General features: G+C 40.5%; 1 long non-coding RNA gene across 1 annotated transcript; it reads left to right on the top strand.

The window, feature by feature from the left end:
• Window positions 1-21,221: 21,221 nt before the first annotated feature.
• On the top strand, window positions 21,222-83,666 carry LOC139040742 (uncharacterized). Its single transcript, XR_011495047.1, has 3 exons — window positions 21,222-21,554; window positions 23,950-24,019; window positions 81,053-83,666. It is a non-coding gene; the product is annotated as an uncharacterized lncRNA (long non-coding RNA).
• Window positions 83,667-127,418: the final 43,752 nt, after the last annotated feature.

Below are 127,418 nucleotides of genomic sequence, written 5' to 3'. Positions count from 1 at the left end.
GCCTGTTGATGTCAGGGACCATGGCTTTTCATTTTTATGTTGATGGCACTGCATGCTAGCACGTAGTAGGCCTTCCGTAAAAGTTTGTAGAATGAATAAATAAATCCTCTTTACAAAACTGTAGGGAAGATAGTTTCAAATAGACATTGCAGGGGTTGCGTAGCAAAGTCTCTCATTTTCAAAATGGATTTGACTTTGGGCATTTCCTTATTTGAATTGATTAGAAGCAATGCAACGATCTTCTTAAAAAATGGGGGTTAAAATTCACATATTTGCCTTGCACTAGAATGATTTAATGTTGCTCTATGGCTGGCTCAGGATTCTTGGGAAAGGATAAACATTGGGTGCCAAGATGGGTTACTCCATGAGGCAGGGAAAAGAGGAAAATATTGGAGTGACTGTAGAGAAAGAGGAGGGGTGGGGCAGGAGACACTGAGAATGGCCGTCAGGAGCTGCTGATCAAGGTTGCAGGGAGAAACCATCATAGAAAATCAGAAAGCTGTGGAGCACGCGAAGAGGAGCAAAGGCACGGAGCAGGGTTGGTGTGGGCCCAGCGGTTCTGTGAGATTTCCAGGGAGAAGGGGGTGGAGGAGGCCAGAAAGCATTAACTCGTGGAAATGTTAGGGGGCCAGTGAAACGTGGCTGGGCCTGGGCTTTGCTTTTCCAGTGAGAAAGAGCAGTGGAGAGAGAGGAAAATGAGACACAGAGAGAGAAGAGACACAAAGAGGACAGAGAGAAAGACAGATAGGAGATACACAGACCAAGAGAGAGAAAAAGAGAGGTAGAGACAGAAGGGGTGGCGGGGGAGGGAGAGAGCAAGAAGGAGAGGAGGAGAGGGGGAAGGAGAAGAAGGTGGGTGAGGGAGACGGAGATGGAGAATAAAAGAATGACAGGAAAATAAACAGATAACAAAGACTGAGACAGAGAGAGAGAGTCAGAGTACTTCACTGTTCTGATGAGAGAAGGATGCGACGGAACCAGGAAGTGAAGCCTATCAAGAACTTGACTGGAGAGTGGGAGCCCCGCCCAAATGTGGTCTCCTAAAGAGGAGTGTGCCGTTGTCCCCTGGCTGCCTGTTGGCCCTCAGACCTCCACACACTGCGGTTACATGCTCTCATTCTCCAACTGACTGACTGCATAGACCTCAGGTGAAAGAGACACAAGCCAAAGAGAGGCGCTCGAAAGAGGTAAAGATGAGAGAAGCCAGGCGACTGGGGCCTTGGTCATAAGAGGGAAACATGTGAGCCAGCAAACCTTTGTTCTTTCGATGGAGGTGGCAGGATGGCCAGTGCTTTGAAAATACCCCCAGAGCCCTGTGCGACTTTGCCTTGGGTCTTCTTTTTCTTTCTTTCTTTCTTTTTTAAAAATCAAAACCTATTATTAAGGCAGACAGAGAAGTTCCTTCTTTCTGGGGTAGGTCAGGATGGCGATCTTCCTGTTAGATTTTGGGAGTTCAGGTTCTTTCTTCTGCTTCAGCTACGACACTGGCTGCCCTCTTTGTCACTCAATAAAATGACAAATCAGAAACAAACAGGGAAAAACCAGGGGAAATCCAGTGTTTTACTTCACTAAAATGTGGCAAGACCCAATGGGATGGGAGACCCTGATACTCCCAGGTTCGGTGAGGGGGCAAAATATCCTGGCTCAACTGTGCTGCTGGTGACTCCACGAGGCCAGCCTGCAGCTTCTTCTATCCTAGCAGAAGACAGAGCTGCCCCGGGTCTGGGGACAGCAGCACCAACCCACCCTCCACATGGCTATGAAGAAATGTATTTTCTATCTCCCCACTTCTCATATCAGAGGAAGAACAGTGGATGTTTGTAGGAATAAGCCATTTGTAGTTTTGTGAAAGTGAGCACCTCAGGTTTGAAAGCTTATGTCATTTAGGTGTATTCCTGAAAGTGGGTACAAACTGTTATGTCTAATCTTTTGAGGCTAATATACCCCAAAGACAACCAAGCATGGGTAAACAGAAAATAAATATTTATATTTTTGGTCTGAAAGTGGTGAAGGCTAATTTGTTTTCCATGGGCCAGAAATCAGCTGAAGAAAGAGACCTTGTGGCCATTCACATTTTTTTTTTAAGGTGAGGAAGATTGGGTCTGAGCTAACATCTGTGCTAATCTTCCTCTGTTTCGTATGTGGGACTCTGTCACAACATGGCTTGATGAGTGCTGTGTAGGTCTGTGCCCAGGATTCGAGCCCACGAACCTTGGGCCGCCGAAGCGGAGTGCGTGAACTTAACCACTATGCCACCAGGCGAGCCCTCCCATTCACATTTTTGTATCTTCAATTTCTATTATCAATTAAAAGACAGTCAACTCGTATCCTGAATAGAAGTGCAATTAGATCCAATAATGAAATCATCAAGTACTACTGAGGTGGAACTTGGCAGTAATTAGTTTTTTGATACATAAATACAATTTCCAAATGCAATTTGTCCCTAAGCTCAGGCTGCTGATTCAATTCATCCTGTTTGCTATTACAAGGAAGTGTGCAGTGAGGTGTACTCCAATTTCTCAGGGCTGTGTCTCTCCATGGAGAATGAAGCGACTTGGCTAACATCCGAAATTACTAGTCAGACATGGAGAGGAGGTGTTGTGTGGCTGTCCTGGGGATTGGGAGTAGGGCATTTTCCCCCAGGATCTCAGTGACATGTGAACTACTCTATTAGGAGGCCAGCTGATCCTCTCTGCCTCTCCTTTTTCTGTGTCGGTCTATCTGTCTTCTCTTTCTTTCTCTCCCTGACACTGCCCCTTCATACATTTACTGATGTGTTCATTCATTCAATATTTATTGAGTGTCTACTCTATGTGTTAGGTGCTAGGATATAGCAGTAAAGAAAGCAGACGTGGTTCCTGTCCTTAAGGGACTGCTCATCTGGTATTCAACGTTAAAGAAATACTTGTTCAGTTATAATTGTTGTAGTGTTATAAAGGGTCCTCTGAGAATGTAAAACGAGGTCTCCATTCTCTTCTGAGGGATAAAGGACGATTTCCACGAGGAACTGATATTGCGGCTTTGATCTGAAATATGAACAGGACTCAGAGAATTTAGAGAAAACCGTCCAGATGGAGAGAAGCCCAGAAGGAAATTTAGTGCAATAGAGAGAAAGGGAAGATGCCCATGAGGCGGGAGCAAAGAAAGGAAAGAAGCGAGGGGGCAGGTGGATGAGAGGAGGGTGTATGATAGCAAAGGGCAGATCATTCAGGTCCTTGTAGCCCTTGTTCAAGGTTATAGATTAGGAGTTCTTTGAAGATTTTAAAAATAGAGGAGTAATATGATCCTACTCTTCAGTTGTCAGACTTCTCTAAAGTTCAATAATGATGTACCTCTTAATTTGGAAGCTCTGTTTGATGGCTCTTCAAGTCAGTTTCCACCACCCCTCAACATTTTCAGAGATTCCAGCTGGAAGGGAAGCATAGTGAGTGGCAGACTCTCCATCAGTGACTTGTGATGTCAGAATTTCGGTGCTTCCATGTTATGCAGCCCTAGCAATCATAATCAAAAGTACTTCAGGCAGAGGTTAGAGATTCACAATGTGGATTCATCAGATGAGAAAAATACCAGATTTTATGTCAACGAATGTATTTACAAGGTGTTGCCAGAAAGTTATATTTCCCCCCTCGTTGCCTTCCTAAGCCAAATCCACCTATAAAGTGCTCAGATCATTGCTTTATTTTCTCCTCTTAAGCCTTGGGCCATGGGGGATCCTTAGGACTGACTTTGTGTTCTTTCTACAAAATACTGGAGTGGAGTGTCTGTTGACCCAGTTTTCTAAATGAATGGAGACTACCTTCAGTTGCCCCACTGTGTTAGCTGGTTAGGAGATGGCAAGCTGCTGTAACAAAGAGAGCCAACAACAGAGAAGTTCAAAGAACAAAAAAGTCTATTTCTCTTTTACATAACATTCCCAGTGTGAACAATTCAGGTCAAGGAGAAAGCTCTGTTTGTCTTTATTGCCTGAGATCCCAAGTTCCTTGCAAGTCACTACTCCTAAATTCCCTGGGACAGCTGCATAAATGATGCTAGATTCTTGCATCATTCCAGATTCTAGCTTGTGAGAAGGTGAAATAGAGCCTCCCAGAAGACATTCCTAGATAGCTTAAGGGTACACATCACTTTTGCTCACATTCCATTGGTGAAAACTGAGTCCACGATGAAACCTTACTCACCTGTGGTCACATCTAATTGAAAAAGAGACTGTGAAATGTAATCTACGTGACTGGCTTCAATGCTATTACCATGGAAGAAGGGAGAGTAGATTTTGATGGGCAGCTAAGATTCTCCTCCACACCCAGTATGGTAGATTGATCACAAAATGGCCCCAATTCTTCACATCTCCCTGTGTCCATTCTCTTTGCAACATGAAATTGAAGCTTCTCCCAGCAAGATGGAGCTTGTTTTCCCGTTCCCTGAATTTGGGCTGGGCTTGTGCTTTGCTTTCGTTGATAGAATATGGTAGAAGTGGCAGTGTGCCAGTCCAACTGTGGGCCTCCACAGAGCTATGTGCTCTCCCAGACCCCTATGTCCCACCAAGGCTGTCCTAGACAAGCTGGTTGACTCCCAAATATGTGTGAAAGCCAAGCCGAGATCTGCAGAGCTGCCTAGGCGGCCCATAGCTGACTATGGATGCATCTGTTCGCCCAGTTGAGACCAAAGGAGCTACTCAGCTGTCCCTCAGACCCACGGGCAATAATAAATGCTCATTGTTTTAAGCCACTGGGTTGGGTGGTTTGGCTTTAGCTGTTTCCTTACTGTCTTTACGTAGCCTCTGGGCTTGGTTAGAAAGGAAAGATAAAGGACATGATACCAATATAAAAGGATGCTAAACTGGGAGTTATCTTTGCTGAGGAAGATTCACCCTGAGCTAACATCTGTTGCCAATCCTCCTCTATTTTGTATGTGGGCTGCTGCCACAGCGTGGCCACTGACAGATGAGTGGTGTAGGTCTGTGCCTGGGAACCGAACATGGGCTGCTAAAGCAGAGTCTGCCAGACTTAGCACTAGGCCACTGGGCCTGGCCCTAACGTGGGAGTTTTGATTGAAGGAATTAGATAAGATAGCCCTTAGTTACCAAAATAGGTTGTGATCTAGACCCACCAATAAAAAGCTCAAAGTAGAGGTCCTAGAAATTATTTAGATGTTACCTAACTGAGGGCATAATCTTGAAGACATAATGTAAATACCTGCTTCTTCGTCAGGTCTGGTGCCAGAAACTTCAACTGGATCATTTGGAGAGCTTGATGCGTGTTCTCTGCAGCTGGAGGGACAGTGGGTTAGTGTCTGCTTCCGTCTTACCCAGGAAATCCAGGGTGCAAGAGGGAAATTTGGTGAGAGCTTTGATATTGCAGTTTGGAAGCCTGCTGAATTTTCTGATTGGCATTTAATCCGAAAGTTTTTTTTTTCCTTAACATAAATCTCTCTCTTTTTTTTTTTATTGAGGTCATAATAGTTTATAACGTTGTGAAATTTTAGTTGTACATTATTTTTTGTCAGTCACCATATATATGTGCCCCTTCACCCCTTGTGCCCAGCCTGTAATCCGCTTCCCCTGGTAACCACTAAACCGTTCTCTTTGTCTGTCTGTTTATCTTCCACATATGAGTGAGATCATATGGTGTTTGTCTTTCTCTGTCTGGCTTATTTTGCTTAACATAACACCCTCAAGGTCTGTCCATGCTGTTGCAAATGGGACTATTTTGCCTTTTTTATGGCTCAGTAGTATTCCATTGTGTATACATACCACATCTTCTTTATCCAATCATCAGTCAATGGGCACTTGGGTTGCTTTCAAGTCTTTGCTATTGTGAATAATGCTGCAAGGAACATAGGGGTGCATAAGGCACCTTGAATTGTTGTTTCAAGTTCTTTGGATAAATTCCCAGTAGTGGGATAGCTGGGTCATATGGTATTTGTATTTTTAGTTTTTTGAGAAATCTCCATACTGTTTTCCATAGTGGCTGTGCCAGTTTGCATTCCCACCAGCAGTGAATGAGGGATCCCTTTTCTCCACAGCCTCTCCAACATTTGTTGTTTTTCGTCTCAGTGATTATAGCCATTCTGGGATATAAGGTGATATCTCAGTGTAGTTTTGATTTGCATTTCCCTGATGCTTAGTGATGTTGAACATCTTTTCATGTGCCTGTTGGCCATCTGAATATCTTCTTTGAAAAAATGTCTGTTCATATCTTCTGCCAATTTTTTGATCAGGTTGTTTGTTTTGTTGTTGTTGAGTTGTATAAGTTCTTTACATATTTGGGAGATTAACACCTTGTCACATATACGATTTGCAAGTATTTTCTCCCAGGTGGTGGGTTGTCTTTTCGTTTTGTTCCTGGTTTCCTTTGCCTTGCAGAAGCTCTTTAGTCTGATGAAGTCCCACTTGTTTATTTTTCTTTTATTGATTTTGTACCCTGCAACTTTGCTGTATAGTTTGATTATTTCTAATAGTTTTCCAATGGAATCTTTAGGGTTTTCTGTATATAGAATCATGTCATCTGCAAACAGTGAGAGTTTCACTTCTTCATTGCTTATTTGGATTCCTTTTATTTCTTTTTCTTGCCTGCTTGCTCTGGCCAAAACCTCCAGTACGATGTTGCATAAGAGTGGCAAGAGCGGCACCCTTGCCTTGTTCCTATCCTCAGAGGGATGGCTTTCTGTTTCTCCCCATTGAGAATGACGTTACCTGTGGGTTTGTCATATGTGGCCTTTATTATGCTGAGGTATATCCATTTTATTGAAAATTTTTATCAAAATGGATGTTGAATCTTGTCAAATGCTTTCTCCGCATATATTGAGATGATCATGTGGATTTTATTCCTCATTTTGTTAATGTGATGTGTTACATTGATTGATTTCGGGATATGGAAGCATCCCTGCATCCCTCATATAAATCCCACTTGATTATGGTGTATGATCATTTTAATGTATTGCTGTATTTGGTTTGCCAATAATTCATTGAGGATTTTTGCATTTGTTTGTCAGTGATATTGGCCTGTAATTTTCTTTCTTTGTGTTGTCCTTGTCTTGCTTTGGGATGATGTTGGCCTCGTGGAATGTGTTAGGAAGTATTCTGTCTTCCTCAATTTTTTGGATTAGTTTGAGAAGGATAGGTATTAAATCTTCTGTGGATGTTTGGTAGAATTCTCCAGAGAGGCATTCTGGTCCTTGATTTTTATTTTTTGGGAGGTTTTTGATTACTGTTTCAGTCTCTTTACTTGTGATTGGTCTATTCAGATTCTCTCTTTCTTCTCAATTCAGTTTTTGGAGGTTGTATGAGTCTAAGAATTTATCCACTTCTTCTAGATTGTCCAATTTGTTGGCATATAGTTTTTCATAGTATTCTCTTGTAATCCTTTGTATTTCTGTGGTATCCATTGTAATTTCTCCTCTTTCATTCTTAATTTTATTTATTTGAGCTTTCTTTCTTCTTTTCTTAGTGGGTCTGGCTAAGGGTTTGCCAATTTTGTTTATCTTCTCAGAGAACTCGCTCTTTGTTTCATTGATCCTTTCTACTGTTTTTTTTGCGGAGGAGGGGAGTTCAATTTCATTTATTTATGCTCTGATTTTTATTATTTCCCTTCTTCTGCTGACTTTGGGTTTTGTTTGCTCTTCTTTTTCTAATTCTGTCAGATGTAGTTTAATATTGCTTATTTGAGATTTTTATTGTTTGTTAAGGTGGGCCTGTATTGCTATGAATTTCCCACTTAGGACCACTTTCGCTGCATCCCATATAAGTTGGTATGGTATATTTTGATTTTCATTTGTCTCCATATATTTTTTGGTTTCTCCCTTAATTTATTCAATGATCCATTGGTTGTTTAGTAGTATGCTGTTTAGTCTCTACGTATTTGTCACTTTCCCAGCTTTTTCTTGTAGTTGATTTCTAGTTTCACAACATTATGATCTGAAAAATGCTAGATGTGATTTCAATCTTCTAAAATTTATTGGGGCTTGCATTGTTTCTCAACATATGGTCTATCCTTGAGAATGTTCCAGATGCACTTGAGAAGAATGTGTATTCTGCTATCTTGGGTGGAGTGTTCTATATATGTCTATTAACTCCACCTGGTCTAGTTTTTCATTTAGTTCCCTATTTCCTTGTTGACCTTCTGTTTGGATGATCTATCCATTGATGTAAGTGGGGTGATAAGGTCCCCTACTATTATTGTATTGTTAATCTCTCCTTTTAGGTTTGTTAATAGTTTCTTTATGTACTTTGATGCTCCTGTGTTGGGTGCATAAATATTTATAAGTGATACGTCTTCTTGGTGGAGCATCCCTTTCATCATTCTTTACTGCCCCACTTTGTCTCTCATTGCCTGTTTTATCTTGAAGCCTGCTTTGTCTGACGTATGTATGGCAACACCTGCTTTCTTTTGTTTGCCATTAGCTTGGAGTATCACCTTCCATCCCTTCACTCTGAGCCTGTGTTTGTCAGCTGAGATGTGTTTCCTGGAGGCAGCATATTGTTGGGTCTTGTTTTTGAATCCAACCTGCCACTCTGTGTCTTTTGATTGGAGAATTAAATCCACTTACATTTAGAGTCATTATTGACATAGGAGGGCTTAATTCTGCCATTTTATCAATCATTTTCTGGTTCTCCTGCATTTCTCTTGTTTCTTGTCCCACGTATTTTGGACTACCAATTCAGTTTGTTAGTTCTTTATGATGGTTTTCTCAGTTTTTTCTTTATTTATGCTTTGTAACTCTGTTCTGATTATTTGTTTAGTGGTTACCATGAGGTTTGTATAAAAAAATCTCGTATCTGAGATAGTCCATTTTCTGATAGCCTCTTATTTCCTTAGACTAAGGTGATTCCATCCCTTTCCTCTTCCCCTTTTAAGTTATTATTGTCACAATTTATTCCATCGTCTGTTGTGAACTTGTAGTTGAAATGATGAGATTATTCTTATTTTTGATGTTTTCTTTCCCTTTCTCTTTAATGTTAGAATTAAGTATTTGCTAATCTGTTCTGATAGAGGCCTGCAATTTTGATTTTGTCTACCTATTTATCTCCTTGCTCAAGGCTTTGCAATCTTTTTCTTTTTGTTTTCTGGTATGAGTGCCTTCTTGATCATTTCCTGTAAGTGGGGGTTGCGGCATCTAATGGCAATGAACTCCCTTAGCTTTTGTTTATCTGAAAAGTTTTTATTTCTCCATCATATCTGAAGGGTATTTTCACTGGATAGAGTATTCTTGGTTGAAGGTTTTTGTCTTAGAGAATTTTGAATACATCATTCTGCACTCGCCTAACCTGTAAGGTTTCTGCTGAGAAATCTGCTGAAAGCCTGATAGGGCTTTGTAAGTTATTTTCTTCTGCCTTGCTGCCCTTAATATTTTTTCTTTGTCATTGATCTTTGCCAGCTTTACTACAATAAGCCTTGGAGAAGGTCTTTTTACAATAGCATAATTAGGAGATGTATTGGCTTCTATCACTTGTATTTCCAGCTCTTTCCCAGGTTTGGGGAGTTCTTAGCCATCATTTCTTTGAACAAGCTTTCTGCTCCATTCTCCTTCTCTTCTCCCTCTGGAATACCTGTAATCCTTATGTTGCATATCCTAATGGAGTCAGATATTTCTTGGAGAATTTCTTCATTTCTTTTTTATTTTATTTCTGTCTCCTCCTCCACCTGAAGCATTTCTATATTTCTGTCTTCTGACTGCTAATTGTCTCCTCCATATATCAGCTTTGTTATTCAGGGAATCTGGATTTTTCTTTATCTCATCCATTGTGTTTTTCATCTCCAACATTTCTCATTGGTTTTTCTTTATAGTTTCAATCTCTTTTGTGAAGAATTCCCTTTGTTCACTAATTTTTTTCCTGATTTCATTGAACTGTCTATCTGTATTTTCTTGTAACTCATTGAGTTTTTTCATGATAGCTATTTTGAATTCTTTGTCATTTAGATTGTAAATTTCTGTGCTTTCAGGAGTGATTTCTGAGTGCTTGTCAGTTTCCTTCTGGTCTAGAGTATTAATATATTTCTTCATACTGTTTGATGGCAGAGTTGTACCTCTGCCTAGTGATAGTTACTGGTGCAGCTTCCACCTGCTGCCACTTGGTGGGGGGCAGGAGCTGTGTATTCTGAGCCAACAATGATCCACGGCTCACTTGCTCACAGCTCCTGCTTTTCTATTGTCTGGGCAGGCACTCTGGCCAACTGGCTGAGCTGGAGCACTGTGCAGGGGGAGGGGCACTTTCTTTGCTATTGAAATCCCAGGGGCATTGTCATTCTACCCTTGCTATCTGCTCTCTTGGTGTGCTGGCTTGATGAAGACACATCCACAAAGGCTTAGCTACCTCTTTGCCGGGTTTTCCCATGGGGCTATGGGGGAACTTGGAAGGTGAAGGTGTTCCCGTAGAGGGCCACCCCTTCCTCTTCTCCTCTCAGAGCTACACATGGTCCCACACCCTGGGTCTCTGCTGTTGGGGGAGGGAGACGAGCTCCCCTTACCTCCTTCCACCTCCTCCAGGAGGTCCAGCACCTTCACCTTCAGATATATGGCCGCATGGGTCTCTCAGATGTCTTTTATGTTGTGTGAATGTCCTCTATTGGTTTATGAATGTCCTTTTTGTTGCATCTTAGGGGACAGAGTCTAGGGGAAGTGCTCACTCTGCTGTGATGCTGATGTCACTCTGAATCCCAAAGTTTTTAAAGAAAAAACATTTTGGAGTGTTTTTGCCCTGTGGACTGGATGTGGACACATGCAGGAAAGCCAAGATATCGATCATCTTAGATCTAGTCAAAAGGGGCCCCGTAGAGGACAACTGTACCTCAATAGAAAGGAAACTGGAAGTGGATGTTGGATTCATGGGATAGCATATGGAAGAAGTGAATGCTGAAATGGAATATATTTGCTCAGGTAATTGGTTCTCAACCAGGGGCAATTTTTCTCTCCAGGAGACAATGAGCAATGTCTGGAGACATTTTTGGTTACAACTGGGGAAGATGGTACTGGCTTCTATTAGGGAGAGGGCAAGGATCCTGGTAAACATCAATGAATGCATAGGAAAGTTCTCCACAACCAGGAATTGCTTGGGCCCAAATGTCAATAGTGCTAAGGTAAGAACTCTGGCTCAGGTCAAGGTGATGTTGAGGGTCTCTGAAGAATGAATGAAAAGGGCCCATGAGAGAAAGTCAGCTTTAAACACATGCCAGACTCAGAGAGCACAGAACCATCTGGGGTGCATGCCAATCATGTAAGAACATTCCTAGCCCCCTAACATCTCCTAGCTGCCCTGCTTCCACCCTCTACCTCCCAACCCCCCAGCACCATTGTGCTGGAGTCAGAAACCTTGATTATCAAGAAGGGGAGATAGGATGGAAGTGCATAATGGAGAAGGTAAGAAGAAAGACCACAGTCCCTTTTTCACTGAAAGTGGCTAGTTTGCAGCAGGCTTTAGCTGACCAAGGGGAGATATATTCTTAAGTTGGGTTTGGAGTTTGGAATATTCCACAGGACTGGACATTAGAATTATTGAGTTGAGGCTGTGACCATGTTTACAGCTTAACGTAATCCTGGGACTCCCTGGAGTGAGCAGAAATGTCTTGAGGTCTACTTGAAATTTTATCCAGAACATTCAAAAGAGATATTGGAATAAAAAAATAAAATAAAGTGGTTGATTACATTCCCTGGGTCCCGCTTGTTTTATGCAGCCATTCCCTTAACAGTTACTGAATAGACACTATAAAAGCTGAGAGCTGTCATAAATATGATCTCATTTAATCATCAGAATTGAGGAGAGTATATATTTTTCTCTTAGTGTTTGAGGTGGCATGATTATTCTTACTTTAAGGGGAGAAAACCAGGGCTTAGAGATGCAGAGGAACTTGACCAGATTGTACATCAAGGGAGGGTTGGATAGTGGCACTGGTGGCAGGGAAGTATAGGAGGTGGTTTCAGTAATCCTGTTAAAACAGATTCATATTCAGAATCCTGGAATCCTATGGATAGAGTGCAGAGATCCTCAAAGTTAGATTCATATGTGTAGCAATATATGACATTTTCATGTCTGTGTGGTCAGCTAAGAGGGAGAGAGCAAGAGTTTTAATGCACTGCACAGCAATAGATTCCAGGAAATAATTTAGAACCAATATTTTCGAGGTATGGGCATGTGGAACTGAGCCCTGATCCAAACGAGTCTCTTTGTAGCGGGTTGAGTTAGTCAGATGGACTGTGTCCTTTCTTCTTGCAGGCTGACTTAAAGGCTTCTTCATGGCACTTTACATAAACCTGTGTTACAGCCCATGTCACATGGTTTTATAATACTTGTTTTTCATGTTGTTTTTTCTTGCCAGATAAGTAAGCTCCTTCAATCTGAGGCCTTTTGCCTTATTCATTTTTATATCTGGTAGCATCTAAAATATAGTATTTAATAAGTGTGGAATAAATAATTTATTGAGCTAAGATCCCTGCCTTCAAGGAATTTATGACGTATGTTGGGGAAACATGAAAAAAGAAAGTTGTAACATAGTATGAATGGTAGAATTTCTGTTTAAAAAAAATACACACATGTCAATTCGTGGGCCAGAAATAATATCTGAAGAACTCTGAACCAAATGGTTAACATTGGTTACCTCCGTGCAGTCAAATTATGGGGGACTTTTCTTTCTGTGTAATATATTTCTAGAAGATTTTATAGTAAGCAGAAGTATTTTAGTCATTTAGTATTTTAATATTTAGTCAGGGAAAATAGTAAGATATAAATAAGAGAAATGGCATACTATATATAATACAGAGTTGTATATGATTAGTTTTAAAATGAGGACAGCATGCAGCAAGAAAAATAACAGTTCAGAAGAACTGCAGACTCTGGACTGGGTGGGTGGCCAGGGAACCCTGTGAAGAAGGAGTGTGAATCTTACTCATTATTCAGGGCTTTGAAATAGATTTCCAAAAGGTATCCAGGTCCTGATCTTCCTATTTGATCGCAGGATCTTGTTGCTTTTAGAAAAGCCAGTGCCATCTGTTTTTGGAAGCTGGCACCTACCCCTAGCTGCTCATTTGGACTTCCAAACCACTTTAAAAATTAATGGCTTTATAGAAGGTCTGCAACTTGCTCTTAAGAGTTTAATATCATATTTATAAACTCAGTCTGTGTTGAGTTCCAGCATATTGCAAATAATTTACAGTGTTGTCCTGCTCAGAGCATAACTAATGTGGATCCACAGCTGTGCAGATAACTTCTCCTATCAGCGGATGATAAACTATAAGTGGCCCCATTTGGATGCGGGGAAATAGTCCAGATTTTTAAGGCTGTATTGGTGCAATTGGGAGGAAAATTCTACAGCAATGGCTTCTCTTACCTGGAAATCATCTCTACAGTAATAAATATAGCCAGCGTCATTGCTACTGGTGATTATATTTAGGAAGAATGAACCGGTCATGAAGTTTATGGCCCTCGGTCTGCTGCCATGAATACTCTCCTGAGCAGTTGCTAAGCAGTTTAGAAAGTAGGTCAGCCAGCCCACGGGCCCTGAGGTCAAAAGGCAAGATCTGGAATGGCTGAATAATTGGACTAAGGTTTTGGATCTGGGTCAGTCGCTCCATAAGGATGAAATGCATAATGGGTATGTTTATACTTCACACTTGTGCCTCAATATCTCTTTAGCAATTTCTCAGTGTATTTTAGGATCCTGGAAACTGGCTCTGCTCTTCCCCAACAAACCAGGTGGAGGTTCTTGCCTTCAAGGTCGTGGTTCCTGTGTAAGATTCAGTCTCCCTGAATCGTCAGAGTCCTGGTTACATTGACTTTATTGACAGCCTTTGAGGTGAAGTACCAAGGGTGTTTGATGCTAAATTTAAACTGGCAACCCAGCTGAAAATTTTACACACTGTTCCATTCAGCTAGGTTGAGTCTGTGTCTTCACTATGATTTTTATTCATTTTTGTCAGACATTAATTAACGAGCACCTAAAATGTGCTAAGGATGGTACTTGGTGTTGGGGTTAAAATGTTGAAAAAAACACTGTCTTTTGTTTATCCTGTTCTCTCAGCCTAGAATTTCCTTCCCATTCATGAAGCCGGTACTGTGGTATCATAGCTAGGGCAAATATAAGTACTTGCTTTTATTTTACAATTATGTCCTGTAGGGTTTTAGTTTCTGATTAAGTGCCCCAGGAACCATCATAGAAGATTCTGGGCTGGCTTGTCCCAGCCCTCAACCAAGGTAACTATCATTGTTCCTATTTTATATTTGGAGTCTCTGATAGATTAGATTATCTTTGGGGGCAAATATTCATTCCCTTCCCACCTCTGCCTTCAGGGGAGAAGAAAACTTCCCACATTGATGTTGGGCTTGGTTATACAATTTTGTTTGGCCAATGGAATGTGAGTAGAAGTGACAGGTGCCTTTTTAAAGCCTTGGCCTTAAAGAGATATTCCTCTTTCTACAAGCCCCGCTGAGAGATTTCAGTCATGGGAAGAATATGCCCCAAGTAGCTGCTGTTCCTCCAGCCTGTGCCGCAGCATGAGACATGTGAGGCATAGCCAGACACATATTAATAATCCACACATTACTGTATGACACTGATATGTTTTTGGTTGATTATAATGCAACAGCAACTGATTGATACAAACCTCTAGCTAAGATCTCATTCAGAGTAAGGGTTTGTTCATTCATTCATTCAAAAAATATTCAAAAAATACTGAGTGCTGTGTATAGACACCAGGCAGAACACCACTGGAATAAGTGATTTTAAAAATCTATTGGCTTTGTTTGTCTTCCTGACTTCTACTCTTTATATTTGATGTAAGGGGATTTATGGTCATTTATAATATACAGACTATAAGAAATAAAATCAAGACACACATTCTCAAAGAAAAAATAGTACTAAAACATCAATTTGAGAAGTGACAAAGAACTGACAACAAATTAACGTCAATTATGTGTAAAAAATAAGCAAACCGTATGCAAATGCAAATAACTCAAACCTGTCTTTTCACTCAGAGGTGCTGCATGATGAGACAACTGGCTACCAGGATTTACAGTTCCAGTTCTTACTCTGGAATTGTATGCTAAAGAAACCCTACAGGAGTCCCTGACAGTCTTAGAGGCAAAGAGGGACTGATATGACAGAGCTAGCTTTCCTCTGTCCGGTGTGACTAGAGCCTATCTTTCAGGCCTGGGGAAGGTGCCAGAGCTGATCTGAATGTATTTAGAATGAATCTTCTTAATGACCTGTCAAGTTCAGGGGAATTGCCAGACCTAGGCTTTAATAACTTCCTGGTTTTTAGTACCTGAGCACATAAAGATGATGTAGAGGCCACGAAGGATGGAGAGTGGCCAGGGTGCGGTGAAAAGGTGAGAGCAGGGGAGTTGGTGCTGCCATCAGAATGGTGGCACATGTCAACACATCCATCTGGGTCTCCTGATTGTACACCTGTTTTTGCAGCTGGAGACAAGGGGATGGAGCAGGGAGAGGTGAAGCAGGCAGCGACAAAATTAGGAAATTGGCAGAGCTTGAATGTGGAGGCCCTCCAGCCTGCATTTTTGCAAAGCCTCCCTGAATCCTGCCTTCTCTTGCTCATACTCACTCCAGCCCCATCCTCTTTTCAATCTATCCCACTTTCTTCTCTCAAAGGCATTGCTCTATGAGTGGTCTTATAAAGCACAGTATTTAGGACTAGATGGTGTTTTAGAGTTATAAGGAGCAGCAGTCCAGACTCTTTATTTATAGATAGAGAATCTGAGGCTCAAAGATGGACTGACTTCAAATCCATTGCCTAGCTGGTCAGTAGCAGACCTTGGACCAGGTCTCTTGACCTCAGATGATGCTCTTTCCGGTACTCAAGTGGGAATTAATTCCTGCTAAAGACTTGAGACGTTATCATCACCCTGAGACTCTTATAGAAAAACATATAATAGAGATGCAAAAAGATGAAAGTCTAATCAAGAAATTTCAGGTTTCAAATATAGGCAAGCAAGATGACATTTCTGATGAAGATCCCTCCAATATTTCTCAAATTAAGCTTTGTCTGCTTTCTCCTATTCTGCCTGTGGAAGGGGGATCTATGTTTTTATGAGAGAGCTCCAAATCTGTCTGGTGTGACAGTTGGGCCATCTCTTCAGGAGTTCAGTATACATTGTCACTTTGAGAGTTTTAAGTCATTATAAAAGTCCCATGTTGGCAAATTTGACCATAAAAAACATGGTTGGATACTATTTTGAAATATTAAGGGAGATTTCCCCCTTCATGTCCATTCCTTATACTCCTAGCCCCCCTCCCACATTCATTCAGATAAGGCATTTCATGCTTACTGCCTTAGTGAAGGGCTGACACAACAGAATGCAGTTAAAACAAAGAATCTAGGTCTCAAGGGGACTAAATAATGAGTGAGGGCAAAACTTCTAGCCATAGTCTGAACAAGACCTCTGGAATTGGAGAGAGGAAGAGAGCTGGAGAGGATAGAGGAAAATTTGGAAAAGGGTATTTTCTTTGGGCTCTTCACCTAGTCCACGCTTTGGGGACAAAAATATCCTGTAGGTAAGTTTGGAGCTCTGTCCAGAGAGAAGAATTGTGGTATTATATTGGTTAACAATTGTTGCATAACAAAGTACCCCACACAATGAGCATTTAATTAACTCCTGCATCTGTGGATTGGCTGGGAACCAGTTGAAAGTGATTTGTCTTAGCTTGCTGGTTCTGCTGATCTCAGCTGGGCTTGTTTACTCACATGTCTGGGTGTTGGCTGGAGATCACATGACCTAGCCTGGATTCACATGAGAAGCTTGGCTCTGTTCCACATGTTTCTTATCCTCCTCAGGCCAGTGTCTAGCCTGGGTATATTCTTCTAAGGGCTGTAATAGAGATGCAAGAGAGTGAAAGAAACATGCAAAGCCTCTTAAAGCCTACGCTTGGAACTGGCACACTGTCCCTTTTATCTCATTCAATTATTCAAGGAATGTCATGTGATCAAATCATAATCAAAGGACAGAGACACACAATCTATAGGAAGAACTGCAAAGTCACACTATAAAAGGTGTGACTATAGCGGGACTTGAAGAATTGGGCCAATCATACTACACTTTTCTGAGTAGAACCCAAAGAGAGGGCAAGACCTCAGCATGTCATGAGAGCAAGTAGTTGTATAATTTGTCTAGAAGATAGCTGGGCTTTAACTAGTCTTACAATTTACCCATAGGAATATTTCCTGTGTGACAGTCATAGCATAGATGTAACACAAAGAGGGGCCTAAAGGCGCCGTCAAATGTTTATAATCTAGCAGCAGCTCACCGGATTAAGAGCTGAGGACCACGTGGAATGAGGGATGGTCACAGTGAGTGCTGTATGACTGTATGACAACCCAAGACTGGTTGCCTTCTTGCTCCAAAGCCTTAGCACTATGAAAACCTTATGGAACCTAGACAAAATTGCTAGAGAAGAAGCTGTGTATGTGTTGAGGAGGGGCGTGTGGGGCGTATCCAAAACTGGCTGAGATTGTTTTTTTTTTTTTAACTTTGACGTATACGAAAACATCTTGCAATTTGCCAGTTTTTAAAGCTCACTGAATAATTCACTTGAGTACTCTAGCAACAAAGTATTCCAAATAATACAGACTAGCACTATTCAATGAAATTGTAATGTGTGTCACATGCATAATTTTAAGTTTTCTAGCAGCCACATTAAAAAATATAAAAAGAGAAAGGTGAAATTAATTTTAATAATGTATTTGTATTTAACCCAATATATCCAAAATATTTTCATTAAGTTTTTACCACTAATTAGAATGGGAGGTTGAAATAGAAATTAAGTTCAAAATCTTATTTCTGGCATACCTGAGCTTCTGGTTTGAAATTGATACCGGCTTTTTCTACTCTTTAATTATTTTCTGACTAAGTCATGGCTCTCTTAGCCCTCTCTATTTCCAACATCAGCACTGGAAGTTGGCTTTCTCGTCACCAAGCATTGTGTTCCATGAGAGTCACCGAATACAGGGAAGAAGTGGTGGCCTTGAGATTCAGAGGTGAGATGATCGATAAACCTCACCACTTGGTCCACTAAATAACTTGGTTCAGAACACCAGCTTTGTTACCCATGATTTAAATTGCTGCTGAATGGCCTTAAGAGTTATTCCACATGCTGGACCTTCTGTATTGCCCTAAAATATTAAATCTGGAAATGTCCAGAGTCTACTGTACAATTTTTCTCATTTGAGCCATCCCCCACACTCCTACACTTCCACCATCTCCTTCACAGTGAAGAGAGTCAAGGGTAAGTTCAGGAGATTTCAGTGAATATTTAAACATAGCACCATTTTCCCTCCTTAAGGATGCTCTTGGTGCTAACACCAACACAGTTCCAAGTGTTGCTAATATATCTTAATAAGAGAATAAGAAAATGGAATAAAAATTTCTTTGGATATACTTCCTTTTCTACTTTGTAAGCAAACTATGTTGGAGTTTCACTCCCGGGATTACTGAGGTTGGCTTCTCTCCAACTCGAAGAGAAAATGTTTGGTTTAATTATAGATGGCATCACAAATATTGAAGAGTAGGTCTGTTAATTTAATAGTTTCCTTGGCCATGGCAAAACTTAGGGTAGGTAATGTACAGATAAAGGAAGACGATGTGAACAGTCAAACAGATCCTGTGCTCTTTGTTCATTAGCTCATTGAAACCTTGAAAAGACCCTTTTACGGTAAGGGGGCATTATTCTCATGTGGCAGGAATGTTTACTAACCGTTCTCACGACTAAGGTGAGTTTTCCTTCCTAATGTAGTTGGCTGTGTTAGAACTTTGTAGGGCACCACCTCCCTGGGTAGGATGTGTGGACACCAACAGAATAAATCCTTGTGTAAATGGTTATCCATCATTCCTGTTGGATGGTCACCTCCTACAGCTGACACAAAGTTTCCTCCTCCTAGAGACTGGCTTTGATGATAGGACTCATGTGCACACAGTAAGAACTTCCCTGTTGAGTAAAAGTGGGGCAGTTGCCTGATAAAGACATCAGTCCAACATGGCTCCTGGGCTCTCGGATCACACCCTTTGCATATGTATTGGGATGGGAAGTGGGAAGGGAGAAGAGGCTTTCTGGAAAACTCTCCAGTAACAGATCAAGCTACAGCAAACCATCCCAGATGAGTGTGTTCCATCTCTCACCTCCCTCCAGGTCCTCACTATCCCCCAACAGGAAACACGTACACACTCTCTCTCTTCCAACTTCATGCACAATTGTGAACTTTCTAAATCATTAGCACCTGGGGGAGAAACCGCCTCAATCTTAAAAAAAAAAAAAACAACCCAAAAACAGCCTAGGGCTGTTCCCATCTCTCCTAGAGGAAAAATATTTATTTCCTTCTGGAGGGGGTAGCGGGAAATTAGCGAGGGAGTGGACTGTCCTTTTGTCTGGGCTGTGCCACTATTAATGATACAAAAATAAAGGAAGAAAAATCCCCAATGTTGGGTTTTCATGGTGAAACAGGTTGGGTGATCATATTCTGTTGTGCTCTTTTCACAGAGGTAAAATTGAAGTTCACGCAGGTTCATTGTGTACCCAATCTCACAGGGAGTAAGTGGCCAAGTGTGGATTAAAATTTGGAGTTCTTCTAATTCTCACAGTCATGATATTTCCACTGTACCAGAGCATATAGCTTTCAGGTCTGGCCCTAACTAGTGAACACACACTGTGGGCAAAAGAGAAATGAAGCTATTTTAATTTAACACTGAGACTTGCGGTATGTAAGACATGGAATGTGTTGTGCGGGAAGAAATAAATCTGGACTGCTTCTTTATTCCTTACTGCAGCCCCCTCCTCCCATGTGAGTGCTCAGCCGAGAGCTCAGGCAGTGTTGGATTTGGGAGGGTTAAGGGGTATTAACTAAAATGACCCAACCTGAGATGGATTCCAGTTCCACTAGAGCTCAGCCTAAAAGCACTTTTCTTCCTTTGAGGGAGGCAAAGATCAAGTGAAAGACAGTTGCTAGACCCTTCACTTGTTTCCTGGAAGCTAATGGACCGTGAGGGGAAGGATGTTCACGCAACTCTAAAGGCAGCCACAGAAGATGCCCTTCAACTGCTGCCCGGGGCTTACAAATGTCCTTTCTTTTAAAACACGCTTTGTCCGTGTGACCAAGTCAGGAATTTCAGAAGCCAGTTCCATCTTTTCTTTCCACTTTATCCAGATCTAGGCACAGGATGGATTGATTAATTGGCTCATTCGATTAGTGATAATTAATTAGCTCATGAAGAAGTTTTCAGAAGTCCATCTGAGACCTCCATCTCCCAGCTGGGTTCCTATGAGAGTTGAGCTCAGGGGTGATTGATTGACATACCTGTTCATTTATTCACCTGTTTCTTCAATTGGCAAGTTTGTGTGCTTGGCAATGTACTAGGTTAATATTTCCAAATATGTGGTTTTCGTAACTGACTCTCTCTTTTTAACATAGCACAAGGCTGAACATTATTTATTAACGGGCGCTAGCTGTGTTAGAAAAATGTATAACTATCATACCAAACTCAAATTTTGTGATTATCATTCTTAGGATGTAGCTGAAATAGATAGCTGAAATAAGGTAAATTTAAAGAAAATTAAATTATTTTTTAAGTAAACAATAAAATTGTTTAAGTAATTAAGTAAATTACATAACTTGAAATTAAGTAAACAATAGTAGAGGTGAGACTGGGTGTCTGCCCATCAAACTGTGAACTTTTACCATCCATATCTGTCTCCACAGCACCCAGTACAGGTCCTGCACATAGAAGGTGCTCAATAAATGTTTCTTGAATAGACTGAGTTTGTATGCCTGGCCAACATACCACTGAGCTGGAGGGTGTCTCTGGTAGATAAGACTTCTCTCTCTGGCTTGCCACTGCTTTCAAATTTGGAGAGTTTTCTGTAAGAAGCATCAGAAATTGATAACAATAATACTGTTGATGTTGATAGTGATAATAATAAGAGCTATTTATTGAATGCTTCCTATTTTCTAGGCATTGTTTTAGGTAAGAACACATGTCACTTCTAATTTCTAGTCTTCGCTATGTTTGTGTTATGTTTTAATATTCCCTTTTTACTCTGAGAAAATATAGGCTTAGCAGGGTTAAGATCACTCAGCTGCATGTGCAAAAAGGAATCCTGCATATTTGACACTGAAGGCATTTGATGCTTTTTTCCCTCTGTGCAACAGTGTCCATTGAGATTTTTTCCCAAATGTGGCTAACAGAACTATCCAAATGCTAATTTGTGCGTCTTTATCTGATTACAGATCAGGACTGACTGCATCAGAATGGCGGTTCAAAATGGCTGAATAACCTCCCTACCACAGTTGGGAAGACAAGAAATTGTGCCCACGCAGCCATCAAGCCTTCCAATTATATTTTTTCACTTCATTCCACAAAAAAAAGAAAAAGAAAGAAAAAGAAAGAAAAAAAGCCAGCCAGCCTTGAGCTGTCTTGAAAACTCTGAAGTGTAGATTTTGCGTTAAAGCTACATCTTGTAGCTGTAGGATGGGGCAGTGGGAAGAGAAAGGAGTGAGGAAGGGTACCAGAAGTTTGGCAAAATGGGATCAGGTGACCATCTGTTTGACTGCAAGACACGAGAAAAAAGGTAATTTAGAGCTCTGCTCTCCAACTGTAATGATTGTGCTTGCCTTTCTTTGTCATCCCAAGAGAGGGATAATAAAGGTTGCAATCCTTCAGTAGGGCTCTGCAGGACATCCCCCTTCAAATCATCTCAAGCCTTTTATTCCAGCCACTGTTTGGCACCCAGTTCTGTGCAGACTTAGACCAGCTTCATGCAGAGGCAACCTGAGTGCTCCCCTCTCTCACTTCTCACCATGGACCTCTCTGACATCATGATGGCAGCCACCTATGGGAATAGATGCAGTCTTCAAAAGCAAAGGCGTCAATGCCCTGTGGTGCTCTTGTGAGCAATGGGAGACAGAAACTGATAAATAAAATGCTTCCCCTTTATTTTCCTGGTGGGTGGTTCTGAGATGCACTTTGGTAGCTGTCCAGAAGGTTCTGGGGAATCCAGTAACCAGCAGCCCATAGTGGGCCAACTCATAACACATCCTAGTGTTGATTTTCCTTTGTATTCTATTTCATTGTCCTTGTCCCTTACTACTTCCTGCTCCCAGGGATAATGTTTCCAAATAAACTATGCACACATAATAAATCCTTGCTTCTGGCTTTTTTTAGGGGGCAACTCAGAAAAAGAAAGATTCTAAGAGTGGTAATAATGAATAACTCAAATTTGCACAGCATTTTACAATGTACTAAGTTTTTTCACACAATACCCCTTTTATCTGTCCGGCAAGCAATTATGCAAACATGTACATACATGCACAATATGTAGTACATGGATTATTATTATTCTCATGTCCTAGATGAGACTGCTGAGATTCCAAGAGATGAAACAGTTTGCTCAAGGGCATTCAGAAGGTAACAGTAGAGCTAGAACAAGAATATTGTCTTTTGAGCTCTCAGTCCAGTGTTCTTTCTACTTTGACCACCTTCAGAGTCCTGCGACCATTTGCCTAGAATTTTTCAAACTGGGGCCGTGTTCTAGAACTTTGCCTTCACTAGAGTTCAATTGCCAGTATATTAATGAACATGATGTGTATCAATGAAATCAGTCATTCAAATGGCTCAGTGTGCCCACTTAAATGCAACTATGTATTTCCTGAAGATTTTCGAAAAGTGTTCAGTTCTTTCACTTCTGTGGGGTCTGATTTGAGGCCAGCTTGCTTCATAAGCAGCCCCTGTCCTCAGAAAAAATATCAGGAAGAAGATATGATAGTAAAAATAGCTACCATATATTGAGAATCAGCCAATACTCTAAGTGCTTTTTATGGTTGTCTTGATTAAATGTTAAAGATTCTGTGAGGAATTCAAAATATGATATACATCCGAAAAAAAAAAGATTCTGTGAGGCAGTTACCCTTAATATCTCCTTTTTGAGATACTGAAGCACAGGGAAGTTAAGTAATTTATCCAGGGTCACACAGCTAATAATTGGTGTAGTCAGCATTTGAACTCAGGCTGTCTGACTCCAGAGCTCACTCTCTTAAACATTATGCTATACTGCCTGGGTGAAAAAGTGTATTTAATGTTGCTCATTTTGTCATTTTCTATTAAATGATAACTCTATTGCCCGGTTCCCCTGAGTCTGAGAGAGGGTGATGAGAGACTAACCTGCCAGAATCCACTTCATCGACTCTGTTTTACAAAATATAGCAAGTCATGACTATGTTGAAGTTATCACTCTGCCTGTAACACTAACAATTAGCAAAGACCCAAAGAGAAGGGTTATTTGAGAACTTGTTCAAATGTCAAGAGTCTCTTATAAGCCATGGTATATGATTTTATGAGAAAATGTAGGCATTGTATTAAAAAATTAATCTATTTTGAATCCTCATTAACATGTATTAGAAGTTATTTCTAAAAGGCTAATCATTCTTAAATTTAAAAATTAAACATCAAACTTCTAGTGAATTAAAGTTTAAAAATTAAGTGTAATTTTGGATTACATTTGTAATCCAATTTTAGATTGAATTTTGGATTATCTATTAGGTTACACTGGATAATAGATTGGGTTCCAATGGATAAGCATTGTGAGATAGTGAAGAGTAGAACTTTTACATATGGACAATTATAGAATAGCTCTAGGTACAGTCTAAGTATTGAAGATCAGTGATTCTCAAACAGAGGTGGAGAAGAGGTGGATTGGAATTACATGGTGGAAAGTTGCTCTTCAAGGTGATTATACCAACTTGTACTTTTTTCAGCTATGTGAGGGTGTTTCCGTTTTCCCACATCTTCCGTAATGCTGGTGTTATCCAGACTTTGTAATTTTGCAAAATTGACAAATATGAAATGGATCTCGTATCTGTTGTGTGTGGACTTTCTTAAATTAAGGAGTTTGCTTATAAAGTACTCTTTGCTCTTGATAGCCTTATTGATCAGTCTCCTTCTCTCCCTGTATCCTGTCTGCTATTTAGGCTAAGCCATAAGAGTTAGTGACACATGAGAGAAGAGGGGAGGAATTGCCTGGAACAGCAACGTCCACAGGTAAGGATGAAGGAAGGTATGATGTACAGGTAATTTCTACATAAAAGGAAGGGAACTAGAGGCCGTTCTTGTGGAGATTAGAGAGAAGAGATCAGAGGGGACAGAAACTCCTCCACTCTATGACTTCCCCGATCATTAATGGCATGGGGTCACCTGAGATGAAGCTACTTAATATCAAAAAAACGAAGCAAACTTATGTTTTTTTCTGCACATCTGATTTGCTTTGTATAAAAATGTTGACCCGTATCCCCAATTCCAACATACCTCAGTCCAATCTACTAAACTTTAGTGTCAGATACTATCCCAACCAAGCTCATCTGTATTGTTTCCTTTAATCATCCAGACCATCCTATGGGAAGTGGGGCACTGTGATTTTTCCCTTTTACATGTGAGGAAACCGAGATAGTGAGATAAAGGAACCTGCCTAAAGCCCTGTTAGTAAATGGTGGCATTGTCATTCTAATTCAGAGGTGACTGACTCCAGATGGGCACTCCTGACAACTGAATGATCCACACTCCAATTGGAGCACCTATTTGTAGTGGTCTCATGGGAGAGTAGTGGGCATTAGAAAGACAGGAGGCATTTGAATGCAGTCCCTGGACTTTGTGGTCAGAATAGCTTATGGGACATTGAGCAAGAGGTGGCACCATTTGCATCATAGGAAATCTCCTATGATGATTTCCTGGCACGACAATAGGCAGTCTTGACAGAGGGAGGCAGTGGGCTCAGGAGCCTTCAGGGATGTGGTAGATGCAATCAGCAGGTGAACGAGTTAAAGGATGATACAGCACATCAAGAACTTGGCTCTAGAGCCAGTTAGACAAAGTCTTAAGTCCTGACCTCTGTTATTTCTTACTCTTATGACCTTAAGCAAGCCACTCATCCTCTCTGAGCCTTTTTATGATCAGTAAAAATTATGTAATGCTATATAGATTTGTGGATTAAATAAGATACTGCAAATAAAGCCTTGGTGCACTATCAGGTATACAGTAAGTGCTACATAATGGGAAATGTTAGATGAATGGAGAGATAGCAGCAGGCAGGTCTGGCAGTAAGCAACAAAAAGGAGAAGAACCTAAGAAAACTGCTGCTGAATTTTGCAATATGAACTAAGAGAAAGGAAAGTTTAAGACAAGAAGCCAATGGACATAGAATGTGGAATTTTAAAAAAGACCTATCTGCCTAAATATTGGCAGAATTCCATCTCTAAACACATATCCACACTCACACACCTGAGTGCTTAGGGCTATTGTGGTGCCCCTGCAGCTTACTTTGGAAAGAAGGGACCTGAGGCAGTTTCTTCAACTTCATTGCTGAGAGATAAATATCCCCAGGGAGACCTATTTCCGTGGGCCTCTCATGCTGGACTCGGAAAAACTTGCAAGTGAGATCAGTACCTCTTTGTCTGTTTTGAAGCTTTGCTCTTTGTAATGACGTGTTTTCAAGGCTTCCAGGGGAAATTTTTAAAAGGTAATGAGCAGAAGGACACCAGGACTCCAATTGGGTAAAGTCTTACAACTTTCTTGTGGGTGGAGAAGGGGAGGATTTCTGAACAGGGCGGGGGGAGAAATATGACTCTTTGTAACAACGAGCTATTCTTTGTTTAAGTCGATGGCACTCTTGGCTTGCTATCCCAGGGTCATACCAATTGACTCATTTCCTCAGTGTTGGGTTGGATCAGCACTGAGTCTCCCACGCTAACACTCCCAAGGTGGGCACTGGAGTGATGGAGTGGGATACCCTGTCTGGGGAACCACCCTCCCTCTCTTGGCCTCATTATTCCTGGGATCTGACCACGGGGCTAGGCTAACCAACAGAGGTAGCTGTCCATGGTATATATTGTATCGTCCTGGGGTTCTGCATGGGTATTTCCATAAAATGTCAATTTCTCCACTCAGGCCTTAAAAATTAAACTCTTGAACATTAAAAGGAGCAGCAGGAGAGAGAACTCTGACAGAAGAGCATGAGGTAGAAAGAATACTGTCAGGAGGAGATGACTGTTTTTATTCCATCTGCCTGAGCAGAGAGCTCTTATGATACATGAACTCTGAGAGAACAGGTAAGACCTGGTGCTCAGATGAGAGCTGAGGTGTGAGGCAGCCACACAAAAGGTCGAATGTTTATTGTCCCTGCTTCTCGGAGAACCTGATATTGACCACACAGCTCTCTCGTTGTTTTCCTCCTTCCATCAAACTGCTTTTATCCAAGAGCCATTAGCTCTAAGCTCTTCCTTCCTGGCAGGGCCAGGACTAGAGTGGGCTGGGAGGTTGCAGGTGTCCTTGGAAATGGCAGCTTCTGTCAGTGTATGCCTCTGGAGAGTGAGGACCAGAGAGAAGGGAGCAAAGTCCTAAATACTGTCATGAGTGAGAGGAAAGGGATATGGCATCCTTTTTCAGGATTATAGGAGTAAGAGTTTTACATCTTCCTTCAACTGTCTATTTTTTCCTCTCTCTTCTTATTAATCTGTCGGGCAGAAATGACCAATCCAGGACTTCTGTCTTAACTGAATTTCCCCCAAGAATTGGCGTTATCCTGAATGCTCTTGTGTTGTCTTTTTCGTCCTTAAGTTGATAGTCTTGGGCATTTTCTACATTCAAAACTTCCCCCCAAACTTCTGTTTTTCCCCCCACAAAAATTATTTCTGAAACAAAGTGAATTTCTCTCTTTCCTCCCAGGCTGATAACTGATACCCGCTTTATAGATAGCACCTGGTCACCCAGTTTATACCCAAGTCCTCTCTTACTGAACATTAAGCCCATCATTCTCCCTGGGTCCAGAGTAATTTGCTTTTTAAAGGAACAGAAGCAACGTGCTGTAGCTTTGTGTGGTCTCTGCCTATAAAAGGTTGTGACGGCTGATGTTGGCCTCTGACAGTTCTGTTTAAATTGTCACTTATAAAACTGAAATAAATTGCTTTAACAAATGGCTCTGTGAAGCGCTCTTGCTGTCAAACTAAATTTCATTCTCTTGAGGGAATCTACAGACGAAGATTTAAGTACAGATGAAAGTAGTTTGGTCATTTTAGACTAATTCCCAAAGGCAATTCTGGGCCCTCAGATATTTTCTAGCAGTTGTTAAACATCAAATTTAAAGAGGGAGGAAATTGGTCTCAATGTGAGGCAGACCCTGAGGTTTTCAGGCAGGTCTTTCCTTGGGCAAGTTCTACAAGACTGTGAAGAATTATTGAACTAGGAGAAACCACTTTGCTGGAGATATAGAATTTTGACTTTTTCTCTTGGTAAAAGCATGATAGTTTTTCATTCTGGCTATTTAATGAATGTAGGAAACTGTACAAATCTAGCCCTGTCTGATGATTACTGTGTTCTGAGGTGAAACGCTACATGGAGGCTCATGAAGTGATCCCAGGCCTTGGGATTACTCACCTCGCCTTCAGAACTGCCTTGCTCTAATCTCAATAGTCAGTCCTTCACCCAGAAATTCTCCTTTAAGACCCAGGGTCATCCATGTTGCACATTGAAGCTTGTTTTTCAAACATCTCTTCCTGGGATGGTGTATCAGTTAGCTTTGCTGTGTAACAAATCACCCAAAAAACATAGTGCCTTCAAACAACAACTGTTTATTTACCTTATAATTCTGTTGGTTGGAAATGTGGACTGGGCCCAGCCAGGTGGCATTTCTGTCTTTGCTGGGCTCACTCATTTGTCGTAACTGCCAGATTGTCCTTTGGCTGGTTAATTAGGATGGCTTCAGTGGGGATAGCTTATCTCTGCTCATATGGACTGTCATCCTACAGGAGACTAGCCCAGCCTTGTTTACATGGCCACTGGACAAGATTCTGAGACAGTGTGAAAGCTGCAAGGCTTCTTAAGGTTTAGGCTCTGGAACCTGCACACAGCTGCTTCTTCCTCATTCTATTGATCAAAGCACATTACAAGGCCAGGCCTGATTGGAGAGGTGAAAAAAAATTCCATCTTTTTTTTTTTTTTTCCTGAGGAAGATTCACCCTGAGCTAACATCCATTGCCAATCTTCCTCTATTGTGTATGTGGGTCACCGCCACAGCACGGCTGCTGATAAGTGGTGTAGGTCTGTGCCTGGGAACTGAACCCAGGCTGCCAAAGGGGAGCATGCCAAACTTAACCACTAGGCCATGGGGCCAGCCCCTTAAATTCTACCTTTTGATAGGAGGATCTATAAAGTCGTATTGCAGGGAGTGTGGATACAAGGAGAAGAATAATTAAGACTGTGTTTTTCAAGCAATATTCCACAGCTTGGTGAAGAGTTGGGATAGTTTTTTTTGTGTGTGAGGAAGATTGGCCCTGAGCTAACATCTGTTGCAAATCTTCCTCTTTTTGCTTGAGGAGGATTGTTGCTGAGCTAACATCCATGCCAATCTTCCTCTATTTTATGTGGCATGCTGCCACAGTGTGGCTTGACCAGTGGTGCTAGGTCCGCACCCAAGATCTGAACCTGCAAACCCCAGGACGCTGAAACAGAGTGTGTGAACTTAACCACTACACCACTGGGCCAGCCCCTTGGGCTAGCTTTTTAAGCCAATGGAAGTACAGTTTCTGGAAGTCTGAGGAAAACACTAGTTGGCATTTTTTAAGAATTTCAAAATACAGGTTTACAGTTTAGCAGTCTCTGTGGACTGAATGAAGTGCTCTCTTTGTCTCCAATTACCAATGCAATGCTTAATTCAGGTGCTTTATGGAGCTGTGTTCCAATAGACACTTTCCTTAGTTCATAGACCATACCAACGTCATCTCTGGCTAGGTCTTCTGTCATTGCAAAAGTAATACAATGAAATATTGCAAAAGACAACACACCCAAATCTTCATTATCTATGTTTTGATTGCATATGCTTTGATTTTTCTGTGGTGACTGAATCACTTACTCTGTTGGTATTTCCCATTTGCACTTATTGTGCATGCAGATTTTATCCAAGGAATGAAGCTGTCTCTATTATTGGGGAAGTTTGAGTGAGTGAATCCTGGCCTACACTGCTGTTTTTGAATTAGCCTCATTGAATATCTGCATAGTCCTTGTGTGAGAAGAGATGTAGGAAAATGCCATGGTCAAGCTAATTGTCCTGAGTCAGGATTTCATATGAAAAATACATTAAAAATCCCTTCCCTGAACATCACATACATCTGAATTCAATGCAAATGTCAAGGCAAATCTAAGAGATTTAAAAAATATTACTCACTCTTCTCTAGACTATCTTCATCTGCTGTCTCTCCTTATATGAATATTGAGAGTTGACTGGATAATACATGCATGGTGGCTTATTTATGGCTTTTGATAGAGCCCTTTGCATGCTTGATTGTGCTTTATGAAACTCCAATATATTCAGATTGTAAATCTTCTCTTCTCGTTTTTGGAGGCAGCTTCCTGCAGGACTCCAAATGTAGTAAGTATTAAAATGATGATGCCATAAGAAAGTATACCTTGGGGCTTAAGAGTTAATCTCCTAATAATAAGAGCCTTAAATATGTGAATATATAAACAAGTAATTCTTGCTGTAACCTTTCCATGTAGGTTTGGTCATCCCTATTTCACATATGAGGAAACTAAGGCTCATAGTAGTTAAGTAACTTACTTCGAAAAGCACAGAATCACTATGCCATTAAAGCAGATTGGGAATCAAGGTCAGTCTGACTCCAGAGCTAGTTCTTTTCATAATAGAATGAGATTCTTAATGTGATAATGGCCTTTGACTGCTGAGTCACTGCTGCTATCATTTTGTAGGAACGTTCTTACTTTTTCCTGAAAGAAGCAGGGGAATTGATGCTTTCACCTCCCCATCTTTATGATTTCATGGCATAACTACAGGATAGAAGTCATCTTTTAAAAATTCACATGAGATTGCAATGGTAGACATTGCATAAGCCTAGGCAAAAGGCACCAACAGAGTAGGGGGTAAAAAGAGGGTAGGGAGATTCAGAAAGGTGCTTCTCTGTCAATCTTGAAAGAGAGCAATTTGAAAATTACATGTCTTAAATCTGAATTCCAAGAATGCACATTACTATAGGGTTGTCCAATATCAGTGTCTTTTTTAAAACTCAGGCTGCCATCCTCTTCTCTATTGATCCAGAACTGAGTCTTGACGGTCTTGTAAGTCCTTGGTGATATTCACAAATGAGGTATCATGTCAGATTCCAACTTCCTCTTTCTAACACGTGTCCTTATTATTTTTAATTATTATTGTAAGTTGAAGTCAGTTACATCATAGCTGCTGCTGTAAATCAGATTATCAGCTCTATGTGGGCAATCCAGCCTCTATCTGCCATGCTTACGCTTCTAGGAGTGCCTTCACTTGAGGGCAGCACACTTGGCTTCAGTTGTTTGGCTCTAGTTGAAAGCCATGGGTTTTGCTTTAAAGCTGTTTGGTTCCAGAATAACTTTTCTCAAGGGTACTCCAGAACAGCATTTCTCAAGTGTGTTCCCAAGTCTTGGAAACTCTTGGAAAGTAAAAATATATTCTAGCTTATGAAAGGCTTGAAAAATACTGCATTTATCTCTGCTTAACTGTTTAATACTGGGCAGAAATCAAGAGCTCTATTTTGGACCTGTTACATTTGAGTTGCTTATTTATTTATTTATTTATTTATTTATTTATTTATTTTGCTTGAGGAAGATTGTCCCTGAGCTAACATCTATGCTGGTTTTTGTACATGAGATGCTACCACCACAGCATGGCTTGATGAGCGGTGTATAGGTCTGTGCCTGGGATCTGAACCCATGAACCCCGGACCGCCAGAGCAGAGTTCATGAACTCAACCACATACCACCAGGCTTGCCTCTTGGTTTGTTTATTATATATCGGACTAGAGATGTCCAGGGAGCAAGTAGATCTATAAGCCTGGCACTCAGGGGTGAGCTTTAGAGATAGATGTTAGGGAATTAGCAGCATATAGACATCTTCTTTAAAAACTTTCTTGTGATAAGAACATCTAACATAAGATCAATCTTCTTAACAAATTTTAAGTGTATAATACATTATTGTTGACTATATGTACAATGTTGTACAGCAGATCTCTAGAGCTTATTCATCTCACTCTACTGAAACTATATGCCTGTTGATTCATAACTTCCCGTTTCCCCCTTCTCCTCAGCCCCTGGTGACCACTATTCCAGTATTTGAGGAAAACATTTCTAAATGTTTTCTAATGCAGTAGGACACTCCCCAGTGTAAGTAGGGAGGAGAAGAGGGCTTATCCTGGAACCTGAAACACCTATGGGAAACACATGGCTCCAAGGTGCAATAAAATCACATTAAATAGAGTGACATCAGAAACATGGCACAGTGAGCTGTTCCCTTTATCTCTCCCCATTTGAACTACAACTAAATGGACATTAACTGATCAATGGAGGATACTCACACAGCACAACAGGACACCTGAGAGACCCGCACAGCTATACATCTGAAGGTAGATGGACTACCCCTGGGGAGATGGTGGAGATAGATGAGCACTCTCTGGTCCCCAGGCAGCCCTATGCAAGCATGTGGCTGATCTCCCAACTGGAGCACCCATAGCACTGTTGCAGCCCTGAGCGTGGAAGCACACTTTGATGTGACTGCAGGAACAGGTGATAGCAGGCCTGAGCCCCTGCATGATCACTTTCCTGTGCAGTGGGAGAGCCCATAGTGCCACCACAGTCTCCAGGGAGCAGCCCAGGTTCGGACCCAGTGGAGAAGCCCCATCCACCAAACACAATAGCTGGTGCAACTTAGGAGGAGATGGTTGTGGGTCTGCGCGCCCAGGTGAACAAGTTCCTGGCTGCTGCAAAAGCCCATAATACTGCTGTGGCCACAAAGGGGAGAGCATATCTTGGTGGGACTGTGAGAACAGGTGGCAGTAGCCCTAAGCCACCACATAATTGCTTTCCCATTCAGTGGGAGAGCCACTGGGCCACTGCAGTCCCAAAGAGTGGCCAAGGCTTGGACAGGCACAGCTGACAGGGATCACAGTGGGCTCTGAATAAATAGCTCCTGCTCCCTACAAGTGGCAGAAGGTGGAATCTGTGACCAGATACCATCACTATGCAAAGACATAAATCTACCCCATCAAATAATATGAAGAGGTCTATTAATACTCCAGACCAGAAGGCAAAAGACAAACACCCGGAAATCAATCCTGAAGGCACAGAAATTTACAATCTAAATGACAGAGCATTCAAAATGGCTATCATGAAAAACCTCAATGAGTTACAAGGAAATTCAGAAATACAGTTCAATGAAATCAAGAACAAAATTAATGAACAGAGGGAATTTTACACCAAAAGAGATTGTAAATATAAAGAAAAACCAATCAGAAATGTTGGAGATGAAAAACACAATGGATAAGATAAAGAAAAATCTGAAGTCCATAAATAACAGAGTTGATACTATGAAGAACAGAATTAGCAATTTAGAAGATAGAAATACAGAAATGCTTCAGATGGAGGAGGAGAGAGAAATAAGACTAAAATGAAATGAAAAATTCTCTGAGAAATATCTGACTCAATTAGGAAATACAACATAAGGATTATAGGTATCTAACAGGGAGAAGGGAGGGAGGAAGGAGTAGAGAGCTTGTTAAAAGAAATAATAGCTGAAAACTTCCCAAACCTGAGGAAGGAGCCGGAACTACAAGTAAAGGAAGATAATAGAACTCCTGATTGCATCAATGTAAAAAGATCTTCTCCAAGGCATGTATTAGTAAAACAGGCAAATGTCAATGACAAAGAAAAAACGTTAAGGGCAGTCAGCCAGAAGAAAATAACCTAGAAAGGAACCCCTATCAGGCTTCCAGTGGATTTCTCAGCAGAAACCATACAAGTTAGGAGAGCGAGGCATGATCTATTCAAAATTCTGAGAGACAAAAACCTTCAACTAAGAATACTCTTCCAGTGAAAGTATCCTTCAGATATGATGGAGAAATAAAAATTTTCCCAGATAAACAAAAGCTGAGGGATTTCATCACCACAACACCCCCCATCCCCCAAAAAGTGATCAAGAAGTCCTTCATACCTAAAAAAAGGAGAAAGAGTTTATAAAGCATTGAACAAGGAGATAAATAGGCAGACAAAATCAGAAAATTGCAGCTCTCTATCAGAACAGGCTAGCAAATACTTACATAACATTAAAGATAAAGGGAAGTAAAATATCAAGACTAAATATAATCACGTCATTTTAACCACAAACTCCAAAACAAAATGGAATAAGTTGTGACAACAATAACTCAGATGGGGAGGAGGAAAGGGATGGAATCTGCTTAGACTAAGGAAATAGGGGGCCGTCAGAAAAGCTACTATTTCATCTATGAGAACTTTTATATGAACCTTATGGTAACCACTAAACAAAAAATCAGAACAGAGACACAAATAAAGAGAAAACTGAGAAAACCTTCATAGAGAGCTACCAAATTGAATTGGCAGTCAGAAATACACAGGACAAGAAATAAGGGAAATACAGAACAACCAGAAAACAAGCAATAAAATGGCAGAAATAAGCCCTTATATATCAATAATCACTCTAAATGTAAATGGATCGAATTATCCAATCAAAAGACACAGAGTTGTGGGATAGATTAAAAAACAAGACCCAATAATATACTGTCTCCAGGAAACACATCTCAGCTCTGAAGAAAAACACAGGCTTAGAGTGAAGGGATGGAAGATGATACTCAAAGCTAATGGCCAATAAAAGAAAGCAGATGTTGCCATACTTATATCAGACAAAGTAGACTGCAAGATAAAAAAGGCAATGAGAGACAAAGAGGGGCAGTATATAATGATAAAAGGGACACTCCGCCAAGAGGACATGACACTTATAAATACATATATCTAACGTGGGAGCACCAAAGCACATAGAAGAACTATTAATTGACCTAAAATGAGATATTAACAACAACACACTAATAATAGGGAAACTTAACACCCCACTTACAGCAATGGATGGATAATCCAGACAGAAAGTCAACAAAGAAATCGTGGAGCTAAATGAAAAACTAGACCAGATGGACTTAATATATATATATAGATATAGATATAGATATAGATATAGATATATAGATCACTCCATCCAAAATCAGCAGAATACACAGTCTACTCAAGTGCACCTGGAACATTTTCAAAGGGACCATATGTTAGGAAGCAAGGCAAACCTCAATAAACTTAAGAAGATTGAAATCATCTCGTGTTTTTTCTAACCATAATGCTGTTAAATTAGAAATCAACTATAAGAATAAAGCTTAGAAAGTGACAAAGATGTTGAGACTAAACAACATACTACTGAACAACCAATGGACCATTGAATAAATTAGAGGAGAAATCAAGAAATATCTGGATACAAGTGAAAATGAAAATATATGATACCAACTCATATGGGATGCAGCAAAACTGGTCCTTAGAGAGAAATTCACAGCAATACAGGCCCACCTTAACAAACAAGAAAAATCTAGAATAAGCAATCTTAAACTAGACCTTACAGAATTAGAAAAAGAAGAACAAACAAAATCCAAAGTCAGCAGAAGGAGGGACGTAATAAAAGTTAGAGCAGAAATAAATGAAATTGAAACCAATAAAACAGTAAAAAGGATCAATGAAACAAAGAGCTTCTTCTTTGAGAAGATAAAATTGAAAAATACTTAGCCAGACTCACTAAGAAAAAATAGAGAAGGCTCAAATAAATAAAATTAGAAGTGAAAAAGGGGAAATTATAATGGATATCACAGAAATACAAAGGATTCTAAGAGAATACTATGAAAAACTATATGCCAACAAATTGTAGAATCTAGAAGAAATGCATAAATTCTTAGACTCACGCACTCTCTCAAAACTGAACCAAGAACAAATAGAGAATTTGAGTAGACGAATCACAAGTAAAGAGATTGAAACAGTAATCAAAAACCTCCCCAAAAATGAAAGTCCAGGATCAGATGGCTTCTCTGGATAATTCTACCAAACATTCAAAGAAGACTTAGTACTTGTCCTTCCCAAACTACTCCAAAGAATTGAAGAAGATGAAATACTTCCTAACACATTTTACAAGGCCAACATCACTCTGATCCCAAAGCCAGACAAGAACAACACAAAGAAGGAAAATTACAGGCTGATATCACTGATGAATGTAGAAGCAAAAATCCTCAACAAAATACAGCAATATATCAAAATGATTGTAGACCATGATCAAGTGGGATTTATACCAGGGACAAGGGGATGGTCCAACATCTGCAAATCAATCAATGTGATACACTACATTAACAAAATGAGGGGAAAAAACACATGATCGTCTCAATAGATGCTGAGAAAGCATTTGAGAAGATCCAACATCCATTTATGTTAAAAACTCTCAGTAAGATGGATCTAGAAAGAAAGTACCTCAACATAATAAAGGCCATATATGACAAACCTACAGCAAACATCATACTCAATGGGGAAAAACTAACAGCCATCCCTCTGAGAAGAGGGACAAGACAAGGGTGCCCACTCTTATTCAACATAGTATTGGAGGTTTTGGCCAGTGCAATTAGGCAAGAAAAAGAAATAAAATTATCCAAATTGGGAAGGAGAAAGTGAAACTGTTGCTGTTTGCAGATGACATGATTTTATATACAGAAATCTCTAAAGAATCCATCAGAAAACTGTTAGTAAAAATCAACAACTACAGCAAAGTTGCAGGGTACAAAATCAACTTACAAAAATCAGTTGCATGTCTATACTCTAATAACGAACTAACAGAACGAGAACTCAAGAATAAAATCCCATTTACAATTGCAACAAAAAGAATAAAAAATCTAGAAATAAATTTAACCAAGGAGATAAAAGACCTGCACAATGAAAACTATAAGGCATTATTGAAAGAAATCGATGATGACATAAAGAAATGGAAAGATATTCTATGCCGTGGATCAGAAGAATAAACAGAGTTAAAATGTCCATATTACTGATAGCACTCTACAGATTCAATGCAATCTCAATCAGAATCCCAATGACATTCCTCTCAGAAATGGAACAAAGAATCCTAAATTTCATAAAAAGAACAAAGCTGCAGGCACCACAATCCCTTACTTCAAAATATGCTACGAAACTATAGTAATCAAAACAGCATGATACTGGCACAAAAACAGACACACAGGTCAATGGAACAGAATTGAAAGCCCAGAAATAAAACCACACATCTACAGATGGCTAATCTTCAACGAAGGGGCTAAGAATATACAATGGAGAAAGGAAAGTCACTTCAATAAATGGTGTTGGGTAAACCAGACAGCCACATGGAAAAGAATGAAAATAGACTATTATCTTTCTCCATACACAAAAATGAACTCAAAATGGATTAAAGACTTGAAGGTAAGATCTGAAACCATAAAACTCCTAGAAGAAAATATAGGCAGTCCACTCTTTGACATCAGTCTTAGAAGGATCTTTTCAAATACCATGTCTACTCGGGCAAGGAAAACAAAAGAAAAAATAAACAAAGGGGACTTTGTCAGACTAAAGATCTTCTGCAAGGCAAAGGAAACCAGAAACAAAACGAAAAGACAACCCACCAACTGGGAGAAAATATTGGCAAATCATATATCCAAACAAGCATTAATCTCCAAAATATATAAAGAACTCACACAACTGAAGAACAAAAAAACAAGCAGCCCAATCAAAAAATGGGCAGAAGATATGAACAGACATTTTTCCAAAGAAGATATACAGATGGCCAATAAACACATGAAAAGATATTCAAAGTCATTAATTCTTAGGGAAATGCAAATCAAAGCTACAATCACGTATCACCTTATATCTGTTAGAATGGCTGTAATTACCAAGACAAAAAACAATAAACGTTGGAGAAAAGGGAACTCTCATAGAGTGCTGTTGAGAATGCAAACTGGTGCAGCCTCTATGGAAAACAGTAGGGAGATTTCTCAAAAAATTAAAAATAGAAATACCATATGATCCAGCTATCCCACTACTGGGTATTTATCCAAAGAACTTGAAAGCAACAATTCCAAGAGACTTATGCACCCCTATGTTCACTGAAGCATTAATCACAACAGCCAAGAAGTGGAAGCAACCTAAGTGCCCATAGACTGATGAATGGATAAAGATGTGGTGTATAAATATATACACAATGGAATACTATTCAGCAGTAAAAGAAAGACAAAATGGTGCCATTTGCAACAACATGGATGGAACTTAAGGGTATTATCTTAAGCGAAATAAGCCAGACAGAGAAAGGCAAACATGGTATGATTTCATGCATATGTGGAAGATAAACAAACACATGGCCAAAGATTAGTGGTTACCAGAGGGGAAGGGGAGTTGGGGTGGGCATAAAGAGTAAAGGGGCACATATATGTGACTGGTGAATAATAATGTACAACTGAAATTTCACATTGTTGTAAACTATTATGACCTCAATAAAATTTTAAAAATCACATTAAATAACATGGAAAGCTTCAAAAAACACATGTAAAGAGAATGTATTAATTATAATTTAAAAACTTGAAAACGGACCTAAACAATATTAATTTACATAAAGTTAGGCAAAATATTAAGTGCTTTTAAATTTTATTTTGGACCTATCTAACAATTTCAAAACAGTGACAACTTTGCTGAAAATAATGTCTTGGATTAAAGGGTTTTTATGCTTCTAATAGATCCCCATTTCAATAGTCCATAATTGGAATTCACAGTCCTCTTTTACTTACGGGTCCTTATATCTGTGTGCTTTGTGGAACCACCTGAATTTTAGATCTTGGTAAGTGGCTTTGGCTTGAGAGGTTGAAGTGAAGAAACAGGAAAGTAGAGAAACGAAATTAAAATTCAACCTTGAATGAGCAAGGGGACACTTTCATAGTCACACATACAAATGTAAAGCAAGTAGTGGGGAGATATAATGATTAATAGGTGCATCACTGAAAGAAGCAATGTTAAATACATTCACGGGGGCCCACACTTGATGGGGGACAATTCACTTATAAGGGGTTGTATCTGTCAAAGATAGTCATATCTTTTCCTTGACTTATAAAAACTATGATTTTTAGGCTGTCCTGTATAATATTGAAAAAAAACTCACCAAAAGATATGAGTAGGGCTTTTTAGTTCTCTTCTTTATTTTTCAGATTCTTTCTCACATCATTTCTCTCAGGTTTCTAGCCTCTTAATCTGCCTGGTCTTTTCCATTAAAGAAAAAAATCTTCAGACCAATTTATACCAAATATATTATTCATTTATTTATTCATTGATTGATGATGAATTTATTCATTCAACAAATACTTATTGCATACTTACTATGTGTTTTAGGCACTTTTCTAGACATGAGAATACAGGTATGAACCAAATATATAAAAATTTCTGCCTTTATGGAATTTGTATTCAATTTGGAAGGGGGGAGAAGAAGTTATAAAGTAAATAAATATAAAAATAAAGTAGACATATGTCAGATGGTGGTAAGTGCTTTGGAAAAAAATCAAGAAAGGGGATGGGTCGTGGTGGAGTTGAATTTTAAATAGGGACATCAAACACTGATGTTTGAGCAAAGATCAGGAGGTGAAGAAGAGAGCCGTTCAGATTTCTGGGGGACTGTATTACCTTTGCTAGAATGATGGGGAGAAGAAAATGTCCAACTTAAAGAAAGGAAATGTTAATAATGTTAATATGTTAATAATGGCATTTAGGGCGGCAGTTAGGGAGACGGTTTTGCTGCAAAGACCTTCTTGGAGCCCTGCAAATCAGACCATGCAAGTTGCTGCCAACACTGCTAATGGGCCAGTCCAACCCAAAAGAGGAGTTTTGAGAAATTCCCTACAAAGGTGAAGGCTGTACAGTCTGGCAGGTGACAGCCAATGAATGGGTCTTTTGTAAAAAGCTGAAGGCTCCCAGGAACACAGAGTAGGATGTCAGAAGACGTTTGAACGTCATCAAGAAGAGGAAAACTACCCCATAGGGATTTGTATTTTTACAGCCATTTTCTAACCCTTAACTTGCCTTCCGTTACCAATGTCTCTTTAGACCTTTGAATCTGTGCTGGCTTTGGGCATTATTTGGTTCTCTGTAGGTCTAACAATGATCCTATGAGCCCCTAACTCAACCTTTATAATAAATGTTAGAAGCATAACTAAGGAGGTCTGTCTAGGTTGCTGGAGGAAGTGAGAGGGAATCAGGAGTGGCTTCTAATATCTCTGATGTGATATCCTTACTTTGGCATCTCCAGCCTTCTCCCCATGAGCTCCAGGTAATCATGTCTCTGACACCCAGGTGAGGTGTTTTGGGCTGGCAAATTTCTTTGTCCTATGTAGTGCTTGTATCTCTTATGCTCTATCATTCAACACTCATTGTCTAAATGCCCCCATTGGTTTCCCAACGTCCATGCCATTTGCTTAGCTGACTCTTTCTTCCTCGGATCTCCAGGACAATTAGATGAGCCCAATCAGGGTCACTATACATGCTGTGCGGATTGTGCCATACACAAGGGCACTTAACCAAGGGTGCAAGCTGGAGCTAAGTGGGAGCTATGGATTGCTCGCCAAGCCATGTACCCTGTCAAGAAGCAGCATCCATCTTGAGAAAGAGATGTCTTTCTAATTTACCCAGAAGTAACTTATATTAGTCAACCTGTGTTCCTTGAAGCTGCAATCACCCAAAACGAGTGCCTTTTCTGATTCACACAATGGAATTCTGGGGGCTAGTAGGGGCCCAGGTCCAGCTTCTAATGGCATATCTTCAAAGAAAACCTCTCTCCCTCTGCTTTCTATATGCATGAGCAGACATGCCCATCAGATCTTGTGCATTCGTGTGGTTACATGCACAGATACATCCCTCATCTGTAGTTAAGAAAAACTTGTTTCGTTCCTCAAATTCTATTTTTTCACCACTGTGTGCTGTAATTATATGGGGAACAAGTCAAGGTTATTGTTTACCCAACTACTTCAGAATGAGTGGCTACCTGTCACTGCAGTAAAATCAGGCCTGGTTTATATTTCCCTTTTAGTGTTCGACTAAATCTTAGGATTACAGTGATAGAGAGGGCTTTGCCAGACAATCCTACCTCTAGGAAGTGCTTTACCTAAATCATTACAAATGGTTGGTTATTTTGCACAGGGTCAAAAAAAATGATTTGGAGGGAGAAACAGTGATTGAGTCTGAAAGCCAAGCTCTGAGTGGTAGACACAAGGCAGATTTTTAGAGAAACAGCTGGATCTGCTCCCACAGCAAAGCAGTAGGCTGCCCTTCCACTTTTGTGCGAGCTATGAATTGTACTTGCCTCATTGCTTTAGGTTAAGACCAAGGGCTTTGGAGCCAGATTTCTAAGATTCAAATTTAAATTCTACCTCTTGCCTGCTGTGTAAACTTGACCAATTCCTTAAGTGCTCTGTGAATTCAGTTTTCTCATCACCACTGTAGACATCTTCATCATCATCTTTATCATCATCATCTTCATCATTATCATTGTCATCTAATTCTGGTCCCCATTCCTTCAGGGGCTTTCTCCTACAGCTGGACACCATGCTCCTTTTTTTCTGTAGTCTTTTCCTCTCTCTGTGTTACTGTGCCTGCCAAGTTATCCCCAAACACCAGATTGGGCTTTCCTCGGTGTCTGGATTCCTCCTGAGTAGACATCCTGGATGTCACCTGGATACAGGCTGTTTCAATTCATTGGATCCAAAGTTAACAGACTGTGTTCCCTACAGGAGGAGAGAGTTAGGGGTTTCATGTGTTAAGAAAAATAAATTGGATAAAAGGAAAATATTACTCCTAACAATATTTGTGAACTTATTTGGATTAGGGTTTAAAGAAAACATATAGGCTTTATGTGCATCGTAAAAATGATAGCTACCATTTTTTGAAGATATACCATGCATTAAGTACAAGGCTGGACTTTAAAAATACCTTAGCAATCCTGCCAGATAGATATTCAGATGAGGAACCTGAAATGCACAGTAATGACAGATTTATAAAGGGCAGGAGTAGCTTATGCTCTTTCTCTGATACAATTTTCTCCTATGTATTAGGTTCATCATTTTTTCTGACCTTTAGATGCCCTAAACAAGTGTATGAAGTGTAACCCATTCGTAGATGGAAAAGGCAGCCTCTTTCAGTTAATACATTTAATTATTTTCTTACTATGAAAGCAATACACAATCAAAATACAAAATTTTGAAACAATAAGTAAGTGACTTGCCTAAGGTCATGCTGATCTGATAAGTGGAAGAGCGAAGGCTTAGCCTTCCCTGGGAATCTATGCTCTCAACCACAGTTTCATATGCAACCATGTCCGTATGTTGGTCTCCTTTGGCTGACTCCCACACAGGGTCAAATTCATTATTGTTTAACATACTGGCACGTCTCAGTTCAGGGCATTTGCTTGTTTTGCACAGTTCCATCTGTCTTAAACATAGTTTAACAGTATGGAACTTCTCTTGGCCAAATAGGTAGCCAATTTGGGGGATAGTAACATCCTCATGGTAGCAAATGTAACTGGAAAAGCCAGTGATGCAAATGGAATTGATGTTCATACATGATAAATTGTCTCCTTCTAAAGAAGATTTTTGTCGTTAGTGCCTTGGAGTTGATTCTGACTCCTAGCGACTTTGTGTACAACAGAGTGGAACACAACCCCACTTTTTTACGCCACCTTCTCACCATCAAGCTCTGTGTCAAACATTGCTCTGCTGCTATTTATAGGGTTTTCATGGCCATTTTTTGAAAGTGGGTGGCCAGGTCCTTCTTCCTAGTCCTAACCTGGAAGCTCCGCTGAAACCTGTCCATCACAGATGACCCTGCTAGTGTTTGAAATACCTGTGGCATAGCTTTCAGCATCACAGCAACACACAGCTGCCACAGTGTGACAACTGACAGATGGGTGGTGTGGTTCCCTGACTGGAAAATGAACCCAGGCCACGGGGATGAGAGCACCGAATCTTAACCATAAACATCTAGGGCTGGCTTAAAGAATATCTAGTGATCTGTAAAGTCACATCTAGTTTGATGGCAATGCTATCATATCCTATGTATACTGGTAAATTTTTTGCATACTGTTTGGCCAGAGGAGTCCCAGTTCATGTCTATTTTTACTTGTAGTTCTCCAAAGTCTACTCCTGATGATGGGGGTGTTCATTTGTTTTTTTGAGAATTATACTTTAGGATGATGCTGGATAAATACATGTTTAGTTTCATTGGTAAATACTGGTTTACTTCTGCTTTTAATCATAATTAAATTCAATGTAAGCCCTATACAGTGATACAGAAAATACGTATCAGGGTCTCAGACCCCTCATCTGTAATATTTGAGGGTTAAGCTGGATGATAAATGAAGGCTTTTCCATCTTTCAGGTTCCTTAAAACTTTCCATCAGTCACAACAGTGGGAGAAATTTCAGGACCTGGGATCACGTTTACAATGTTTTTTTGCAAATTGGATATATTCCAGGAAATGTTGCTAATTCATTTTCTGCCAGTTACAGAAAGTGGGATTTTGTGATCTTAATCAATTGATGATTGTCAGATAATATTTGGACAAACTGAAATCAGAAGGAAAGTTGAGTTTTAGCAAAGACATCAGAATGTCTCTAGGTTAGGAATTGGACCCTACTTCTCATGCTTGAGGTGGAATAAAGTGGAATAAATTTGCCTGCCACAAACATGTTTGGAGATGTTTAAGAAATCTCCAGTTGCAATTTGTGGCTTCTAAAAATAATATTACACTCATTTCCTGTACTCTCTGAACCTGAATGGAACATAGGCAGAAGTACTAGCTGTCCAATTATGCGTCGTGGTGGTGATCCTTTGAGCAGGTGTGCTGTACTAGGTACAATAGGAAATGCACTGGGAGTAAGGGGAGAAAGACTTCCTTGGGTTCTTGGTGACTTCTCTTACTGATGTGTGAGCCTAATCATGTTTTAAAATTTTTTTGAGCCTACATTTCCTCATCTATAAAATGGAAATAATAAAATCTGCCTCAGATGTTTATTGTAAATATTAAATTTTAATGCATCTGTAATGCCTCCCGCTCAATAAATCTAGGTCCACAGTCTTATATTCAAAATTTTGAAATCCAAGTTTGTGAAAGTTGTTTTCTTGTAACCTTCTTGGTGGGAGAACCTCAACTGTCTGATCCTGTTTTACTTGGAAGAAAAGTTTAACCTGATCATGTGAAGCTGTTGATAGTCTTTATCCCACTCAATGTAAATATTTATAGGTTTTGCTGCATAAATATGTGTTTAATTATTTGTACTGTCTCAGATCCTTCTAGGGGAACTATATAATGTGCAATTTAATATTTTTCTAAAATATAAAAATTTCTGAATTCTGAAACACTCATGGCCCCAAGGATTCCCGATAAGAGATTTCAGGCCTTTATTTCTTTCCTGCTTTCAGAATGAATGAATGGTAAAAAAAAGTTTTTCTTGTATTGGCTTATTCTAGTTAATATTCCATGTGGTAATTTTGATAAAATAATCTTTAGGATTTTTTCTACTTTTTTGGAGTGATATTTTCACATTGTCTGAACTAAGATTTATGATTATAACCTGATATCTACCTTAGGGTTCAGATTTGACAAAGACCTTAAGATCCAGAGCCCTGTGGGTCTTATGGTAAATTAAAAAATATTCCAAACTCTGGCTTAATTTTACTGAATTAAAAGAGGCCCTTTTAGATTAGCTATAGTAGTTCCTCAATAAATATCTGTTGTGAAGAGTTGAAATCCCAAGAAACACACATGAACCTTATAACAGTACGACTGTAGATAGAGGAATGAATTTTTTTCTGGAAAAGTTGCATTTGTGATTTAAGAATGCAAATCAGGTGCTCTCTTGATTTTTAGCTGCTTATTCATACCTAAACATTGTTATTCTTACACTTAGCGGCGAGTTTCTGTATTTATTGGCAGGAATTGCGGAGACCTAAGAAAGTCGTAAATAAGTATTTAAAGCCAAAGGTGGGAGCCAGGTTCTGTCCATGGTACTGAAGCAGCCTCGTTCGGTTGCCAAGAGCAGAAGCCGCCTGCTGAACTATGACAAAACCAAATGATCAATTGCCTGAAGTGCCTATAGCTCATTTAAAACAAATTCCAGGTTTAATTGCGCCTGTATCAAATTTATCATCCCGTATTGAGAGGACATGTTTGTAGTCTAAGGCTTGCAAGAGAGACTATCAGCAGTACTCCATATACAGACCAGTCTAATTCACAAGCTACTAAAGAGAAATTATTTTGTAAGCTACATAGTCACTGGGTAAAAACTAATTTATTTAATTATCCTTTGGAGGACTCTCTACATTATTTTTATGGATGCAATAGAAATATCGAAAAGCCGAAGGAAAAATAGGAAATTAACTTACATGAAAGTTGGCTTATTAATTTTCCCTTCATGTAAAATGTGTTTTATTGTGTTTAGAACAGTGCAATTTCAGAAGCATGGAAAGTATCTTAACTCATAGAAGGAATCAAATAGAAATGAGATCAGAGAAAACATATTCTGCACCTTTAAAGAGATGAGGGGTTTGGCATGTCAAGGTTCTTGATTCGGCTCTCAGACCACTGTGGGAGCAATTCTCTTCTAAGATAGAGAAATGTATGTGGTTAAAGGCATCAGCGTGGATCTTATGTAAAACTGGGAAGTAGTAGAAATGTGTTTCAATATCTCTGCTTATTCACATTTTTTTTTCACCTGTGGAGCACTATCACCTTCCTCAATTCTCTTCATTCTCCTTTATCAAACCAGCCCTTGCAAGAATGAATTTGAAAGTTTTCCTTGAACTTTAGAATTAAAGGCCTTTTTGTATTTAATGCAATTACAGAAACTATAGATTGTGGGGTTTCCTGGGGAAGAGGATTATCTTGATGCACATGAAATCACCCAGCGGACTTGCCAAGAGCATGTCAGTTAGGACACAGAACTTTTAGAGCTTGTCTTCCATAGAGAAATCTAGTAGTGACTGGAATCTTCCATCCTTTCTTGCCTTCCAACAATCCATTTTACACAGTGAGGCAGAGGGACCTTTTAAAAATACAAATCATATCTAATTCCCTTACCTATTTAAAACCATTCATTGGATTTCCTTTAGTCTCAGGGAAAAGCAGAGGGTTGTAATATAGCCAACAAGGCTCTGTGATAATATGGCCTCTGCAATTCTCCCTAATCTCTGCAGTCTAGAAACACTGGCCTTGTTTTAGTTATTTGAAAACCCCAGGATGGTAGAAACTAGGTTTTATTTACTGTTCTATTTATAGTACCTAGCACTGTGTGGTGATTGGCAAATATTTCTTAAATGAATGAATGAAAGAAAGAGTGAATGTAATGTTGGTGCTATTATAGTCTTGTTAAAACTACCCCCATTTCTGGTATCGTCTCCCATTACACAAATATATAGTGAGTACTTCCTTTGTACCAGGCATTGTGCTAGGTGCTGTTAAACAACAATTACAACATGTAATAACCAAGTCATTGAGAATTAAGGGTGGCCTCTCAGGGTACGTTACAATTTCAGAAAGATTTAGAGATACAGATATGCAGAAATATATAACTGTAAAACTCTATCTTTTTCCTACTCTTAGACTAGACCAAAGATTTACTCTCCAGAGAGGCAGAAAGGCTTTTAAAACAGAAGTGAGGCACATCATTTCTTTCCAAGAAGAAGAAATTAATGTGAGCCACTAGTAATGTCTGAAGAGTGATGTGTGAAGAGATGCATATGTCTTTGTTACCTGGAGGTTCATAAGTAAAGAGACCTGAAGCTACATTGACTCATTTCCTGTCCCCTGACTGCTTCATCCTGGGCATAACAGGAATGAGATCATAGGCTTTCTGAAAGCCTGTTCTAGGTTTGAAAACATTAGGTGCCTTACTGTGTCATTTTATAAATGAAGTGCTCAAGTATTCAAAACTTCTTTGGCAAACAGTGGCAGAGTCATCATCTTTTATAGAGAGAGTTGCTTGTAGTAGAGAGGAGGGGGTATTAGGAAGAAGCCAAGTTAAAACGGATACACTTCTACAGAGGGATTATCATTGAAGACCAAGTTAGTATTTCTTTTAGGTTACAGTCATGCATTGCTTAACAATGTGAATATATTCTGAGAAATGCATTGTTGGGTTATTTCCTCATTGTACAAACATCATAGAGTGTACTTACACGAACTTAGATGGTATAGCCTACTACCCACCTAGGCTATGTGGGGCTAATCTTCCAGAACCACCATTGTATATGCGGTCTGTCATTGACTGAAACGTCGTTAGTAAGAGATTTGTATCCTTTGCATGACTTGATCCAAACCAGCTTTGGGGGAAAGTATTAATTCCCTCTTTTTTGTACTAACAGCATATACATGCAACAGATAAATATTTGAATAAATAGTATGCATATATCTGTGTTGTTTGATTTGCTTCTTAATTTTTTCCTAAAAGACAACTAATCTGAGTGTGATTATCCTAAATATGTATTTATTTTCTGCTAATAATGGTACTAAATTGTCACAAGGTTGGTTAATCATAAAGGGTACTGTGTCAAGCCAGACTTATAACTTTGTTACTCCAATTTGAAAGCAGAGTTTTGAAATTTTAGAAGAAAAAAATAGGACTTAGGGCATGATTGCTTTTTCCAGGAAAGGATAATTTGCATAAAAGTAATTTTATGATAAATCACATCTTTTTTCTAATTCTTGGATTGTATGCAGTAATATCTTGTCAAAGATGCCTTTGTTATAGTAAGTTTTGTAAAAAACAGTCCAAGCTCCTCATCTGTATTAGGGGCTATAATTGTCTGCACCTTTTAGTCAATCTCAGATAATTTCACATTATAGTCATAGGCTTTGAGCCTATTCTCTCAGTTAAGTTATATTCTGTTTAAATATTACATTATCTCCACTTGACACATCAACAAACATCATCAAGTGATAGAAATCATAGGTATGAAAGGCTTTTTAGCTCCCCTTTTTTTTTTTTGCTAGTGAAGATGGCTTTTATTGTCTGCTTATTACATTGATAGTTAAGAGCAAACCTCAAGATAATATTCTCTTTGGATCATACACAATCATTCCCCAATGTTTCCTCAGAACACTAGTCTAGGAAGTTGTTCCGTGTTAAATGAATTTCCAAACAGAGAATTTTTATTTGGAAAATTCTGCATAATATACTACCACTCTTGGAAAACCACAATGCAGATGAACAGATTAAAGTGTCTGAGAAATGCTTCAATAAAAATTGATTTTTTTATTTCTTTAACCCAGGATTTTCTAAACTTAGTTGACTCCTGAATCGCTTTCTGTAATACCAGTTAGTATTCCACTCTGGGAAGTTGCTCTTTAATCCAAACTGTTGCAGGTAGAGTCTCCGAACGCTCATAAATCAGTCTGGGATTTAATTCTGGCAATGAGGGTGTATGTCAGCTCATGATATCTGTCACCCTATGGAGAACTTCCACTGTAGTTGGTTTGGCTGATCTAATGGCTTAGTTAGATGCTCTGTTCTTTCTACAATGCTTCAGGTACAACTTTATATTCCAATGAGGAGGATAACTTTCTCAGGCAGAAGAGAATTGTTTCTTTGGAAAAGAGTATAAAAATAGTTCTCTTTTCCTAGTAAAATCTAAACATGCTATTAGGCTCCTTTTGGAGGAAACATGGAACTTTGATCCTGACATTTGTTCATAAATTTGTTAGGAATGTGAAAGTTGTGATACCCTTGCCTGATAAAGCTCAAAAAATAGTAAAATAGTATAATATATATAGTATAATAGTATATATATAATAGTATCATAAATGATAGTATAATAAGAGTATAATTCTCAAACAGTATAAGCACTGGGCAGGATGATCCAGTGAAGGCCATAGAGAGGGCTGGTTGTAGTGAACACCAGAGAAATTCTTTAACACTGGTCTGAGTATGTTCTTAAAAATTTGCAGCTTGGCTTCACAATAGGTTGAATGTATTTACAAATCACTTGGTGAATTCATATAACGCACTATTCTATTCCAGAAATTTTCATCTTTGTCTTTAATGTGTATTCCTGGGTAACCTCAATCACTGCCTGTCTTCACAATATACCCCTAATTAACCTCATTTTTGTTCTTGACACTCCTTCCTCAGACCTGATGATCACTCCAGGGCTGTTTCTATGACTGAATGAAGAATGCATAGTTACAATCAGCTTTCTATCGGAGTCTTCACTTCCCTAGGTTTGAAGGACTCCCTATGGTATTAGTAAGATGAAAACAATTTGTGAGTGCAAAATTAATACAGGTGAGTCTGGTACCACATCTTTCCAGATCTTAGGTGCTGCTTGACCTCTATCAGAAGTGGTCGGCCCCTACCTTCTGCTCTTCAAAATGCTTCTTAGAAAGATGGCTGACACCTGTGCCAGTAAAGCCACTGTAGAACTTAAACAAATTGGTTTGAGCCCCATGGAGGAAGTAATTTGCACTGTCATGTATGAGGGAGAATGGCTTTTCTGCAGAAAGGAGCTTGGATGGCATAAGGAAGATAAATAACCCTGAATGAAAGGGTGAATAAAACCCTCGACAGTTTGAAATTCCTTTGGAGGAACCTGGGAGTTAAGCATTTCTTTCTTCTCCCTTTATCTCTTGTCTGTCTCATGTTTCAGTTTTATTGCCCCTGTTTCACTGCCCATGGTGCTGAATTATGATGAGCCCCTGACTTAGTTTAACCTTAGCTATTTCCTGACCCACGCTTTCTTTCAAGGTAGGAAATGACGCAGATGACTTCTTTCTCTGCAGTCATGACTATTATTAAATCTTTTACAATAGTCATATCTAATTTCTTATTATGCTTCCCCCTCACTAATGCACTGGACAATGTGTCTGGCAGGAAGAGCAGAGGCACCATCTCTGGCTAAAATAACATCAAAGGCTGGAGCTAAGACCCAGTAAATGCACTTATTCAATCAGAGAAGTATGCTGGAGTGGTTCAGAGTACTTGTGGGTGGCCTTCTCCTTGGCAGAGATCAACCTCAGCTCAACATGGGTTCCAATTCTCACTCTAAATTTGCTAGTTGTAGCCTAAAGGCTGTCACTTAATGTTACTTTCATTTGCTCATCTGTCAATTGAGGGACTAGTGATTCCTATCTCATAGAATTATTCTGAGTATAATATGAGACCCTATTAAAAGTTTAACACAGACCCTGGTATAGATGCTTAATTAATGCTAGTTTCTTCCCTTATTTGAATATCAGTGGATGCTGCCTTGATGCTCCAGAGGGACATGATAGTTGTTGGTGATGAGGTTATGAGTCTAGGTTCTTTTCTTGTATTTTTTAAATGACATTGTTTCAAGTGACATCAGCTAAGATCTGATATTTGGGTTTTCTAAAGAAAGAATATAGTAGTGAAGGGGACATTTTTATTTGAGAAAAAGCTCTAGTTCATCTGGATTGAGAGACAATGTAAGAAACTGTAGGTCATTTAAACAATGGTGGCAGATGCAAGCTGAATGACATCTGCATATGCCCAACAATGCAAATACATCTGAGACTGTAGTGATCAGTCCTTGGTTGTGGTATTGGTGATGGCTCTAAGAAGTAGCCATTCTGGTGACTGGGAGAGTTAGGATGGAGCTGGGATCTTGCCCTGGACCTGGTTGTTAAGAGCTAAATCAATTTCCGTCTCCAAAAATAGGCTAGTGTCTGGATGAGCTCAAGTGGTTGAGAATATGAGTGCTGAGTGGGGGTGGGGGGAAACAAGTCAAAGACTCAGTTTCACAGACTTGGACAAAGGTGTGTACATGTGGGTATGTTGGGAGAGATGTGAGTAAAGGCTATACCTATGGCTCAGACATTACAGAGATATTCATCAGTCACAGGAAATATAGTGTCATGGTTAAGGGCTCCAACATTGGAGATGGAAACACCTATATTGAAATCTCAGATCTACCACTTGTTTTGTAAAATGCGGTTAATAGAAGATTGAACTCAGATTGGATTTTAGGATAAGACTATTTACTGTCTCACACATCAAGAAATACTGACGGAAGGTAGGCTGAAGGCCTAGTATTTCAGGGCTCTGACTCCACCTCTCTGTGATTCTCTTGGTTCTGCCCTTCCCTGGCAGTTGGCTTAATTTTCAAGTGGGTAGAAAGATGGCAGCAGCAGTTCTGGGTGCCACATCTAGGCATGAAAGTCTCCAGAGGAATAAGAGAGACTAGTTTATTTCTCTGTTTCTTCTGTAGGAATGAGAAAATCTTTCTTAAAAGCCCACAGCAAACTTCTCTTCACTTTTCTTCGGACAGAATAGGCTTATGTCCTCATTTCTAAACCAATCATGACAGGGGAACAAGATTACTGTAGGCTAAAAGAGATCTACTCTGGGAGCTTGAGATGAGCAGTATGCTGACTAATTTGAAAGAGCAATGGATACCTGAACAAAATTGGTCCTCTGTTAGAAAAACGAAGGGTAGTCAACCAACAGTATATGCTGCGACTTGCTAACTCCTTTGAGCTTCAGATTTTCCATCTGTTTCATGTTCACATGCTTGCCCAGAGAATATTAAATGATGCAATGTATGTGAAGCACTCAGCACAATACCTGTTACAGAGTAAACATTTAGTAAAGTGACAAATATACTTGGCAATTGAGATGCAACATTTATTGCCTGAAAGATTGATTAAAATTTCTTACTGCTTTCTGTGGTTCTATATTCCTAAGAAACTTTCTGAACTTGTCCTGACTGGCTAAGAAACCAGAACAACCTTGAGATTCTAGATAAACCCTTTTAATGACTCCTTTTTGGAGGGTTGGGTCCATCCGGACAGTAATGTCACTGAAGATGGTCTTTGGTCCATTTCTTATGTAGATAGACTGAGTTTCCATTAACAAGTGGGAAAATGCTTAAACATAATCAGTATGCCTTTGTGGTCACGTGGACCGGTGTGTGTGTGTTCACCTTTTATTTTGCTTCCAAGCCATTTGGCTGAGCACTTCAATTATTTTTAAAGTACCAGTAAGGTATGAGGAACGTGGAGAGAAAGCAAGATTGAACGAGGGGGATGTCAGCAGGGCTGCCACACTCTACAGCTCCAGGCGGGGCCATTCACATCAGCTAAAATGGGTGCAGTTCTGTGTGATGGCCCTACGTGCTGTTGACTTTTAGAACAGGACACAAACTTTGCACACACAGTATGAAAGAGCAGGGTACATGGTTTATAAACATTTGATTAGTTCTCTTAGAATTAATCACTTTCATGAAATGTGTGGAACATGTATTCTTTCCTGCTTAATAAAAGGCAAATGATTCAGTCTTTACCATTTTATCCATGGCAATTTTACCAGCACATAATGGGAACTACAATGCTTTGACATTAACTGTCTCTTGAAGGACTTGACTATTCCTGCAATTAGAAGTTAATTCTTGTTCTTTTTTTAAATAAGTAGGACAAACCATGTTTTTAAAAAACAACTTCACACAAACACATAGATAAGGAGAACAGATTGGTGGTTGCCAGAGGGGAAAGAGGTGGGGGAGGGCAAAAGGGGTAAAGGGGCACATATGTGTGGTGACAGATAAAAACTAGACTATTGATGGTGAACACGATGCAGTCTATACAGAAGCTGAAATATAATAACGTACATCTGAAATTTACACAACGTTAAAAACTAATATGACCTCAATACAATAATTAAAAACCTGAGAGGCCAGCCCGGTGGCTCAGCAGTTCAGTTTGCATGCTCTGCTTCGGCAGCCCAGGGTTCGCTGGTTCGGATCCCAGGTGCAGACCTACACACCACTTGTCAAGTCATGTTTTGGCAGGCATCCCACATATAAAGTAGAGGAAGATGGGCACAGATGTTAGCTCAGGGTCAATCTTCCCTAGCGAAAAAAAGAGGAGGATTGGCGGTGGATGTTAGTTCAGGGCTAATCTTGCTCTGCCCCCCCAAAAAAACTTGAACAAAAAACCTCCAAAAAACCCAGCTTTGCAGAATTGTAGTGTAGCGTGGTGGTTGAGTCCATCAATTCTGGCATAAGACTGCCTTGGTTCAAATACCAGATATTTTACTATTTATGCAACTTGTGCTGCCTGTATGTCACTTTCCTTTATTGTAAAATCGAGACAATCATAGAGCTGATATCATGGTGTTGTTTGGATGATTAAATGAATTAATGTATGTAGAGACCTTAGAACAGGGTGTGGGCCAAAGGAAGCACTCCATAAGAGTTAGTTGTGTTTGAGTGTTGGCAAGAATATGGAGAAATTGGAAGACTTGCCCACAGTTGGTGGTAATGCAAAATGGTGCAGCTGCTATAGAAAACAGTATGGAGGTTCCTCAAAAACTAAAAATGAAACTACCGTTTGATCCAGCAATCCCACTTCTGATACATATCCAAAAGGATTGAAATCAGGATCTTGAAGAGATGTTAGCTATCCCATGGTTATTGCAGTACTATCTACAATAGCTGAGATGTGGAAACAGCCTAAATGTCCATCAACAGATGAATGGATAAAGAAAATGTGGTATATACATATGAGTACTATTCAGCCTTTAAAAAGAAGGGAATTCTGCAACATTTGACAACATGGAAGGACCTTGAGAATATCATGCGAAGTGAAATAAGCCAGACACAGAAAGATAAACACTTCATGATTCCACTTATATGAAGTACCTAAAATTGTAAAACATAAAACCAAAGACTGAAATGGTGGTTACCAAAGGCTGAGGGGAGTGGAAATTGGGAGTTATTAATCAACAGGCATAAAGTTTCAGTTAAGTAAGAGGAATAAAGTCTAGAGATCTGCTGTACAACATTGTACCTATAGTCAATAATAATGTATTATACACTTAAAATTTGTTTACAAGGTAGATCTCATGTTAAGTGTTCTTACCACAAAAAAGTAGAAGTTATTCCAAAACTTCCTTATCAAATATGATAACAACTGAGCGTTTAAGGGAAGGGAGAGGAATCCATTAAATGCACTTATTTTTATAAAAGACTCCACTAGAAAACCGATGTTACTGTCCTCCATTGTAGAGAGCAAACAACTTCTGTGAAGTATTTTCAAAAAGTCTGATCATTATGCTTCTACTTGTTATTTTTGTTGTAACAAATACATGGGGAGATTCTTCAAATGAAAGAGTCATCAATATGATCACACCTCTTGCGTAGAATTTTGGCGTTTCTGGTATTTGATGCAATTCATATTTTATTACCAATATGACCTTTTACACTGCACTGTGTGCTTTTTTTCAGTGACATTTTCGTATCTATTTTCTTCTTTGTCCTTGCGGCAATCTGTCAGCTAGGTAAAACAGAAATAATTATCTGCACCTCTATTATAGTAACTATTTAACACTACAGCACTTTTCTAAAGATTTGTCTGCTTCCTTTACCAGATGGGAAACTCTCATGAGTGCAGTGTATCAGTTAGGAATGCAATTCGCTGTGCATAACAAATACCCAAGTAACAGTAGCTTAAATCGTAATGATGTATATTATTTATATAGTAAAAAGTTCTGAGGTAATATTCAGTGGCTCAATGACAGCATTAAAGAGTCCCACAATTTTTCCATTGTCCTGAGTGAATTGATTCATTTTCCCTGTGTTTGTAACCTTATGGTCACAAGATGGCTGCCATGGTTCCAGACACTGTGTTCCTAGCATCCAGGGGAGTAGGTAGGAAAGAATTTTCCTTTTATTAGTGAAGAAAATTTATTCCAGAAGCTCACTTGATGTTCTCTTATGCCTTATTTATCAGAACTGGGCCATGTATCCATGCCTAGTTGCAAAGGAGGCTGGAAAAGAGATTATTTAGAAAAGCACATAAGAATTGCCATGATTCACTCAGGAAAATCATGATTTATCTCTTGGAGCTGGGCACATTAAGGCCTGAACAAAATAGGAGGTTTCTTTCTTCCTTTTTTTAATTTTTTTATAAACCTGGGAAGACTGTGGGGCAGAAAGGCCAATGGCTAGAGGAAAGGAAACTAATAGTGGTCAGCCACAGGCAAGGATTGCCCCTGATTCATTTTTTAAAAATGCTTGAGCCTGATGCATACACAAACAATCCATAAATATTAGAGTAAATGAAACTCTCTTTGACAGATAAACTGAGTCCCAGAGAGTAGAAAGTACATGATTTTTCTGAGGCCACATAGCAATTAGAAGAATAAGTGGAACTGTAATTCACCTGTGCTCACTTCTGGCCTGGAGTTCTTTCCATCAGCAAAGCCACATCTTGGTTTTTGTCTTATTACTTATAGAAAAGTTAATGCAACATATTTGCTTTCTATTTGTTGGGTGTTTGATAGAATGGCTTAACTTACACAAGATAAATCTTTCTCCTGGCACTTAGATAAGGGATAACACAGTTAAATGTTTTCCCCTAAGGAGATTCAATCAACCATGCCCCCTTTTGGATGATCTACAATCATGGAGTAAGATTACTGGGTTGTAATAAACTCTAATTCAAACCCACACTGATCTTTATTGTTTTATCTTCTTATTAGGATTATTAAATATGAAGTAGAAATACTTCAGAACTTAAAGAACTAATACTGAGACCCATTATGTGCCAGACATCGTGCTAGTCATTTGAAATATAATTTAGATACTATTCTCTTCATTTTGCTAAGCGAGGAAACTGAGGCTTATAGAAGTTGTGACTTGTCAAAGATCATAAAGCAATAAAGAGGCAGACCCAGGATTCAAATCTGGCAAAGTTGGACTTCAAAACTTGTGCTTTTCCCATCATCTCAAATGCCCATCCAGTGCTCAGTACTACAATAATCTTATTTTAATGAGCACACACTGTATACTAAGAAGCACTTAGCAGTTAGGCAGGAACACAATATATGCCTGAATAATTTTTTGCTTCTAAGTTGTTTGGGAGTTAGCATTTTAATATTTTTCATGTAAAAAATGCTTCGTGTGTTTTATAGGCTGAAAAGTTTTATATAACTATCCATTATCATTTTCTGTATGTCAAAATTCAGGTTGACTTTCTCGAAATTTCAATGTAGGCCTTTAAAAAATTTTATATGGTATTTAAATTTTTTTTGTATTAACATAAAGTAGTAAAACATACATTATGGGTTGTTTAAGGATTCCAGCAGCTATTATGCATCATAATGTGTGCTGAAGTTAATTCTAAAGCCTATCTATAGCTCATTTTATTTTATGCCATGGCACCTTGTTTATAGTACAGTATATTTATGGGTTAGAATACCTTTAAATATTTTGGTCTTACGTAGTTGTTTTTTTCTTTCCTGATAAAATTTTAAAATGACATTTAATGTTTTAAGAAACATTGTACTTGAGGTGCAAAGCTGCTTTACTATATTGTTACAAGTTAGCTTTCTTCATAATCATTAGTATCTTACTGACTTGGCTTGTAGTAAAGATTAATTCTTCTGAATTTATGGTTTTTAGCTTGTAGAGTGTTGCTTCACAAGTGGGCCCCATCCCCCGCCCCAGCCCATACACAGAGGGCAAAAAGAAAGTAAAGAAAGAGGGAAACCACTCCAGATTGGTAGGTGGTGGTTTTAATAAGCAAGAGAACTTACCCACTAGGCTTGTCTTGGGTGGTGGCAAGATGAGTAGATCTCTGCACTCACCCATCAGAATCCTAAGTTTATGTAGAGGCCTTAGCTGAGTTCAGTCATGTGTTCAATCCAGATGGTCTCAAAAGCAGCTTAGTCTATCAAGGCTGCATCCTTGAAATGGCTCTGACTGTGGGAACGTTGGAAGGAATGTATTCCAAGAACAGAGGAGATGGGGAGAGACCTCCAATTGCCTAGGTCTAGCTCTTGGGTCAACCAGTGGTCACCTCCTTTGGATGGTCTCCTCCAACATAGAAGTTTGTTGCTAGAATAAGCAAAGTACTACATTAAATTTAGAAACTTTAAGTATAGGTCTTTAACATATATAATAATTAGTCCTATGATATTGGTATTTATAGTGGAGTACATCTGCATATAGAGAAAGTTTCCTGTTAGGAGGCAATTCTCTACAGGTTACTGCATTTCTGAAAATTTTACGAACGAAGGCATCGGCTGCTTTTGTCCTGGACTACCATTTCAAGGATGCCTGTATAGACGCCAGGCTTGCAAGATAGATATAGTATCTCTTTCTGGAGCAAAGGGCAGATTCACCCACAGCCTTAGAAGATTGAGACAGTATTTAGAGCATAGACCAAGTGATCTTAGTGCTCGTTAAAAACAGTTACTCAGTGTTACTCTTCCATAATACAATTATCTTTGTATTGCCCTGTGGGAATTGGAATTTTGGGAAGTGGCACAAATGCTGGTGCTCTGGCTACTGCTATTACCATGAGTAGTAAAGTCTTTTGTTTCTGACCCGGGAGTCTCATGTCTTCTGTTAGACTACAAGAAACAGTGGTAGTCTACATTGTTAGCTTATAGGTAGGATAAAATCTCAGACCCTTCATAGCTTTTGACAATTTCTAAACTCAACTATCTTGGGTCTTCACCTAGATTAGTAATTTTAAGACAAACCAACTCCTAAATTTTTTTTTAATTTTTAAAAGAATTTAAACTTCAGAGTATTTCAGGCTGATGTAGTAAAAATCCATCAATAAATGTTAAAATGTCATCATATTCACATCAGATTTAAAAAATAAAATAATTGAAGCATTACAGACAAAGTTGAAATCTACTTTGTCCTTTTCTTAGAACACTGCCTCTCTCTCCCTTCCTGGAGGTGATCACTCTCTTCATTTTAGTGTGTGTCCTTACAGTCCATGATTTAATATCTTCACTATATGTACACAAAAGTGTGTAGTTCTAGTTTGTGTTCTTAAAAAATTGCATGATTTGTTTCATAGTATATGATGTTTCAACTATCTTTTCAATGTTTTAGATCTATTCTAGTTGATAAATAATGATCCAGTTTATTAGTTTTCTTCTGCTTCACTATATGAATAGGACATATTTTATTCATCTAAACAGTGCTGATGAGACATTTGGTTGTTTCCAGTATTTTGGTATTACAAACAATGCTGTGATGAACATCTTTATGTCTTGGCACACCCAGGGCAAATTTCTCTAGGATAACTAATAGAATGTGGCAGAATTGACATTGTGCCAGTCTGGGCCTAAGAAAACAAGGCAAGCTCCAGTTTTGCTCTTTGAAGAAAGCCAGCTACTTTGTAAGAGATCCAACTATGAGACTGCCATGCCGTGAGGAAGTCCAAGGTGGCCACGTGGAGAGGCCATGAGGAGAGAGAGAGGCATGTCCCTCCAGCTTCCCTGCTGTTCCCACCATCCTAGCTGAAGTGCCAGACATGAGAGTGAAGAAGTCACCTTCAACATTCCAGCCATAGCAAATGTCACGGGGAGCACAGATAAGCTGTCCTCACTGGGGCCCTGCCAAAATTGCAGAATCAAAAGCAATTACAATTGTTGTTTTGAGCCATTTAGTTTAGATAATCAAAATACCCACTTTTCTTGTAGGTATGTTTTTGGGGATTAATTGGAAAGTATTTTTTATGGATATCGATCACTAGTTTTAGTGAAGAACCTCAGTGCATAAAGGTATAAACCCAAATGCTTTTACTTTTCCATTAATTGCTACCAATTGTACTGTGTTGAAGCCTCCTTTTCCACTAGGATGATATCTCTGCATCTTCATTACTTTTCAGCCGCACTCCGTTGTTAGAACAGACTCATAGCTTTTTCTAAGATTTATCCCCATGTGTTTTAAAACATAAATCTCTTACTTGACTAAAAAATCCTCTAAATCTCCCTTCTGAATTGGTGAAACTTGCAGCACTAGGAGCTTGGAGTGGAGTGTGTGGGTGTGTGAGAGATATATCTAATCTCACACTGTGGGATGCTGGGCAGGGAGGAAAGAGAAGTGAGGCAGAGTCTGCCCTGCTCTACTGCTCCTAAAGTGTTGAGGCTTAGTTCTCTCCTTGGTTGGCTCTAAATGGTGTTTGACCTTGATTTCTATGGGCTACATAGGACAAGCTAATGGCTCCAACAGATTCAGGTGATGGTCTCCCTCTCAAGCAGCTTCTGAAGGCGTTAGGGGTTCTTTACATGGTTAGCTACAGCTTCTACTGATCCTCCGTTGGCAGCTTTGCAGAGCATCTCTTTGAATTGAGTACCTCTTTGTCTCATGATGTAACCATCACCAGCAAGACTGACAAATCTGAGTCCTCTTGGAAACCTGAACTCAAGATGGGAATAGGGGAGTGTTGGCCTTCCTTCTCTTTGCCTTGCTGACTCCTAATCCTGTCTTCTCCTACTCCATTAGTGCAAGGCAGACAATCAAGTTCAGTGGCAAAGTCGACATCCTACTGGGAAGTAAAATATCAATATGACCTTCTTGCAGGCATTGTAGCCACTGTCTTGAATGTTCCCTTGGTTTGGGGGAGAGGAAGGCCCTCCTTTCCTTCCTTCAGAGAGAGAGGAGTGGAGGAGAGTGGCCTCTACTTATAAACAGAAGACAACTTCTAACTTCCTTCCAATCACATGTAAATTAGAGGTTTAGGGGCCATGGTAGTGTCAGTTCTGTTGAAACTGAGCCTCTCGGCCAGCTCTGAAGGAGTGTTTAGTCCCGACAGCTGGAGGTTTCTGACCTTGAATGTGTGGTTCTTGGACCTGTTTTTCTCAATCAAGCCTTGGTTTTCCTAACGGCATCCTTTCATGTAATTAATTCCTTGTTATATATGTTGCAAAGATCTATTCCCAAACGGTTGATTGCCTTTTAATTTTGTTTATTCTGGCTTTGGTCTTGCAGAAGTTTTAACTTTGATGTGGTCAAGTTTATGTATCTAAGAAGTCCTCTCCTACTTTAAAGCCATAAAAACGTTCTCCTTTATAATTTCCTTAATCTTCATAAAATTTTGCTTTACACATTTAGATCTCTCATCCACCTGGAACTTACAAAAATTTGAATGAGATATGATATGGTAAAGGGATATAATTATGTATTTTATATGGAAAGCCAATGGTTCCAACAGAATTTATTGAAGAGTCTATCCTTTCCCCAGGAATCAGAAATACCAATTTTGTCTTATATCGTGTTTCCATATATGCACAGCTCTGTTTCTGTCATCTTTATTCTGTTCCTTAGTATATTAGTCCTCTTTGAAGCAAAACTATCCTGTCTTAATTACTATGGATTTATATACCTTTTTTCTTTTTCTGGTGAAGAAGTTTGACCCTGAGCTAAAATCTGTTGTCAATCTTCCTCTTTCTGTTTGAGGAAGATTGTCCCTGAGCTAACAACTGTGCCAATCTTCATCTACTCTGTATGTGGGACCCCGCCACAGCATGGCTTGATGAGTGGTGTGTAGGTCCATGGCTGCTGAAGCAGAGCACGTGAACTTAACCACTATGCCACAGGGCCAGCCCCAGCTTTATATGTCTTAATATCTAGTAAGGCAAGTCTCTCCTCCTTTCTCCCAGAATAGTTTTGATTATTCCTGGCTCTTTACTCTTGCATGTGAATTTTAGAATTGGCATATCAGGTGTTGTAAAAACTATGTTGGAATTTTGATTAGCAATGCATTGGATTTATAGATTCATTTGGGCATGAACGATTTAATGTAAAAAAATGAATTAGGTAGTTGCTCAGCAGTCTAAATGCATAAATGTTTCCATTTACTATATAACCAATATATATTTCTTACTTTGCAATATTTTTATGTAAAGCTTTGTTTGTTGTCACAGTCAATGTCTAACATAAAGCCTCTCTTAATAAATATTTGTGGAATTAATGAATGGACCATCTGCAGGCATTTGTGCTAGACATTTTGTAATTTAGACAGAATGTGTTTTGGGAATTCTATGCCATTAGCTATAAATTTTCCAGATTACAAAAATGTTCTTCATGATTTAGTATGAACTCTAGTCTTTCAACAAGAATGCCTAATATACAGTTATTAAAGCTGCACTAAGTTAACCTTTTGCCTTTTGTATGGTCCTTTATTAGTGATCATTGTATCGTTTCTGCTCATTTTTTGAGGATGATGGAGTGAGATATATCTTCAGATTTTGTTTTCTATAAAACGCTTAATTGAAATATACTTGACATACAAAATCTGTACATATTTAATGTATACAACTTGATGATTTTGAAGATAAAAAACTATCTTTTTTTTTATCACCACAATCTATGCCATCAATACGCCCATTACCTCCAAAAGTTTCCTCCTTCCTTCTTTATTAATAATAATTATAATCATTATTATGTTGTGATAAGAACAGTTAACATAATATCCATCCTCCCAGCAAATTTTCAAGTAGACAATACAGACTGCTAACTATAGACGCCACACTCCACAGCAGATCCCTCGGACTTATTCATCTTGCATAACTGAGACTCTGTACTCTTTGAATAATACTTCTTTGTTTCCCCTCCCACCGGCCCCTGGCAACTACCATTCTACTCTCTGCTTCTGAGAGTTTGACAATGTTAGAATTCCTCATATAAGTAGTCTAATGTAGTATTCATTTGTCCTTCTGTGTGTGGCTTATTTCACTTAGCATAATGTCCTCCAGGTTCATCCATGTTGTTGTAAGTGGCAGGATTTCCTTCTTTTTTTAAGGTGGAATAATGGCCTATTATATGTCCATACCATATTTTCTTTATCCATTCATCCATTGATGGGCATTTAGGTTGTTTCCACTTCTTGTCTATTGTGAGTAATAATAAGTGAGTAGCAATAAACGTGGAAATGCAGATATATGTTTGACATCTTGTTTTTATTTCTTTTGGACATATACCCAGAAGTAGGGTTGTTGGATTATATGGCAGCTCAATTTTTAACTTTTTGGGAAGCCGACATATTGTTTTCCATAAAGGCTGTACCAATTTACATTCCCACCAACAGTATACAAGCATTCCCTTTTCTCCACATCCTTGTCAACACTTGTTATCTCTTGTCTTTTTGATAATAGCTATCCTAGCACGTGTGAGGTGATATCTCATTATGGTTTTGATTTGTATTTCCCTGATCAGTAGTGACATTGAGCACCTTTTCGTATTCCTGTTGGCCATTTGTATGTCTTCTCTGGAGAAATGTCTATTCAGTTCCTTTGCCCAGTTTTTAATCAGGTTATTTGTTTCTTTGCTATTGAGTGATCTGAGTTCTTTATATATTTTGGATATTAACCCTTTATCAGATATATGGTTTCCAAAAATTTTCTCCCATTCCGTAATTTTTTTCCCATCTTGTTAGTTGATTCCATTGCTGTGAAGAAGCTTTTTAGTTTGAGGTAGTCTACTTACCTATTTTTGCTTTTGTTGCATGTACTTTTGGTGTTATAGCCAAGAAATCATTGCCAACAGTAATATTAAAAGATTTTTCCCTTTGTTTTCTTCTAGGGGTTTTATGATTTCAAGTGCTTAATGTTTAAGGCTTTCATCCATTTTGGATTAATTTTTGTGTATGGTGTAAGATAAAGGTCTGATTTCATTCTTTTACGTGTTGATAACCAGTTTTCACAATACTATTTATTGAAGACTGTCCTTTCCCATTGCATATTCTTGGCTCCTTTGTCCAAAATTAATTGACCACATATGCATGGGTTTATTTTTGGGGTCTCTGTTGTGTACCGTTGATCTATGTGTCTATTTTTATGCCAATACCGTACTGTTTTGGTTACTATAGCTTTGTAACATAGTTTGAAATCAGTAAATGTGATGCCTCTAGTTTTCTTCTTCTGTCTTAAGACTGTTTTGGCTATTTGGGGTCTTTTGTGGTTCCATACAAATTTTAGGATTGTTTTTCTATGTCTGTGAAAAATGTCACTGGAATTTTGGTAGAGATTGCATTGAATCTGTAGATTGCTTTGGGTGGTATGGACATTTTAATAATATTAATTCTTCCAATTCATGAGCATGGAATATCTTTCCACTTAGCTATATCATCTTCAATTTCTTTCATCGATTTCTTATAGTTTTCAGTGCACAGATCCTTTACCACCTTGGTTAAATTTATTCTTAAGTATTTTATTCTATTGATGATATTGTAAATGAGATTTTTTTTATTTCTCTTTCTTATAGTTCTTTATTAATGTATAGAAACATAACTGATTTTTGTATATTGATTTTTCCATCCTGCTACTTTACTGAATTCAGGGCTGCCATAAGAAAGTACCCAAAACTGAGTGGCCTAGAACAATGGAAATTTATTGTCTCATAGTTCTGGAGGCTAGAAGTCTGAGATTAAGGTGTTAACATGGCCACGCTCCCTCTGAAAGTACCAGGGAAGGATCTGGTCCAGGCATCTCTCCTAGCTTCTCACAGTTCTTTGACTTGTGGTCACGTAACTCCAGTCTTCACATTGCTCTCTCCCTGTGTGCCTGTCTTTTCATGTGGTGTTCTTTTTATCAGGATAACAGTCATATTGGACTAGAGGCTCATCCTACTCCAGTATGACCTCATCTTAACCAATCAAATCAGCAATGGTCCTATTTCCAAATAGGTCACATTCTGAAGTACTAGGGGTTAGGGTTTCAACATAAGAGTTTTTAGGGGACTCAATTCAACCCATAACACATCTGTTAGAGCACCTGTTACATCTTATTATTATTATAATTAGTTTGTTTACCTATCTCTATCCCTTAACCTTCTGTAGAATATAAATTCCTTCAGGATTCGTTCTTAATCATTAAAAAAATCCCAGTGCTTAGCAAATTGTCTAAAACAGAAGAAGGCAAAATATTAGTTGTATGGCTATTTGAAGTGGTAGACTTTGATAACCCAAGGTCTGGGATTTCTCTTCTCCCTTCATTTATAATGCCTTCTAATATCTACCCCAAACTCTAGTTACTTGGCTGCTCAAAATAAGATATATTTTATTTTTTTTGTCAGGAAGTTGGTACAGCTTTAATCCAATCTAATGGGACAACGTGATAGAGAAATAAAACCAGGCATTTCTTTGTATGTCATGTTATTTGGTGATCAGCTTTGGTGATCAGCTCATGTTATTTGGTAATCAAAGGTTAGCTTTGTTTCTACTCTTTGTCATTTTGCAAATCTCATTTATCCATTCAATAAATATTTCTTGAGTGCCTACGTATTGGTTTCCTATGGTTGCTATAACAAATTGCCACAAACTTGGTGGCATAAAACAACATGAATTTATTCTCTTATAGTTCTAGAGACCAGAGGTCCAAGGAAATCAGTCTGTAAAAATTCCTTCAGACATTTTTATTCGATTTAGGGATCAAATTAAAGACGGAAGGGGACATATTTAACCTCCATAGTTTCCATATTCTGTTACCTGCTTTAATTTGAATTCAGAAGTGATTGAACACAGGAGGTCATTAGATGCATGACCACACATTCTGATCTTGTGAATTCATCTTTAAGTCTGATGTTGAAAATAAATTCACTGGATGCTTTGGATATGACATTGTAGCACATATTTATCTTTTCTTTGTGGTTATCCCTCACGTGAATCCTTTCTTTCTGTCTTTGGGGGAATCTCCCGTGTCCCCATTTTGAATTTTGTTAGGAGGCTGAGCTGCATCCTACTACTGAAGCCCAGTCCTTCCTTTCCCAGCCTTAATGGCAATTTAGGATTCTTGAGGAATTCTCTGGCTGCAATGCTGCAGGAAGTTAGAAGCTGCAGTGAAAATATTATCGGCAGCCAGTGTTTGGTGCTGGCTGTGCTTGTCATGCAAATGTGTGTTTGGTGGCAGTGCCAATGCAGTCTTCCCGAGACTAATGGTGCGGCATATTTTGTATGCTGCTCCCGTCTGTATAACTTCAACAAAGCTGCCATGTTGCAGTGCACAACATACATGGCTGGCCTTGAACCTGGTTCTTCAGTCATCCTAGTGAGTCTGAGATATAAATTATCCTTTAGAAAAATTCCTTTCTCTGCTTCAATCATCCAACGATAACTCCTTCAGCTTTCAAGTGAGAACCTTGGTAAATATGGGGATGTTCAGTCTTTAATCTACCTATAATGAAATTTTAGATGTATAGACAAAAGTAAAGTGCTCAGAGCTATAAATGTCATGAAGATTAGTCCTGTACTTCGGCTTCTATGTTAGTTTTGATTTCTACTCTTTGTCATTTTGCAAATCTCATTTATTCATTCTCTAAATATTTCTTGAGTTCCTATGTATTGGTTTCCTATGGCTGCTGTAACAAATTGCCATGAATTTGGTGGCATAAAACAACATGAATTTATTCTCTTATTGTTCTGGAGACCAGAGGTCCAGAATCGGGCTCACCGAGCTGGTCATAGTGTGAGCAGGGCTGGTTCCCCTTGAAGGCTCTAGGAGAGGATTTGTTTCTTCATCTTTTCTGGCTTCTGGAACCTTCCTGTGACTCCTTCCTTGCATCATTCCAACCTATTTCTTTTGATGTCACATTGCCTTATCCTCTCCTGTGGTCAAATCTTCTTCTTATAAGGACATTTGTGATTATATGTAGGGCCCACATGGATAATCCAGGATAATCTTCCCATCTCAATATCCTTAATGTAATCACACCTTCAAAATTCCTTTTGTCATATAAGGTAGCTTTCAAAGGTTCCAGGGATTAGGACCTGAATGTCTTTGGGGGTTATTTTTCAGCTTACTGCACTATGCTATATACTATGCATTGGGAATACAAGGTAAAAAAAAAAAAATAAACATTTCCTCTGCCCTTAAGGGGTTAGTGGTATACACACATTTAAATAAAAATTACACAAATAATCCTGCAGGTTCACTTATGATCAAGGCTCAAAAGAGAAATACGAAGGATGGGAGGATATAATGGACTAAGCTGGCAGAGTCTAGGGACATCATGAAAAATTTTGCTAAAAAATAATATTAGCTGACATTATGTGCTGCCATGGTGCTCTGTGGGTTATGTATATTCATTAGTTTAATCCTCACAACTCTCTTATGAGGTAGGTATTTTACTGTCTTGAGATGAATAAACTGAGACACAGCTACTGTAAGTACCTGCTCAAGGGTCTGTGGCTACTATTTGGCAGAGGAAGAAACATTTACAGTGGTCCTTAAATGGAGTGGATTTTGGTTGTCTTGCCTGCCTACCATTATTGTGTTAATTGTGTCCTGATTTCGTTTGGAGGAATTTATGCTCCCTCATTGTAGCTAAATACTCTGCCCTCCCTTGTGAGGGGTGGGCACGTGCCCCAACCTGGGACCAAGTCTCTAGTGAAACAAAACAAACAAATAGCTGAGGCTGACCCATCTTCCAGAAGAGTCTGCCCATCATTTCCTGCCCTCTCTTAGGTTTCCTTGGCTTCTCTTCTTTTCCAGCAGTGTTTTTAAATGGATTATTTTTGTAGTCTTTGGTTGTTGAGCTACTTCCTGCTTTTCCTATAAATCATTTCCTGCTTAAGTTTCTGCTGGTTTCTGTTGCTTACAACCAAAGCCCGCTAAGAACAAACAGGAATTAGCCAGGTGAGGAGGAGAGGAGGCAAGCAATTCCAAGGCAGAGGGAAGAGGTGTGTACCTGCCGTGTAAAGCTGCTTATATTTCGGAGGTGCTTTGAGAAAGCCACGCAGCTGGAGGTGTTGAGTGAGGTGGAAGGTGGCGTGAAATGAAATTCAAAAACTTGGCAGGGGCCAAATATACAAGCACATGCCATGTGAGTATTTGGGGCTTTATCCTAAGAGGGATATTTTCTTTTCTTTTTGTTTTTTTAAGCAAAACACTTATAACTAATGCATTTTGCCAGCTGTACTCAGCACGGTACAAGCAGAAAGCAACTTTATTGTTTCTTACCGCTTTCTGTTAAACTTGCCCCACAAAGTCATTGTTTTCCTAGATTCTGGATGAGATTTTGGCTAGGAGGCATTACTTTTCTGGTCCCTTTTAGATATGAATAAATTGTCCATCTCTTTTAGGATATGAAATGTCTGGTTCAGTCTAATATCAAAACTCCACATTTTCACCCAATTATAAAATTCTCTCTTTCCCTTAGCTTCTCCACATTTCTTTTCTCCTCTCTCTTGCCCACTGAATATGCTACCTCTGGTTCCTCCAGGGTTGGAGGTAGGAGAGGGATGAAGCTGTCCCTTTCCCCTGACTTGGAAATTCTCTGAGATCCACCAAAGGTTTCCTAATCAATCCTTCATTAGCTGATGAGCTTATTGGGCTGAGATTTGCAAGGCTTGTTTTGGACTATCTTTGCAAACCTCACTCCTTGTTCTGGAGGTGGGTGTAATTGGCATCTATTATTCTTAACCTGGGGCTTCAGTCCAAACTGAGACACTAGGAAAAGTGCCATTTCAATATTCTTTTGCAAAGTGATATGACCAGATTTTCATTATTTACATAATTTTAATGAATATTCCCCATTCACATTACTTCCTCAGTCCTCATACAAAACAAGCAAAATGGTGATCATTCCTATATTAAAAAATCAGAATATTTTCTGACCAGATTTGAGTTCTTTTGCCCTAGATAGTATTAAATTAGTCAAACAACTCCTTCCTCAATATTCTAGAGGAAGTGTGGGGCCCTTTATCTTCTTTTGGTTTTTAAAAAACTCAACCAGCTGTCAAATGATTGAATGTATACCAAACATTTAAATATTCAGTGGAAATTGGGATGTATTGTGTAAAGCGCTCAGCAAAGTGGAAAGCCCTCTGACCACTTTCAAAATAATCCAAGCAAACAGCAATTAGGGATATATTCTACTTCTTTCCATTTGTCCATGGCTCACCAGGACATAATGTGAGCTCCCATGCATATTGGGAGGGAGATGGATAGCACTTAGATTGTCCCTTACTTTGATATGTGACTGTCAGGGTTGCAAATAATGTGCCTGCAAAAGAAAATTGCCTCCCAGTGCACCTGAAGATGGAATTTTAAAAAATGTTTCTTCTTCCTTCCTTTTCTCTTTCCATTTACTCAGCATTACGTGACTCTGCTGTTAAGCATCTGAGGAGAAAAAGAAACTGTTTATGGTGGCCCCAATGAGATGAGTCTGACCGAGAGAAAGTAGGCAACATAGCAAAGTTGTGTTTCCAACGTTTATTTAGTATATATTTATTAAGCACCTATTGGGCACAAAGGACATAAAGCATGGTGACTACCTGCTAGAAACTTTTAATCTGGTTGTGAGGATAGGATATACGTGCACCATAAGTTACATTCAAAGTTTGTAATATTGAAGGCAGAATCATCCCATCCTGAAAGCCTGAAAAAGGCAAAGCTACAACCAAGGAAGTGGTAGAAGTTACAGAGAGATAGGTCTGGGCTGGATGTAAGTTTCTAACAGAGCTGACCAAAGATGGATTGGACCACCTTATGGGGAGGTGAGTTTCTTTTCATCTGAGGTGTTTACATCAATCTAGATGAGCACGTAGCAGGAGTGTTTGTGGAGGGCATTATTGCATCAGATGAGTGCTTACCCTAGAAGACATTTAAAATACTCATATAACTTTACAATGCCTTGATTCTGTGAGTTCTGAGGACAGTGAGCATGCAGGGGCACAAAGAATGGCCAGGAAAGAATTTATTGACATACGAAAGAAGGAGCAGATATGGGATAAAGAAGGGAGGGAGGAGGAAGCTCCAGGCAGAGGGAATACTGCGTGATTAATGAAAGCTCTGGGGCCTTTTCTCGTCCATATATTGCAAAAGGAAATTATATTATCTCTAACCCCATTTAGAGGAAGCTTACACAGGAGTTTAAGAAACAATATCTTAATGACTATTTATTCCTTGGCTGAAAACCTGGAATAGTTGACTCATAAAGTCAAGCTTGAGGGGTGAGTGGGGAGTTCATCCTGTTCAGTTCAACAAAATTTTGCTGTGGTGTACTCTGTTGCAGGCGTCAGGCACCAGGGGTGCAGAGATGAAGAGACACAAATTCTTCTCTTGAATAGCTTATTGTTGAGCAGAGGTTTTTCAGAAGCTCATCCTAAAATGTTTTCTGATGACGACCTATATTTAATTTCCCCAAAGTTTTACGATAACTTTAATAATAGCTATATTTATTGAGTACCTTCTAAATGCCAGATATGATATTAGTCTGTTTCCAGTTCTGGTGACAACCCCTCAATGTAAATTGTTTATTATTTCTGCTTTCCAAAGAGGAAATTGAAGTTCAGAGAGGCCAAGCATATTGTCCAGCTATTAGCAAGTGGCTGATTAAAAATCTGAACGGTTGGTAAATTAATCTAGTGGTAACAAGTTCTGGGCGCTGTCCTAGGTCTGGACTCACAGCGACTTGGGGAATCTTCACACCATTGGAGAAGAGAGATACTACTGCTATCCCCACGTTATGGTCAGGAAAACAGAGGCCCAGTGAAATTAAACAAACTGCCCAGAGTCACACAGTCAGAAGTTATGGACTGAATGTTTGTGTCATCTCCAAATTCATTTGTTGAAATCCTAACACCCAATGTGATCGTATCAAGAGGTGTCAAGATGGTGTCAAGAGGGACCTTTGGGAGGTGATTAAGTCATGAGGGTGGAGCCTCATGAATCCTTGATAAAAAAAACCTCAGATCTCTCCCTTGCTCTTTTGTGCCATGTGAAGATGCAGAGTGGAGTTAGCCATCTATGAACCAGGAAGTGGGCTCAACTTCCCAGCCTCCAGAACCGTGAGAAATAAATTTCAGTTGTTTATAAGGCACCCAGTCTGTGGTATTCTGTTATAGCAGCTGGAACTAAGACAGTGAGCGAGTGCAGAGCAAGGATGCAGGCCCTGCCTGCTTGTTTCCAAAGCTGTCAGGCTTTAACTACTATGCTACCTTTCCTCTCCACTGTGTGCTGTACAGGCCACAGCTTCGCTCCGGCTCTGCTTTCCTCCTTCCTTTACCAAAACACAGAGGGAATGACGAAACCATTTTGAGCACTTTCTTGAAAGGCCAGGTGTGAACTTAGCCAGAGGAGAAGTTCCCATTAGAATTCTGAGACTCAGAGTACAGCAGTGGCACGAGAGAGGTAAAAATGCCATGCTAATTAAGCAATTACTGAAACTCATGATTAAAACATGAGGTTGCACCCTTCTAAGAGAATTCTTCGAATAAGTGGTATTCTTCATTTTGCCTTGGAGCCAGGTTGATCAACATCTGAGAAATTTACCTACCTTTTTCTTCTTCTGCAGAAGTGATGGGGAAGCAAGGACTGTTTCATCCTTTATCTATTTGGATCCTTACAACAACTCTTTGGAGATATATGGGGGAAATTTTAGTTTGGGATTTAATTTAGTTTGACCAGTTAATTAGACCCCTTATTCTTTTGAATGCTGGACTATTTGCAAAATATATACAATAGTCAAGATTCTAATTGCAGGTTTATTGCTTAGATTGGATCTTATGTCTTGGATCTATGGCCAAGTGCCCTTCGTCATACTCCTCCCACCACTCCTGATGAAGCTGGACCTTCAAATCTGCATTTAAGAAGGTTTGGGTCTGTAGCCAGTTGAGCAGAGAATGCAGCTGCCTCGTGCCAGGAGCCTGGGAGAGGAAGGTCTTCCATGCAAAGGACCTGTAGTCTGTTCACCTTCCCCCAATAGAGATATATGGACGACTAGATGTCTGCCTCTTACCATTTCACCTGTTAGAAGAATCATTCCCACTCCTGTGAGGAGTGAATGAAAGTGCAGAGGGCAATAGTTTCTACCAAATTCACCCAAGAGGTATTTTATTGGCTGACAAAATCATGGGGAGAGGAAGCATTATGGTTTTCACTACATTCCCTGATTTTGTTCTTTTAATCCAGGTAAAGAATTTGAGGCTCATATAAGGTAACGTTTTGAAAGAAACACTTTATTGACAAACCTGAGGCTAGACTCTTGAGATCCTATCTCATAGCAGGTCAGTGGAAGGGAGCTTACAGCTCAGGGTGTCAGACCCTCCATATTATAAATGTGCCGGGTACCTTACAGAGAGGGCATGTGACTTACCCAAGATCAGACTAAAACCCAGAAAACTAGAAACCCAAGTCTTTGACTCCTTCTGGTGCTCTTTCTAGTGCCTCACAGAATTCTCCTTCCTAACCCTGTGAGATTTGTGCTGTTGTCTTGCGAGTATGGTCTTCTGCATTCCAGTTCCGCCCCTGAGTCTCTTTCCCCAAGTATGAAAGGGCCATCATAGAGGTAATATCTGCATCTTAATGTTCTTGTGAAAACCGAATGAGGAGGGCCTGTGCAAATGCTTTGTGATTGTAACACACTCTACAGATGTTGGAATATTATTTTTGAGATATTCACTCTCATTTCTGTCCTCTTAGCTGGGACCCATTTTAGCCCATTGGGACACAGGTTGCTCAGGAAGCTGAGCCGATTGTTTCTCAGGAGAAACAACCTTTAGTGTGGTAGTTCCCAACTCCGACTGCACATTAAAATTACCTGGAGAGTTTAAAAATAAATACTAGTGCCTGGGCACTACCCCTGGACCAATTAAATCAGAATCTCTGGGTGAAGGACTCTTGACTGATATGTTTTTAAAGCTCCCCAGATGTCCTGATATATAGAAAGGTTGAAAGTCACAGGCTTAGTGATCTCACACTTTCGTTTTATAGCAGTGACACTGTCTTGGAAGCTACAGATGATGGAGATTCCAGGTGGATCATCTATTAAGACTGGAAACCTTAATCCAAGCCTCAGTCAGCTCCCCTGTGTGAGCCTCTTCTCCCTACCGATGACAGTTCTTTACCTGTGGATAGGGTATTCCCTGTCTGGATGCCATTTGATTTTTACAATAGCCCTGTAAGGTCAATAATTATTGGACTCATTTCACAAAATGGGAAAACTGAGTTCCTACCCAACCCTGCATGGAAGCAGGTAGCTTTTTGTGCTGTTTTTAAGAAGAGAAAATCAATCAAGTGGGTTAGAAGCTGATCTTTATTCCTCCCTCTGACGATGGCAACTTCCCATTTGGGAATTCATGTGGAAAAGCCATTTTAATCAAGTAAGCTTGTTGTTAACACCCAACCAGACCTGTGGTCACTGGTTGTACAGATTGTGCACCACCCAACCCTAAGAAATGGCAATTGCATTGCAGTTTATGTGAATGGTACCCCTAGTTCTCGGGCCGTTCCCTGGCTGGGTGGCTGTACATGGTGCTATCTTGATCAGGAGGCTATCTCTCTAATAAGATCTAAAGGAGGCTGGAACAACCTCCAAATACTGCCCTTTCATGATGGGTCAAATGCTAAAATAACATAAAATCAATCTGTGATCTATTTCTTTCACTTAACGTTATCTTCTCCAGGCTTTCTCATTTAAAATGCACACACCCTTAGGAATAAGAAACTATTCTAGGCTCTTAAATTGATTTTCTCTAATGTGTTAAGGATTGATAATTCATATAGAATAGGGGTTTACACTTTTCAAACAGCCTTCATGTCGCCTTCTGTGATGTAGGTATTACTATTCCCAATTTATATATGAGCAAACAGAGCTTCAGAAAGGGTCACGGTCTGCATCCACATTACCCTGAAATTAAGAGCCTGAACTCATATTTTTTTTATTCCAGATCTAAGGCTTTTCCCAGTATCCTCTACTGATGAGAATAAGGTGTTGTTTTTATTCTCGTTGACGACATGCTTTTAAGAAACGTGTGCATCAAAACAGCATTTGTTAGCCAAGGCTCTGATGCTACCGTCCTGTCTGCATTCAGTCGTATCCTTTAGGGGAATTTTTCCAGTTCAGATGTACTTTCCCTTGAATCATTTATGTGCTATTTTCTAAGTAAGAAACTTTACGTGATGGACAAGTTTCTTTTTTTAATTAGTATGGATGCTGAGGTCATAGTATATGTTAAAACCGTGTTAAGTTTTCATTGAAAAACTCATATATAGGGACATGGCTAGACTACTTCTGCAATTGCCTTGTCTTTGAAAATTACAGTCTTTGCTCAAACAAAATAAATATTTTTATTCGTAGAATACAGGCCACAAAATAGTGGAAAAAGTGTGGACTTTGGAGTCACACAGGCCTGAGTTCTAACACAGACTTCTCCTTACTGATGTCTTTCTGATTGGAAGTAAATTACTTGGCATCTCTGAGCCTCAGTTTCCTCATCTGTACAATGGGGTAATGAGATTTACCTCACCTGGTAATGTAAAGCATATAGCACATAGCAATCCTTCTAAACTGTTAATTTGTTTACATCTCTTTGTTATTATGGATCTATTTTCCACTAGGTAATATAAGTACTTAGTTTCATTATTATATGGGAGTGTGGGGAAGTACATTCACCTGGATTTCAGAGAAGAATAGTCTGGGTAGATGGGCTCTAGCAATGCTCATTCATTTATTCATTCACTGATTCAGTCACGCAGAGTGATCTTTCTAAAACACAAAACTTATTTCTGGCTCCTCTACCCAGAAGTGGTCAAAGCCTTGCCATGACCTAATAAATAAAGCCCGGATTCATTAGCCTGGCCTGCAGCACCCTGCACCTCTCCCCCATATGTGCTTCCCTGAATGATGTCTGTCGTTCCCTGAATTCACTCTGCCATTTCATGCTCCTCTGCTCCCTTTGTCTGCAAACTCCTTCCCATGACTTGTTCGCTGGCTGGACTCTCACTGTTCCTCTCCTCAAGTCTCTCCCCTTCGGAGACTCTTCTTCTGATCTGTCTCCTTTCCCACACACAATTCATCACTGCCCCCCTTGTCTTGCCACTCTACTTAGTATATCCGCCAGTTATCACAAGTTTCACAACCTCTTCTGGACTTTAAGCTCCTAAAAGTGTCTTCTTCGTGCATGATATCTGGTCCCCTGCACAGTACTTGGAATAGAGTAGTTACAAAGTAACACGCTGAGAGTTTTACCAGAGACGTGCACCAAGGGCTTGGGGAGTTCGGAGGAGAAAACTCCCGGCTCCTGGACATACCAGCTACGTGATTTGGGACGGTTATCTAACTGCTAGGATCCTCAGTTTCCTTATCTAGAAAATGACAAAATAATAGTATCTACTTAATAGAGCTCTTAGGCAGATTAAACGTAAATCTTTAATGTATGTGAAGCACTTAGAACAGAGTGTGGCAGGAAGTAAGCGCTCAGAGTACTGTTGACTGGTATAGTTATTATTTTTTATTAAAAAAAGAAAACAATAAAAATTTAAAAAATCATTTTCTTCACTGTTACTGCAACAAAAGCATTTTCATATTTACTAGTGTCATGTTACACGAGAATCCTATGTTATTTTTATTCTTCCTATTTTACCAATGAGGCTATGGCGGTTAAGAGAAGTGAACTGATTTGAACAAGCTCAAGAGGTTAGTAGGTCATCAGACTTCAAGGCAGATGCTCTTTCCATTCTACCATAGCTCCCTTCTTGATTCATGTATCTCTCAATGACCTACCGCTGGGTCCCTGACACTTCCATCCCTTGGGTGAAAGCTTTCTTTGCTGAAGGCTCCTCTCAAATATCCACCAAGGAGGCGTTACCTGCCGTACATTATCACCTATTAACACATCTCAGCTGTGTTGTCAGATGGGTTGTGGTGGGTTCTCAGATTAGCCAGCTGGTCCCTCACAGAGCAGAAGACAGCTGGTCAGTCCTGGTTACAGCTGAGGAGATAAATAGGGAAGGCCCAGCCTCTCTGGGACCCCAGCCAGCAGAGGCAGGCTCGGGTGTAGTCTGCAGTGGGTGAGGAGGAGGGAAACTTCCCAGCCTCACCCGTAAAATCGAGAGGGTAATGGCTGCTTCACAGGGCTGTCGTGAGGATAAAATGAAGTAACAACAGCTAACGTAAGCAAATACCATCTATATGTATTACCACAATCCTCCCAACAACATGAGCTAGTTACTAGTATTATCTCCATTTTACAGAGGAGAAACTGCGGCACAGAGAGGTGAAGCTAGTTGTCTGCCCGCTAGTAGGTGGCAGAGTCAGAATTTGAGCCCAGCTTCTGTGCTCTGAGATAATATATGGAAAACCCCCAGCCAGAGGGGGATTAACTAGGAACTTTCCCCTTCAAGGCACTGAGTCTACCTTTTATTCATAATTTTGTAACTTTTTTTCTGAAAAGGGGCATCTGAAATTGTATAAGCTTCAAACCTGGGTCCTCCTGTGAACCTAACTGTGGTGGGTGCTCAAAAGAAGTGAGCTGCCTTCTCTCCTGGATGGTGGGGTCTCAGGAGTGGAAGGAGAAAGAAGATGAGGAAACAGGCAAAATGAGGCATGGACCACTGGGGATGGGGGTAGGGAGTGGGGGTGTTAACCCTCTTTCTGGATGACCCCCTTCTTACCACAGGTGATGCTAAAGCATGGGCTGAAGTTCCTCTTCCAGGCGATGCCTTGTGGCTGCCTGAAAGCTTCGCCCAGCTTTGCTGACTTCCTGGAGCTTAATTTACAGCCAGCCAGTGAGTGGAGCTAAAGCTTCATGAGACAGCTGCTTGTCCCGCAGACCTGCAGGGGAATTCCTGCCTGAACACCTCGGCTCGGTGTGTGTCCAGCTCTTTCCTCACCTCGCATCAGCAGGTCTGCCGAGGACCTTATCTCAGCCTGGTGGAGCTGAGGGTCACAGTGCCAGACAGCCTCTTTGTGTCACACCTGGCCCACTCCTCCCCTACCTTGCTCTCCTTTCACAGCCCTGGCTCTGGCATTCTCAGGGCTAAAGTCATGCAGCGTCAGCTGGGTTTTATTAAACTCCCTAACCTGGAGAGAAATGGAGCTGAAGAGATCCTTTCTCCTATTCTTTGGTACAAAGAATGAGCACAAACACACATACACACGGGCACTTTAACCCTTTAAACCAAACAGGATGTTTAAGCCAGGGTTGCAAACTCAAATATCTACAGGGGCCAGGCAGGAAACATTACCTGGAGAGGTGAGCTGGGTGAAGACAATAGGGGCTGGTGGGGACTGTGGCAGACTGGAGAGCAGTTGGGCTTTCCCAGTGGGGGGCAGCCTGGCGGGAATGCAGGGTGAGCATTGCCTGATCCTCTCATAGTTCAGGAGAAAGCATAGAGCTGGATTTTATGTGAAATTTCCTAATTTTTAAAAGATTTTCTGGGACAAACAAAATACCTCTGTGGGCTTGTTTAGTGTGTGGGCTGACAGTTTGAGAACCTGATTTAAGCTGTGAGGAGAGTCTGACTCTGGCTACTTTTCCTTCCTTCTCTCAGACCCCCTACCCTACTTGATTTCAATGGAAGTGGCTGTTGATCAGGAGACCTTGTCGTTGGTCTGAGGAAGAAGCTATTGGGGAAATTTTTGGACCTTTCTCAGTGAAACCTGAGTACAGCATTTACCTGTTCTTTCACTCTGTCCATTCATTCATTCAATTATTCAACAAATACTGAGGGGCGATTTGAGACACCTACCATACTCTAGGGGTTGCGGGAGTGAACATGGTGGAGCTCTCAAGGAACTTACAGCCTCAGAGGAGAGGAGAGCAAAACCGATGCTCTTAGTGATTCAGTGTGGTCAGGGCTGTAATAGCTGCCTAAGACACATATAGGAACAGGGATGGCAGAATTCTTAGCTCTGCCTCAGGGCATCAGGAAAGGATTCTCAGATGATGCTGGGAGGTGTGCAGGTGAGAGCAGGAGAGGAGCGGAGAAATGGATTTGAAAGCTGAGGGAAGGATAAAGGAGGTAATGGGATGGGAGGGTCTTCTGGATAAGGGAAAACAGGGTGAGTTGGGCCTAGTGGTGTGGTAGTGCATGGTGTGTTTGAGAAATGTCAAGTAGTCTGTGTGGGGTGCTGGTCTGGAGTGGCTGTAGAAGATGCTGGAGGGGTGGTCTGGATCCAGGCTGGGAATGGCCCTGTGAGCCATCTTTAGGGCTCTATCTGGTAAGCCCTGGGAAGCTACTGAAATTGTATAAACAAGGGAGTCTCATGGTCATATCTGTTTTAGGAAAATCATCCTGGTTCCAGTGAGAAGCATGTTTTGGAAAGGTGGGCAAGGGAGGTTGTGGGGGGTCATAGGATGGAGTGTGGAGAAGGAGAGAAGTCAACAAATTAGGATAGTGGTCCTCAACCCTGGCTATAGTACCAATGGCTAAGCCCATCCCAAGCTAGGTAATCAGAATTTCTGGGTTTGAGGTCCCAGCCTTGGGATTAAAAGCTCTCTGAGAGGTTGGGCATTGCTGAACTAGGAGACTACTGCCTGGTGAGGAAAAGCTTCCAGGGGAGAGCTGAAGTTGTTGGGGAGGCCTTGTGTCTTGGGGTGTGGGACACTGTAGACTTTCCCCAACCCAACTGCCTAATGTTGTGGGTGGCTGAGGCCCTGGAGGGGCATTTGCTGTTACATCAGTTAAGGAAACTTTAAAAAATTAAATAATGGATAAATACCTCGTGTCGGGAAGACCCTGGGGTTTGAAGTTAAATGGTTTAAATCCTGCCTGGGTTACTCATCAACTATGATATGTTGGACAAGTCCTAAGACCTTTCCCAACCTCATTTTCTCATCTTTAAAATGGAACTAATAATACCTGCCTTTGAAGGTTGTGGTCAGGATTAATATTTGTAAAACACCTAGCACACAGTGGTAAACAGTTACTAAATGCTACTCCTGTTCTGATGATTATAGTCAGAAGGGACCAACTCCGTGTGTCAGCTGTGGTTTCTGGACTATTCTGCTAAAAAGATTCACGTAATAGGATGGTCAGCTGTAAGGAGGGGGGATTGTCGGAAAGAATTCTTATGGGAGCTTCCTTACGAGGAGAGACTAAATGGAAAGAGCAGATTAGATTTCAAATCCCTTCCACAGCTGATCCCCGACACTTAGTTTTTTAAAACGTGTGCTATTAGCCATTATTCTATGCTGCCTCCTCATGCACAATTGTTTCTGTCTTTTTAAGAAATAATTTTTATTTTGAAGTAGTGTTAGACTCAAAAGACTGTAAAATGGTTCGGTTTCTGTGTACCGTTCACCCAGCTTCATCTAGCGATGATAATATCTTAGATGACTTCAGTTCCATTGTACCCATACTACTGTGGTTTCTTACTTCTCTCACTTAACATAATAGTCTCCACACCTTCCTTTATCATAAATTCGTAGCAAACACATATTTCAATATCTTGATGTTCCATGCTCTAATTTAAACAATTTCCTTACTGTTGGACTGGTGGTGGTATTCCAATCAATTGTACGGATTATTTCCGCTGCTTCGTTATTATGCTGTTACTGGTGAGCATCTTTTCCATATTCAGGATTGTTTCATTAGGATGAATTACCAAAGGTGGAATTGCTGGGCCAGCGACTCTGAGCAGGTGAAAGGTTTTGATGCATAGTTTTGGTAGTTGCTGAAGGAGAGCTGCCTGAAATGAACTGGAGGGGCCGGTGCTCCAGAAGTTGAGGGTGGGACCCCAGGAATGACATTGAACTGAGAAGGTTCTAAGTGCAGCTGCAAGCGACTGCAGCCGAAGAAGCTTGGCCGGAGTCAGAGGCACAGATCCCTACTGAGACTTGATCATGTGGCCCCCGTGCCTCCCGGCCGAGAAGCCCAGGGCCCCGGGGCTTTGCTGGTCCTGACACGGCTGCCTGCTCAGTAGCACTGCTGAGACTTGCCTCTAATCTACTGTGCCCAAGCTCTGGGCTCTTTTTTCCTTCCCTGTTTCAGGCCATTTCACTGAAATCTGAGCAAATGATTGATCACTTTAAAGCAAGGAACAAATGGACTTTCTGGGCAATCAGACCTCCTTCCAGCCAGCGCGCATTTGTGCACCCAGTGGTGGGTGGGATGTCATCAGCATATGATGGCTGAAATTTTCCGTGCTGTGACAGGCAGAATGATCCCAGCGGTTTGTCTGGGCTGCAGTGAAAGTTGGAACTGGAGCATTCTTGTGGTAGGGACCGGACATTTCGTCTCTTATCAAGGGCTAACAGTTCCCATGCAGGTGAAGTAGGGGCCACAGGGGGAAAGGACTGAAGTGCAGGAGGGCGAGTGTGAATTGAATTGGCGGCTAATTCCCCTGGCAGAGGTTACGTGTTTTCCATACTGCAAATGGGAATGTCTTATCATGAATCGTGACTGACTGCAAATGACCACCAGCACCACCACATTCGTCGAACACCTACTGTGTGCCGGGCACTGTGATCGGTGTTTTACACACATCGCTCAGTTAACCCTGCATCAGTGTTTACCTCTGTTTTAGCAATAAGGAATCTGAGGCTCAGAGAGGATTATAGGTAGGAGGGGTGCCAGGGTTTGAAGCGAGGTCTACCCATGTTCTTGTCCTTGCTGCTTTTTTTAAGTTTGTTATGGCCTGTGATAGATTAATTGTTTCATGAATGCTCTTTAAAAAAAAAAATGCAATGTGTTTACCATTAACAACTGCTCCTTAGCAAAATCCATGTTCCTCTTTTTTTATTTTTAAAGATGAATGTTTTCTTTTTTTTTTTTAAGATTGGCACCTGAGTTAACATCTGTTGCCAATCTTCTTTGTTTTTCTTTTTTCTTCTCCCCAAAGCCCCCCAGTATGTAGTTATATATTCTAGTTGTAGCTCCTTTGGGTTGTGGTATGTGGGACGCTGCCTTGCATGGCTTGATGAGCTGTGCCACGTCTGTGCCCAGGATCTGAGCCGGTGAAATCCTGGGCTGCTGAAGCAGAGTGTGTGAACTCAATCACTGGGCCACAGTGACGGCCCCCTGTTCCTCTCTTCTGGAGCACATGGCTAGACTACATTTCCCAGTCTCCCTTGCAGGCAGATGTGGTCATGTGACTGAGTTCTATCCAATGGAAGATGAGCAGTTGCAATGTGCATCACTTCCAGGTGCTTTTCTCCTGGCAGCTAGTTGTAATGGAGATTTTTCTCTGTGGTGACAGAACCCACATGTGAAGGATGGCACTCTGTGTCAGTGTAGTTCCCTGAATGACTGTGTGGAGCATGACTACGCTACCTTCCATCCCCACCTCACAATCTGTTCACCTACTCATAGTGTTATGTAAACAGCACATAAACTTCTTTTGTGTTTAGCCACCATATGTTTTTGGATCTAGTTTTACAGGCTTCAGGCTACCCACATAACACAGAATGCCAACACTTCTGTCTTAAAAATTCAAGAGGATCCAGCAGGCTGTTCCAAATACAAGTCAGGAGAAGGTCAAAGGGATTTGCAGATGGAAGCAAGGGCTGCATACACAGCAAGGGGTAGGCGTCCTCTCTAGGGTGTATTAATGGAGGCTCCAGGGCACTGCAAAGCCTAATGAACTCAGTTACAGAGAAAGTAGATGAAGGTCCTGCCCCTTTGTTTGGATGTTGGCCTATCTTTTCTTACGTGAGGAACTTTCCCTAGAAATAGTAACAGTTAGATTTCTATTCCCATTTAGTGAATCATCAACTTTATTTATTGATGGTGGCTGGAACAGAGGTTAGAGTAGATTGTGATAACCACAGGATTCTACTTAATTTAGGGCTAGAGCATCCCAGAACTTTCTTTGACCCTGTGCCTTCTGCAAACCTTTCTGGGATATTGAAATGGAATCAAGAGGCAATTTGGTGTCTCTCTGAATTCTCTCATTGCTATAATATCTGATACATTAAGAGGTCTACCCAGAAAAGGGGATGGTTTTAACGAGCTTATGGATTGGAATCATAGGGTTGGGTTTGGTGAAGACTTTCTTATGAAAAAAGGCTTCAGCCAAGTGCCTGGCTGGAATTCTGTCTATATAGCTTAGCAAAAGGGCTAACAGAGAACTGTACAACATGTGAAGTGGGTAGGAGGAGATGGAAGAAAGACCATTTCTTCTTTCCTTGCTTCCTGCTTGTCTTTTGGTGTTCAAGATGGTGTTAGTGGGTGTGGTGACGGTGGTGCCATGGACATGCAGTAAGTAGAGGACCAGAGGCCATGCAATGCTAATTAGATGTGAAAATATTTGAAATAGTTTTTTTTTGAAAACCAACTTTTCCTTTTTTTTCTTTTGGAGGGGCATATTTGCCCTGAGGTAACATCTATTGCCAATCTTCCTCTTTTTATTTTCCTCTCCAAAGCTCCAGTGCATGGCTGTATATCCTAGTTGTAAGTGGTTCTAGTTCTTCTATGTGAGCCACCGCCACAGCATGGCAACAGACAGATGGGTGGTGTGGTTCCACACCCGGGAATTGAACCCAGGCCACGGAAGTGGTGAGAGTGCTGAAATTTAACCACTAGGCCATCGGGGCTGGCTCTGAAGTAGTTTTTTGAAGATGCAATGATAATTAAGTAATTTCAGTTTTTAATGTCCATAATTATAATACACCCAGTTTTTCCAGGAATTTTCTCAAATGTTATTCTTACTTCTAAGTATTCCCTGATGGCATCCCTCTTTCTCATCCTCCACGGGTGAATGGTTGCAACCTCCTGGGTGCTTGCATCACACTAAGTAAAAATATCTATTATAACATTTATATCAAATTAATTATTACATTAATTTATTGGTTTGCCAAAATTTATTGAACACCTGCTGTGTGTTGGGCACTGCAGAGGACATCAGGGTTACAATGATGAATTTGATGTAACTCACTCCTAGGCTGGTAGGGGAGACTCAGAAGTGAATCAGCAATTGCTGGGCAGAGTGATGGGTATGATGACTGAAGTATGCACAGGTGGATTGAGGGTTGGTGGGCAAGGCATCCAAATGGCATTGCAGGTGATGCCCAGGATAGGCTCCTGGAAGTGATGACACAGGTATCAGTTGAAGTAAGTCCATAAAGAGAACTGGGAGATGGCTGGGGACAGGGGGGCTGTTCATGGCAAAGACATGGAGGTGAGAAAGAGCAAGATGCATTTCAAAAACTATTAAGTAATTTTGCTGGAGATGAGCCTGGGGGAAATGCAGGCAATAATTTGTAACTATTGAGTTTTTGTGTCTGATTTTTCTTGCTAGTTTTTGAATTTGGGGATCATACGTTTGTGTCTTTATATCCTGGAATCTGTAACACCGAGGGATTCAGTAAGTTTTTGTTGACTGAATGAGTTGGCTGATACTGAGTCACTGACATCTGCTGGTCTCAACTCTCAGAGCTGCTGGTCTCATGTTCAGCCCTGTAGGCTCTCATACAGGATGGGCGAAGATTCCTCCAGCTATAAAACAGCTGGAAGCTTCTTTGCAAATGACAAAAAGGAGCACTAAATTTTTAATGCTTAAAAGTTAAATATTATTATAAAAGTAATTTAATATAAATGGCTTTCAGCAAATCCTTATCCATATGTCATGACTGCAGTGGGTGTCTGGGTTCTGTTTGTGAGCAATTAATTTTAATGGTTACATACTCTCAATTTCCCTCTGTTTTTCTCTTTAGCAGACCCCCAGGTCCATCAGGAAAGTGAAGAGCTAGACATCAGATGTCACTGTGGACAGAAGGAGACACAGAGTCCTGAGCTGAGGTCTCCAAATGACAAGTTAATAGGATCTGGGAGTTGCTAAGTGGGACATAAGCAGCGATGCTGTAAAACCCTAAAGTATGGTGTTGACTTGTGACATGATGCCTTTATGCTTCCACTGAAGAGTTCCACAGTTAGGTGTTCCCTCCTCTGTGGTTCCATAGTACCTTCATTATATTCTCTTATAGCAATACAAATTGTGATGGTGACTCTCATTCCTTGAGTACCTACTATGTGCCAGAAGCCACACTGAAACTATTCTATTCCATTACACTAACCATGGAAAATGGGCATTTTATTCTCCATTTTTCTGACGAAGAAACTGAGGCTAAAAGAATGAAGCTGTTCAAGTTCACGTAGTGTTTTGTTGTTTTTTTGTCTCTTTGGATTGTGAGTTCTGTCTCAATAGGGATCATTCTACACTGTGAGTTCTATATCAATAGGGATCATCATATTCTCCCCTGTAACCCCAGTAGCACAGTGAAGAGGATAAGAGATTCACTAGGTGCTCACTAAATGTTTGCTGAATGAATAAACTAATGAAAACATGAATCAGTACTATGAAATCATTAACTGTTATAGTAAACACTTGCCATCTCACAAAGACTTTTTAAAGAGCAATCCCTTCTGGGATTGAGGGGTTGGTTGATTTTCTCTAATGCAAAAATCCTCAAACTGCAAATAATCCCTTCATATTTTGCAAAGCATTTGGCATGCAAAAGTGAGCCCTGTATCTTCTCTCCAGTGGCCTTCAGGTTTCATAGTAGTAAAAGGGTAGGAGCAGAGACAAGTGATGCTGATTAAGCTTCTTGATTTTTGTCTTCAACTCTGACCTGGGCTTACCCTCCTTCTCGTGCTGACAGAGGTCTCCTTTTGAGGCCCCCACTTTGGCTGCAGTGGAGAGGAGGGCTGTAGAATTGCATGATTCTCTAACACTTGCATTATGTGTTGTGGGAAAGTACTCATCTTTGGTATTCTACATCTGCAGCTTCTTTGCTTTGAATAAATATAGCATAGATGGATGTATAATATATGCAAAGTTATACCAAATATAGTCAATCCTCCTAAATGAGCCACTGGGGTCACACATGCAACTTGCCCTTTGCAGTTTTCCACTGAGTGCCCCTGGTCACCTAATAGGAGAGATCAACAAGGGTCAATGTGGCTTTTTTGGGGGGGAGGGGGAGGATTTGCCTGAATGCCAGAGTGCAACCCAAATTCTCAAATTATGTGTCATATCCCAGTGGGAGGCCATAGCATTCTATTCAATGGACATTGACTGCTTACTTCGGGCCAAGCTGGGTGCTGGGGGTCCATTGCCAAGATTTGAAGAGTCCTATGGTGAGATGTCTCTGGCAGATAGAGGCCAAGGCAGGTAGCAGGGAGGTGAAAAGCTTTTTAGAAGTGACATCTCTTAGCAGAGAAAGTATGGAGGAGGGTAGCCCTGGGATGGGAGGGACCTGGGATTCGGAGAGGCTAAATAACTCACCCCAAATCACAGAGCTAGTAAGGGGCAGAACTGGGACTGAAACCTTTGTTGCTCTAAAAGACAGTATTAAAATGCTTAGTGACAAAGAACATGGGTTGTGGATTTGTAAGACCTGACCTGACTCTTATCAGCTAGTGACCTTGGGCATGTTACGCAACTTCTTTGAGTCAGAGTTTTTTCAGCTTCTCTTGGTGCTGCTACTTCCAAGGGTGGCTATAAGGGTGGAATGAGGTCATTTTGGTAACATACTGATTACCTTGCTGGGCATCTGGTGAGCACCAAATAAATGGTAGCTGTTACAGTCTGCTGGGATATATTGTTTGTCAAAGCCAAACCTAAGAGTAAGGATTGGCAAGAAGGAGGTCCCATGGGTCCTAAATTAGGTAGGCTGTGCTAGATACAACAGATGCTCAATCCATTAGCATCACTTGGGGAGATTTCAAAGCATAATCATCTCTGACCCCAGAGGTTCTTATCTCTGCAATGCTATTTTTTTTTAAAAGCTACTGGTGATTCTAACTGTGGAATTAGGATGAAAAGCACTGGATTAGGCAATCTTAGGAGGCAGGTGGCTTTGATGGTGAAGCAGTGTCCACCCAGATCTCTGTCTCAATGTGACCGGGTTTTAGCCTGTGGGTCATGGTCACTAGTGACTCGTTTAGGTAATATTGATCACTTGAGAGTGCTGACAGTGGAGTCAGGGTGCTAACCTGTGTCCTGAAGGGACATAATCAAAGTAGCATTTTTGAGTCCTGAAGTTGACGTGTGGTGGCAACAGATGACAAATCCCATAACAGGTCGGGAGGGGCTGGCAAAGCAGTCATACCTACAGGACCAAAAGTTCAGGTGTATAAACCCTGGGCTTCCTAGGGCTTCTCCCAGCGTGCCCCACCAGGGTCAGTTTCTCCAGGCGGCAGCTCGCGGTCATTGTGTCACTCCATGCTTGCGTGTCCTAATCAATATGATAACATGTTTTGTTACTACAATGAAGAACACAGATTTGCAGATGATTTGTTAAAAAGTTCAATAAAATATGTATTAGAACGGGATATGGTTGTCTCTACTTTTCCTCTTTGCCTTTGCAACCAGCCAAGGACAAAGCCGGGGCTGTTGTCTGACTCCAATGGCCCCCTTACTGCTCTTTCACAACTATTCTCGCCCCTCCGTTCATTCTCTGTCCAGCAGCCAGAGCAATTTTCTTAACCAGGAAATCACATCATGTCATTCTCCTGTTTAAATCTGCTGGTACCTTCCCATTGTGCTAAAAATAAAATGCAAATCCCCTCTCTGATCCTTTAGGCCAGGCGTAAAATGAACACACCTTCCACTGACAGCTGTCTCTCCCCTTGGACCACTACACTTGAGCTCTAGAAGGTGCTGAGTTCCTTCCCACGTCAGGGAGTTTGTGTTTTCTCTTCCCTCTGCCTAGAATTCCTTTATCCTGGCTCTTCACATAATGGAATCTGTAACGTTACCTTATAGAAGAGGCCATTCCTGATAACTTGAGCTGAAATAGTCTCCTGAACTTACTGTCCCTGGTCACTTTCCATCAGATCACTCCATTGGTTTCCTTCATAGCAATGATCGCCATCATTAATGACTAAATCTTACTTTTTATTTGTATGTCCACGTACAGCAGCCGTTCTCACTAGTATGACAGAACTGGGGCCTTGTCTAACTTATTTACTGTTTCCCTGCCAGCCCCCAGCACAGTACCTGACGTGTAGTAAACATTCAATAAATATTTGTTGAAAGAAAGAATGAATAGTTCGATAATTCTGTCACTGTTACTTACACATTCTGAAATGGTTTCTAGAGAGGAAAGGAAAGGTGGAGTGATAACTTGTTTGCTGTAAGCCACACAGAAACTGAGTTAACCCATGGGGGCATTCATTTATTCAGTCAACAAATGCATGTTGAGTATTTGCTCCTTCTGAGCACTGTTCTGGGCACTGGAAATACAACTGAAAACAAGGCATCAAGTTGCCTGCTCTTATGAAGCTTATAGCAAATATTTGCTGCTAGTGCCATCCCGTTGATTCCAACTCCTAGCGCCCCTGTGTACAGCAGAGTGAAACCCTGCCCAGTCTTTTTGAGCAGCATTTGCCCTCCTGGCACTCTATCAGACAATGCTCTGCTGCTATTCATGGGGTTTCATGGCCAATTTTTTCAGAAGTGGGTGGGTATGTCCTTTATCCTAGTCTATCTAGTCTGGAAACTCCACTGAAACCCGTCTACCGTGGGTGACCCTGCTGGTATTTGAAATACTGGTGGCATAGCTTTCAGCATCACAGCAATGTGCAGCCACCGCAGTGTGACAACCGACAGATGGGTGGTGTGGTTCCCTGACCGGGTAACAAACCCGGGCCACGGTGTTGGGAGTGTGGGGAGACTCTTAACCACTGTTCCACCATAGCAGTATTATGGGACAAATAAACAAGCCGATTCCAGCAAGTAATAAGTTCTCTGAAGAACTCATTCATAACAGGATGCTGTGGTCAAGAATGATGGGGAGCAACTACAGAGAGTTTAGTCAGAGAAGGCTTCACTGAGGAGGCGGCATTTACAGAGGACCCCACAGAATGTGCATCCTATACCGATATCATATATCTTGTGTGTATCAAAGAAAAAAACTCTCAAAGTCACTGCTCTAGGAGATGGTACTCAAGTTTTAATTAGAATCCACTTAACTCAGATGCTATTTTGTTCCCTAATGGTGATTAGTGCTGTCTTGGGTAATTAACAGCTCTTAGATTTGGAGGGGAAAATAATTATCTGCCTGACCTTGATTTTGTGAGTGTTGAGTCAGAGGAATGAAAGGGGCCAGGATCTAGCAGGGTGAGGGAGACAGATGTAGACCGAGCTCAATGTGGCCATGAGGGAACCCACTGGGCAGGTGGGAGTGGATTCCCTGTAAGGAGCAGAGATTCCAGGGACTGGGCTTCTTGGCCTTTGGTTCTTTCCCATTGGATGTCATGGTCCAGACAGCTGTTCCCATGCTGTTGCTGGTGTGACTTGGACCAGGAAATCTGCATGCCACCTACTGGCTTTGCTTGGCCACCTCATCTGCATCCACTTTTCTAGAGGTTAGAATAGAAAGCTCACTGTCGCTAACCTCTTCTTCCTTTAGCTTCCCTGGCTATGGCAGCTTGGTCACAATCTGGAGCTAAGAGATCCCCTCCTCATAGAAGCAACTGACTTTTCACATCCCTCATTCCTCCTCATCCTATCAGTCTCTCCTAAGACACAGGCAGTCAGACTCTGGAAAGTTGTGGATGAAGGACACTGACTTTTTTTCAAAGTCAGGCAAAGTAGTGTGCGTTCTTTAGTTTTTTTTTCTGACTCTGTGTTTTCCTTGCCTTCCCCCCTTCTCTTCTACTTCCATTCAAGTCAGCTCTGGGTTAGAGTTTTAGTTCAACTTTCACTTCTCTTTCAGCAGATTTTTAATTATCCCAAAGCCACGCTGAGAGAAGGCCGGTTCAGAGGCTCCAGGCAGTTTTGGTCACATCTGCAGATCACATAGGTTTCATCTCTATGGCAACTGACCCATGTTGGGTGGGAGCAAATAAAGCTCAGACCCAAAGGTTAATTGCTGTTTCATTTCTGCTTTTTTCTCCTTGCAATTCCAGCATTGTGGATGGAGGTTCTAATTAGAATCACATTATCAGCAGATTGAACGTCTTCTTTACTATTTCAGTGGCTGAAAAATTACTCCAGCTGGCTTGGAAAAGGAAAGTGATAGATGGTTTCTATTGGCCTTGATGGCTCCTTTTCCCACCTCCTGGAGAACAGACAGCTCAGATGATCTGGCCAAATGGCCTGGATCTTTGCAGCACCAAGGAGCAACGTGCTCCTTGATTCTTACTCTATTTTAACATTAATAATATTACTGATAGTGTGACTATTTATTGGTAATTTACTTGTGCCAGGCACTCTGCTAAACACATGATCTCATATAAACTGTAAAGCAATGCTTGAGTTAGAGATTCTTAACCCCGTTTTACAGATAGGAACAACTTCAGAGATATTAAATAGCTTGCCCATGATCACATAAATAGTAAGTTGCAGAGCTGTATTTTGAACTCAGCTTATCTGATTCTAAAGCTCTTGACCATTAGCCAGATCCCAAAATACACTCCCTGAGGTTCCAACTTGGTTAGAGAGACGGGGAAATACTCAGAGAGGGCAATTTGGCTTTCCTTGTTAGCTGCCTCCATTCAGACATGCTCTGGGACTTGGGTAAACTCATTGTCTTCCCATTAGTGTTCCAAAATGGTAATGACAGAAGAAGGGTATCATGGTGCACATTAAATCTTATATACTGTTTCTCTGTTTCCCTAGAATTAAAAAAATCAATGTAAGACTTTACTCATCCTCCCCAAATACAGTACTGTGTTCGTGTCTTGCCTTTGCTCAGGTCTTCTTTCTTCCTGGAATTCTCTTTCCCTGTCCACAAATCTACCATTTACACTTCTCATCCTTTAAAGCCCAGTTAAAAACACAATATCTTTTATGAAATGTACTTTCTTTGATAACTATGGCCCATATTTTTTCTTTTGGCATGAATTCCTACAATCGTTCATTTTCTGAATTGTGCTGTTGTCGTTAACAATTTAGATTCCAACTCAGATTTCCTCGATTTGAATCTCAGCTCCACCATTTAATACTTCAGTGTTCCTGAGCAAGTTTCTTCTCTGAGCTCAGTTTCCTCCTGTAACTGGGGACCATAACAGACTCAACACCTTAGTGGGTTCTTGTGAGCATTAAATGAGTTTCTACAAGTAAAATGCTTAGAAGAATACAGTGTTCATAATAAGTACTACATAAATGCTTGCTGTTGTTTCTTGTCTTGCTCATTAATTGTTTTGTTTTATATTATTCAGGACAGAACTTCAACTCAAACACATCTCAACATCATAAGGAGATTTATTAGCCCTTTGACTGGGCAGTCCAGTGATACACCTAACATTAGCATCACTCTGTCCAGGGACTCAGTGATGCCACTCAGGATATTTGTTCTCCGTGCTGACTTAGTTCCCAGGCAGGGGCTCTCTTTGTGGTGCTCCCCCCAGTGTTAGGTTTACATCCTCCCACTCCAGCAGTCAGGTAGCTCCTCTTCCCTCTTCACCGCAGCGAAGGTTCTGGGGCTTCATTTAATTACCCCAACTCAGACCAAATGTCTACTAGTGAATCAGAGGTTGTTGCCAGGGGGATCCTCCTTGGCCAGGCTCTGGATACAGAGTGTAGAGTTAGCCCTCGTCAAATCAGGTGGCCAGGAGGCTCCCCAAAGAGAAATCGGGGCATATGTCTACCTTAATGTGTGCTATCCCCTTTTAATGGTATGTTGGTATTGGGAGGATAGCGTTAGACCCCTCTTTTGTGCTTGACTTTAGGCAGAAGCTCAAAAATGAATTCCTAGTTAATGGACTTATATGTGGTGTCTGCCCTCAAGACTAGGAAATGAGCTGCCTGAGTCACAGACTGGACACCCAGATCCATTCAAAGCTGCCTTGAAAAGTTAGCCCTTGGGGAGGGAGGGAGGGAGAAGAATGAGATGGATGGAATGGGAGGAGCCTTCACCTGCAGTTGTAATGTTTTATTTTTCAACAAAAGGACGTGAAGCAAATATGGAAAGATGCTCATATTGGTTAAATCTGAAAGATGGGAACATGAGTGCTGTAATAGTCTTTGCCTTTTCTGTGTGTTTGATATATTTCATCTAAAAACAACAAAACAACAAAACAAAGCAAAAAACAATAGCTACTTATCCAGGCAGCTTTTTTTCCCTCTGTGTCTCCTGGAAACCAAGACTGCTCAGCAATCACAGAAACTCTGGTGGTCTTCTGACTAATGCCACTTGTGAAAGTCAGCCCTTTCTTCCTGCTCTCTCACCTGATAAAAAACATAAGGTTCACAGTTATCTTAAAGGAAAGTTCAACAGTCTCTCGTTGTGGTTTGAAGAAAGAGCTTTACCTGAAATCTGTTATGAGAAATAACCATGTCAAAATTTATAATAATGATAGCAATAATAGTCATCCCTTATTGAGAACTGACTATTTCTCTGGCACTGTGCCAGGCACTTAACATACATTATCTCATTAAATTCTCCCAACAACCCTCTGAGGTGGGTAGTACTATTGTTCCTGCATGGCAGATGACCAAGCAGAGGCTCAGACTGGTTAAGTCACTCGTCCAAGGTCACATAACTATAATTTGCGGAACTGGGTCTCAAATCCAGATCTGTCTGATTCCAAGGTTGGTCTTACCCACATCCCGAGATCTTGCCCTCTGTTTACCCAGGAGAAGGTCTGGGCATCAAGAGACTTGGGCAGCTGGTACTTCCCTCTCCAAGGGTGTCATTAAGAACGTGGAGCCTGAAGTCTGAATGTTTGACTGAGCTGTGCTACTTACTACTAGGTGTCTTGGAGAAGTCCCTCAAACTCTTTGAGCCTCAGTTGTCCATGAGTGAAACAGAAGGAAGGATAACACTTATTTCATAGATTTTCCTGAAGATTAAATGAGACTGTGCGTGTAAAATGCTCAGCATAGAGGTGGGCAAATAGCGAACGCTCAAGAAATGTTAGTAACATTTTTTCCTTTAGATAAAGGCGAGGCCTCACAAATTCACTCCATTTTAGTCTCTTTCATCACAATAGTATCTCTCAGCACTTTTAAAAATTAATTTTTATCACATGATTCAACAAATCTAGATGGTTCTACAAGGCTTTTAATGAACTGAACAACCTCTTTCTCTATCCTTCTCCATGGGGATATCTGCTTCTAAGAGTCAACCACTTTTGATTCTATTACCTAGTTATTTTCTGGGACTTCCCCTCCTTTTTTCTTTTTGTAAGTTAACTTTTTTTACTTTGAGATAACCATGAATCACATGCAGCTGTACGAAATAATACAGAGAGATCCTTTGTACCCCGTATCCAGTTTCCCCCAACAGTAACATCTTGTAAAACTATAGTATGTTGCAACTAGGATATTGACATTGATACAGTCAAGATACAAAATACTTCCATCACCACAAAGATGGCTCACCTTGCCCTTTTATAGCTACACCCACCTCTCTCCTGCCTCCTTAACCTATGGCAACCACTAAACTGTTGTCCATTTCTATAGTTTTGTAATTTCAAGCTGTTTATATAAACAGACTTAAACAGTATGTAACATTTTGAGATTGGCTCTTTTCAATCAGCACAATTCTCTGGAGATCATTGTGTGTATCAATAGTTCCCTTTCTATTGCTGAGCAATATCTCATGGTTAGATGTATCGCCACCCTTTCTCAGCACTTTTTATATTAACCCTCAGTTATGTTTTCACACGTGGCCCCTGCATTTATTTTTAGGGCCAATACCACTTTCTCTTGTCTCTGGCAATGCATGTTAGTCATCTTCAAAATGATGCCTCCCAGCAGTCTTCCATGGTTGCCTCCTGCCTTTTTATCCCTTTATTTGTCATGCCACCAACAACTCAAATTACACTCTAAGAAAACAAGGAAGGAAATCTAAAAATTTCTCCCTCTATATAATTTCCCTTTGGTGGTGTTTTCATTGTCAGATACAGAAGTTCTTTTGTACGTTTGCACAGAGCATTTGAAGAATCATAAATGGCTCAAGTTAGTAAAAACACAAGGAAAAGGCTTGATGGGGTGAATGCTCTCACCCAGCCATCAGAAGCTGCCTCTGGACAGGCAGAACCACGTCCTGGGCTGAAATCCTCCAGCTGCTCTCTCAAGGATGACATTACCAGTGACATTAGGAAATGACTTCCCTGCATAATTACTTCTCCCATTCAATTTTAGCAGCAAAACATCTATAAAGTGTGTGTATATTTATGTGTGTTTTGGGTAGAAGTCAGGGAAGAAGTGGGTTTGAGTGCACAAACAATAGATTTTCTGAATTAGTTGGTTTCTCTCCTTTTCCATTTGGGTTCTTCTTGCCTGTTTCTTTGGAATCCCCTCCTACTGAGCCCCACACAGAGTTCTTCTCAAGATCAAAACCAAAAAAGCCTTGATTTCCTATGGCGGATTGAAAATGCTTTAAGGGAGAGGACTACTGTTTCCCATTTTTAATTGTTATCAATATAGCATCTTTCACAAAGTAAGAGCTAGATAAATGCTTTGTGTTTGATGTATTGTTGATTCACAGAAAGGTGAATTGAAAGGATTCAACTTTTTGAGTTTGGCTGTTTCTGGGACTTTGAGAAGACATTTTTCAGGTTTGTCCCTTTCTTTCTTTTCTTTTACTTTTTTTGAATTTCTGACATTTCACCAAAGGGCTTGGTTTGCCCCGGTTCTTTCCATTCCTATAAAAGAGTAGACTGGGAGTCAGAAAGACTACTTTGAGTCTTTGATCCATTATTTACTAACTGCAAGATTTTAAGCAAGTCAATTAATCTGCATAAAATGGTGCCTGTAATGGATGCTCAGGCTCTGGGACAATCTAGAGATCAGTCTGCCTAGAATTTTTCTGATACAAAGTAAAATATTGTCATTGCCTACTGTGAGGGGTGCAGGAGTAAAAGAGAGAGAACTCTTTCTACATGTCTATGTAGAGATGGATATTCCAAAAATGTGGACACTGACATCACTCTTCATTGCATGGGTTTTAGGACCCTTATTAACAGGTCTTTGGTATCTTTCACTTTAATTGTTCTAAAAACGTTTGCTGTATATTTTCCCCTTTCATAAGACAGAATCTTTTCATGTAATCTGTTGCAATGAAAAATTCTTTTGGCTTTCCTGCAGAGCTCTGGAGATAGCACTTTTTCTTGGAAATCTCAGTGGAGTGAATTAATCTACATCCAAGAAAAATTAGAGATTCAATTACCTGATAACCTTTAAAAGGATAATTATGTTCTAAATGCCTTCAGCTTTGTTGTCAGAGCTAATTTCTGAACGTTCTCTTCCAGTTCGGCCTCTAACTGTATGCCCAGGATCAGTGATGATTTCCCCATTGTGATATGCGGTTTTCATAATTTGTAAGGCACAGTCACTACTCCCAGGAAGGCATTGGGACACCAAGATGCCTGGAGCATTGACCGTTAACCTAGATACTTCAAGATGATGGATTGAGTAAGAATAAATATAGGGAATGGTGACAGAGAAGAACAGTTGTTGCTGAAATGTCAAACCAAGAGGGAGGCCATCTGGTCAACTATCACTTCTTGAACATCAAATTACAGGGGAAAGGGACTAATATTTCTGCAAAATCTACTGTGTGTTACATGCTGGGCATAGTGCTTTAAATATATTATTTCATTTACTTTGCTTAATTAGTGCCATTTAAAAATGAGGAAATGAGGCTCAGAAATACTGATAATGTGGTATGTACAAGATTGCCCTCGTAAGGGGCAGATTTGAACACAAATCTCTGACTCCAAAACTCCTTTCAGTAGGACTTGCTGCCTTGTAGTAGAGGAAACAGGTTCACGAGGATGTGAGGTGGATGAAGTCACTGATTCTAGAGGGGGGTTCTGGGAAGATAGCAACATAAATCTAACACTCTTTTCAATTCAGTATCAAACAATTCCAATGTATCTTTCTCTTATGAGTCAACTAGTTGGGGCCTACAGGTTGCTAAGTGGAAATGAGGCCATGGGCTCTGTGGGAGTCCCATTGTAGAGAACTGGTGCAGGTTTTCTGCTCTGTGGGCTGGGCAAATGTCTAGCTACGGGTGACAGAGAGCCCTGAGGCAGGGATTATAAAATGGTGACATTGAGAAGAGATTGGCCCAAAGAGATTTGTGGATTTGGGGAAGAAGTATGTTGGCCTTGCATGTGTGTGTGCCAGGTCTCCATGACACCCGAGATGCCAAGCAGTAACCGAAAGTATGATCTTAGTCATCCCTGCCCTTGAGGAACACGGAGGCTCCCACAGAGAACGATTTTGCCTCCCTCCACTTGTGGACTGCTGCCTGGTAGGGTATTCTGATGACAACACCTGAGTCCTAGTTATTAAGGAAAACCACAATACGTCCAAACCAGAGATAGCAAGATCCAGCAGAGCATACAGAACAGAGACACAGATACAGCTGCCGACGGAGACGTGACAATTTGGACAGAAAAATAAATGCACTTCAAAAGATGCAAGCACAGTTGGAAAGGACTTTTCAGAGCTAAAAAACACTTGCTACATCCATAGATGAGTTAAGGCAAAATGACCATATTAAGACAGAAATAGCCAGACTGGAGGAGCAAATGGAAGAAATTTCCAAGTGTACAGCAAAATAGTCACAGATACTGAAGAGATTAAAATGATAGCGTTGTGTTTTAAATAATAAGATTAAGCAATAGGAGCATGTACTACACATCGATATGGGACCATTTTGAAAATCTAGAGCGAGAGTTGACAAACTAAGACCCATGGGCAAAATCTGGCCCACTGCATGTTTCTCTATGACTCACAAGGTAAGAATGGTTTTTATATTTTTAAACAGTTGTCTAAAAAATAATATTTTGTAATATGGGAGAATTACATAAAATTTGAAAATCAGTGCCCATAAATAAAGTTTTATTGAAACACAGCCACACCCATTCATTTACACATTGTCTGTGGCTGCTTTGGCACTACAGTGTTAGAGCTGAGTAGTGAACAGACTGTCTGCTCCACCAGCCTAAAACATCTGTCCCCTCGTGAAAAACATTTGTCGACCCGGACCTATAGGAAGTAGATCATTTTCTAGCAAAATATAACTTATTCTGGAAGAAATAGAAAACTTGAATAGACCAATTACCATAGACAAAAATGAAAAGGTAATTTAAAAAATCTACTATTGAAAAAAACCACCAGAATGGTAGATTTCAGTGATGAGTTTTATTTCAAGTTTTAAAGAACAGTTATTTTTAAATGTTATTTAAACTATTCCAGGCCATTGAAAAAAACACAAACTTCTTTAATTCATTTTATGACTATAGTAGGACCTCAGTACCAAAACCTGATATAAATAGTATGAAAAAGAAAACTGTACATCAATCTTATTTATAAATATAAATGCAGAAACCATAAATTAGATGATAGTTACACATCTACAACAATGCATCCTATTCTTGAGGATAGTTTTCTTCCAGAAATGCAAAGTTGATTTAATAGCAGAAAATTTACCAACAAATTGTGGGAGGAAAATTGCATTCATCCATCAATAGATTTAAAAAGAATTTGATAAGCATTCCTTAAAAATTTTCTGTTAAATTCAGGAGTAGGTACTGCTGTCCCTCATCATTATTGTTCATTGTTATCTTGGAAAGTTGGGTAATTTCAACACAATAAGAAAAGAATATTAAATAACTTGTAAAATGTTGGAAAATAAAAGAGATGATATTGTCACATTTTCTGACTCTGTGATTGTGTACCTAGATAACCTGAGACTCTACAAAACTATGAGAATTGGTAAAGGAATTTGGTAAGTAGTTGGATGAATAGACAAGTATCGGCAACTATTCTGCATTTATCAATAACCACCAAAGAAAGAAAGAAAAAGATCCCTTCACAAAAGTGCAAAATCTATGAAATGCTTATAAATAAAACAAATAAAATAACAAAAATTCCATAAGAAATTTAGGTGGTTACAGGTGTACCCTAGAGACAGTGAGATCTTCTTAAGCTTTTTGAATATGTACCAATAGCTACATTAAATGATATAAACACAGAAAATAGAGAAATGACAGATTTCAAGAAACAATTATAATAGTGATGAAAGACAAAATTAGAATATTAATCCTAATATATCTAGAACCCTTAAAAATTGACAAGAATGGGACAAAAGACCCAAAAGAAAAAAGGGGAAAAAAAGCATGAATACACACGGGGACATAGAATACAAGTCCAAATACTCAACAAAGACATGCAAATGTCAAATTCAGAAGCAAATTAGAAAAATGCAAATTAAAATAGCAACAAGATATCACTTCCCAATGTTCAAACAAGAAAAAATTAAAGACATAACATTTATTGCTGTTTGGGATGTAAGAAATGTAAATTGTTATTTTATTTATTTTTTTTTTGGTGAGGAAGATTTGCTCTGAGCTAACATCTGTGTCAATCCTCCTTTACTTTGTAAGTGTAATGCCTCCACAGCGTGGCTGATGAGTGGAGTAGGTCCACATGCAGGATCCAAACCCATGAACCCGGGCCACCAAAGTGGAGCGTGCAGAACTTTAACCACCCAACCATGGGCCTGGCCCCTGTTATGGCCTTTTTGAAGAGCCATGTAACAACATCTATTAAATTAAAAATACATATAGCCTTTGACCCCAATATTCCATACTCGAAATCTATCCTATACAAATAAAATGGCCATTACACAACTACATATGTACAAGATTATTTGTTGCAACAGTTGAAGTGGTGAAAAATCGGAAACCTAGTGAATTCCCATTAGTCAGGAACTGCCCCTAAAAATTATTGCAAATTCGCATCATGGGACTATTACAAAGTGTTTGAGAAGCACGGATGAGAGCTGTACTACATCTCTTGTTGTGGAAGAATTTCCATGAAGTATGAGTAAAACAAGATATGCGTGTGAAATTATGTGTATTTGTATTTGAATATACGATCATGGAGAAAAATATACTAGGCTATTAACATGCGTTATCTGAGTGGGAGTAGGGAAGAAAAAGGGAGGTAGGAATTAAGGGGAAAAAAGGAAAAGGAGAAATAAAATATGGGACTAAAAATTACCTAGAGCATACCTGAATTTATCTTGTTTATGCATTTCAAGTACATATGTGTATGTTAATAGAAACGACGGAAGTGAGAAAAGCAGATGTTGAATTTGAACAGTTACAGCCGTAGCTTTCCTCTGCCGCACGATGCCCGTCTACAAGCTGCGGACTCCTCGGGTGCCACCTGACAGTTGTTCTGGCTCAGTGCAAGATTGCAGTGAAAAGTTCTGATTGCTGTGTCAGAGAGAGCCTAAAAATCAGCTTCAGCCCGGTCAAGGCCAGGGATCAAAGATTCTCACTTGTAGAACCCTGAGACTTTTTAGAATATTACTCAGGATTTAGTTCTGCTTTTTTTTTTTTTTTTTTTTTTTAAAGATTGGGACCTGAGCTAACAACTGTTGCCAGTCTTCTTCTTCTTCTTTTTTTTTTTTCCCAGCTTTTTATCCCCAAATCCCACCAGTACATAGTTGTATATCTTAGTCGTGGGTCCTTCTAGTTGTGGCAGGTGGGATGCCGCCTCAACGTGGCCTGACGAGCAGTGCCATGTCCGCACCCGGGATCCAAACCGGCGAAACCCTGGGCCGCTGAAGCGGAGCGCAGAACTTAGCCACTCGGCCACGGGCGGCCCCGTAGTTCTGCTCTTTTACTTATATTTTGGACTTGGCTTGTCTTCAAATGTGTTTGTTCTTTTCAGGTCATTTTCTCCAGATCTCCAGGACAACAAGAAAGGAGTCATAGACCTGGGTTCAAGCCCTGGCTAAGCCACTTACTTTTGACTGTGACCCTGATGAAGCCAGTGACTCTCAAACTTGAGCACCATTGGAATCACCCTGGAGCGCTTGTTCAAACACAGATTTCTGGTCTTACCTCCAGGGTCGCCGATTCTGGGGGTCTGGACTGAGGCCTGAGAATTTGCATTGCTAATAATTTCTGGGTGAGGTTGCCACTGCTGGTGGTCCAGGGACTGTCTTTGGAAACCATTGGGACAAGCTATTAATCTCTTGGAACTTCCTTTTTTTCCCCATAGGTAAAAAGAAAATAATCATGAGCTTAGGGTCCGCTGGGATTTGAAGGATCTTGTGAATTCAACCCTCTCCCTCTGTAGATGAGCAAACCGAGGCTCAGAAAAGCGAGGACACCAATCCTTGTTGGCAGAACCAGGATAAAAACCCAGGTCTTTTGAGCTCTGGTGCAGTGTCTGCAGTATCCCACTATCTAATGCTGCCCATGCCAGTCTTCTTGGGAGGGCATACGAGACAATGCTGATGAAAGGGTCCCTACTGACCCCTCACAAAAGCAAAGAGTTATTATTATCATTTATTGAGTTTTGACAGCTGAGAGGGGGTGTCTTTGAAGTGTCTAATAAGCAGCATTCTTTCATAACTAGATTCTAAACCAATTGATAAACAACATGAAACAGATGGAGGACAAAATATCATTTCACTTTTGACAAGACAGTTTGAAGGATGAAGCTTTTATTTATTGGTGAGAGATTTCCAAATGCTAAACCTATGAATTAGAATGGGAAAGAAAGGTTTTCTCCCTAACGCTTTTAATGTCAGGCACTGTGCTTGCATGCTCCGTCTCATTTAGCCATTTCCACAGGCCAATGAAATAGATCATGTTATTATCATCATTTTACAGCTGAGGAAGCTGAGTCTCAAAAGGACTGAGCGACATATGTGGAAGATAACAAATACATGGATAAAGAGAACAGATTATTGGTCACCAGAGGAGAAGGGGGTTGGGGGGGGTGGGTGAAAGGGATAAAGGGGCACATGTGTATGGAGATGGATAAAAGTGAGACTACTAAGGGTGAACACGATGAGGTGTAGTCAGGGATTGATAAACAATAATATACACCTGAAATTACCCAATGTTATAAATCATTATAATCCCAATAAAATTACTTGGGGAAAGAAAAAGGACCGAGTGATTTGTCCAAGGTGGAGTTTGGAATGGAATCAAAAGACGGTAGTCTCAACAACTGTCTACACTTTAATTATGCTGCTGTGTCCTTTTGTGAGCATTTACTATGTCCCAGGCACGGTTTATCAGTTTAAGTTGGCTCGGGAAGCAGAACCTCTATGGATCGTATGCCATCAAGGGTTTATTACTGGAGTGGAGCAGGGCATGAGAGGCTGTGGTCTCTGCCACTGGTGGGGGGCCTGAGGTCACTGTAAGTCAGCAGAGCGGGCACTTGGAAAGAAGAACCAGTTGTAAAGTGGGGCAGAGGGAGAACAAACTGGAATCTTGTCTGTTTTTCACCTCCACCCCCCTTAGCAAGATGGCGACCGGCAGAAGTGGCTGGCATGTGTTCTGGGCTGGCCCTCTAAAGAAGCTGAAGACTGGGCCCAACCTACAACAACCAACAAGAATGCCAACAGATCAGCGACCACGTGGGCAAGCTGCAGTGGTGCCTGACCCCCTACACAGACCTTCAGAGTCAATTGCTGCTGCTTCCTGTCTGCTTTCCAAATCTCAGACAAATTACCTTGTGACCCACCCTAACTCAGGACGAGGCAGGGAAGGGAATTCTGAGAAACGTAGTTCCAGCTTGGCTTAATTTACCCTACGGAACCACCACACACGGTGACAATTATTTTACAGACATTATTTCATTTGTCTTCAAAGCAACCTCCTATGGCAAGAGCTCGAGTTTACAGGTGGGGAAACGAAGGTTTCAAAGGCTACATAACTTGTCTAAGATATAAACTTGCTTAATGTGCAAGGGGTTTTGAAGTCAGATCTCTGTGACATTAAACCTGTGTTCTCACCCCTGCATGACAGTATACACTGATTTTTCTCTAAGTGTTCCTCTGTCTACTCTCATGGAAACTGTCACAGGCGTAAGTAAAAGGCTTCACACAGACTGCTCTAGGCATATCAGACACTCCAGATGCTTTTCTCACCTTTCCTCATTCCCTAGACCAGAGCTTCTGCGCTGAGGAGCTGCCATTAGATCATAGGCCTGCTGGGGATAGGCCTGGGGCAGGCGGAGCCCCTGTGAAGGTCACCTCCAGCTCTTGGCAACCTCATCCGTTTACCCCAGTGGGTGCCATGACGTGAAGGCCGGGGAGCATTAGTATGGTCTCCCAGGACATACCTCACCTCACAGAGGTGGAATTTACCATCCTCTGGGAAATGAACCTAAGAGAACTTATGTGCAGCCTGTTAGCGTGAGAGATACTGGCTGGAGCCTGCGGAGGAGGAAGCCTTCACGTGACACTGTCAAACTCCCGGCAGGCAGACAGCTGTCTTGGTTTTGATTTTCGTTTTATAAACATTTTTCCTGCCTGTCAGTTCTCCAAATAGAGCCAAACTCATCTCCATGGCAGCTGAGGCGTGAGAGCCCGAGTGAATATGTCAGAGCTGAGGAGAACGCTCCACTCCAAAACAGGCATAAAAGGGAGGAAAGAAAGAGGTTTGCTCTTATCGCAGAGTCTGGACAATACTGAGTATGGCAGAGTGGTTGAGACCAGAGGTTCTGCGGTCAGACGCCTGATCTGAATTCCAGGTGCGCCATCACAGAAAGACTTTGAGCAATGACTTACTAAGAAGTGAGGCACTTACGAAAATGTATGATATATGTAGTGGATTATATGTATATAATATGGATTATATTATATAATGTAATGTATGTAAATATACGTAATATGTAATATGCATATATGTAAATATACACTTATAATTATATAATACTGAACTTGAATACACCTTGAACTGTAAAGGATAAACCAGTGAGCTTTGTGGTCAGCTGGATCTAAATCCCAACTCTGCTATTCCTATTAACTGTGTGACCTTGGCAAATTGTTGAAGTTTTCTGAGATTAAAATAGTATTTCCTTTATTGACTTGTTAGAACTAGATGAGGGAACATGTGTAAAGCATGCAGCAGAGTGCCTCATATAAAGGAAGTATTCAATCAATTATGACTGTGTTATTTCCCTCAGCCTGATTCTAGCTCTGCTTGCTGCTGCATATCCATCCCTCAGTTTGGCTTTCTGTCCATGTGGAGGAGCTGCAGGCTTAGGGTGGAACGAAGGGGGAGGAGAGAGAGGCGGCACATCCAGGCTAAGGAGGGCATCTCTCTGTGAGAAGGTCTAGGATAAACAGGGAGAAGAAAAGGGATGGGCAGTGATGGAAATGTCACTGACTATGCGTTGGTGCCTTGGGACTTTAAATATTAGTCATTTGACTTTCCTTTTGTGTTTTATTTCTTTTCTGCACAGCATCATCAAGCCCCAAGTTAGGTTTTAAAATTGAATGAGTCATCCCATTATCCTTGAGAACTGTGTCAGGGACAGAGTATCATCCTTGTTCACTAGTGAGAAACTGATAAACAGGGGGGTGATTGGTACAAGGTCACAAAGCCAGAAATAGTAGTCATGGTCAGTGTGCTGGCCATCACATATTACTGCATCCCCAGGTTATAGGACACTGGTTATGTCACTGGGAGAAATGGGGTAAGAAATCAATCACTTTGCTTGATCATCTATCATGTGCTAGATACCATGCCAGGCATTTTATATTAGTGTTTCATCAAGTTCTCACAACTACCGTATGAACCAACGTATGGATCATATTGGTACTATAGTCCCAATTTATAGATGAGCAAATTGACACTTATTTTGGGATTTGAACTAGTCTTCCTGATTCCAGAATTTGTATTGTTCTCATTGTGTCATGTTGCTCCTGAATATTTGGCTCTTGTTGCTATTTCATGAGCATCCTGGAGGCCAATGGTGCTTCCTCTTGGGCAGCTCTCTCTAGTCAAAGCCAGTGCTTCCTTTCCCCCCAAATCTATTCTGTGGCAATAGGATGCCCCCAATTCCAATTGATTGCTCTACTTCCTGCCCTCTCCATCCTCTTCTCCTTAAAACCTGAGAACTGGAGAAGACCTTAGTGATGTTTTCTGGGAACGACAAAACCTGTGCAACCATAGATGTCCTCGGATAGTGGTTATCAGCTACACAATGCAATTCATGTCTACAGATATTTATTGACTCCTCGCTTACACCAATACCTTGTTAGATTCATTTCATCTCTGGAACCTGGCAAGCCCAATAGCTCTGAGACAGCACATAGTTCAAAACAACAAACATTCTAATCATCATCATCATCATCATCAAATAACTACCATATAGCAAACACAGTGGTTTATAGGTAGCTCATTGACTCTACAGGAAAACCCAAGAGATTGCTATGTTTATCTTTTCAATTTTATAGATGAAGAAGCTGAGAGTCAGAGAAGTTAAATTAGTTATTGAGAGCCATACACATTGTAAGAGGAAAAGCTGGGAATTTAACACAGGGATTTTCTATACCAAAGCCTCTCCCTTTAATAATTTACCTTCCAGGCCAGCACTGGTGGCCTAGTGGTTAAGTTCAGTGTGCTCCACGTTGGTGGGCCAGGTTTGGTTCCTGGGTGTGTACCTACACTACTTGTCTGTCAGTGGCCGTGCTGTGGCAGGGGCTCACATACAAAAAGAGGAAGAATGGTAACAGATGTTAGCTCAGGACAAATCTTCCTCAGCAAAAAAAGTAATAATTTACCTTCTTGTGTCAGTTAGCATTTGCTGGGTAGCAAACCATTCCAAAACTTAGAGGCTTAAGACAGTATTTAGCTCACGTCTTTGTGTGTCAGCTGAGAAGTTTTTCTGATCCTGGCCATATCAGCACCCTCTCATGTTTCTGTGGCCTGCTGGCCAGTTTCTGGGAACTGGATGATCTAGGATGGCCTCAGTTATATGTCTGAAGGTTTACTGGCCATTAGCTGAGGTGTCTTGGTTCTCCTCTGCTTAGCCTCGCATCCTTCAGCAACTGCTCTGGGGCTGTCCACACAGTGATCTCAGGGTACCAAGCACAGCAAGAGAGCAAGTCCCAATGCCCCATCACTTTTCTTGTCTCTCCTTGTTCCTTTTCTCCCTCTCTGTTAGCCAATGTCCTGTTGGTCCAGCAAGTCGAATGGCCAACCCACATTCAAGGACTGAGAATTAGACTCCACTTCTTTGTGGTAAAGGAGGTATTTATAGGCAATTTTTCAGTCCACCATACTTATTTTCTGCTAGGTCACTCAGTCTGGTGAGGTACAGAGATATGCAAACAGATAAGTGACAGGACATTTTGAGAACTGCTTATACATATGGAGGCTGCCTACTTCATTGGCTTCTAAAATGCTCTGGGCAGCACAGAACTTGGGAGTTCCCTCAAGTACATGAGATTTCCTTGAGAAAAAAGCCAGTGCAGGTCCTGGAATGCCTTAGCACTGGGCTGGTTTAGTGGGGAGAAGTGGTGACCGAGCCCTTGAAACCCTTCAATTAATTTTTTTCTGAGTATAACTTTGCATCTTCCCTGCATCACTGCCCCACACCCTCCTGCTGAGGAACCTGGCACAGCTGCAAGCCCAGCTGGGCATCTGTTTCAGGAAACTCAGAATTAACTTTATGGCCAGAAATTGCCAAGCATGGCTCAATGTGGCTTCTATCCACTTTGGGGATTTAACAGACCCAAGTGACGTGTCTTTTGTCACATTTGGAAAAGTGTCTCTTACATAGTCGTGCTCTTGAAGAGGCAGTTGATTCCAGCTTGTTATATGCGTCTTAGATGTTTCTGTAAGTGAGCAAAGGTGGGTGGGTGGGTGGGACACACGATGGGGAGCTCCTTGAGGCCTCAGGCCGTGATGGAGCTCTAATGTCCCTCAGATGGCTGCAGTTCCCCTTGTCACTTCCCTTCTACTGTCAATAGAGGCAGAATAGTGCTAAGTGTGTGGACTCTGAGCAAGACTGGATCTAAATCCCAGATCAATGTCTTACTCACTCTGTGATTGGAGTAAATTACTTAAGCTTGTTGTGTTTCAGCTTCTTAATCGGTAAAATGAAGGTAATAAAAGTAACAATTCATAGGGATGTTGCGAGGATTAAATGAGCTAATATGTAGAAAGTGTTTAGAACCATGGTAGGCACATAGTAAGGCTAAATGAATGTAGGTGTCATTATTAATAACAAGAAAAACTTTTACTAGTATTAGTATTGTTACTCAGCAATGATTCCAAAACCTACCAGCATCTCAGCATTATCTCAGAAATCTTATTAAAAAATCCAGATCCTGTGCCATCCTCCTGGAGATTCTGATTATGGGATGCCCAGGAATCCATACATTTTATCAAGGGTCTGATGATTTTAAAGCAGCCAGTGCCCAGAGCAGCACGTGGGTATTATAGCCTACCCTATAAAGCTTGACACATTTTCTTCAACACTCAACACACGGAGATACTGAGATCACTTAAAGAAGACTATTCAGAAAGACATATATATAAAACAGCTTTTCCTGCCTCTACAGACCCTGAGTGCAAAATATACTCACCCCTTCTCCAAGAGAAAAATCCAAGACACAGTCCTTGCTTTCAAGGTTCTGTCCTTCCTAGGATGCCCTAATGAGGAACGGATGTTCCTAATTACTGATAACAATAGTTCACATTATTGAGTACTTACTAAGTACCAAGAATTATGCTGAGAAATTTACTTGGATTAGCACTTTTAATCCTTTTAATAATCTAATTAAATGGGTACTATATTATGAGGAAATTGCAGCTTAGTGAGATGAATATCTTTGCCAAGGTCACCCAGTGAATTAACCATAAATCGAGCTATTTAATTATTATTTTATGACTCAAATTCAGGCTCTGAACCTCCAAGAACTGTGTCCTGAACTACCAATCTAAACTGCCTTTTGGTAGAAGTTGCTAGTTGTTTCTTATTATCTGTTCTCAATTAAGTTCCCTAATAACACAACCCTGAGATTTAGCTGGGCATATTGTGACCCAAAATAAAAACATTTTCCAGCCTCCCTTGCAGGTAGGTGTCCATATGGCTAAGTTCTGGCTAATGGGATGTAGAGAGGAATTGATATATGTAAATTCTGGGTCATGGCTTTGAAGGAAAGGGGTGTGCCCTCCCTCTCCTTTAACCCTTCTGCTGGAGCAAGGCCATCATGGTGTGCCATCTTGAAACTTAAAGATGACAGTAATATCCTAGGGTATGTGGAGCAAAAACATAGAAAGAACTTGGGTCTCTGACACTGACAGGGACTGCTTATGTAAATTTAGATTATAAAATGAGAAATAAATCTTGAGACCAAATATTGGGTATCAACAGCAACTGAACTCATATCATAAATAATACAACTCTTTAGCAACTCATTGTTTTAAAAGGCTGAGGTTATGAGTGATCTGGGCCCATTCTGGATCTCAAGCAAAGTTTTAGAAAGGGTCCTTTTGCCCTTGGTGAACTGACCTGATGGGTTCTAGATCTTACCTCGAGGAGCCCCATAATGCTAGGTCTATTTGTGTGTGCAACAGTTTCCACGGGCCATTTCAAGGGGTCAATAAAGTATCAACACTATAAGAAGTTGCAATTCCATAGTTTGAGTCTACTAATTGGGTTGTTGGGACCTCAGATCCCTAAAATCTCCCCTTTTCTGTAGCTCAGAGGTGAAAAGGGAAGTATCACACAAACTGTAGTCTTGGCTCTCAGGTGCTGGTTGTCAACTTTCCACTCACAGTGTCCTGTTTCTATAGATAACAGATTCTGAGATGTCAAAAGAGATACATTTGAAATTGAGAAGAGGTCCTTTCAAGATTGTATACAGTCCACTGGTTAATTTTTGGCTAAAGCTTAGTTTAGGGCTTATTCAGTGCTGGTTTTAGTACTGGAGATACAAGATACTAGGAACTGCAACTCATGGTGAGTATTTGAATAAAAGTCTTACTTGATTTAAGTTTAATCCAAGTAAAAATAATAATAACAATAATGGCTAAATATAATGTGTGCCCAGATTGCAACAGTCACAATGCCATATGTTTATATACATTACGTCATTTAATTCTCACTACAGCCCCACAAGGAAGGTAATACTATTATCCCATTTTCCAGTAAGAAAACTACCACAAACTTTGCAGCTGTCATACTGCTGGGTTTCTATCCAATTCACTGCAGGCAGAGGAATCTGGAGTAAAATCTAGGAAAATAGCTACTATTGTTAAAGTGCTTCTTATGCCTGTACATATTGAGCACTTTATACATTATTTTATTTAATCCTTACAACAATCCTATGAAATAAATCTTAGTACCATAGAGATGAGGGAAATTTGGGCCCAGAAAAGTCAAATAACTTGGCTGTCGTCACATGGTTTAGAAGAGTCCTGGCCAGTATTCAAGTTCAAGTCTGACTTTAAGTCCTGGACTCATTAAACTAGCCATCCTATTTTCAACTTGTACCATAAAGATGCTTCTGATTATCAGTGTGGGGATCAAAATTCGCACCCCAAAATGTGTCTTTCTGGCATGATTATTTTTAAGAACAAAAGACTCAGAAAGAAACTTTGATCTGCTCCCTAACTGCCTAAAAGAATTTAAGATAGAAAGCCTGTTCCAGGAAGGACCTGATACCATAAGATAACTATAGTACATATAAATAAGTACTGTGATGGACAGGGAGGAACCTAACAAGGCCCATGTGATCAAAGCCCTCTCCATGTCCCATTGTCTCTGCAAGGCATGGTCTACATTTGTTTACCAAACATTTGCTTTTCCATCTCCACATCAATTACCCTCCTCCTCTGTGAAGTCACAAACCACTACTCCCAACATCTTCCTTTGTCTCTAGCTAAAGATGGTATTTAAGGTGGTAGCTTTGGCTATTTTGTTGATTTACTCAGTTATCTTGGGTTTCTCCCATTATTGCACATTATTAACCTTTGATTTTCTCCTGTTACTCTGTCTCATGTCAATTTAACTCTTAGAGCAGCCGGAAGAACCCAGAGGGTAGGGGAACACTTCTTCCTCCCCTGTACCAGCAAGCAGGTCCTAATAACATGGGATATTGATGGTGGGTGGTCTTTTTTTTAGAGTTTTAGGATTCAGTATCATTTTATAGAAATGAAATTCGGAGGAGCTAAAGATACTTTTTATATATCCAGTGTGTGTTCTGATTGCTACTGTATAAAAGGTTATACTTAGCTAAACATGGGAAAATATTAGACATGACCTAGTTTGCTTAATAAATCCATTTAGTGCTCAGAAGATGTAAAATATACACACACACAAAATCCAGCAAGAAACAGACAAGAATCCTCAAAAGGGATAAATTAGGAAAGTCATGTGGAATTCTACAGATGTGATAAACAGTTATTAGAAAAATGAAACTTAGGCAGATGTGCCCTTAGACTAACTGAAAAAAAATCCTTGAAAATCTCAGTGGAAGAGATGGCTGAAAGAATGAAAAGAATATACAAAAGGGACTATTCCTGATGTGTTTTTTTTTTTTTTGTATAAAATGCATTGCGTCTGTTCAGCACTTAGGAGCCATAGGATCTACATGTGAAAATGCCCTCAGATAAATTGAGAAAAGAACCTTGAACAACGGGAAGAAGAAAAAGAAACCTAAAAGAATATGAACTTTCTCAAAATGGGCTGAAATTATTATTTCAGTTTTGAAATGCTGGTTTGTTATTAAGATTTTTAGGCCAATGTATCATGAGGGTTAGCCTCAGGTGAATCAGTCTGCCTCTCTCTTGCTTCTCAGTCTCTCAAATGTGTCCCCTCTTCTCCATCCACATTGCCACTATCTGTGTTAAAGATGCTAATTTTTCTTCTTGCAATGGTCTACATGTGGCTTCCTCATCCCTTAACTATCTTCCTCATTACAAAAGAGTGACTTTTTAAAAAGTGCAAGGTTGATAGGTTACTGCTTTTCTTTTTTTCCTTTAATTTTATTGGGGTCATATTGGCTTACAACATTGTGTAAATTTCAGGTGTACATCTCTATATTTCAGTTTCTGTACAGACTTCATTGTGTTCACCAACTGTCTGGCTTTTATCCATCATCATACATATGTGCCCCTTTACCCTTTTGGCCTCCCCCCATCCCCTTCTCTTCTGGTAATCACTAATCTATTCTCCTTATCCATGTGTTTGTTTATCTTCCACATATGAGTAAAATCATATGGTGTCTTTCTCTGTCTGACTCATTTCGCTCAGCACAGTACCCTCAAGGTCCATCCAAGTTGTCACAAATGGCACAATTTTGTCTTTTTTATGGCTGAGTAGTATTCCATTGTATATATATACCACATCTTCTTTATCCATTCATCCATTGATGGGCACTTTGGTTGCTTCCACTTCTTGGCTATTGTGAATCATGTGGTGATGAACACAGGGGTGCATAAATCTTTTTTAATTGGTGATTTCATGTTCTTTGGATAAATACCCAGTAGTGGAAGAGCTGGATAGTATGGTATTTCTATTTTTGATTTTTTGAGAAATCTCCATACTGTTTTCCATACTGGCTATACCAGTTTGCGTTCCCACCAGCAGTGTATGATCATTCCATTTTCTCCACATCCTCTTCAACAGCTGTTAATTCTTGTCTTGTTAATTACAGCCATTCTGACAGATGTGAGGTGATATTGTAATTTTGATTTGCATTTCCCTAATAATTAGTGACGTTGAACATTTTTTTCATGTGGTGTACCGTTTTCCTTAAACTCTCATAGAGGTTTCCCATCACCTTCATGATAAAGTTGGCCTCCTTAGCTCAGCAAAAAAGCCTTTTGTGATTTGGCTATTGCCTATATTCTATTCTCCCGGCTTGCCTCTTCCCCACAAGCAACTTTAGTCCAACCATATGAACTGTTATGGACTTCTACTTCCACTATAAAGATATACAGTCATGCATCACTCAACGACTGGGATACATTCTGAGAAATGCATCATTAGGCGATTTCATCTTTGTGTGAACACCATAGAGTGTACTTATACCAACCTAGATGGTTTAGCCTACTGCACACCTAGGCTCTATGGTACTCATCTTGTGGGGCCACTGTCGTCTATGAGGTCCTTCATTGATTGAAATGTCATTATGTGGCACATGACTGTACTGCATACTTTGAGGGGGAGCTTAAAATATGCTAGATCCTGGGTAAATTACAACAAATATATATTGTAAATGCACTGCTGGGCTCCAGGGGTTAAGAGAAAAAAGCAAATTGAAAACTGAACAGTGAATGTTTATTCTGACATAATTATTAATAGCACCTCCGTTTCATTCTCAATTCTGTTCTAGTTTGGACAATGAACTATATGATCATTTTATTAATGGGCTATAGTATAACCAGCCATTTCATAATCAGAGAACAGAGATCACCAAATTCCCTGTTTGGTATCAATGGGTTTTCACTGCCCTTTGTTTTACCTTCTCTATCCAGCCAATTCCACATTTATGGGTTTGTTACTTCCTTTACTCCACTCCTGGCACCAAATTCTGTATAAATTAGGAAACAATGTCAAAACTCACAGTGCCTTAAATAATAACAAGATTTACTGACTCACACAACAGGAAAATCCAGGCACAAGTTTGGCTGATCTGGCAGTTTAAGGTTGTTATTAAGGATCAATTTCTTTCTCTCTTTTTTTTTCATTCTGCCCTTTACTGCATCAGCTTCCACCCAAACTAGGCCTCCCACCTGACGGTGCTTTGTATCTGTGCAGCAGGCCCTACCATCATTCCAAGCAAGAATCCTAAAATCCACCTTAATAGGCTTGTTTAGGTCATGTGCCCTCCCTAATCCAATCATTCTGCCCAGGATAATGGAATGCACCCACCAGCTTGAGTAAACTGGGGCTTAGGCCTGGAGCTGGGATGGCTGCTTGGAGGTATAAGGAGGAAGAGGGAAAGAGGAACACATACGGAATCAACGGGCAAGCTTGCAGTCCATCGTAGAGGCCTTGGTGTGCCTGGCAGACAAACCCAGCCAGGTTATCAGAGCCTCAAACTTGAGACTCGCTGCAGAGGTGACACTACAGGACTCTTGACTTGCAGCTATTTGAGCCAAGAGAGGAGTTTGGGAGCCAAAGTGGTGAGTGTAAAGAGTATTTATCCTGTTCCTGAGGCCAAACAGGTCTGAGCCTTGAACCTGGGTACGAATCTCTTCACTGGCTTTGAATCTTGGCCAAGGTGATTACTTTTTGATCCCCATTTTTCCTTATCTGCAACTTGGGGATAATCTCCCTATCTTATTCAGTTCTGTGAGAAATAAACGAGATTACGCATATACACTGTTCAGCATAGTACGTGGCATACAGTAGATAAGTTCCCTTTTAGTTTACAGTCACTAAATTGACTCTGAAATCATCAGCCTAATGACTTTTCCTTGGGTCATTTAGTTCCCCTGCCAAGCTGTGGCTACACCTTTGTATCTCCTTATACAGTTGGTGGAGGCATACGGTGAACTAACTTGGTCTCCTATTCTCAGCATCTCTTTTTGAATAGTAGGAAAAATCTGATTTCTGGAAATTTCTAATAAATATAAATGTATTTTAATATCCATAATAAACACTGAGCAGCACCCAAATCTTGCTGACCTGGAGTAATTTTCCTCTCACCTTGTAAAGCTTCAACCATTGTTTTTGGCCCAGTGTTGATCCTTTCCTGATGCCTCAGGAAACTATAGCTAGTTCTTCATTTCTCACCAAGACCAAAAGCAATTTTGCTCCAGGGGAGGACATTAGCTCATTTGAATTAAGTTTCCAGACTCTAAGCCAAGAATCTCAAGGTCATAAGGCCATGGAGCCTCAGTAAGATAACTGACTCATTCTTGATTCCTGCTTTCAATACTGACCCTGACCCTGACAATGTTTGTGCTCACCCTATCCCTTTCCCCCAACCTCACATCAGCTAATTGATCAGCTCAGACATGCAGGAAATAGCAGCAGAAGCAATGCTTCATTGAACCCCTCCAAGCAGTCAAGACCATGAATAATTCATCAGTTGGCTGTGGCCCTCTTTGCCTCTGGAGGTCCCACCATGGGTTACAAGTGATTAAGCTCAGGAGAAGTCCTCTCCCCAGGATAATTAGTCTTCCTTCAGCTCCATTGAGTGAGCACTCCTATTTTATTGTACCCTTGGGTCACAGGGGCTATTAAGTTATAAAACCAGCAAATTATTGCCGAAGGCCTGCAGCAGATTATTCTGAAGGCCCTGCCACTATAGGAATGGGGTTTAAGTCACCAGGGAAGTTCAGTCTGTGGCCTCCTGATCGGGGGGATGTTTATTATTTTAAAAATTTTCAAAGATGAAAATAGATTTATATTTCTTTCTGACCACAGAGATTATAAAAATGAATGTTTGCCTATCAAACCATACAGAAAATCGTAATGAAGAATGCAATGAAATCCTAAATCCCAAACCCAGAGACAGTCACTGGTAGCATTTTGCTGTCTGTGGTCCAGACCTCTTTCTCCTTTTCCCTCCCATTTTACATAAGTGGAATCATATTATAAATGCAATTTAACAATCACTGCATATATCTTTTATGCCCATAAATATAGATCTACATCATCATTTTTATGACTAAGTGGCACTGGGCTGCATTTGTACCAGATTTTATTTATCCAATCCCTGTTGGTGAGCACAGTTGTTTCCAAATTGTTCTTATTAACAATAACATTGCAATGGACGACCTCAAATACTTTTGTATGCTTATCAGCTTATCTCCTTAGAACATTTCTAAAAGTGGAATTGCTAAGCACATCAGAAGGCTTTGATTCATACGGCTAAACTGCTTCTCAAATGGTATCACGATTTACATGTTGACTAATGATGCCTGAAAGCAGGCCAAAAAGTCTGCTAAAAGAAACTCATTGAGGGCATGGGCTTCCGGGTCCTGAAAACAAGCAAATTAGCATGGGCTCCTGGCAGCCTGCCCCAAAATCAACCTTAGAGAATCTATAGAAGTAAGGATTCAGGATGGTGATATCCAGGAACAAGCAAAGCAAAGCATGAGCGGTCCTGGTGATGTGGATCAAGGCTGCCCCAGGGAGAGAAGCCGTGGGCATCCTGGCCTGCATGCTGATCTATATGACCCGTTTCATATCTAAAGTTATACGACCACACAATAACCAGACCCCACCTGCACTGATACCATTTCAATGACTTTTTACATCATCTTCCTTTGTCTAGTAAAAATAAGTCATGTACCTATGCCTTATAAATTTAGTCCTAACCCCCAACATATTGCAGCCCTTCACTGCCCATGGGTCCTGTCCCCATGCCTGCAGCCCTTCACTGCCCATGGGTCCTGTCCCCATGCCTGCAGCCCTTCACTGCCCATGGGTCCTGTCCCCATGCCTGCAGCCCTTCACTGCCCATGGGTCCTGTCCCATGCTATTCTCTGAATAAAGGAGCACTACTACCAGGCCTTGAGAGTCCAAGAAATCTTTCTTTGGACTCTTTGGCTGGCTGAGCCTGCATCACTGGGGCACTGAAGGCGTCTTGGATGGTGAGTGTGGGAAGTGGATGGTGTGGCTACGGGCAGGGAAACCAGAGGCTAGAGGAAATCGTTCAGCTCTCACCTCTTTCCCTGCACTGCCTTAGAACAAATCAATGCCTAATTCTTCCAGGGCTAGGCTTCTAGTACTATACCACCTTGTTGGGATGAGGAGTTGATGAAATAGGTGTGGACCGACTGTTCTTGGGCATTCACTCCTCCACCACCGCTGGACCCTAGGGGCTAATATATTGCAAATTAGGGATATGCCTCTTCCCCATGCTGCTCCTCCCCAAATAAGGGTTTAAAGCTGAAACCTTAGCCAGACCAGTGGTGAGGTGGCAGCAAACAAGAGTGGTGCTTCCAGGGCTGGGGTTCTCTGCCCTGGGGCTCATCATCTCTCCTTTCCTTACTTTTTGTGGTAATGACAAAGATAGGGCCTGGCCTTAGGACCTTTCTCAACATGCCCGGTCAGACAAGCTGGCTGATACCCCTGGAGGAACATGAGCTCACAAGTCAAAAGAACTGGACACCAGAGGAGCACAATTTCCCCAAAAGGGAGATAACAAAACTGGTTAACATTTACCATCTGAAGCAAAAAGATTGGAACAGATGGAAAGAGAATTTAATGTAAGTATGATAAATACACTTAAGGAAATAGGGGAAGATATTAACAATCTTCTAAAATAGAACCAGGTGAAAATATTAGATTTAAAAAATATAACAGTTGAAAAAAGGGAAGCTATCAATTCCTTTTACAGCAGAACATGAGTATGTATATTCTGAAGAGTTTAAGGAGTGGGAGAAGACGAGCCCCAGGGTACAGAACTCAGGTACCACAGAACCACTAATGCTTTTGCTGCCTCCTTGCCAGGCAACTTATACACTCTCAACTAGCCATAGTCTTAAGGGAGTCAAGTACAGTCTCAGCTAAGTTTGGAGACAAGTGGTTTATCTTTTTCTCCCCCGGCTGTTGGATTTATTATTAATACCATATAGCTTCTCTTGATTAGATATACTTTTCGTCTTGTAATTGTTTTATATTTGTTTTATTTTCATTAACTCATTGGTAAACAGAATGACGCCATTGTATCTATCTAATACTATCTTATCTATCGCAGGTGCTGTTTATTTATTCCATCCAGTCAACCAACACATATTTGATGAATGTTGATGAGTGCCTGTCACAATAGGAGCTGTTAAAGATTAAAGGAAAATGAAACATGGCCTCTGCCCTTAAGTTATAACCTAGTGATGGAGATAAACACACACAAGAATATATTATGATTATGTAGCCAAGGTCACACAGCTGGCTACTGGCAAGGTTAGGACTTAAATACAGGATATTTTCACCATTAGACACTGTTCTTTATGTGTGAGTGATTCATGAAAGACATACACATTTAGGTATTTCTAGAACAGTAGCCCCCCCTTTATCCGTGGAGGATACGTTCCAAGACCCCCAATGGATGCCTGAAACCACAGGTAGTGCAAAATTCTATATATACTTTATTTTTTCCTATACATATAGACCTATGATAAAGTTTAATTTGTGAAGTAGGCACAGTGAGATATTGACAACAGTAACTAATAATAAAATAGAACAATTATAACAATATGCCATAATAAAAGTTACCATAGATCTTAGCAACCTCAGCATATGATTTTCTTTCTTTCTTTATTAAGTTCAGAACTTTCACCTTTTCACTTCTTTGGCATATCCGAATTGCCAGCATCACTACTCTTGTACTTTGGGGCCATCATTAAGTAAAATAAGAGTTATTTAAACAAAAGAACTGTGATATCATGACAGTCCTTCTGATAACCAAGATGGTTACTGTGTAACTGTGGGTAGTGGATGCATTGTGGATACGCCGGACAAAGGGATGATTCATGTCCAGGGCTGGAAGGAGCAGGGATGGTGCGAGATTTCATCACGCTACTCAGAATGACACCCAATTTAAAACTTATGAATTGTTTATTTCTGGAACTTTCCATTTAATAGTTTTAGACTGTTGTTGGTTACTGGTAACTGAAACCACAGAAAGTGAAACCACGGATAAGGAGGGCTACTGCAGTGTGTAACTCAGGAGCAAAAGCTTAAACATGTTTACTGCTTATTTTGCCAAGTGTAGCTCTCCATGAAGACTTATAAAACCCTGTGTTAGCAGTCGTCCAAAGATATGTGCACACACGGAAAGAGTTATTCCACTGCAGGAATTTCAGAACCAATGGAGAGATCTTGAATTTATGAAACAGATTCAGTGCTCTAAAAAGCCCATGTACTGGAACAATAAACTAAGCCCAAGGTCATACACAATTTAGCTGCAAAATCATAATAGAGTCTTATCATACTCATAGGCTATCCGTGGCACCTGAATTTCTACAGATTGGTGATTGCCATGCTTTGCAATCCAGGAGGGCTTACTTCTGATCGAGGAAAATATTTTCCTAGTTTGAGATTGGGGAAAAATTAGGGATTATTGGTCCCTGCTGTTTTCTTGTTGGTTCATTTTTATTTGAATCCCCTAGAGTAATTAATTAGCTTCATAGGATATTGCTAGCCCTTTCTTCCAAACTTTCTTAGCATATCCAAGAATATCCGAAACACAAGACAGTCTTACCTCGATGTCATATTAAGTTTAATTAACGTATGACAATATGTAGTACATATATCCCATAACATGTCGGGTTCTTTCTTTTTTCAAGCCCTTCACACACACTCTTCTCTGACTTGAGCTGTCTTTCTTCCATTTATTACTCCATGGCTAGCTGCTCATCTCATCCTTCAGGTCTTAGTTTAGATGTTACCTTCCACTGCAACATTGTTCTCAATCTTGATGCTCATTCATTTTATTCATCCTTTTATTTAACACATTTATGGATGTCTCACCTGCTATATGCCAGGCACTGTTAACTGCTAAGTGTTAGGCAAAAGTAGAAGAGATTCTTGTCCTTTTGGAGCTTACTGAGAGGACAGGGAAGAAGACCTGAAGCAAATGATCACATAAGGAGACGTAAAATTGCAACTGTAAAGGTAGCATGAGGAGGAGGTGCCCATGCTATGAGAACAAATTAGAGTGTAACCTGGTCAGGTTGAATAGACAGGACTCCTGGAAGAGGTGAGACCAGCATCCTGTTTTTCAACTTCATGGCTTTATGGGGTGAATTGTGTCCCCCACAATTCATATGTTGAAATCCTAACTCCTAGTACCTCAGAGTGTGACTGTATTTGGAGATAGGCCTTTAAAGAGGGGATTAAGGTAAAATGAGGTCATGTGTGTGAGCCCTAATGCTGTATTACTGGCGTCCTTATAAGAAGAGGAGATCAGGACACAGACAACACATAGACAGAGAGACAGCCATGTGAGGACACAGAGAGGAGCCAAGCACAGAGGCCTCAAAAGAAACCAAACCTGTTGGCACCTTGATCTTGGACTTTTATCCTGCAGAATTGTGAGAAAATAAATTACTGTTATATTATCTACCCAGTCTGTGATATTTTCTTATGGCAGCCCTAGAAAATGAATACAGTGGCACTTACAAGTTTTTATGTTATTTGTTGTTTGATTCATTTTGTCTGTTTCCCTACTGGCTGGCCGGATTGAATCTGTCTTCTTCACTGCTGTATTTCAGCATCTAGCACAGAGCCAAACATACTGTTTGCACAATAAATATTTGTATGTTGACAAAAACCACTAAGTGTGTGTATCTCATGTTGTCACGGAGAATCCTGGTTGACACTGCACTTTGAATGCCCACTTCCTGTACCCACATGGAGGCTGTTCTGCTGTGAAATCTTGGGATATGCGCTTCACTTGGTTATGCTGCCTGAATGTCTTGAAACTCAAAGGAAAGTGCTTACTTCACACTTTTTCTCGGAGAAGAAACATCTGGATGACTTTCCGTTAGGGTGGGTTATTCATTCCTTCTCTAGTTTTACACACAGCACATTTGGAATTTTCTGATTCAATAAAGTCTTTGATTCATCTGCCTTTCTGACAGATGCCAGTGGAAGGGCTATTTCCTCACTTCCGCCAGCTCCCCCCGCAGCAGTGCTGTGGTTGCTTTGCTTGTTCCACTCCCTAGGAGTCCACAGGCCACAGAGGTGTCTCCAGCTGTCCAATTGGCTTTCAGCTTGGGGTTCTCTATTCGACGGCTGCTTACAGTTTTCAAACAGAAGAAGGAAACTTTCTTTTCCCTGGAGAATGACATTTTTTCCACTTTCTTCTGCTGTATATCTTCGGCCTGTTAAAATTTTGAGTCCTGAAACCTGCCACTTACTAGGAGTGTGAATCTAAGAAATGCATGTAATTTCTTTAAGCTTAGATTTTTTTCTCTTCAAAAGGAAGTAATAATTCTATGAATTAAGAGAGATGTTGCAACTGGCAAACTCAATATACTTAACAAATGATGTCAATGATATTTTTGACTTCTTTTTTAAAAAAAAGTTTTATCATGGAAAATTTCAAACATTTCTGTACCATCTATAGAAAGGATAATGAAGCCCCACGTACCCGCCACTCCCATGGCTAGTCTGGTACTGCATGTATTCTCAAGTGATGATGTATTTACTGTAGACAGAGAATTGTTTCCAGTCTCTTTTAAAACCCTCTTATTCTACAAGTAATCTGAAAGAAACTTTTGCTATGGTTCTCCAACAACATTTGGATTTGAGATTTCTATGTTATTTACTTTGCTCTTGCACTTAAAATGTAAATACAAGAAAATTTCACTCATTGAAATAAATTGGTGGAAAGAGGTTGAAATCTAACTTACTTAGAGCTTGACAGCCATTTAAAGATGATTGCAATTTTGTTATTTCTAAAGTCTTATAGTAACTCAAATTAAATTAACAGTTGGGAAGCCAATCTTTTGGGATCCATTTGTATGACAGTTAGAAACATATTTAAAGAAATACCTTAATTGCTTGTAAATATGTGCTTGTAAAAATCTTGCTTTTCTTAAATGAGGAGGCTGAATATTTTCCTCAGAATTTATGTTGTAAGGAAATGTTATCATCTCAGGTTGTCAGAAGTACAGAGCCAATGGTGGGTCAAGATAAAATTGTCTTTTATTCACCTAACAGTTATACAAACAGTTATAATAATTTCTACCATCTATTGAGTATCTACCATTTGTCAAGGCTTGATATAATCTTATTTACATTTGCACAGCATTTCCCTTGTGGCATTATCCTGATTTTACAAATGAGGTAAATCTTATACAGATTAAGTAATTTGCCCAAGTTTATATGGCCAGGAAGAGGAGGAACTGGAATGGGCACCAGTTCTCACTAACTTCAAAGCCCACGGCCCTTTCCTCTATGCCTTGCTTCAACCCAATAGCAAAGGCAAGCTCATAGGTGGCTGACCATCATCAAATGTAGTGAGAGCTCTGGGAGAGGTAAGTATGAAGTGTTATGAGACCTCAGGGGAAGGCAGAATGGGATACCGCTAACTGAGTCCAGGGATGCTTGTAAAGGCTTCCCAGAGGGAAAGCTGATAGACCTGAAGGATGGTTAGAAAAACAATTAAAACAGAGTCTGTCCAGTGAAAGTGGGCAAATGTTTCTGTGGGATCAGAAGCACTTCTGGAAAAGATGTATATATAGGATAGAAGCCTGGGTCCTGGGAGCTAGTGTGTCCGGGCTCAAATCCCAGCTGTGTCACACACGAGCTTGTCAAGTGCTCTAAGTTTCCTCATATATAAAATGAAAATAATAAGAGTTCCTACCTCACAGGTATTACAAGGATTAAGTTAAAGGAGATGACGCATATAAAGCATTTAGCACACTGCCTGGTACATTTTGATTATTACTTTTCACTATAGAAAAAAAATTATAGCCATTTAAAAAAATCAATGATTTCTTTAAGGATTGGTCACAATCTTAAAATAGAGCCTGTGCTTCTGTGTGTTTCATTCCAGCTCTTTAAAAATTCCTTGGTCTTCCTGTGAAGACCTTCGGTGAGGGCAGTGAAAGTCCCAATGGGCATGTTATCCCTCTTTATTCTAGAATTCTCCAGACCACCGCCTTTTCGCCAGCTCAGAGAAAATACATTTTTTTTTTTTAAAGATTAGCACCTGAGCTAACAACTGTTGCCAATCTTCTTTTTTTGTTTTTTATTGATTTTCTCCCCAAATCTCCCCAGTACATAGTTGTATATTTTAGTTGTGGGTCCTTCTAGTTTTGGCATGGGGGATGCTGCCTCAACATGGCCTGATGAGCGGTGCCATGTCCGCGCCCAGGATCCGAACTGGCGAAACCCTGGGCCACCAAAGCGGAGCGTGCGAACTTAACCACCCGGCCACGGGGCCAGCCCCCAGAAGATACTTCTTATTCTTGACTTCACTAGTCCTGTGACCCACCCACCCCAAGCCATTCTTGGTGTGCTTCTGTGGTTCAATCTTGTTCTCCCTCAGACACAATGTCTAGCATCCCTCCTCTGTGGCTGTGCACCGAGACATCTGGCGGTTCATTTCTGCTTCCATCACAGCCTCCCTATTAAGAGTGGGGATCAGATAACCTTAAGGCAATGCCGGGAGGGAGGACTTGCCTCAGGTGTCCTCAATATGTTATTCCCTTTCTTGTCTATTTTTTTCAACCTCGCTCTCTACATCCTTCTGCATAGCCTATAAACATGACACAGTTAAATTTCAAAAGATTGTCCCTTGACCCTGCACACATGTCTAGGTACCTCCAATACTCTCTTTTTCTTCTCTTTACAGTACAAGATCCATGAAAGCGTGTTCTACAACTGCTGGCTCCACTTACTATCCACTTAATGAGTTTCCATCCTCTTAATAAGTTTCATCACTTTCCATCTCCTGGAATATCCCATCGCCACCTCTTCTTTTTCCACCCCCATCATCTCCTGTATATCTTATATTCATGTTTCAAGGTCTTGTCTAGCACCATCTTCTCTATGAATTATTCCCTAAACCTACTGTCTTAGTCCATTCAGGCTGCTGTAACAAAACACCACAGATTAGGTGGCTTATAAACAGCAAACATTTATTTCTCAGACTTCTGGAGGCTGGAAATTCCAAGATCAAGGCACTGGCAGATTCAGTGTCTGGTGAGGACCAGCTTCTTGGTTTGTTGTGTCTTCACATGGCAGAAAGGGGGAGGGAGCTTTCTGTGGCCCCTTATTTAAGGACACTAGTCTCATTAATGATGGCTCCCTCTTCATGACCTAATCACCTCCCATAGGCCTCATCCAAATAGCATCACACTGGGGATTAGGTTTCAACATATGAAGTTTGGGGGGCCACAAACATTCATCCTATAATACCTATATAGATAGAATTGTGAGAATACTCCCACCAGAACTTGAATCAGTGAGAGCTCACTGATTTTCATTTGAATGCTAACTTCAATCTACTGCTTGTGGCTCAGTATTAGAGTAATATGTTGAGAAGGATTCTGAGTTCACATCCGGGACCTGTTGGGAGGAGTACTATGACCAATTAGTAAACTCTTTCCTGGAATGGGAGGTGGGAGAAGCCACATGTGAAAGATTTTATTTTTCATAAAGAGGCCTCTGTCATAGCAACTATATAACATTAGTTGCACTCATTTGTTTTGCACATTTATCTTGTCATACTGGATGTGAGTTTCCCTGAAGTAGGTCTCTGGTTTATTTGTCTTCTCACCCCAGCAGCAAGCACAACCTTTCAGCATTTAGGAACTCCTAGCTTTTGCTGAATGAATGAAAAGAAAGCTTTTGCTTTCTTTCCTCTAATTTTCTTGAGATAAGTGACTCTCTGTCTTTATTTTGCAGAATCACAAATGTTGATTTCACCTAGAGAAATGGGTTTTCAACCATTTTTACTACAGAAATCTTAAACCAAATGAAATCTTATCCTGAAGCCAGATATGTAAAGCACGAAGAGTTCCTGTTTTGGTGGGAGATGATGGATGGTCTCAAGCTTTGCCATCTTGGGCTCCCAGTCCTGTTTCTTCCTGAACTGCCAGGAATCAGAGCAGTGGTTCTCAAAGTGTGATCTGTAAACCACCACCAGCAGCATCACCTGGGAACTTGCTAGAAATGCAAAGTCTCCTCTCTGCCATAGGTCTACTGCAGCAGACTCTCTGGGGATGGGGACAAGCGGCCTATGTTTTAATAAGCCTTCAAATAATTCTCAGGCATATAAAAGATTGAGAAGCATCGCACAGGAGTTCATTTGGGGCTTAATACATACACCACTGTACAGAGAAAGGGCGCTGGCTCCTCATGAGGTGCTATTTTTCATCAGCCCACTGTAAAAACATTCTCAGAACAGGAAGTGTCATCAGTGCTATTAAAGCACACGGCCAGGACGTGCCCAAGGGCTAAGAAACAATTAACTAAGTTTGCCCCCAGTTTACAAATGGGCTAAACAGAGCCGCCGGCGCAGGCGCAATGCTGCACGGGGCGGGCTTGGGGAGGTGCCTTTAGGGATGCGTTAGGAAACCCGGAAGTGGAACGGGAAGCGGGAGGAAAACATTCTCTGTTCAGACCCAGCACCACTGCCTTGGGATGTGATGTCGGTGACCCCGAGCCTCGGCGTGCTGGAGCAGGTGAAGGATGCGCTTGTATGGGGAAAGGGAAGTGACCCTCACCATATCTAATTTTTTGCACGTAGCCTTTCTGACTGGGTGTGAAGTTCTGTCCAAACTTTGATGTAAACGTTGTCACTGGTGAGGCTTCCTTAGATGTCACTGTAGTGGCAAAGTGACGGGCATTCAGTGTGAGTCCAGAAAGCTCTCTCGTCTCACTAGAGCTGAGAAATTTCAGGAGGTGGTGATGGAACTGGCAGAGTATATACATTCCCTCCCTGGGAAGAATGGTGGGCTGATGCCCGTATTCATTTATACCAACCGTGGCTTCTTCACTCCTGCAGAGCTTCACTCTTGGAGCCAGAGCGCTGCTGAAGCAATGGATCTAAGGAGGAAAGGAAGACATTCAGTTGCTACAAGACTAGGTTGAAGCCATAGAAGAAATAAAAAAGCATTTGCTTCTGGGGCTGGCCCCGTGGCCGAGTGGTTAAGTTCGCTTGCTCCGCTGCAGGCGGCCCAGTGTTTCGTCGGTTCGAATCCTGGGTGCGGACATGGCACTGCTCGTCAGACCACGCTGAGGCAGCGTCCCACATGCCACAACTCGAGGAACCCACAACGAAGAATACACAACTATGTACCGGGGGGCTTTGGGGAGAAAAAGGAAAAAATAAAATCTTTAAAAAAAAAAAAAAAGCATCTGCTTCCGCAGTCGGAGCCCAGCAAGCTGAGTTTCGGTGGGAGAAGTTGTGGATGGCAAATTCAGAGCCAAGATGGATCATTTCGTGTGTTTTTTGCTTAGGACCCTGGCTCTGGGTACACATCGTGGTCTGACCGGTGACCACATGGACCTAGCTGAAGCTTTTATGGAGACCTATTGTCACAGGTATCATCCCTTTAGAACTGGGCTGAGCCCAGAAACTGTGTACTTCAGTATCAACCTCAAAGCTAGCCCTGAGGATATGGAGATCTGGCCTGAAGACAATCTCCATCTGTTATGACCAGAGACACAGTGGAGACTCTGTTCTATCTGTACTGGTTCAGTGGGGACAAAGAATACTAGGATTTGGGATGAGAGATCCTGCAGCGCTTCAACAAGTATACTAGCATCCATTCAGATGGCCGTTCTTCAATCGATAATGTTCAGAATCCAAATCCCGGACACAAGATGGAAGGTTTCTGGGAGAAACTTTTAGTACATATATTTTCTCTTTTCTGATGACATGGACTTCCTCATCCTTAACAAAAGTGTATTTAATGTAGAGGGTCATCCCCTGCCCAGCTGGACTTCAGCTTAAAAAGCTTGGAAAAACTCCCAGTCATGAGACTTTTCAGGATTGAACATTGTGTATAGTAGAACTTTTCTTTTTTGAAGATCTTAGATGGGCAAGCCAATTGCTTATGCATAAAATTAATCATCCTTTGACTTTTTTTTACTTTTTTTTTTGCCATGGGGGTGTGCAGTCCAGCTGGCTATTGTGAACCAGACAAGTTTCAACTCTGGGGTGACGATGGCAAGTCCAACAGGACAGCTGGGGTCCAGAACACCTTGGAAGGCCAGGGACATATAGGTTTTTCGGGGTAGGTACCCATGGTTTTGAGTTCATCCTTATGCATTTCTTTAGGTGGTAATTCAGGTTGGCTTTGGGGTTTGTTTCTGTGCCTGTGCTTTCTAAATCAGGACCACTGTGAGTAAGAAGAAAGAATAAAGTCAGCAAATTTTTGATTTATAGGAAAGAAAACAAAACAAAGCAGAAATCTGCCAACACCACAAAATCCTGCCAAATAGCCTCATTTGTGTTTTCACTTAACTCCTTTGGGGGGTATGCGACACTGCTGTTGGGAGAAGAGAGGCTTATAGCTGGTGACAGAGTTGTGGGACCCTGGCAATGGAGGCTAATGGGGAAGGCAGAGACAGAATAACTATGCCCTGTGGAAGGACGTGCTCCTGTTGAGCTTGGTCAGCTTGTGATTTAAAAAGATACGAGGGAAAAAATAATTGGTTGCAATTCCAGTGACACTTGCCAGTGTCATTCTCACTATTAATTGAGTTACCATACTGTGCCCGATAAAGTTTTAACATAGCGAAGCATGGCAAATTTGTACACCCAGCAGGTTGCTTATTGGGGCTGCACAGTCTGGCGTCTGTGATGAGCGCGGACTGATGGGCTATCAGCTTTACATTTACCCTCCAGCTGGGCTCTCTCAGCTGTTTGGAAGAGCCAAGCCAGGTGACTATAGGCCGTAAGTAAAAGGAACAACCTAAGATCCCATGCAGATAAATAGTAAAAAAGAGGTTTAATAATGAGTTTTTGGTTAGAGAGGTACTGTCTTAGAACAGTAGAGAGGCATTATAGGACAATGAATAAGAGCTCAGATTCTGGAGTTGATGAGACCTGGCGCGATAGTTTGAATTATTGTTCTGGAAATGTTCTTCCCCCATTGCACTGTAAAGTGGCGTACTTCCCTTTTACACTGATGTTGGGCTTAGCCATGTGACCTGCTTTGTATATTCAAGTTGTAGGTCCTTCTGGTTCTGCTGTGTGGGATGCCACCTCAGCATGAATTGATGAGTGGTGCTAGGTCCATGCCCAGCATCCAAACCGGTGAAACCCTGGGCTGCTGAAGCGGAGCCCGCAAACTTAACCACTTGGCCCTGGAGGCCACGTTATCTTAAAGGGAGAAGAGATTTAATAGGTTGACCAGAAAGGATATGATATGATTCATGCAGCAGAATTCAAGGCAATTTTCTGTGTGGCTGGGTTTTCTTTCTCAGCCATAGGTATGAGACTCACATGTTGGGAGCACCCTCTCAGACTGTGGCTGGAGAAGGGATCAGAGATCAGGATCTACTGGTTGGTGAACATGAGATGCTCACTTGTGCAACCCAAAGGTTTTCTTTTCTTTATTGCTTTTCTTAATAGTTCTGCTGACTTGGGAGTTGGACGGTGGAGATGCTGCCTTAATTTCTTTATTGACGGTTAGTGAAATTCTCTCTGGGTGGCTTTATCAAGATTATAAAAAATTGTCAGTATTGGAAGTCACAGAAATGTAGCACAAATCTGGAATTAGTGGTGAAAAAAGTAGGGAGAAATAATGTATGATTTGTGTCAGAGACTGATAAGTTGTTTGTCAAACCATTTTTCTTCTCCTCCAGAGCACGGCTAGGGTACATTCCCCGCCTTCCTTGCAGTGAGCTGGAGCCATATGACTGAGTTCTGGCCAATACAATGTGGGCAGATTGTAAGCAATTCTAGGCTTGGCCCCCTTCCTCTGAGTGATTCTCCATTCTTTATCCCAAATTTGCATCTGAATTGTGAGGATTCCAAGGACGTAGAGGACTGTGGAGCCCCAAGATGGAAGAAGCTTGAGTCACCAAATGGTCCGTTTCCCCATGGCTCATCTGTATTGGACTGTGATATGAGAAGCTGCCTATTTCTGTGTTAATTCACTTACATTTTGGAGTTGTTTGTTATAGCATTTAACCTCCTCTGGCTGATGGGCGTGGTTATCATAGCAAAATATTTCCCTACTGACTGGTCTCCATATTAACACACATGAGAATGTCATCTGCTCACAATAGTGGCAGACAAGATTATAGTCAATGCGCCTTTTTATTTCCAACAACAACCCCGTTTCATGCCTGATGGGGAAGGTTGCTGAAGGCAGTTTCCTTGGTCACAGGGAATGTTTTATGACTATTGCAAAGGGGAATGGGTATGTATGTGCGTGTGGGGGGGGGGGGGTAAACACTGAAACAAGCCTCTCCAACCATTATGAAACCTTAAACTTCCTATTCTTTCCCTCTTTTTCCTCTTCTCTTTTCCCTACTCCTGTCTTCCCCCACCTCCTTCCCTTTTACCCATTCCTCCCTTCCCTCCCTGCCTCCTTCGCTCCCTCCCTGCTTCCTTGAACACTGATTGATGCTTAACCTGTGCTAGGCAGTAGAAGCTACTGGCTTAGATTCTAGGTATGCTAAGCACCAGGAGCCCTTCTGTTCTCCTAGTAACTAAAATCCACAGGAGTCATGAGATCAATAAGAGATTTTTTGGCAGCTGCAATCTTAGGAGATCTTATTGGTGCAATTGCCTAATCCAAGCTTGACTTAGAGAACAAGCCTTTCACAAGATTATGTAAATTTTGAAATTACAATAACTTCTCACTCTCTCATTGCAACACCATCCCCGTCCCCATCCCCATCCATATGTCAAGATGTGGGTGTAGGAACATTATTTCCATCTTGTGAGAACAGCATCATCTCCACTTTTGATATCTAGATAGGCTAGGATCAGACTCCCACAGCTTTTTCGCACCCTTGATCGCCCTATGTCACAGTGAATCTCAATTATCTATATTTTGGAGAGAGAAGTTAATTTTATAAGGGATACTGAATACTGTATCTGTATACACTGTATAGATACTTTGAAAGTATAGAGTTGGAGCAGAGAAGTGACATGGCCTGATGCCTCCTTTCTACATATGAGAGTGGGAACTATCAGACAAAATGAAGAGAGGTATCCCATGTCATATAGTGAACAAGCCGCTGTTCTGGGTCTAGAACTCTGATCCTTTGAACAAGAGGGTGGTGGACTTACGTTATCCCTATAAAGGACAACAACATCAGACCATGTTGGTTCATTTCCATGTTCAAAATGCTTTGCTGTTCCAATATGTATAGAGTACATACACAGATCCTGAATAACTGAGTGGAGCTGATACCTCTTACCAGGGTGTTACCTTTAAGAATAAAGCTGAGCAGGCTGGATTCTTTCTGACCAACCACAGTGATTGAGTGAAGGAGCGGTCACATGTTTTAAGCATGATCAGTCAGAGTACTCCATGAAACTTGACATAATGCCTTCATTTTACAAATGAGGGTGGGAACTCTAAGATAAAATGAGAGCTATGATATTTTAATTTGGGGGGATCATAAGTTATAAAGGTAATGTGAGGTAGAATTGCTGTGGTAATTCTTATCTCCTTAGGAAAAGCATGAAGCCAACTCAGAGGGAAGCAGCCGAGTAATGGTGAAAGTGGGCTGTGACACCATTTGAGCACCTGGAATTGTCTATGTCTAAAGTCCTAGGCTTTGCAGCTGTGTGAGTTAATTAATTTTTTCTGTTGAAGCTAGGTTGAGTTGAGTTTCTGTCACTGGCAGCTGAAAGAGGCCTGGCTAATATAACCAGAAGCTAAATTGAGAGTCGTGTGTAATTGCAGTGCTTTATGAAGTCATAGAGTTCTTCGATTTTTACCCTCTCAGAATTTTTATTGAATTAGCTGCAATGTGGAGAAGTGAGTAACTGCTCTGGGAGAACCCTGATTTGTGGATCTGTGGGTTGATTTCATGAATCCCTTTCAATTTTTAAATCCTTGAGGGGCCTGCTTTAATAGTAACTCAATTTTGTGTCTTGATAGTTGGAGAGAACAAAACATTTCTGTATTTCCTTAAAATGATCTGAGCCCTGTTACCACCCTTGCAATCTTCCTCTAAGTCTGCCTTCTCTTTTTGTCAAGCCCTTGAAGCAGCAATAAATTAAACTAAGCATCAATAAACACATTTTCCCCCCACTTACATTTCTAGTTGCCAGAAGTCATTTCTCTTTGGTCTGTTGACAGGTAGCAGGCGTGATTCCAGCGTGGAATACACTATAGAGTTATTGATTTCTCTGTGATAATGGTAATATAAATTTATTAAACTCTCACCCCGTACCGGGACCCATGCCTTCCTCACAAAGATTACTTTCCCTTAAGAAGCACTCCAAGCTTCTTGTGGAACGTTCATGCTAATTAAAGTTCAAATCCCTTAGCTTGTTTGAAGTTTAAAATTTTCTGACCTGCAATCTGACCTGCATGTTTCTTTCTAACCTTGTTTCTGTCTCTGTCCTTTAGTCAGATGGAATTGCTTGTGTTTCCAGAACATACGTCTTTCATTTCCATTACTTTGCTTTTATTCGTGAGGTTTTTTCTTGCCTGCAATGCCCCTTTTCTGGTCTCCTCCGTATGTCCATAATGACTCATTCTTCCAGGCCAACCTGGAATGCCACATTCTCCACAAGGCCTTTCTTTTTTTTTTCTGTGAGGAACATTGGCCCTGAGCTAACATTTGTTGCCCATCCTCCTTTTATTTGCTTGAGGAAGATTGTCGCTGAGGTAACATCTGTGTCAGTCTTCCTCTGTTTTATGTGGGATGCCACCACAGCATGGGTTGACAAGCGGTGCTAAGTCTGTGCCTGGGATCTGAACCTGCGAACCCTGGGCTGCTGAAGTGGAGCACATGAACTTAACCACTACACCACCAGGCTGGTCCACAAGGCCTTTCTTGATAACCTCAGTTGGAATGAATCCCTCCCTGCTTGGAACTTGCCGGCACTTTGTATATGCTCCTCTTCTGTCAACCACCACACTCAACACAACACTCATACAATCGTAACCTCCACAACACCCAAAATCAACCATCCCAATCTGATACTCACCAGGACAATCGCAACTGTCATCACTCTCCCTCCCAGTAACAAAGCTGTGAAGTGCCAGAGCCAGAATTCAGCTCAAAGCTGTCTGAATCCAAAGTGAGAAGCTTTAACCACCGTGCTGTACTACTTTTTCCTGTGGTACATAATTTGGTGTTGGTGAATATGTCTTATTTTCAAGACTGGATTATAAGCTCCCAAAAAGCAGGGTCCTCATTTAATTCATCTTTATAACCTGTAAATGCTTAGTGGAGGATCAGGCAAGTGGTAGATGCTTCATAAATATTTCCGTGGGTGAATGAATGAATGAATGAATGGAGATGTGTGTTTCAGCAATGATATATTTTTCAGGAATTGAAAATTATTTATCATTGGTTTTAGAATACAGGAAGCAGAAGCGTCTCTTTTCTAATTGTATGTGATATAGATTAATTATTAAATAATCTTTAACTGGGAGTTGGAGAAGAAAACTCAGAAGTACAGTGGGTATAAGAGGAAAGATGGTGTGAGAATAAAATTTAAACAGAGAATCCATAGCTTAGATATGTACTTAATTGAGTTATGTGATAAATTAATGTATTAGAAGAGCACATGGTGATAAAATAGACTGACATATCTGTCTGTCTATCTGTCTGTCTATCTATCTATCTATCTGCCTATCTATCTATCTATCTATCTATCTATCTATCTATCTATCTATCTCAATGTCCTTGTTCAGGATAAAAATCTGTAACTTTTACCCCAAAGCTGCTGACCCAACAGTTCAGTAATTCCCAACCTAATTGCCTGGCATGACATCTACATTGGATGACTCTCATGAGAACAATTTCCAGTGGGCAGACCATAATTCCATCCTTCTCTCGCTCAGCAGAATATGTCAGAAAGCTAGCAGTAATAGTGAGAATATTTTACTTATTATAATCACGTTTACATTCATGAAAAAAGCATTTGGTGATTTTGACGCTTCAATCATTACTGATAACAAATGGATTGTGATTCTCTCTTCACAAGAATGGGGACACACTGCATTTCAAAACTTCTGCTATAAGCATTTGAAAGTCCAAGCAGGATCTGCTTTGTTCCAGGAAGATGTTTAGCTGGGTGGATGGTGGTGCTAGGAAGTTGGGTGCATTTCCGTTGGTTGAGACTAAGTCTTAGGGCAAGATTTTGGAAGGTATTTTCTTTCAGAGGTAGGAAACTGATCAAGGGAGGGTATTATATAAGCTAAAGACCTAAAGACAAATGAAATGTCACATTGGATCAATCGGTAACTCATCTAGCCCAGAATTTTGCCCTAACGTGGATGTCAAGGCATGGCTAGTAAAGTTATACTACTTGCTCTTCATTATAGATAACATGAAATTGATTGTGAACATTTTAAGGGCAAGGGCTGAACTTTATAATTCTTGATTTTCACATTACTACCTAGCGTAGTTATATATAGCAGGAGCTAACTCTTATTAAAATTCTACCATGAGATAAGCCCTGTATTCGGCCATGATTTCATGTAATTCTCTCAACAACACAGTGAGGTACGTGCTTTTATCCGTGCTTTGAAGATGAAGCAGATGAGGCTCCATAGCAATTCCCCAAATTCCCACTTCCAGTTAAGTACATTGGATGAGAATGAGAGGCCATGTGGGAAGGGTGGGGAGGAAGAAATCCAGCCTCTCTGGAAGTGCTGGGAAATTCCAGGCATCTGTAAGAAGGTAATTCTTTGTGAGAACATATTTTAAAGTCAGACAGACCTGGATTCAAATTGCTCACTACCTATGTGAGCCTCCTGAGAACATAG

This window comes from Equus asinus, chromosome 17 (genome assembly GCF_041296235.1).
Source record: "Equus asinus isolate D_3611 breed Donkey chromosome 17, EquAss-T2T_v2, whole genome shotgun sequence".
Taxonomy (NCBI): domain Eukaryota; kingdom Metazoa; phylum Chordata; class Mammalia; order Perissodactyla; family Equidae; genus Equus; species Equus asinus.
This window is presented reverse-complemented; position numbering and strand designations above follow the sequence as displayed.